A 115,326-nucleotide genomic window follows, 5' to 3' on the forward strand; every position below is an offset into this window, starting at 1 on the left:
AGTTGATAGGAATACAAAGTGTCCATCGATTAGAAGGGCACATTTGCTAAATACTGTAGCAGTGATAGTCTAATCTGTATCTAAAATCTCTTTATCCAGTTCTGTTCATTCAGAGCTCTACAAACAGTATCCACAATTATTCTCTGTTAAATGTGGTGCTATTTATTAGTGATTAAACTGTCTAGGACAAATATCAATACCTGTGAGGTATAAATAATGGATTGTTGCTTTGACAGATTTGCACCCCTAGTGTGTCTATTGATCTGTCCCAGGTGGTGAGATGCTGAGAAACGGAGATCAGCTTTGTAGAACTGACCTCCACGTCTCTGTGTCTCCCAGGACTGTGCTCCTATAATATCGGATTAAAACAGGCTTTTGGAGTAAGAATGTTTAACACTCTCACATCCTAGATCTGCCCCTAAATGATGGCTAAATTTTCCTTTTTTCATCATTTCCTGCTTTATTCACATTTCTGAAAATTACCTATCATATCCTTAACCCATTTGTGGCAAGCTTTTAACTGGGAAAATATTTCAAGTGTTGGTAGAATTTGCTGTGTAGGAATCACTATGCTGCCTGTAAACGTTCACTATCCTATCATCAATTTTTCAAAAGTTATTATTAGAAATTAGAGGGTAAAGCATTTTATTTCATATGCTTTAAAACCTGATCAATTACTTCAAATTACCTACATTATTCAACTCACGTTTCTAAGGAAAGCATGACCACCTGCCTCCTCATCTGCTCTGTCACTGCGTTTAAACTGTGCCATTTACTTCCATTAGGAGGATTAAAAGGTGGAAATCTCCAGGTAACACTAGTTAGAAACCTGATCCTGGGGAGTCAATAGCCTCATTTTTCTTCTCCACTTTTCATTTAAAAAAATACTTATCTAGGGAAAGAGAAACACTTCTCGCTGCTGGTGAATGTATTTCCCCAGGACTTCATTAAACCAAGTAATAGGATTGGTGTTTAAATGATTAAGTAGATATCCAAGCTTTTGCAAAAAGAAAATCTAATTAAGATGGTGCTCATAGAAATCAAGACACTAATAATTAACCAGAATGATTTTGATAGGTCCATGAGAGGTTTATGCAAATGTGAGGCACTATTTTCATCACACGCCTAATGATGCGACGCTTTGGGGAGCACTGGGGTTGTGAGTGTGCCGGATGCTCTGCCTATGTGACGTGTACCAGAGTAACACTATTACTCTGGTTAGTGTTAGAAAACAAGCCATAATTCCTAGAATTTGCTTTGCTGGTGACAGGTTATTTCATCCCAGCAAAAAATTAAAAAGTCATGGTCAAGTGCAGAGCATCTGGGTTGCTCAGTTAATGGGCACTTTGGAGCCTGGCTACAGCATTCTAAACTGTTCCCCATTCACAGCAAGTCTGAAAAATTACACATGGAGCACCAAGTCTGATGAAAATACATTTAAAACAAGCAAGAAAAAAATAGTTTGGGCCCTAAGGATAACTTTCATCATTCCTTTAACCCAGTTGAGTTAAATTATACATATAATGATTTCAAGTATCAACTTATAAAATGTGTGATAAATCAGAAAGCAAACCACCAGCACTTTTTTTTCAGAAAAATGTATTTGCAATTCAAATGTTCATATAAAAAGCATAAATTTTAAAAAGTTTATAGATGTGTTTTTTTAGAAGTGTTATGGGTTTGCCATTCATTGCAATTACATTCCCAAATGTGCAGGGTGGTCCACACTGCACCGGCACAGCCTTTTGTCACACTGACGTCACTCTCATCACGACTTCCCCTGAGCTGTTATCTTCTGACAGGTCTTCATGGGCCCTCATCCGACTGAACAGATGCAGGAGCACGTAGCCACACTGAAACCTGGGGGAGGTTAACTGTGTCGGGTGGACCAAGTTCCTGTTCCGCAGTGCCGTCAGCGGTAACCATAAAGTCCTGCTTGTGGAAGACTCCCCCCGGCTACTTTCTTCGATATCTGTGGCTTTGTCATAATTTAAGACATCCCAGTGTAAGTTAACAGCTCGCCAGCGCTTAAACACTCTGTAAACTGCAGCTCCTTCATGGACAATGAGACCTAAAATTCAAGAAAAAAATAAAGTTAAAAAGACTGATCATAATCAAAAGTCAGGAATGTTATTTTGTATGCAGTTAAGGAATTAAGGATTTAGTCAAATCTGTTACTCATCATTTTTAAAAATATGGTATTCTGACTACTCAAATATTTTGGTTAACAGCAAACATGAACCATATTACATGGGAATAATCAATATTCAACAATTAAGAACCCGCTACCACGCAGAAAGCATAGTTACCATGGATATAATTTACTTGCTCCATTATGGCTCAGGACATATCTTGGGCATTTCATTGTGTTAGGAGAAACATTAGGTTCATTCATTTATTCAACATTTATTTAACATACATTTCTTGAGCCCAACAATGTGCTAAGGGGTTGGTCCCAGCTGGTAACTTAATTTGGGAAGGAGATAAGTACTAAGATTGATACCATCTCCCCAGTTCCTAAAATGATGCTTGACACAAAAGGAAGTAGAATTTAATTTTTTGTTATTTTTACTTTCCTCAACAATTCAACACAAATTTATTAAGTGCCTTTTTAAGAGCTTTACGTATATTATCTAATTTGGTTCTTATCACAGCCTTATGAAGTAATTATAGGCACGTCCCCCATTTCACAAGCAAACACCCCAAGTCCCTGGCACATTTAGAAACTTGCCCAAGAGCAGACAACTAGTTGCAGTAGAGCAGGAATTCAGACCCAGGCAGACCAGGTCCGGGGGCCTTGCTCATTGCTGCTCCACAGTGAATTGGATGATTACACATTTCTGAGATAGCATCTTGGGAAAATAAACTGGGTGATACAAGAACCTCAGAGACCACAAACCAGCAGTCAACGAATCAGATATGGTGCCCTGATACATGGCTTCATGTCCTCTGTCCACCCAAGGTCCTGCCACACCCTGCATTTTTCATACATATCTGTTTTAGCAGGGAGTCCCAAACCTTTTGAATTTGTGAACCCCTCCCAAAAAGGAGTCCTGGGCAGGGGCAGTCCTTCATATAGAAAAGTGAGGAGGGGCTCTCCTCTTTCAGGAGGTTGCAATTCCACTGATCATTGTTGGAGAAGCCAGTGAAGGCTTTTTTTAGTAGAATGCATCAGACGACCACCATTTTTTAACAATAAATTTGAACATGAGTATATCCTCTCCCTCCTGCATTTAGAACCTTGGGTATATGCCCTGGAGATACTCTCATAAATGTGAACAAGGAAGCGTGTTCAAAATGATTGTTTATATATTTGTTTGTGTTTTGGAAAAAATTATCAGCATGATCTCAATGTCAACCCTTAGAAGAACAGAATATACCATATGATCTCACCTTTAACTGGAACATAATCAATAAAAGAAAAAAACAAACAAAATATAACCAGAGACATTGAAATTAAGAACATTGTAACAATAGCCAGAGGGGAGTGGAGAGGGGCTTATGGGGAGAGGGGTCTATAGGAGCTACTGTAAAGGACACAAGGACAAAATCAAGGGGGAGGGTAGAGGCGGGGGAGGGAGGGAGGACTGGCTGGGGTGGGGTGGAGGGATGGGGAGAAAATGCAGACAATTGTAACTGAATAAAAATAAATAAATTAAAAAAAAAAAAAAGAAGCTTGTGGTGTGTGGATCCAAAGGACTTCGGCAATGAAACAGAAGGGAATACAGTCACAGGCACTAACGTGGGTAAACCTGAAAACAACAGTGGAAACCTCAAAGCCACAATGAAAAAAATGAAAGTTTCAGAAATAATTAAAGAAACAACATATTTTTATGAATACAGATTATGATAAATAAACATATAAAACATGCATGAATATAAGAACCATTCAACTCAAAATAGCAGGGAGAGAAAAAATGAAGTGAGATCAGGGAGAGCTTCAATGGCAACTTCCAACTGTATCTCTAATGTCATGTGTTTTTAAGCGGGCGCTGGGGAAATGGATGTTCGACATGTTATTCTGTGTCCTTTTTTGTGTGCCTCAATAATTCATAATTTCAAAAATCACAGACAATGAGGAAAATTGATCGAAGTTGGATTGAGGAATCGACAGGTGAAGCAGGAGAGACAGTAAGGAGGTTACCCACATGAATGTGAGGACTAGAGGGGTGGGAGTAAGGAGAAAACAGAGGAACGAAGTAATGAACTTGTCAGAGGAGAACTGAACAGCAGTTGTAATACAGAGAAGGGGTAAACTGGTGCCCCAAACTTTAAAAGCTGGAGAAATGGTTGGCTGAGAGGATGAGTACAATGAGTAAGAGTTTTGAATGTGTTTTTGCTGGGAGACTACTTCATGGTTTCCTCAGCTAGAGCAACGCCACAGGAGAGAGAGACACCCAGCCCTTGGAACACCGCACCTACGTACTGGCAGAACTGCAGTTTTCCACCGCTCCCTTACCCGGAGATCAACTGTGGGCACATGTGACTTGTCAGCATTCCAAAGACACTGTCACAGGCCACTAAAAACGCATATGGTCTCATAAATAAAAATGTCTTCAATTCAACTATTGTACATCACCAACACAACAAGGAGAAATGGAAATGTCTGTTAATTATAACAATTTCAAATAATTGTTATGATCAATTTCTTTTTCCTAAGGAATATTCGGAGTTGACCCAACCGATGAAAGGATTTGGGGAACAGCCAGAATTAGAAGTCAAAATTACCAGATTTTAATGGATGAGTCTATTATCAGCTTTCTGAAAGCTCAGTCGCCAATCATTTAATTTTTCTGTTTCTATTTTTCCTCCTTAAAATGAAATTGGAATACCTAATCTATACGTTCAGCAGAACTGTATGAAGATAAATTATAATTCATCAACTATAAAGCACTCAGATTTCCTCAGAGATGGTAACTATATAAATACAAGATATTATTATTAATTAAACAATCGATAGTAAATCTATGTGGCGAGGAACATTCATTCGCACTAATCACAAAACCATTACAGCTTGCGACAGGTTCATTGCAGGTAAGTGCCATGGTAGGGGACAGCTTCACCAGGGAAAAGCACTCATTTTGCAGAATCCTATTCTTTTTGTATTGATTTCCTTTGAAAGGCCAGAAATCAGATAATTTGCTAGAGCTTAAAGTCACTTTCCAGGCATACACTCCTGGCAGCCCTCTTCTAAATATATAAATCCACCCAGTGTGCAGAAATAAATCCCACAAGTCTTCATAGAGCACTTTGAACTGAATTTAAAGAGAGATACTTGAAGTTTTCATGAAGACACAGCCTCTTAAATTTCTAGCTCCAAGTGCTGTTTATTAATTGCATTTCAAATTATGAATAATGCTTGGATTGTGTTTTACTCCCCACAAGCTTTCAGAATTACTCCTTGCCCTCTAGAAACTTAAATGTTACTGAAAATCGAGGAACCCCATCCCATCCCCAATGCTGTGCTCTGCAGTGTGCATGTTCCCCTTCCTTCCTCAAACATTCTGGAGTTGTAGCACATGCCTTCTGTATGAGTGGTTAGGGGAAGATAAAACTCCTGTGATTGTTGAAATCCAGAGGTCAGAATTCTCTCAACTCTAGTTCCTGTGTTGAAAAATCCAGCCATTAAAATCTTACTGCTGACCTTTCTTACTGATGATCGGTCTCCTCTAGCTTCCTAACGGAGACGCTCACTCTCTAGCAGCTGCCACTCTCTGAGCAATACAAGTTAAGCCTTAAAAACAACTCATCACCTTGACATTTTAGGTCATAGGACAACAGGCTTAGCTTTACTTTTTCATCTGAGTCACTAAACCTAAAGGGAAAATCAATAATTTCGATACAATGTGAACATTAAATATTTTAGGATACTTGCTACATTATTAATGGCATGGATCTCAACAAGGGAGGGTTCATGGGAATTTGGGATTTTAGGAGTTGAGCTCTGTGTGTGCAGCAGCTTTTTAGCATTTTCTTGCTGTAACATTTAATTGGGGCACCCCTTTACTGAGGTGCACAAGAGCATTTTTGTTAGAGAATAATCTTTAAAAACAAAGCCGGGTTAAATAGTTTCTGGTTTTGTTGAAATAAGAGCAATTTGTTTATGTAGGTAAAATATAACTGAAATTTGGAAGTGGTGTGTTAGTTGAAATTCTTATACAGTAGTAGAAAATGAGCTAATTACCAAAAGAACTCACAGGGCAGGCTATCGGGTACACGTGTTCACACACATGCACGCACATGCTCACACACACCATATGTCCATTACGTCGACACAGACAAGTGGGTGTCAGAACTGGAAGAGACTTCCAAAATTCATAATCAAGTACAAATTCTGATATTAATAACCAAAGCGCTGGTCAAACCATTCCATGTCTCATGTTACCACTCAGCTTTTGTGCCCAAATAAGTTTGGTTATTTTCATAATTTAAAAAACCAGATTTTTATCCAGGATATATTTTCATAGCCAGGCACTGTGCTATGTGCTTTATATGCACAATTTTCACTTCATCTCGACGGCAAATTTACAAGTATGACACTGTTACCAAACAATTTCACGGTTGGGGAAATCGAGACTTACAGAGAACCTGTCCAACATCATGAAGATAAAAGAATCAGAGCTGAGACTAAAACTCAAATTTGTCTACAAACAAACCTTGAGTACTACAGTCCCACTCACGGGAAATGTCGAATGCAAGGCAGCCTCTCCCAGCCACAGAATGATGCCCAACCAGAAGGCCTTCTATCAACTGAATGTCACTCCCTAAAACTCTTGTTGAAGTCCCTAGTCCCCAATGGGATAATATTTGGAGGTGGAACTTCTGGGAGGTAATGAAGGTTACAGGAACTCATCAGGGTGGGGACCTCGTGATGGGATTAATGCCCTTATAAAAACTGCCACGTGAGGACATAACGAGAAAATAGTCATCTGCAAATCAAGATGAGAGCCCTAACCAGTCACTGAGTGGGCCAGCACCTTCTCCCTGGACTCCCCAGCCTCCAGAACTATAAGAAATAAACGTTTGTTGTTTAAGCCACCCAGTCTATGGTATTTTATTTCAGGAGCTTGAAAAAGCTAAGACAGACCTTGCAGATAAACTACTACATCACCTTCATTTAAAATACAAGTAAATTAAGTCCTGGAGACTGTGGTTGGAGCAAAGTTATACAATTAGTTGCCATTTTTAACATCCTTGTGTGTCACTGCCAGAGAAACAGCCAGCCCCTTTCTTCCCTCCCTCATCCCCCACACAAGAGAAAAGGGGTGGGAGCCTCATTTGAAGGCAAAACTATGTGGTCAGAGCTTCATCTGGTACGCTGCACGCACCCTGAACCTTCCAAAGCAGTGCAAGGCCCTGAGGAAACCACAAAGAGACACAGCTAAAGCCCTGCGTGCGGGTCAGTCAAAACCGACCCTTGGGAAAGCTGAAGAGCTTGCGACTCACAACAGATACTTGGCCAGAAAGGGCTCTTGATTGTGAAAATGTTCAAGGTTTCTAGATTCAACTGTACTACTCTCCCTTGCCAAGATTATTTCCTTTCTTTCTTTCTCTCTCTGAAAACTGCACACAACCAAACCTCACAAATGTAGCCCTGTGTCATTCTGAGAAGTCAGTGAGCTGCAGAAGAACAGTGACTCTGGGTTCCATTTGATCCCATTTAAGAATATTTTAGAGTCTGGCTTTTGATGGCTTAATTTTCATCCTTACTTGGAAGACCAGGGTATGCTTAGACCAAAAAGAGTTAACTAAATGAGACTTCAGTTCAAGATACCCTTTGCTGCGATAATCTTTGCTAGAATGTAATAAAATGCACTAATTCTCCTGGCACATTTTCCCAACCTGCCCCAAATTTAAATGCCCAACAGTCATGGAAACTTAGATGTAAGTATAGAGGTGATGACTTTAAAAGTCATTTCTCCATTGTTGAATCTTGTTAATGTAATCTTGAGATAACTGTAAGTCATCACTGCTATGTATACTGAATGTTTTTGGCTGGACTAAACAATGGATGGAGCTTAAAGAAAAAAACAGCAATGCAAAAATATGAAACTTAGATAAAGACGGAAAGCCATACACGTGTCATCACGGAAGTCACTAAGCTCACAAAACAAAGCCATAGTAAATCAATAACTTACAAGGCAAGTGTCTGGTAACTACGATGTCCTGATTATATGTGGGAATTTTTGTGAATGCATATTTCCAAAGTCGCCCATATCAGAACAAAGTAAAGGAAATCCCACATAAAATGCACTTATATCCATAAAAGATGGGTTGATTTTTCTACCGTTGAATACAAACTGTAGATACACATTCACACAACCAGGTTGTTAATGGCAGGCTGCTCGTGAGAGCTTAAAGATTAAACGCTCAACCCTCAAACCAGTGATAACAAAATATCTGCAAAAACCATGACAAGGACAACTTATTCAGAAACACCCCATGACCTGAAAGCCTTTGACACTAGAGGCTGGCTAATTTCCAAATCCTGGTGATCTAATCCACCCGACCCCCCAAGCCCATCACAGTTCACACGAAGAAATGACTGTTGAATAGTAAGGACCCTAAGTGACTGTTTCTCTGAGCACCCACAAAGGAAAACTCATGGTCGCTGTTCTGTGACACTCTGTCCTCCTCTCTGCTCAATGAAACCTGCAGTCATCAGCCTGGATGCAAACAGCACATTAGTGCTGCATCTGCAATGCTGATGACATCACTGACTGGGAATAGAACAAGACGACGCGGCCAAATGCCAGTACGGAGTGCAATCTCTTACTGGCTGGCAGTGAGAGGAGCACGCCCCTTCCCAAAGGTCCTGACACAGGTTGAAGTGCTTCTTGACCACCATCCTTATTTCAGTTAATGACCATCTCCCAAATCAAGCCAGCTGAAACCTGAAAATCACCTAGCCTCCTCTATCCCTCTGCACTAAATTCCGCTAATTCTGTCTTCTTAGCAAATCTGAGATAAAAACATACATTAGAGAATTCCCTGAAAGGAACGTTCCCCTACGTTTGCATGATGAAGTATGAAACATGCTTCAAGATCCAGACGCTCTCATAATTTTTTTCGTCGACTCACTCAAAATTAATCACTCCATCCTACCTTCTACTACTCCACACAAGAAATGCCTGCACTGTTTTACTTATTACCTGTACTGGAACAATTTGTTTATATGCCCGTGACCCTAATCATCTGTGTGCTCTCTGAGGATGGGAACCTTATTCCTATTTCAATGCCTGATACACGGTAGGAATTCAATATATCTTTACTACATGAGAGGAAATGAGAAAGTAGCCAACAGTGGAATTTAAAGGATGATGAGAACTCACAATCTAGTTGTAACTGTTATTCAAACAGAGAGAGATCTCGAGTTTTGTTCTTTGAAGCATCAGGGCAATATCTCGGTACAGAGACAAAGAGATGTACGCTCTAAGTCTGAAGATGAAAAGAGCCCATATTTTATGAGAGTGGATTTGGGGCCACTTGGGTGGGCGACCATGATGGTGCACACACAGACACACACACAGGGTCCAACAGGAGTAGAACAGTCATAAAACTCTCCATGAGGATTTTCGGCCCCAATAAATTATAGCAGCCTCCCCCCACTGTTTTGTTGGCCTGGTCATCAAATGTTTGCCTGCATCTATCAATCATGAGGCCAGTTCGAAAATGATCGTGCCCGGGCCCAAAGCCTAAGAGACAGGTATGGATTCCAGGCAAACAAGGAGAATAAAAAAGATGTTATCCATTCACCTGACCACCTGCTTGCCTAAGAAGCCAATCTCTCAATTAATTATTTCATGAGATAGGAGACTCCTTTCCTTTGATTACTAGCCCTGGAGCATTAACATACCATTGCTATACTCACAGAACAGTCCTCAAAAGCTGCCAACTTTGTTATACATTATAAAATACATGATGTTAATTTTTTCTTTGTAAAAGGATTCAAAGAATTCACTGGAGAGAAGAACTGTTATATCATCTAAGTTTCTACCAAAAAGTGCCTGAGGTAAGAAAACAGAAAAAAACCTATAGATATGATTATTTCAATAAGAGAAATAAAGGAATGTGCCCAATACTTTTATAGATAAAAGAAGACACCCTAGAGTTCTCACAGAACTGGGAGCATGGATTAGAATCTGTTTAGTTTCAGCTGAATGCAATGTCAACCCCACCCTCAATTCATGAACAGGTGAAACACCTTGCTTGTAGCAAAGGGTTAACGTGGTGTGCCACAGGGCTAAGAGGACCAATGCGGTTACTGAATTGCAAAATTAGAAAATGTGGGGTACAACTTAATCCAAACCCTTCATTTAGGGGTACGAGGGCCCTAAGGACCTGAGAAACAACATGGCTTGACAAAGCGTCCGGGGCTGGTTAGTGTCAAGCCCAGAACCAGAGTCAGACGCTCGACGCCAGTTCCAGGGCACTCACTCTGCAAGAACTCAGACTCAGCAGCCATCCTTGGGCAGAGCCAGGCCTCCCTGTGCCTCTTTGACCCAAGGGGTATTATACCGACTATGAAGCAGATAGAATCAAAATCTCTTTTCAGTTAAACCAGAGGCTGGGGTGTAAGTTCTCTGGCCTTTAGCCTCAAGGGTACATCGCAGCATTTGGACAGGAGACGGGAGAAGTACAGTGACCCTCACAATTTATTACAATAAATCCCTCTGCAAGTCTGATGTAACAAAGTACATGGTTTAAAAACTGGTCAAAATCCATCTTCTGTGTTAATTAAACCTTTTGGGATCAGTAATCTACTTGGATATATGTCCATTTGTTTCCCACACTCTAGTATGTGGACCAAAGCCAGTTCTTAGAAGGAAACTATTAGTAGACTTCCTCATGGGAAGTAGAAACAAACACAAGTAATTTCCCCCTTTTTTTCTGCAATGGACAAACTGTCTACTGCAAACTCACAGAACACAATGTTATTAATCTTCAGGGTAAACCATTTGTGCATTGGTTGTTTCATCTTTCAGGGTGAGAATAATATTTTTTTAATCTAAATTTAAATATCTAATAAAAACCTGTTTATCTTTGTGACCTATAATAGGCTATTTCACTTTTCTTGGCCTTGTTTTTCATTTCTCTTAAATCACACAGGCAGTGGGTAACAATTCTGAACAGAAGCTACCATCCAAGCATAAATAACATTTGTAACTCTTCCCATTCATATCTGTCAAGTTTGTTTAACGGCAAACATTAAGGGAATTTTTAAGCTGACTATAAAAAGTGCTCAAACCTCTGTTTCCTTAATATTTTATTGCGTGATCTAGCAACAGAATTCAAGGTTGAAATGTGGTTCCTTATACAAACAATTCTCACTAGGAAATCATTTCACTCGGACCAATGGAAAGAGAGAGATGGCTTTGGTATAGTGCACTAAATATTTTCCATTCTTTTTATTAATGTTTCTGTATGTTTGAGGGTCTATCAATTTAGAATGAGTAAAGACTTCACAAAATAGCTACATTACTTTGGGATTATAGAAAATTTTTTTTCTCCATTTCTAATCTAGAATCAGCTCTTCCATAGCTGAAGTATTTCTTCTTGATGTCCTGCCTCAGGTGTTGAAGGCAGCAACTAAAGAAGTAGTTTCACTTTATTGACTAGGCATTTTGTAAATTAGCCATTCAAGCTCAGCACATAAGAAGCAGTTTTTACCAAACGACAAATAGAATTAACTGACACATACATACACAGGCTCTGGAGCACCAGGGTCTAGATTCCAATCTTGGGCACCTCTTCCAATCTGTGTGACCTCGGGGAAACCTGTTAATGGTGCCTTAGTTTTCCCATCTGAGATGAAAATAATAAAAGTACCTACACTTCATAGGGTTGTGGTGAGGATTAAGTGTGAAAACTGAATTAAAGTGCTTGGAATGTGGCCCAGATCACAAAACATGACCTCGGCTCTCACTGGAGATCCAGCTTTGGGAGCACTTGAAAACATACATGGACCTCATATCTACGATCATCTGTGCTTCCTCATGATGTAAGAGTTTGTCCCCCACTCCCTGTCAGCACACTCAGTCCTCATCCTCTGTATTACACACAAAAGCATCACTTAGAAGAATAATCATGGAACGTTCTCTTCAATAAAAAAAAATGTTGCTGCAAAATAGAACGAAATCAGGAGATCCCCAAAGAGGGGGGTGCCAGTTCTGAAGAATGATCTCGGGTCTGTAGGTCAACAAAGTTGCCTCTTCTTGTCCCGGTTCCCATGGTCTCCTCCTGCCTGCGCACCTCAGAGGCACCAGGTCCCTCCTATGCAAGGCAAATCCCCACCCCCATGTGCTAGGTTCTATCTCTGTGTTCTCAGGGCCATCAAACTGTCCCTTCCCACCCTGGATCTTCAATCTTCTGATTTCTTCTGGGGCTTTCTTCTCCACATTTGCCCATGCCTAAGTCTACCATTAAAACATGGAACCTTTCTCAATTCCATAGCCCCCTCTAGATTCTGTCCTCATTCAGCTGAGGTCTGTGACATATTCTGAGCCCCCTTCTGCCTATCCCTGCCATCCTCAGCCTACTGTAATCTTGTGTCTGTTCATCCAACCCCCATATTGCCAAATCCAGTGAACGCACTGTGGCTTTATTTCACCTACTCTTGACGCGGCATCTGGAACTGTTGGTCACTTGTCCCTCCTCCCTGAAGTTCTTCCTCTCCTCATCTGACCCTACTCTTTTTTGCACTGGTCATGCTTCTCTCTGCCTTCTCTTCGAGTCTCTCTGTTTTCCTCAAACTGCCAATCATCTCACCTAAATCACTTTCCTTTGCCGACACGGGTTTCAACCACCAGATACACCATAAATCTCCAGCTCAAATTTCTATCCTGAGTTCCAGACTCCTAAATCTAGTTGCTTACCAGCCATATCCACCTAGCTTCCCCAGAAAAGAAAATGTTCAAAGGAACTTATCTTTCCTACCAATTAGCCTCTATGAATCACATCACATGGCCCCTCTCTATTACTCCCCCAACTCTGCCCTACTGCCATCAAATCGATCACCTTATCTTCTAACTGACTTCTTTTAATATTCTGATAGTGTAGTAGCTGCCCACCACCAGCCTTAATGCAGGTTTAATCACGACATTATAATATCTTTAACTTCTCTGGCATAGCCCTCTCACCCCCTCCTCTTCAATGTCCCCTGGTATCAAGGCCCTTTCTTCAACATTGAGCTGATCAGTCTTATACAGCAAACCACCCCAGGGGCCCCTGAACTCTCACACTCCCAAGCTCCATCACAAAAGCCCTCTAGCTAATCAAGACTTATTCCCTCATTGCTACTTGTCAAAAACCGTCTTTTTGTCTTACCACACAAAATTACATGAATCCTTAAAAATATTACATGTTTTCATGGGTTGACAAGCCCAAGCAGATGCCTGTCTCTGGACCCCTCTGTTGATCTCCTTTAAAAGTTAGCTGAAGACTTCTTCCTTTCCATAGACTTTGCTGACCCTGTGTGGTTAGCCTTCTCCCATCTGCTCCCACATGTATTTCCCTCCTCGAAATTTGCAAGTTGTAATTGAATTGCTTACTTCCCTCTCCCTCTCCAGCAGCTGCAGAGCAGGGGGCATGTTATGTTCCAGGGCTAGACAACCATTTCTGCAAAGGGCCAGATACTAAGGATTTTAGGTGATGTGACATTATGGTCTCTCAAAGGTTCCAACTACTCACTGACAATACATGAATGGATATGTCTGTATTCCAATAAAACTTTATTTATGGGCACTAAAATTTAAATTTGATATAATTTTCATATATCATAAAATATTATTCTTTTGAAGTTTTTCAACTATTTCAATATATAAAAACATTCTTAGATCATGGCCTGTACAAGAACATCCCTGTGCTATTTATACCTCTACTCCGCACTCCAGGCTTTGGACACAGTAAATAGTCAGTCAATGACTGACAATCTCTTTGGCTAAACTGTCCCAACTGAGAGAGATGGCTCAAAGAGAAACACTATGTCTTATGGAGGAGATGGAAGTCCACAGTAACAATATATTTGGTCAGCTGCTCTGCTAATTATGCCAATATTTCTCCAAAAGAACTTGAACTTTACAAGGTCAAATGAAAGAAAGGTGGATTAGGTTTTATCTCCAGAGGAGGCCAGAGGAGTTAATTAGTTTTGAGAGACCATGAAGGGCAAGTAGCAAAACGAATTCCTTTCTATTTTATTTCCTGGGTTTTTTTTTTTTAAGGCAGCAGTATCACTAATAACTAACTATGATAATAATCTTTAGAGAAATTGGTAAACATTAGCATGACTAAGGCATACAAAAGCCTGTAATTTGTACCTCCAGAGTAAAGAGATAAGAACAGCCTACTTTTTAAAAAGGATAAAAATTTGTTTCATCTCTAAGAATTTTGAATTACACAGGGCCACTCTGCCTCTCCCTCCACAGGGCCTAATCAGGATGAGCTCAGAAACTAGAAACGCAAAGGACGGGAGGTGGGGGCTGGTGTTGGAGAACACCCTCCCGCTTGCCCTGCGTCAGGATCTTTTCATAAATGCAGTGGTGGCGTTTCCTGGGGCAAGAAGCACACTAAAATATTCTGAAATCAGGAAATATGATCTCTGCTTGTAAAGGAATTCTACTCCGAGAAATCCTTCCAAACAAGCTAGCAGAGCGTTCAACTCTGGTAACGGTCCTGGCTGCAGGGGGTACAGATCCTGCCAGGGTGGCCAACCTCACAACCCAGTCCTTGGTCCGGGCGGAACTTGGAAGGGAAACCTAGAGGGTCTCAGGCCAGAGTGGAAGAAGGTTTCTGTCCACCCTGCACTAACTAGCAGCTGTGCAAAGGTCTCCTAGGCAGCCAAATGGCTGCACTGAGTGGTTTAGGTCCCTGATCAACTTAGAGATCAGGAAGCGGGGCAGGGGTGGCTGGCAGTCTATGCCAGGAGGAAAATTGTGATACGAAGATGCAACAAGGAAATACTGGGAGAATCAACTTTTCTGGTTACTTTACCAGTGTTGGAGTTAGCTTGTTTGTTTCACATGCCTAAAATCCAGGCAGACTTATCCAGGTTAGTAGCTTCCCATGAACTTCAGAATGAAACAAGGGCAAGACCTTTGGCAATGTACCCTCCTCCTAAACTGCAATGCAAAATGCCAACCTCCCACTTAGGCAGCTCTCTGCATCCCCCCCTGGGGCTGAATGCTGACCTACTGACATTCAAAGCTGTTTTCGTGAGCGATCTCAGGCTCAGATCCCAGACTTGGTGGTAGTGGTGGTGGTTACTGTGGTGGGTGGAAGTGGTGTGATAGAAATTTGGATCTGGGCTTCCAATGTTTTGTGATAAAAAAAAATCTACACAGATTTGAAGTCTTAAAATCAAACTTGCTGACAATTTGGAATGGGGTGAGGCAGGTGTGGGGACATAGGCCGCTGACAGCTATTGTCTCCGCTCCCCACACGGAAAGTACTTTCAATGTGGAGATGGCCTATGTCCAATCACACTGGATGCTGGGGTCCTGCTAGGGAAGGCTAGGGAAGAGCTTACTCCATCGGACATCCGCAAACCCTCTGTGCAGGACAGTGCCTGGGCGGGCCCTGAACAGTGTGGTCCGCATGGTGTTCTCTGGTACATTTACATATTCACTTGCATCTACTTGATAATTTTATATTTTATACACACAACTTTATATTTATCTATAAATATTTTGCAGCTTAAAAAATGCTCTCTCTAAGAATGACCCAAGGGCTGTACTTTCTGGCAACTTTGCCCACCATTGCTCTCTCAAGCACCTTCTTCTACGTGGTTGATGACCCTGTGTGGTTACATAGGAGCGGAGGCTCTTCTGCGCTCTCCAGCCAACTCACTTTTTTCTGTTCTGCATTATAGCATTTCAACTCCAATGCTAATTGCTTTCAAACCCTTTCAGTAAATATGTTTTTAATTTAAAGTATTGTCAATTTCTGAGTCATGCTGATTGAGGAGTGCCAGAGAGCATGGAAAATCTTAAAGAGGAGAGAGTCTAAAATCATTTATATTTTGCTTGGAATGCATTAGAATCTTTTTTCTTTCATTGATTTACTCCTTTAATTATGCTTTGCTTAAGCTAATTGCTGTGTACTTGCTGAGAGGGAGCCACAGGAAGGAAGATGACCTAAAAGCTCCACTTTAGAAGGAAACAACGCGGACATTAACTAGACGGAGGACTGGTCATTCTCAATGGCAAGCCCTCATCTGTGGTAAGACTTTGCTACCCTAAAATCCTTTGTCAAACTTCCTCACCTTTCCTCATTACTATCAAAGAATTATCAAATGTGCATTTTGAACTTGACCTCAGTAAGATGCTAAGGAATGTAGTACTTTTAGTCGCATTGCCTGGAGGGGAAAAAATAGCAAAGTGAAGCAATAACAAAAGCAAGAGAGAAATATTACCTTGGCTCTTACAGATGTAAACATACGTCTGATATCATCAGTCTAAAACTATACGAATATGTTGTGTTTATTTACTGTTCTGAAGTTCTGTAATTAAATGTGAATACAAGTTACCAACTGGGAACTCCAAATAGTTTTCCTATGTGTACAAGTTTTTTAGTTGCTTTACATAGATATATTACCAACTATGAAAAAACAGAGTTTCAAAAGAGCTATAATAATATTGATAAAAGTTGCAGGAATTTTAAAAAATTTTATTTTAGATTCAAAATATAGGAAAATATTTTGGAGGGTATGGCATTTCTGCAGAGAAGCACTTTTTTTTGAGGTATGGACTATAATTGACACAGTAAAGAGAAGACACTTTGATCTGATCCTCATTCTAATACATCTCAGGTTATTTTTAAAATTCCTTAATCTCTGCAGCTTTCAAAAGCAAGAAAGCATAAACAATCCTATCATACTTTATTTCATTATTTCAAGAGAGCACCGCAATAATGCTCTGGGTTTTGGTGCCTGATGGGAAGACTGTATGTGTGTGTGTCTCCCCCGTTCTGCATGCTTGTGCTTTAATTTGAGAACTAGAAAAATGCTGAAAACAAGCAATAACAGAATCAGTGCTTTGGCCACTGAGCCTAGTGACCAACAGAAGCAATTTTTCTTAAAGCAATTTCAGGGAGCACTTTCTACACGAAAAAAAAAAAGGGACAGACTGAGGAATGAAGTCCCCTCACTGTCAACAGTATAATAGAAAAAACTGGCCCCTGAGCTCCTAAACGTGTGGGGAAGGCAGGGTCTTTGAGGGGCGGTGATCTTTGATTTCGATCACCCCTGCTGCATTTCATTTTTCAGAAAGAGGGAGTGGAGTGCTCACAACACAGATCATCAGTCTCTGTCCCTGCACATCAGGTCCCTTGCATCCTAAAAGACACCAGAGAGCACAAGCTGCAGGTTTGCATGGCCCAGTGTGGCCACCCTTACATTCTTAGATAAAATTGCCTCACAGGCTTAAAAAGTTATAGAATGGATTTCTAAAAAACCACTGCAATGGTGTTAAATACAGTTCCAATTACCAGCTACAATATCAAAAAATGATATCCATGCTTGTCAAGGTGTGGGAAAACTGAAACTCTTGTAGTAGTGGGAGGTAGAAGAAGATACAAATTGTTAAAACCTTTTTAGGGTACAAAATGTTACCATGTGCTTATTACTCAAACCAGACTTTCCACTTCTTGGAACCTGGCCTAGAGAAATACATAAAAGGATGTCCTCTGCAGCCTCGTTCCTAATGGCAAAAATATCCATCAACACAAGAAAGTTTAAGTAAATCGTATACATCTGTTCCAACGCGCAAAGAGCTCGAGATCATATTGTCGAATGAAGACAACTATTTGCATGAAAAATAAAACACGGAGATGTCTCGGTACCCGTGCACATGTTACCCTAACGAGAACGATCTGGAGGAGATGCATCCGAATGTCGAGAGCGGGTGTTTCTTCCAATGGAGTGACGTAACAGAGCAAAGTGAGTAAAACAGTCCTTTTAAAACTTTATGTATTTCATAATTATAAATACAAAGGTGTTTTTTACATTTGAATATGTATATACTTATGAGGCAATTAAGAAATTTTTTAAAAGAACACAAATAATCCAAGCTTTTATATTTTGTAACCTTAATTAGTTCCTTCCCTTAGTATCTCAGGGAAGATCAAACCATTTTCCGGACATGGATTTGATACCACTTTATAGTGTTAATGAGATTAGGTATAAGCACTGCGAACTCCATTTTGGGAATTCCACTAAAAAATAGGGTTTTAGTTTTAGTTTGTTGCTTCTGCAAGAAACTAAAATCACCTCTATTCTGCTAGACACTAAATGACTTGGTAACTGCCCTCCCTTTTTAGATGAGAGTGAATCAAATGACTCCCTGTCTTTATGGCCATCTTAGTCCCGGAATCTTTTAGTCATTAATAAACGTGTTCTTCTTATGGCCCAAACTTGCCTTGAATCACATCACCAATGGAACTAAGAGCCTTCTATTTTCTCGATGAGCAAAGTACAGAGTTAGGAACCAGATGCTGTGCCCAGTGCCATCGGACATGCACTTGTTCTTCATTTCTGAGTTTGCTAACCTTCCTTTGTCCACTATGCAAATCTTCCTAGGAGGGAGCCTACCTGGGTCTACTTTGGTTATTACTTCTCCCTAAATTACTGCCCCTGGGCTACAACGTCTGGGTGGTTTAAATCCTTTACATTAGTTTTCCTGGTGCAAAAAAATAGTCTGAATGCCATCTATTTACATATTTAAAAGATCTTCCCTAATATAAGTGTTTTATCTCTTTATATATACCTCCATTTCCTTAAAACATGTCTTCCTCTTATGGCTCTCTGTCTACCTCTTGACCACCACCCTCTCACCGGTAGTACCCTTCCTTCTCTTCATCCTCTTCAACTCATTTTCACTTTATTCATCTCTCGTAGAACAGTTCCTTTACTACTGAGGAAACCCAACCTATTTATATAGACATGGCGAAACTTGTTAATCAAACCCTTACGCATTTGCCATTCGATCATCTAGAAATCTGTCCAATATGGTAGCCACTAGCCACATGTGGCTATTTAAGATAAATTTAAATTAATTTAAATAAAATTAGCTTAATACTCAGTTTCTGTTTCTCACTAACCACATGTCAAGTGCTCAACAGCCAAGTGTAGCCAGTGTCTATGGTGCTGGACAGCCCAGATACACAATGTTTACATCACTGCAGAAGGTGCTATTGGACGGTCCTGATTTTGGTCCTGTTTCAACTCTAATAATACCCAGACCCTTGAGAAAATTCAAAAGTTTAACAGCAGGAAAAAAAATGAGGGCATAGGTAAACACAACCTGCCTTCTCAGGCAGCCACATCAAAATTACAACTAAAATACAGAACCATCACTCAGAGCCATCAGAAATCAAGTTGAATGGAAGTCTGACAACTATGGGATTAAAGGAACTGCATCCATCCAGACTGGTGGAAGGGGTGGAGACATGGAACAGGCTGGTCTCACATCCACATGTGGTGGATAAAAATTTGGGAGGGATATCTCAGGAGCAAGGAATCTCAGCTCCACACCAGGATCCCACCTAAGGATTCTAGTGCCAGGATGATAAGTCCCCATAACTTCTGGCTGCAAAAACCAATGGGGATTGAGTCAGTAAAAGAAACTTCTGGAGTCCCAGGCAGCTCCTCTTAAAGAACCCACACACAGACTTACTCAGATTCACTCCACATGAACTCCAGCACTGGGGTAGCGCCTCAAAAGGCACCAGTGGCATACAGGGAGGAACTGAAGTGTCTGACATTAAGGAGGGAGGGACAGTTTTCTCCCACACAGAAAGTCAGGCAGAGGCCATTATCCCTGTTCTGAGCCCTTCCCCCAGAGAGCCACAGAGCCACAGCACTGTCAGGCTGTTGTCAGATCTGAGGCTCCATCAACCTAGCTAACAAGGTTTACCCCATCTTAGAGATCCCCTGAAACTCTGTCCCTCCCAACTTACAGGCCCAAACTGTTAACTGTGACTTTTCCATATGAATGACTTGTCTTGGCTCATGCTTTGTCACTTCCTAAATCTTATCAAACAGGCAACAGCCACCTCAGTAAACCTCCAGTCCCTGCACCTCTTGCTAGGTGGCCCCAGGCCCAGCACTAGCAGCAGCTAGCCTAGATTCACAGCTTGGCTTCACCTGGGAATCTCCAAGCCCAGCACAAGTAGCAGCCATCTCAGACTGCTTTATAGCTCAGGCAGGTGGCCTTAGGCAGAACACAGGTAGGGGCTGACCGTGGGCTGCACTCCCAAGGAAACCCCAGGGCCTGTGCACCCAGTGGACAGCTGAAGACCATGCTGGAGTACCAATACCCTGCCCATGCACAGCTGATCCTCCATGGAGTGGGGAGGTTGGTGGTCAGTGGTCACAGTCAGTCCCTGCAGCTGACTGGCATGGGCAAATCCTTCCCATTGACCTGCCAACAGCAATCAAGGCTCAACTACAAGAAGAAGGTGTACCCACACAAAGGGTGCACCTTGTGTACCCAACTTAGGTGGTAAGGGAGGCTGTGCCACTGGACCCTACAGGACACCTACTATGCTAGGTCACACTATCAAAACAGGGAGTCATAGCAGCTCTACCTAATACATAGAAGCAAACACAGGGAGGCTGCCAAAATAAGGAGAAAAGGAAACATGGTCCAAATGAAAGAACAGATGAAAACTCCAGAAAAAGAGCTAAATGAAATGGAGAGAAGCAATCTATCAGATGCAAAGTTGAAAACACTGGCTATAAGGATGCTCAAGGAACTTAATGAGGACCTCAACAGCATAAAAAAGATCCAGTCAGAAACAAAGGTACAGTAATTGAAATAAAGAACAATTTATAGGGAAACAATAGTAAAATGGATGAAGCCAAGAATCAAATCAATGATTTGGAACATAAGGAACAAAAAAACAACCAATCAGAAAGAATCCCCCAAAATGAGGATAGTGTAAACAGCCTCTGGGACAACTTCAAGAGTTCCCAAGTTCAACAAGTATAAACATTCACATCATAGGACTACCAGATGGAGAAGAGAAAGAACAGTAAATTGGAAATCTGTTTAAAAATGAAAGAACACTTCCCTAATCTGGTGAAGTAAATAGACATGGACCTCCAGGAATCACAGACAGTCCCAAACAAGATGGATGCATAGAGGCCCACTCCAAGATACATCATAATTAAAATGCCAAGTTTAAAGATAAAGAGAGAATCTTAAATGCAGCAGGAGAAAAGGAGTTAGTTACCTACAGGGGAGATCCCATAAGGCTGTCAGCTGATTTCTCAAAAGAAACTTTGCAGGCTAGAAGGGATTGGCAAGAAATATTCAAAGTCATGAAAAGCAGGGACCTACAGCCAAGATTGTTCTACCCAGCAAAGCTATCACTTAGAATCGAAGGACAGATAAAAAGCTTCCCAGACAAGAAAAAACTAAAGGAGTTCATCATCACCAAACCATTATTATATGACACGTTAAAGGGACTTATTTAAGAAAAAGAAGATCAAAACTATGAACAATAAAATGGCAATAAATATATACCTATCAACAATTGAATCTAAAAAACAAACTGAACAAACAAGAAGACAGAGACAGAATCGTGGATATGGAGAGTGTTTTGATGGTTGCCAGTGGGAGGGGGGAGAGGGAGAATGGGTGAAGAGGCAAGGGGCTTAAAAAATACAAATTGACAGTCACCAAATAACCGTGGGGATGTAAAATACAGTGTAGGAAATGGAGCAGCCAAAGAACATACACACATGACCCACGGACATCAATCATGGTGTGGGGATTGCCTGAGGAAGGCGGGGGGGGGGGGGGCGGGGGGGTTCCTGGGTGGAGGGTGCCAAAGGATGAAAAACTGGGACAACTGTAGTAGCATGATCAATAAAACATAATTCTAAAAAAACAGGAAAAAAGAAAAAACAGGACCATGGAAAAAGTAGAAAACATATTAATAATAAATGAAAGTACCAACAAATTAACCATGTCTGGGAATAAATAAATAAATTTCCCAAGTAAACAAATTTTCTATAAATTTTTACATTTCTATTTAACAATCCAGTAAAGAATCTCTTCCTAAATACTACATACACTGGCTGGATTATAACATTTTTTGATTCTGGAGTAATCTATAGATTTTTAAAATCATTCTTTAAAAAGAACACTTATGAAGCTGCCAACTTACTCCTCATTTAATTATAAACAAGTTGAAAAGCTTGGATGAATAGAGATGTAGGAATGGTTTCAACTGCTTTAAAGCCCTCTGAATGATCAGCCAATCTTACATCCGCCAGCGTTGACAAGGGGGCCATCTTCCCATGCACCAAGCACCTACTCATCCCACAGCCTGCTTGGCTCTCACTTCCCCATGAAATCTGCCTGAATCAACCACTCCCTGCATACAACAGCCCAGTGTTAGTATCTCCCAGCTTTGTCCAACTACCATCTCCTCTGCACACTTTCACGCTATGCCCATCTCTACATTCTAGTCACCTCCTACACATCTGTCCTGCCTGTGGAGCTGGAAGCTCCTTGGGGGCAGCAAAGAGATGGACTCTTATTTTTATTCACAGCACCTAGCACTGTGTCTGACACATAGAAAGCCTTCAATAAATATGTATTAAACTGAGCTGAGCAAATAGGGCTCAAACCTGCTTTTCACTCTACTCTGACTCAAAGTCTTGCTGTTGGGGATATTTGAGGTGTAATCAATGTAATCTACTTTTGTCACTGTCTACACTTAATTATAAGACATTTAAATTAATTTGAAATGTTAGCAAGAGCTATTACAGGCTATGATCTATTTGGCTACTGGAAGCTTATCTCTATTTGCTTTCTTGACTAGTCGCTTCTTGATGTCTTGGGGGGGATAAAAAGATTTTCTTTGGCCCCAAACAGACTAATTAATGAGTTTTCCAAGTGAAATCAAGAATGCTGTTCAATCTGAATTCTTTAATATTTTTCAAAGTATACAAATAAATCACTGAATAATGAGATTTAGATTTAATGAGCCAAAAGACAAAAATATTGTCAATATTTAAAACTTGGATAAAAATTCACTCTCTAAAGTTTCTCCAGGAAAATGTCAATTGGTTTTTGTTCCTAAGAAGCTTAACTTTATAAAATGGGCAAACACCTAGATTTCAAAAGGGAATCCCAAATATGTCATATATTGTCGAAATATTAGTTCACATGTATGTGCTTTTTAAAGCAAAATTCTAATAATCTTGATTAAAAGCCTGACATTAGCAATCAAAACCTGAGATATAATTACTCAACACTAAATGCACACTGTGAACAATGGTTTCCTGACCAGGAAATATACGGCTCCTTTCGGTTAGTATCAGGAAAGTCACCTGGATTTTTTCCCCTCTAGGTTGGATTGAGAACCTAATGGTTTTTTTGCGTTTCACCTCCCCTTTGAATATTCATGGAATATCACATGTCACAACATTTATGTTGGAAGACAGAAGAAACGGCATCTCTGAATTTGTTGAGGGACTTGTAGAACAATTTTGTAATTCTCCTTCATTTAGAACACTACCCTCGAGTTTACATTTGTATAGAGATTTTGAATTTCTAAAAGCATGCGTAGGCATTTCCACATTTACTGCCAATTGTTCATATACATGATTAGCTCAATTATTCAGGCAACATCTGCTCAGTTTACATATTACCAAGACATTTCCCTGCCTTCTTTTTTCCTTTCTGGCTTGAAATTTGATTACTTTTTTTCTCACTAGCTTTGTACTAGTGACAAAAGAGAAAAGAAGATAAGGAGGGGAAACTCAGGCTAATCATATTTTAAAATTTATAGAGGTCTTTTAGGAAAAAATAACAGAATATTAAAACTGCTAGCTCAATCAAAGCTTTCATAAGTAGAGACATTTAAGTGATTTAAATTATTTCAATGCTTGTGATTTACTCAAATACCCTTAATTTACAACTTGCAATTGATAACATTATTTTATAATCATTATTTCCTTCATTTAGGCCTGTGAATTAGGGGTATTATTCCCATTTTTGTAGGTGAGAAAACAGGAATATGGACAAAGTTGATCTGTCCAAGCAGAGGCCAGGATTAGAGGCCAAGTCATTTGATCCAAGTTGAGCACCCATTCCCTGAAGTCTGCGAGTATCAGAACCTTAGGAGGCTTGTCAAACACAGATGGGGCTAACGTTTCTGATTTGGCAGGTCTGGGATGGGGCCTGACAATGTATTCCTTAAAAAAGGTGTGGCAGATGCTGCTCCTGCTGCCGGTGGCCTGGAGACCAGAGTTTGAGAACCACAGCTGCCCGCCTCGGCTCTTTCCACATCCAACAGAGATACAAAGCACGTCAGAGCAGAGAAAGTCTCCTTGACACGGCGTTGCCCTCCTCATCCCTGTCTCTCACGGCCAACCGGTCCCCATCAAGGAGCCTGCAGCACATCCCACGAGTCAGCTTCCGTTTTTCTCATGGTACAATAGTAAGGAAACAACAGATCACTGAAGTGAAACGCGCAAATAAGAAACCTTTTTGTGTAGGGTTGGTTTAAGCTAAAATGTTTGATTCTTTTTCTCTTCTAAGCCACTGAATTTAGTAAGTGAAACACAGAGGCACAGGACAGTAAGTAAAACTGTCCCAAGTCCCTCTCCTCTCCCCAAATGCAAAATATCACCATTGGTGTCCATCAGTGCTATCCCAGCTTTGTGAAGGGTGACTGATTTGCTCTTATTCCTTAGAAATAAATGACTGTCCTTCCATCGCCCACCCCAAATAATTTGAGTCCTCCCTTCCTTTGCATTGCAAAATATATCACTTAAAATGGGCATTATTTTGTTCATTTTCTCAGACTACTTAAGAATATAGATGTTATGCTTTTTGAGAAAAACGGCCAGATTGTGATGCCCCAGAGAGTGAATTAGCTGGAGAACCAAGATCATGAATCACAACATTCTATGTCACATCCAACTGATGAAAATATAGGAGCTGCAAGAAATGGATTACTGACAGTTCGTGAAGGTGTAACGTCATGGTCTTACCTATGCACACTAGATCCATAAAACCATACATTCCATAGCAGATTTGAAAAAGGATGTCCTTCCTCTGCCACACTGCATAGGGGCTGAAGGCTGACCAGAGGAGCCAGGTCACACTCGCTATTAAGAACAGGGATCCTAGGATTACAGCAATCATCTGAACTTTCTCAACCAGTGTTATAGAAATGCTCTGCCACTAAAAGAAAAACAGAGGCATGTAAGAAAAAAGGTGCTATGTTTAACTTTAAAAAGAAAAAAAAAACATTCTTATCTCCATGTTGCTCTTTGTAGTTTTAGACCCTTTTCAATCTGATTGGCCCCCAAGTGAGTTTTTCCATGTCATCCAGGCTATACAACACAGACAAGGAGATAAATATTAATGAATTGCCTTAGCTTTATGATTTTCAGTAATCACCATTCTACAAATGTAGTCCAGTTTTATTTCAGAACACACCACTGAGCGTGAATGGCTGAGGAGTGTTGAGTACCTGGGAATCACATTATCATCTTTCTGCATGCACAGAATTAAAAACATTCTGAAGAAACATCGTGAGAACTCCTCTATTTGGATTTTTTTTTGCTCTTAACACATATGGCTACTGCAAAAGAGGGAATTTCTTGTTTTTGTGGGAAAATGTAAAAAATAATTAGGTTAAATAAGAACAAAAATGAAAAAGCTATTTAAGGTGAAATACTAGAATAACTATAAGGGAACTATAAAATTATATATCATCCGTTACTGGTACATCTCATGTATTCAGATGTTACTGACTTTTAATTACCCATAAGGTAATCCATGAAGCCATTTTTGTCAAGATTTAGAATTTGTACACAAATGGAGCACCTCTGAAACTCACACACTGTATAAAGCACACTCTATTCAATGCGGAAAGCAATCTGAGACAATGTACAGTACAAATGATCAAAAACCTTTCAAGGGTGCTATCAACTTGAGAGAATTAATTAGTCACGTTCACACTTTAGCCGTTGGAACAAAACTAAAACCACTATATGGTTCGCCAGTAAATAAGGAGACTCAAACCACCTGCAGAATCTCGTTCTGTGTGAGAGAGTTCCAACTGTTGCAACAAATGGCTTGTCAGAGGAACTCCTAAACAGCTTAAATAACCTTTAAAAACCAATGAGCTGAAACGGACCAGCGCCTACTGGGTGAATCTGGAATTCCCTTAAACTCTTTACTTACCTTACGTGTGCACATGCGCATCCACAAGTGGCAAATCTGTCACTACGCACGCTGCCCTCTCTCCCTCCCATTGTCTCCGTCTCTTCCATCATAAAAACTTACATGCAACATTTAAGTATGCATTTGACCATGCATATTCATGGAGACTCTTAGATTCTACACTTATGAAAGATTAAATATCCAAATGCATTTGAAATATTTCATTCTCTGGAGTCATTTATTTTTCTTTTAAAAACAGAACCAAATGACAAAGTTTGGTGGGAATTTTATAAGAAAGATATTTCTAATCATTTTATTTTTATTTTATTTTATTTTTTTTATTTCTAATCATTTTAATACAAAGATTCATTTATTGAAAAATGATTCTTGCTTTCACAATTCTGGATGAATAATAATTAAACTAGTCAGCATTATTTTATCATCACCAATCAATCAATGTTGTGTTTCAAGTTGGCTTTTCACTAACTTCCTGACAATTTTAAACACACTAGTTTCAAACTGCTAGGCATTTGAACTTCAAACCATTTTAAATTGGTGTCACCAAACAAGTGTGAAGGATCACTGTCTGTTGTTCTTGTTTAGTGTTGATGCTCACTAAAATCTGCGCTAAGTACAGCTACATGGTAGGCAACATAGAAAATGACTTTCAACTAGCACCATCCTAGATGGGTGCTACTGTGTCTGCATGCGGGAGGACACTCTCTGTCAGTTTATTAATCGCATCAGATAGATGAAAACAAAGCATACTTTTAAATCCACGAGGCAACAGTGTTTGCCATTAATCCTTTATGTTCCAGATTCATCACTTAATTTTAGTGGAGTTAAATTTGGACTGCTCAATATTGTATGGTTAATTATATTTACCTTCAATCAGTCTTACTAATTAATTGACCCAAGGCTGCCTGCATGCCAGTTCAGTAACAAATGGTGGCCAGAGGCCCTACCAGACACTTGGATTGGGTGAACTGGTGGGGATCATCCGATGTGGCTGTGATGTCTCCTGAGACACAGGAAATGGTGGCAGAGGTAGCGTGACTCAGAGTTAGCATGATGACAAAGGGGTGGGAGGGGCGCTCCGGTAGCAGCCTTTCGACACAGGAGGCTTCGCTGTCCCTTCGCAGAGAAAGTGAGCGACTAACGGGACAGACTCCCAGCCGTAAGCAGCACTGATGCTTCGCGCTCGTTAGTGTGGTAGCAAATTTAAAATGGCTTCAAATTCAAATGCTTGGCAGTTTGGAATAAATGTGGTCAGATGATGTCAGAAAGCAAAGAAATTAAACACACAATTACAGTACACTGGGAAGCTTAATTATGTACTATTATCATAAACATAATTTTTCTTTGCAGATATAAGAATTTGCGATTGTTGAAGCTTATTTTTAAAGAAGGATAATCTGTTCGAGTCTATAATGAGCTTACTGAAATTTTTCATTTTGTATCTCTTCACTACAATGTAGATCTGCCTAAAAGTGCATTGATGTTCTTCAAAAACCAACGAACCTTAAAATTAACACCATTTCACTGAATACCTAATAAGAACCAACCATTATTGAAACCAAAATGATTAAACCAATTATGAACATAGGCATTTCCCTTTGAACACTGATGGTACCTTGGTAATTTCTTTGCCCACTAGATACTGATCTTTCTTCCTTTTGCCATTATGTGCAATAAGTGGGATGTGTTCACATTCTTCCCCCAGGAAAACAATGTGGCTTTCCACCACTAGGAAACATCCACCTAGCATCCTTGCCCCGGAAGACACACATTATCTACAGGCTCAGGCTCAAGGAGCTGTGCTAATGGACCATTAGCTTGGGCAATAAAAATAGAAGAAGAGTCCCTCGGGACTTCTGTCTTTACCCAATGGTATCCAGGGCCTGGATTTCACTTTGTAAGACATTTCTGAATCTTAAACAAAACTTGTCAATGGCTGAACACACTTTCTCTTCTAAAACTTGATATATATGAATGCATGTATACAATACTTTTTTTCACTTAAATTTCTTCCCCAGATTGGAAAGGAATAGAAAAATAACCAGATTGGCTCTAAATAATTGCTATTATTTTATTTCTTTCCATAACATTTAGGTATGTGTTTACACTTTTATACTCCCCAACAGTCCAATTTTATACAACCTATGGGATCTAGCAAAGTTAGACCTGTCACCTCCTCTTTTGGAAGTCTGTCCTTATTTAGTGGACTGGAACTTAATAACCCTCGCCTATATTTATATAGTATGTACCAGGTACTTTTCTAAGAGGTTATATGTATTAACTAACTTAAGTCCCACGATAACTCTATTAGGAAGGTACTATTATAATCCCCATTTCGTAAATAAGTAAACTGCAGTAGTGAGGTCAAACAATTTTCCCAAGGTGAAACACCTATTAAGAACTAGAAACTGAGATACAAACCCAGGTAGTCTGGCTCCTAGGTCCATGCTCTTTATCTTTATACTATACTGTGTAATAACACCACCGAGCTCTAATTAATTGCATACTCCCTGTCATTTCAGTGCCACAGCAATTTTCCTGATAAAAGCTTTGAGTCTTTCCTCCCTGAATCTACTGAAACAGCTTTCCAGCTGGACTAGAGAATCATTCCCTGATCCTCTATGTAACTCCCAAGGCCACATTCCTAATGGAAGGAGACCCACCCCTGCTGGGCTGGACTCGAAACACTGTCAAGGAAGGTTAAATGTTTGGTTCAGCACATATACCCAGTGCCTGGCACATAACTGTTGCAGGAAAGATGAAAGAAAGGATGGAGGAGTATTACCAGGGAGAGAGGAAAGATGGGGGAAGGAAATTGAAAGAAAAGAAGGAAGGAAAAAGGGTAGGAGGAGAGAGAAGGAGAGGTACACTCCTCAATGTTGTTTCATCTAACTTCTTTGTATTCTCCCAAGTGCTGGGTACTTTTAACTTTGGTCCCTCTCTGATTCAAAGCATGTTCCCTCCTCAGCGTGCAATACCCTTCTCCCCATTTTTCACCAGATGAAATCTCCCATCTATCCCTAAAAGGCCCTAAAGCCATCTGAAGCCATCTGCCTCGTGCTGCTCCTCTTCTAAGCAGAAGCCGTCTTTCTGGTCCCCGTAATCCAATGTTGATACTTCTGTTTAGTTTAGATGTCTTTCTCACTTGGACCCCAGGTAAGCATTTATCTCCCTGCTGTTCATGGACTACAGGTCTCATAACAGCAGAAATGGAGTCTCACCTCCCTTTATGTTCACCAAAGAGCTGAACGCACTGCTGGTGCTCAGGGAAGACTACCCAAGGGCCCAAGATGGCATAATGATCGCCTTGAATTAACGTTTCTTGCCTTGAATGCAAGATATAAATCTCCACCGTGAAAGGTGTGCTCCATGCTCCAGCGGGATTGGGGGAGGATCCTAAGGGAGACACCCTTATCACTAGAGTTAAGGAATCCACAATCTTATATAATAAACCGTGTTACTCCTTTACTGCCCAAGCCCAAACTTCATTTAGATTCCTCACAAATGAGCAACCCAAACTTAAGTGTCTTTGTTCTGTCACTTCTTCACAAATTTATTGTTTCTTGGCCTACAAAGTATAAAAAGCTGCTCGTTCATCATTCTGAGAATATCATTTTTGATTTCCTGTGTGCACATATTAAATTGGTTTTCCTCCTGTTAATTGGGTCTTTTTCGATTTTATTAGTCCTCCCATAAGAACTCAAGAGAGATAGAAGGGGAGAATTCCCCCCTCCCTGACAACACCAAGTAGATGCTTTAAATACACAGAATCCTGACTTTTGTTCCATCAGCTGTCTGACTGCCAGATAACACTCTCTCCACATCCATTCTATTACTACCTACAGGATAAAGTTACACCTGTGTCCAAACCACCTGCAAGTAGAGAAGTGAGATTTTAAACTTAGCTCTGCTTCCAAAGCATAAGTTCTTTCTAAAATGCCTTTCTCTCTGTCTACACATCATTATACCTATCTAAAAGGTAGTTGTAGGGGTAGAAAATAGTCAAATATGAAAAAAGCAGCTCAGCAGAAGTACCAACTAAATCTGACCTATACAGCTTTCTGAATGGCATCCTCAAATATTTCTTGAATCTGAAAGTCACAGTTTGTTATATGAATATTAACATAAAGAAGAGAATCTCAAAGAATTATTTCTTTTAAATTTTAATGAAGTTTGGAAAGAATTAAATAAACTCACATTGGAAATTATTTAATATTCTCTTTATACTGTTCATAGATGCACCAAGTAAGGGCCACCAGTCATAAAAAGATACAAACAATGCACATGGCCTGGAGCTGAGTATCGTTTTGTGTTAGGGTGTGGCGCTCTTCATGGGAAGTTAGACGAGTGCTCCAGCACTTATCCAGGCTGCTCTGAAACCATGGCAAAACTTATTGCCCTTACCAATGAAATCCCCCTAATCAACACAGGTTTATTACTGCCTTCAGAGTAAAAGGAATAGAAGAAAAAGCTAAGAATTTTCTTCAAAGAAATGATGGGAGCCTAAGCCAAGGTAAGACCGAGAGTCAACCCTTGTAAAAATCTATTTCAACCAGCAAGTTAAGAACTGAAGAAAGGCCTAATTCAATGAGGCCCCCAGCAAGCTATTTAGAAGCTGTACCTGTCATCCCATTGTCTGAAAGAGTTAATACACCTTCTCAGTTTAGAATTCAGTTTCCTCCCGAACATAACAAATGCTCAGAGAGAACAAGACTGAACTCAGAGAAAGTAGATTCATTCAGTGTGCACTAAATCATTCAGTCTAAAGTACTGTTTCATCTTTGTTTGTACGAGAAAGGCCAGATATGTATCATAAACTAATAGATTTGTAGTAGGATGATTTGTAGTATGCAGGTGACAGGTGGGATTACTCACCAGTGTCACCGGAGAGAACACCTGCTCTGAACAAGTGGCCTCTTCAGTAAAATGAATTTAACTAAAACCTATTTTCAATCATCTTTAGATGGGTTTTAAATTGAACCACTAAAGTTGAGATTTGAAATGCTGGCTGGAAAGATCTCAATGTATAATCAATTTGACATGTGGATACAACATTCAATTAATTATAATCCTATTCTTTGTAGAATTATATTTATAGGCTGCATGTTAAAAGTGATTTCATGGTTTGGTATAGGTCTTCTCTGAGAGAAAAACATCTTCAGCCTGGCTGGTGTGGCTCAGTGGATTGAGAACCAGACTGAGAACCAAAGGGTCGCCAGTTCGATTCCCAGTAAGGGCACATACCTGTGTTATGGGCCAGGTCCCCAGTGGGGGGTGTTTGAGAGGCAACCATGCATTGACGTTTCTCTCTTTCTCCCTCCCTCCCCCTCTCTAAAAATAAATAAATAAAATCTTTAAAAAAAAGAAAAGAAAAATATCTTCCTAAACTTATCACAGCTGAGATAAATGTCAGATGTTAGAAATTTACTTTGCCTCTGAGAAAGGTGAAATCTAACTAAACAGCCTAAAGAAAATAATTAGGAAAACATAAAACTGCTTATTTAAAATATCACTAAAATTGATAAAATTCTAGCAAGAATAACCAAGAAATGAAAGAGGAGATACAATCACTGATCCTACAGATAAAAATTGTAAGGAAATTTCGTGCACAACTTAATCACAATTAATTCAATAATATCAATAAAATAGACATTTTTGAAAAACATAACTTATCAAAAATGACTCAAGAAGAAATGGAATGTATGAATAACGCTATATAAAATAAATTGAATTTTTAATCAAAAGCCTTTCACAAACAAATGAACAAACACCTCTAGGACAAGATGGTTTCACTGGAGAATTTTATGAAACATTTAGAATATACAATATTAATCATATGTAAACTCTTTCAGAAAATAAAGGGCAGAAAATTTCCCAATTCATTTTATGAAGCCAGCATAAACCTGATACCAAAACCTAACAAAAACATTATGAGAAAATAAAAATTCTGGACCAATATCCTTTATGAGCACAGATTTTTAAAAAATCTCTATAGAACATTAGCAAAATCAAATCCAGCAATATATAAAGGAGTGGAGTTTATACTAGGAATGCAAGGTGATGATAACATTCAAGTATCAATCAAATTGACCTTATCAACCAACTAAAAAAAGAGTCTCTCAATAGATTTGATAAAATTATTACAAACATCCATTCATCCATTCATGATAAAAACTACAAACAGAAAAAAAACCTTCTAAACCTCAAAAAAAAGTGTCTACAAAATACTTAAAACTAAAATAATATGTAATTACGGTGAAAAAAAAATACCCCTGCACCCTACCCAAGATCAGGAACTAGACAAAGATATCTACCCTTATTCCTTCTATTCAATACTGGACTAGATGTCCTATTCAATGGAATGAGGCAAAAATAAGATAATAACAAGTATAAAGTTTGTAAAGGAAGAAGTATAAAATTGTCTCTATTTGTAGATGACATAATAATCTATGTAGAAAATCTTATGAAATTCACAAGAAAACCTGATAAATTAGGGAATTTAGCAAAACCTCAAAATATAAGGTCAATAAACAAATGTCCATTGTATTTAAATGCCAGCAGCAAAAAGATAGAAGATAAAATTACAAAACAATGCTATCAATATATAAAAACGCAATAAATCTGAAATTACATAGGACTAAATTTTTTTAAATCATCTACAAATCATTGCTAAAAAAACTAAAGACCCAAATTGATTCTTAAGGATTTGAAGACTCACTATTGTCCAGATAACCATTCTCCCCAAATTTAACTTCTACACTTAAAATAGAAGACAGTATCAGAAAAACAAAGGCTTCTTATCATTGTTTACATTACTGAAAAAGAAACTACTCCTTTAGAGTAATCATCAATTAGTTGACCTTATCAATTGAAGTTTAACTCACAGTGGTTGCAATTTCCACAAGAATCAGGCAAAAGAAAGCCCTCTGTACCACTTCCTTGAGGGGAAAAATCTTTACTAGAGCACCCTTCACAATTGGTAGTGCATATCCTTTGAAGGACAGTGTCTTGGCCACCGGGTCATTGCTTTATTTAATTAAAATACCTGGACCTAGATCATGTGATCGACAGAAATGCAGAGAGGTGGGTGGGCAGCTCCCCCTGTGTGCTAAGGACAGCTATGAGGGATTCACATTATTGTACAGAACTCAAAACATCAATAAATGTTTTCCCATAGAAACCTGGAAATTCCAAGAGGTTTAACAAGCCATGTTTCATAACTTTGGAAATGTGCTCAATTGTAAGATTAGTGTCTGGGGACAGTTGACCTGGGCCCTAGGATTAAAAGAGAGACTGTCTTCTTCCAAAAAGGAAGTCCCTGGGAGGAGCGGAGCTCTTAGGAAGACTTCATTCCAGCACTGAGATTCTTCCCAGCTTTCCCCATGACAATGGGTTCAACTGGGGTGGACACATGAATGAACTTTGACTTTAGAGCCTGAAAAATGAAGTCCTGGACTTTATTTTGTTTGAAAAATGAATTCAAACAAAGGTGAAACTGGCCTGAGGCCACTTGGGCAGCAAAGGGACCAAGAATCCAGGGGTAAGCCAGAGTGACCAGACAAGCCTGTAAAGTTTGAAAATGCAATTCCAGGAGGGGAGGAAATTGATCCAAAGTGAAGGTTTGATTACTAAGTGAGAAGCAAGACTAGCAGAGCCCAGAGACATGGAGCAGGAGGGATGTTAAATGGGAGAGGCATCTGTGGATGGCCAGGAACCAGGACACTAATCGCAAGAGTGACATGGGCCTTGTAAAGAAACATCTGTCCAGAAAACCCCTTCCATCAAAAACTGTCCTTTATTACCCAGATGCCATATCTGTGACGTAGGAGACTGAGTCCTGAAGACTAGCCTATCCGGCTGTTTCCAGATTCACAGGAAGTGGTGGATCAAAGGCAGACAGGCACGATTATTTCTTATAAAAGATGAATACCCTTAGTTAGAAGGTTCCATCTGAGAAAAACCTCTCAAATGACTGAGTACTAACAACAAAAACAACTTTTCAAACTGATCAGCAAGCAAGATTAATTCAGCAACTATGGCGCAGGGAGTCTACATAAGGCACACCAAAGGGCCTGGATCTCAGTTAAGAAAATGCATATTTATTCCTCCATTTATTTCCCCAGAACTATCATGTCTTGTCTCTCAATGTAATTTCTTGTTTAACTGTTTTGATTGTTATAGATTTTCCTACTTGTCAAAGACCTTCTGGTCCACATTTAGCAGTCCAAAGCTGAACTGTAAAGACATTTTAGCTCTTCAGTGTTCAAGAGCTTATGTGGCCTCTTCCCTCTGCATGTTAATTATGTCTTGTAACAAAAGCAGGTGCTGTCCATTATTCCAAATCAAGGACATTTGGCCCAAGTACCACCTGTCTAATAGAGTTAGTCTTAGTAACTAGACTTTGCCCCACATGAATTAAATGTGTGTCTGCATGTAATGCATTTTTGTTTCATTACTCTCCTCAATATTCGGTATTAATTATGTTAAACACAGGCATCCCAGGGGATCTCTATCCAGTAATTAGTAGGTGATCATAATCCTATTTGCTTGTTCTCTCCACGAGGAGTTAAAAGCTTTCTTTGCTGAAGGAGTTTATTATAACTCTCAATGGACAGTTGCTGTTTTCAATCTTGCTTTTGAGGCAGAATTTTCTTGGAAAGCAACTACCTTCTCATTTGCAATACTTCAGTTCATACAGACCAAACACTGTTATTCTCCTGTTGGTCAGAACAGCACCCTTGGTAACTAGAGACCACAGCATGAGACATATCACCACTTCCATGGGATTTAGGCAGAGTCTTTACAAAGCAGCTTTCTCTTAATGATGGGGAGGCAGCATAATGTGTTGAGGCAGAGAGCTGTGAACTGGCTCTACTACCAAACAAGTTATTCTCATAAGGACCTCGGTACCCAATTATTCTGAGATATCAAATGTCACTTTATAGAGAAAAGCATTGAGGTCCTGTTCCAGATTTAGCCACTTGATAGTGTTACAGCCACTGGTCAGTCCCCAGAACCCTATTAAGGAAGGAGAACAAGGCATGAAGACAATTATTCTGAGATAACTATGTCAAATGTCAATTTACAGAAAGGAGCATGATCAGAGAAGTTAGTGTGTTTGGGAAGCTGTGAAATTTTTGTCACTAGAGAGTAGAATCCACGTTGGTTTTTACCTTCAAATAACCTATAATCTACTGAAGGATTAGACCAACGCATGGGAAACAGAGGGGGACCAAACAGTAAGCCATAGCTGTGCAAAAGAGATAGGAGTTTCATAATGGGAGTCAGGTGGGTAGACACCAAAGCAAGCTAACGCAATCCAGGGTGGCTTTCTGGAGGAGACAGGCATCCTGTCAATGGCAGGGAGAATTTGCAGACCTTAAAGTCTGAGATAAGACCTTCTAGGCAGGAACAACCTTAGCAAGGTCCAAGGAGGGGAAGTGACGAAGGGATGCTCTTTCTGTGGCACCAAATTTAAAACAAAGCTGTGTCTGCAGGACCCCAGAGGAACCATTTGAGAAGTGAAACATGTGGTAAGTATCTGACAGATTTGGCTATATACCATCTAACAATATGACTAACTTCCTCCCCGTAAGTCCTGTGTATGTATGATTATCTGTTTACACATCTGCTTCCCCGATCTCGCTGTGAGCTCTCTGTAGGCAGGAACTGAACCTTTTTGATGTCTGAGTCTTTGTTACTTGGCACAGCGCCATGGCACGTTAGCAGAACTTAAGAAACATTAGGTCAATGAATTAGTTTGGCTTTGCTTTATCTCTTCACGTGACTTGTTTTGACAGCATGAAGGGATCCCAGAAGTCACTTTAACTTTCTAATTCTAGGCCTGTGGTTTTCAACCACGGCTAACTTTGCCCCATCCACTCCTCAGAGGACACTTGACAATCTCTGGAGACCTCTTTAGTTGTCATTACTGGAGATGGTCCTGCTAGCATCTAAGGGGGAGAAGCCAGGGATGCTGTTAAACATCCTACAATGCACACGTCAGCTGCCACAACAAAAGACTGGCCCCAAATGTCAATAGTGTAGCAGGGGTATCTGACCTTTTGGAGTCTCTGGGCCACACTGGAAGAAGAAGAGTTGTCTTGGGCCACACACTAAATACATTGCAACAAATAATCACAACAAATATCTCATAATGTGTTAAGTAAATGTATGATTTTGTGTTGGGCTACATTCACAGTCATCCTGAGCCGCATATGGCCTGTGGGCCGCAGGTTCGACACCTCTGGGAGAATGAGAAACCTTATTCTAATCCGTTACACTTAAGACTAAAATAGATGGCTTGTTAGGATTTTGGGGGTGTTTTAGTTGTGTTGTCTTATGAACGTAAAGCAAGCTTATCTTCTAAAAGAAATGAAGGGAAAGAGCCTGATTCTTTCAAAGATAATTACTCTTAGTTTCCTGGTAAACTTAACAGCAATGATGTCCAAAGTGTGTCATCGGTCATCTCATCCGCCAGAAAACTGCATTACACAGTGGTGACTGTGGCCAGAAAAATGCATGAACAATGGATGGTGCAGAGAGAACAACGTCAAATGGTGACTAATATGCTGAGGTATTCAAGGTGCCTAGTTAAAAACAAGTTCAAGTTCTTTGTGATTCTGCCTGCAATAACCTACATGTATATATTATTATAGCATGCTAATTTGTTAAATGAATGACAGATGTTTCAATGCACTTAGATGAGTAAGGAAAAAGTATGTTCCTTAAGGAAAAATTTCTTTATAACATGGGAAGATAGATAGAGATGGACAGAAGAATAAATTGATAAAAGGAGGAGAGGAAGGAGGGAGGAAAGGAGGGAAGAAGTATAGATGGATAGATAGATGGATGGATGAAGGAACAGATTATTGATAGATTTACACACACATAAATGGATGGATGGATAGATAATAGATGGAGAGATGATGGATGGGTGGATGATAGACAGACAGATAGATAGACAGATAGATACATGTGCAGACAGATGAATAGACAAACGAATGGATGGATGAATGAATGGAAAGGTGGATGGACAAACAGACTAACCTGTCCTCACCCAAGGCCACAGTTAAGGTCACTGTAACATTTATAATGCTGTATGGCCATCCTGCATTGTGTCTTCATACACTATAATCACCCAAATTAAAAGAAACAGTTGGCCTTCTCTGGTTTTGGTTGGGGATCGGAAGAAAGCTATCTGAAAAGGTTAGGATGATGCTAACATTCTGGTGCCAAGCAACTGCTGGATCGGGCCACCTTTAGGTCTTGGGCAGGAGAAACTACCCTACAGACTAAATGACTGGTGGTTCTGGAGAAGAGAGGGCTCATCAGACAGGAGAGAAGAGCAAAAGCACCCTGGTAGTGAGACACAGAGGGCATGGACGAAAAACGTGTGCACTGACCAAATCCAGTCTAGTCCATATCTGAACATACACTGTTTAGAAGTGCCCTCATATAAACACATTTGGAAGGAGACAGAAAACTCCTCAGAGGCCCTTCATTTTTAGGAAGAGTGGTTAAGGCCACCGAGCTGGCTGGTAGGACATAACATGGCCCCTGGATTTGGTCCAGTGTCCTGTTACTCTGCCACGATGCCTCTGAATTTACCCTGACACCTTGTTCTTTCTTCACTTGGGTCACCTTCTCAGTCCTATGGGCTTGTGTGCTATTCACCCTCAAGTCTGTCTTGCGGATCCAAGGGAGTCAGCCCATCTTTAATGACAGTGACAGAGCCCCCTGCCCCATGACCCCTAACGTCAGAGGTGACTGGGGGAGAGCATGGGACCTTGATCACAGCCGGAGCCCTGGCTGCCGGTGAGCTGTTTTACAATTATGAAATTTCTGTCTATCCTGAAAAATAGTCCAAAACTGACCATTTCAGAAGGGATGAATATGAACTTTTCCACATGACAGCTGAACTAGTTTTTAAACTACCTACAAACAAGACTTAATCTAATAAAAGATGTGAAAGAAAATTTTCTAGAGTTTTCTTTTCCCCAAGAGATGTTTAGAATGAAAAAATAAACTAAGTGGCTTGGAGAAAAGAGGAGGGCCTGAGGGAAGCACTATTGATTTTTTTTGTAATCAGATCCTGTATTATTGCTTTTTAGGAGGTTATGTCCCTATTAAAAGGTAATTGATTCTTCAACAAATTTTGTTGACAAAACTAGAGCTAAGCATGCTTTGCAACAGGAAACTTGTACCCCCAAATAATCAATAAATTGTTAAATAGCTATAGTATAAAATGTACCCTCTACCAAAATAAATAAAGCTTATATCTGGGCATTTTAGGGCTAAGAGAGGGAAGAGGAAGGGCAGACATGGGGTTGCAGTGGGGGTTCAGAACTTGGAAGGTCCTGGGAGGAGGAAGGGGACCTGCTGGAGTCCAACTGTTCCCAAAGCAGGACAAACTCCAGGTGGTAAAAAGAAGCCAAGTGGCACATCTGCTCACTTGTGGAAGACTCAGCCAGCTTGGGGCCGGGGAGGTGGGCAGAGAGGGGACTGCAAGGCAAGCGGTTCAGAGAGAGCACAAATGGGAGGTGAGGCCTATGGAGGCGGCCCATGGTGGGGGATCTTTGGAAGCTGCTCTCACTGACATTGCATGGCTGGGGGTGGGAGAGTGAGCAACACAGGACGAGGCTGGTGCACCTGCAGGTAGTGGAGGCACTTAAGAGAGTGTGCTCTGGGCTGTGCTTCTTCTTTATGGAGATGGCATCTGTGTGAGTGCATATGTACTTATGTACATGTATGTGCATACACATTTCTGATTATGCGCCTGTGTCTTCTGCCTGGTGTTGATGACGGTTAACTTCACAAGCCTCAGTGTGGTCAGACCTCAGTGAGAGTCCTGAATCTGCTGTTTCCTGTAAACCTAGGAAATTTGCTTGACCTTCCAAAATCTCAGTTGCCTCGTTTGCAACACAGGATAACAATACCTACCCCAGAGGACTGCTAGGAGCATCCCAGGAGAAAATTTTTAGGAAAGGCTTAGTAACATCCCTAAAGCATAAACATTCTAAGAACAGCATCTAGCTATTAAATGTTAAGACAATGGAGTTCCCAAAATTCACCACTGGAGCCGTGCACAAAAGCAAGCCCGGGGATGTTGTCGAATGAGCAACTTTTTTTCCAGGACTATGGGTGGAACACATCAGTGAAGTCCCACTTAGGGAACACATTGTCTTCCCAGTTCTCTAGAAAGACTTGGCAAATTGTATGTATGTATCTTTCAATGATTTAGAAAAAAATATAACGTGCAATTCAAAAGGTCTCCCTTAAAAGACAAAAATGATAATGCAAAGAATTCTTGCTTAGGATACTGAGACCAAAATCACATAATTCAGTTTCTGTATTTGTAAGATTATTTTGTACAAAGGAGCCATTACATTACGTCACTGGACTTAGGAGCCTGGATGAAATGAGGAAGACTATCCATCTGCTTTTGCATGTTTCCTCTATTGCACGGTTTGTTATACGGACTACCAGTTGTGTGTGAAGGGCAGCATCTTCATATATGAAGCGACAATCATAATACAATATAATATAACATATAATGTAAAATGGGTATTTATTTGAACTATAGAATATTAGAGGTTAAAAAATGCTTAGAAACATTTTAGTCCAGACTCCCATTTTCTGGAAGCTGAGGATAAAGGTAAGCAGACTTACCCAAGGTCACACAGCCACTGATCAACATCATAAAAGCTACAGATCTTTACATTACCATTAGTAACTGCAAACTCGAGAATGACGTGAATTTCTATTTCTAGTCTCCAGCCTGTGAATCAATAACTACTGTATTCCTTGAGGTCTGCCAAGAAGATAATTCATTTAATAGCAAAATCTAACAAATTAAAGAATGACACACGGCCAGAAAGCATGATTTTTTTATGGTATCCATGACAGGATATTGCCAATGCACGTCCAACACTACTGGCAAACTTAAGTCTAGGCAATATATGTCGTATTTAAAGTAAAATTGTCTCTGGTAGATATATTATTTTTCCTCAAAATTATTAGTAGCCCAACATGATTTATAGAAAGCTCTTTATGCAATGGATTGGCAATTTTCAAGATATAACTTCTTTTCCTGGTGGTGGAGCATGGAAATTTCCATTCCAAAGGAATCTAACATATAGTTTATCATTTTAATACAACAACCACAATTAATGTTGACTAGTGATCAAATGAAAAGCATGACTACAATTTGGAAGAATACTCCTACACATACTGAAAACTCAATATGTTATTAGGCCTTGACTTTAAAACAGACAAAATTTTAGAGAGTCCTTTAGATCAGAGGCTATTTCTCCAGTTAAAGTATACACAGGGCTGGGCAAAAACAGGTTTACAGTTGTTCACATGGCAAAGAGTACAATAATTAATAAGTAAGAATACAAGAATAAACTTTGTGTTTCACATATTCACAACTCTGCACCTACTTTTGCTCTGGCCTGTGTGTACTTGAATGAGGAGGACAAAGAGGGCATAACTGAGATGACATCCGTCCCAACACCATGCCATACTGAGAAATTGTTAACAATACAATCCACCCTCCTAATTTCAATATTTGATACCAAGGGGATATTTTTATTTTCAAAGGAAAGCTATTACCTTACTTTCACAGCGGTGGTTTATAATGCCAGAATTAAAGGTAACAGAAACCTTGGCTTTAAGATGTAAACTGAGATTGTACAACTAAAGAATACAGAAAGAGTCTAAAATCTGAAAAAAAATTGTGCTTCATTTTTGCAGTGATTATATGTGAGGAACAATCGTTTCCATGCCCTTGCGTTCTTGCTTCCTGTTTATTAATCTCCCAGAAAGCATCACCGCTCTGGGCAGAGCGTCCATCTCCCCTCTCTGCAGAACTGCCACACTGCCCACCCAGTAGATTTGGAGGACCTCGTGGCATGTGTACATTCTCGGAAGGGCTGACATTCTTGGAAGTCTTTCTTTTATAATCAAGAAAAATGACTGCCTAAATTATTAATATGAAAATGAAATACAGCATGGTTTCTCACACTTCCCCTTGATTAAATTTCCTTTGTTTGGATTGCTGTTTTAAGAATAAAAACCTATGTTGTGGAATCAAAAACATTTATCGGAGCTTTTCTAGTCATTGACATTTATCCATAGCATTTAAATGCACACCATGGCTCACACTGCCCAGATTATTTCATCCTTTGGCAGTGACTGAGTTCCCGTGATCAGGGAGGCTCATGACTAAGATTACGAATCTTGATTCTGCAGTAACATTTTTAATGGAGGCTGAGATGCATCTTTGGAAAGGGAATTTTTCAAAAAGCATAACTTAAAATGAAATATTTAGTCCATCCACTTTGCTAAGATAAAATGTGTGAGTCTAATTTAAACCACCATTTTGTAAGGAGTGCCCTCTTGTTCCTTGATTCGACTGCCGTCCTGACACTGACCTTCAGCAGGCACTCCTACCCTCTTCCCTTGCTTCTCTGACTGCGTGTTTGGTGCTGCTGGCTTTCTCCTCGGCTGAGGAGACTGCCAAGTGCAGCTGGATGTCACAGCCTCGTCAGTTTAGGAGAAAAGAATGAACTCACCAGTAAATCTGAATCAAGAAGGCCTGAATCAGGAAGCAAGGATAGAAGCAAGGAATGAAAGTAAAGTATCTTTTTCTTCAAAAAGCACTTTCAGAAAGCATGTATGTTAGTAGTCACCTAGTATGTTCACATGTTGGGTAAAAGGGAAGGAATAAAAAGATTTACGTTAAAGTTTTGTACCAGTTAAACTGAAACCGAAGCTTTGACATAGTTTGCACGTTCCTCTGAGTTGCTAAACAAGTCTCCTGAGCACAGGATAGTGTGCATTTCATGAGGTAGGAGACTCCTGGGACTGAGATGCCCGTTTAATGCTATGATTCCAGCCTTTGAAATACGCAGGCACTTATGAATGACCATCAGAAGGCACAGCACGCAACAAAGAAAATCATTCCTTTACGTTTATTTATCAAGTCCATGAAGAGTGTTCTTGAAGTTAGCATCCTCAAAGGAAGCTGTACAATCATGTGAAGCTTACTGCCTGTCTGTCTGTAACAACCAGATTGAATCTACCTGTATAAAATGAAACTGATGGACTTCGGTGCCCGGGCCTGGGACTCTCTCCCACCAGGGGACACCTGGCAGTCACCCACTGCCTCCACACACATGCCCCGACTAACAGGAAGCTGGGATGCCCACGTTTCCATGCTTATGATTTCACCCAACAACTCTGAGCATCTCAAAGGGCTTACTTCAGTGTGACCCCTGCCCCAAAATTACAGAGGACTGTTATTACATGTGATTTAGAGAACAGTTCCTGCTACCGTTTGGACTTCTGAAAGAAAGAAGTATGGAGCTATTGATTGCAACTAGTCTAAAAGGACCATATAGCAACTTGAGAAAAATTATTCTTAGGCTACTGCAATCATAAGTAAAAGCTGCTATTTGGAATAATAAGTAAAAGCTGCTACTTGGGCTACTGGAATAATTAGTGAAAGTTGCTAACCTCCCATACAATGACCTCACATTTTGGAATATGTGGAAAAAATTTCCATTTATATTTCCATTGTATGGAGGTATAACCTCACACAATGAACAGTTGCACAAAAATACCTAAACCTAGGGACAAATGTTTAAGAAACTGGATTTGAGTACAATTCCCACAGAAAGTGCTTTCTCAGACACAGCGCTACCACCTCCTGCAGGGGCAGCCAGTGGGAGGGGTTATGACTTCCTTCCTTCGGGTACAGGGATAAAAGCTGAAGCCGAAGAGCTGACACTGCCCAGTCAGGACATTTGAGGACAGAGATAATGGGAAAGAACTAAACTCTAACATAATGTCATTCTGGAAATTAGAACCTCAAAGGGATTATTTAAATTCCAAGGAAGAAACACACTGAGAAGGGCAGATGCATAAACACTGCAGTAGTAACAGCAGTGAAGAATTTACCAGAGGAGAAATAAGAGCAAGAGAAAGAAGGAGCTTTGCAACTGTGCCATCTGAAAAGAACCACCTAACTTAACACACAGAGGAGGGGGTAGCTGAGCCCCAGAATTGCTCTGGAAATTTTCTCAAATTGATTTTCTTCCATACGGAGATGAATAAAATATGACTGAATCAGCTGTGCTATAATATGGTTCACTTGGGAGGCCGTGAATTATTTATTCCTGAGTACATACCCATTCGGTATATTTATTCACTAACCTTTTAAAGCCATCTGATAAAATGGTGCAAATTTTTCTTAAATTGGTTCATTTGGGTAAAGCCGCTTCATGACTAGCTTCTTCCTTCTGCACTCCTGAGCTAACGTTTATCTCTACATCTGGAAAACACAGCATCCACGTGGAAAGTGCTCTCCACACAGCAGCAGAGGATAGCCACACCCACGTTTGGACATGGTTTCTCAAGAAAGCCATAGGCCCACAGAAATGGGTTGACTGCTCTCTTTAAAATCAGTCACTTTCCAAAATAAAGAAATAGACTTCACTTGTCCGTCCTGTAACTTAGTGCTCACTCTTCGCCTGGCGCTGGACATGTGTTGGTGAAAAGCTGGCAAGTTCCTCCTCACATAGAACTTACGGACCAGCAGAAGACATGAACGTCAGACCACAACGGCACAGAGGAGGATGGCGTGCAATTATACATTGTGACGAGCACTATGAGAAAGCACCGGCTGCTTGGAGAAGGAGGACAGAGAGAGCTCACTGAGGCCTGGGGGCTCAGGGAAGCCTCTCCGATGAAAAGGCACTTGATCCTGAGACCTGAGGGAGGGGTGAGCATGAGCAGCAAGCAGGGCGAGGGGTGTGCTGCCCAACAAAGGGAAGAGCATTGTGCTGATTCTGAGGAACATGTCGAACTGTAGGTGGAATGTGGCAGGAGAAAGAGGGAGTGACAGGAAATGAGTTCAAAGACACAGGCATGGCCTGGGTTAAGCAGAGCCTGTACCTCCATTTAAGGATTGAAGTTTTCTCCCAAGCTCACTTGGGGAGCCAGCCACTAAAGGCAGGAGGTGATGTTTCCTTCTCTGCTGTATAGAGAACAGATCTGATCAGGGGAGAAGTAGAAAATCCACTTAGGAGGTCATTCAACTGGCTCAAATAAAAGTTGGCCATGACTCTGGCCAGATGGTGCTAGAGCAGGTAAGTGAATGGAGAGGAGGTCCATTGAGATGGGGAAATAAGAGGAGGGTGAGGTGTGAGGGGAAAAACCAAGAGTTCTGTTACAGGCATTTAGGTTTTTTTGTTTTGTTTGATCCTCACCCAAGGATACATTTTTATTGATTTTAGAGAGAGAGGAGGGGAAAGAGAGAGAAAGAGAAACATCAATGTTAGAGACAAACATTGATTGGTTGCCTCCCTTATGTGCCCTGACTGGGAATCAAACCCACAACCTTTTGGTGTAAGGAAAGATGCTCCAACCAACTGAGCCACCTGGGCAGGGCTAGACAGTTAGTTTGAAATCCCCAATAAACATTTAGGTGGAGATAATCAGGTAGGTTGTTGGATTTATGAACAGGAAAGAAGTACCATATTCCACAGAGAAGGAAGAAACAGGATACAAATCAAAACAAAACAGAGCAGTCAGAGTTCAGGGGAAGCTGGTGACAGGAATCAAGAGGACAGCACTGCCTGCTGGGTCCTGTCAGAGATGCCGGAAGACCCCTCTTCCAGGCCTTGGCTAGCTTTAGCAAGAACAGTTGCAGCAGAGTAACAGGCAGAAAGAAGCTAGCGTAGAGTGGATTGGAAAGGACAGGGATTAAGAAGGTGGAAACAGGCAAGCACGAGCAATACAGTTTCCTCTTGAAAAAGAGGCGTAGGGGTGCTAACACCCCACTCAGTTGAAAATCTGCATATAACGTTTGACTCCCCCAGAACTTAACTACTGATAGCCCACTGTTGATGGGAAGCCTTACTGATGACATAAACAGGTTGATTAACACATCTTTTATGTTACATGTATTAATGTGCTCTACTCTTACAACAAAATAAATTAGAAAAAATGTCACTAAGAACATCATAAGAAAGAGAAAATACATTTACAAAATTTATTTTTTAAATCTGTGTATAGAAGGACCTGTAAGTTCAAACCCACGTTGTGCATGGGTCATAGGAGAAGGGCTCAGAAAAAAGCAATGGCTGGGCAGGTCAAGGAACTTCGGTCTGTCAGCTTTTGCTTTTTCTCTTCTGTTTCTTAGACTGGGGGCAGGGACTATTGAACTCTATACAACTACTCTTGGGAATAATCCAACAGAGAGGAGACGCCGAAGAGTCAGGAAAGCTAAGAAACAACTGAGGAGCAAAAACCTTGAGCTGCCGAGCACTAGACTAGGAAGAGAGGTCACCAGGGCATTCCACACAGGACTTGAAAAAAACCTGATTTTAACTTTTCCAAATTCCCAGGCCTGGGATGATTGGAAGCCTTGAGAATTTAAAAATGTTAAAGGATGCTTATTCAGGAACACTACACATTTGGGATACTGAAGTCCTATCAGCCAACAAAAACGATTGTACTTACTGACTTGCTGACAATGCCATTTAAGAACCCTCAGATTCTGAGTTTATTCCACCAATCACTCTTCTAAGGCAGAAGTACCCAAGGCTCTGTGTTTTATTACTTCTCTTTATAGTAATAAAAATTCAACCCATAGATTAAAATAAACGTGCAGAATGCAATGAAGTAAAATGAACTAGCTTAAAATGCATTACTAAGTAACCCCTTACAAATGGAGTCCCCTAGGCTTTATGTCCGTACATATGCTGCTAAGTGCTTAACTCAAGGACTCTCCCATCCCAGCAGCTGGTCCAAGGACAACGAGCTCCATTCACAGATCCTGTAAGCAGAGGCTTGCATCTGCACAGCATGCCACAAGCCAGCGGGACCCCTAGGGAGTTCTGAGAATAGGGCTCTAAGTTGTTTCTGAATGTTCGCCTTGTAAATCTAAAGCACAACAGATTCATTTACTCATTCATTCATTCAACACATATGTATTGAACATCTACCAAGTGCCAGCCATGTCCAGTGCTGAGGACACTGCAAAATAAAACAATTCTTGTCCACAGGAGCTTTCACTTACATTATGAATGCAATCTAAGCTTACATTTACAACTTACAAGGCTGCACTATTCTCTGGCTTCCATATCATGCTGCTTTATTTAGGTAGGTAACCTTTTTATTATATCCTCAAGTGGCAGAAAGAGAGCTAGCTGTGTCTGGCCTCCCTCTTCTTATAAGGGCACTAACTGCCATTATTCAGATGCTAACCTTATGACCTAATCACCTCCCAAAGGCCCTATCCCCGAATACCACCACATCAGAGATTACATTTGAGCATACGAATTGGGGTGGGGAGCATAAACATCCAGTCCATAATATCAGGCAACTGAAATAATATAAAGTCATTAAGGTGAGTCCTAATCCAACATGACAGGTATTCTTATAAGAGGGAATTTGAACACAAAGACATACAGAAAAAAGACCATGTGAAAAAGCAGGAGAAAGCAGTTGTCTACAAACCAAGAAGAGACGTGTTGAACAGGCCCTTGCCTCTTGGCTCTCTCGGAGGGAAATAACCCTACCAACACCTTGATCTTGGATTTCCAGCCTCCAGAACTGTGAGACAATAAATTTCTGTTGCGTAAGCAAAATAGTCACATAACAGACATGCAGAGAATACAAAGACATGTTTTCTAGAAGTGAAGGTCAAAACTAGAGGCGTGGTCTATTTCTATGCTCTATTAATACAGCTTTCTGCTTCCCATAGGGAAAAGTGAAAGATGCTATCCCACGACTTCACATCCACTCACTTTAGTGATAGCTAAAGGGAGTTTGGTGGTGGGGGTGTGTCCTCAGCCTATTTCATCTCAGTTGCCCAATCAAATTAAAATCCAAGGTAGCCATTAATCTTGGAAATTCAATCACAAACTCAGGGGAATTAATGTCTCAAGATAAGAACTGAGGTTAGCCTAATGCAAATTTGTAGACCTGGTAAGAACTATTAGATAAGGTCTTTTTTTAATTGAATTTATTGGAGTGACATTGGTAAATAAAATTATACAAGTTTCAGGTGTACAATTCTATAACACATCATCTGTATTTTGTGTTCTCCACCCCAAGTCAAGTCTTCCATCACTGTTTATTCCCCATTTCCCCTCTCCTACCTCCCACCACCCCCCTTTCCCTCTAGTAATCACCATATTGTTGTCTGTCTGAGTCTGTTTGTTTGCTTTGCTTCATCTCTTCACCTTTTTTACCCAGCCCCTCAAACCCCTCCCCTCTGACAGCTGTCAGTCTCTTCTCTGTATCTAAGAGTGCTTCTATCTTGTTTGTTAGTTTATTTTGTTCATTAGATGCCATATATAAGTGAAATCACATGCTATTTGTCTTTCTCAGACTAGCTGATTTTACTGAACATAATACTCTCCGGGTCCATCCATGCTGTCACAAAAGGCAAGACGAATAGATGAAGTCTTTCATAAGACCTTCAAAAAAATTCAAGGTGCATCAATAAAAATGGTGTGCTCTATTCAAATGTGTTTTGAAACTATCTTTCAGAAACAATGTAGGAGATTTGTCTCCATAATTTGTATAATGTTTTGAAAAGGTCTTGGTATTTATGGGTTTACAGCTGGGGTTCCAGATTTTCTTGGTTCATGGAGGCCTTAATGTCAAAGTAAATTTTCTCATATCACTCCTAGGCCAAACAAACAAACAAACAAAAAACAACTAGCAGTTCTGTTTATTAAGTCGTTGGATTCAGACAACTTCATGAGTACTTATTTCCTAACAAATTAGTAGCTATTTAAAAACCATATGGATGAATGTTGTTATTAAATGACCACAATTACTTGTAATGGGACACATGACCCTATGGGCACTGAACAGCTTCTCAACTTTGGGACTCAAATAAGACGCTACCACCTCCATTCCCTGTTCCAGCTTGATCTTTGGGGGGCACTTTGTTTTATCACAACAATCACCGAAATCCTAGCTTCATAAAAGCGTAATATCAAAAGGCACATTTGAGATCTAATGCTGAAACCTGAAATGCTGAGTCACCTCGAGCCAGCAATTCACCCTCTGCCCTACTGATGGCGCTCTATTTTCCTTGAAAATTTACAATGTTCAGTGGTGCCCCCAGGAAACCTTAGGCCATAAATTTCTGAGCAGGGATTTATACAATCATTAGTGTATTTCTAGGATACAACAATACACTTTGGTGCAAGATTTGTAATTAACAACAGAAGATGAAAACCCACATTTCTAATAATCTCTCAATCATTTCTAAGGTTTTGGCTGACTTTTTAGCAGAGCTGGTATTTGTCAGTGTTTTTCTGGAAACATGACTACACTAGTATGAAAAATGCCAGGTCAGCCATGTTCCTACTGTTTGATTATGTTCACATTACTATGATTGCCTTCGATCTGAGTTTCTTTGCAGGAATATTTTTCAGCCTCTTGTCAATTATGTGATGGTAAAATGGAATTTAAACCAAGTATTATAATCCATACTCTCAACCCCAGAGGCCTGGTAACTGTGACACGTCACATTAAGCTGAAATGCAACATGAGAGAGAACGGTGCTGCCAATTGCTCATTCTTTGGAACACCGCTGATAGCGTATTCACGACCATCTGACGTTCAAACAGCACTGGACACAAAAGTCAACCTGGATATTAAACACGGGTAAAGCTTCCAGTGCGTAGACTGAGGGTGATACATGTAACTATCCTAGAACTGGGATGGCACGTGGTTCGAGTTCCATAAATCCCGTTCTTATCATTGTCTCAAGGCAAGAAAAGCTAAACGATATATTCTTCCCCTGGACCTCTGTCTTTGGTCTTAAATGTTTGGTGTCTAATATCTCAAAATATCTCACATAATGGGACATACAGTTATGATTCTAATCTCAGAGTTAAGATTTTAGCAAATATTGATGTTAAATCAATTCACTATTTTAACTGTTCACTATAATACAATTCATTTTTCTAACCTTAAGATATGGCATCTTTAAAAGTCCTGCTTTGGTTAGCATCTACTTTTAATAGGCATAAACATTTCTTAAAGAATCAAGTTAATAAATTGATTAATCACTGAAGTTGAAGGAATATTTTTGAAGGGCCGTAAATCTTTAGTGACAACATAAATCTACCTACTTACATCATCTCAACTCAGTTGATAAATAAATAAATAAATAGCATCTCCCATGGTTCTGCCAAATAATAAATGATGGAGATAATTAAAGTCTCACATAATTAAATAATCAGATCATTAAAGGAGCATAGCTAGAGTGGGTAAGCATTCGAGTTTCACAGAGCAGGACAGAAATCCATCGCACAACAGGAATAAACAGACACGTACACACCTGGGGCTGAGCGTTCAATCGACACATGCTAAGGAGTCCGGCTGGCTCTCAGTCCTGTTCACTGATGGCGTCCAGCCGCCAAACAGTGACTGTTCCAGCTCTTCAAACGTCCTGCCTTTCTTTGCGTTTAAGTTGAAGCCATGTGACCAAGTGATCAGTAGGATGTGAGCGACCAGATGTCAGCCACACCAGGCCAGGCCATAAGGTCATTTTGGGTGATCCTGTCTCTTTGTCCAGTTTCTGAAGGCCCTGTGTTGCAGACAGTGTATCCCTGATGGAGGGAGGCGCTTGACCCATGTTGGACCAGCATGTGAGCAAGTGGTATCCTCCGCAGGGTTAAGCCACTAAGATTTGGGGGTTTGCCCCCCGGAGCACAGCCCAACCTCCTCTGACTCCCCTGAGTCCTCCCCTGTCCTCCCCTGACAAGGTATGTCTGAGCAGTCTGGTGGTCAACATAGCAGGAGTTTATTTGCATAATTACACAGCCTCTGGACAGGGACTCGAGTGCCACAATTACAATTTGTCATCGTTCCACAGAGAAGAGGAACTGTTCCGAAGGTGGCAATGCATCTGTTTTGCAGATTTCTACACTGCCCCAGCTGCAAGGATTCCTGCCTAGTGTGGCATGGGGGAGGGGAGAGAGTGAAAGGCTGTGTGTCCAATACTTTTCCTTTGGCCCTGCAGGCCTATTTCTGTCTTTCTTGTCATGTTTTTTATAAAACCATCACATTAGCTCCACTGTCCTCTGGCTTCTGGTTGGATGGGGCCAATGGGAGGGGCTTGCAGAAGGCAAGAGGGAGAAAGGAGAGTGGGGGAATCTGCTCCCTCCCTTCCTATGAACTTGGCAGTGGCTACATTCTTCTACAGCCTAGTTTATTGCCTTTGCCACAGTTACAGCTCTGAATAGACAGTGTTCAGGAACTCGCCAGCTGCCCCCTCACACCAAGGTGTCTAACACCTGTTAGTTCTCTCCATTCTGCCCATACGACCTACATCTGTTCCATACAAGACCTGATAGAGGCTACATGGAAATCATAAAGCTAAAACTATCTTTGCTGGAATGTCTGTAAGACACCAAGACCCACAGCAGCCCTATCAAGTGAGGTGTTGCCCCTACTGTGTGTGACCCAAGGCACAGTGTAGCCTGGCTGTGTGGAGGGCTCCAGCGACTGCCTAAGCAGCACTCACACCTCTGGGGTTGAAAGGGCTCCCAGGGACAGCACCTGTCCCGGGCATTCAAATATGGGCACAAGAGGCAGTGGCTGGGAACTTCTGCACAGCTTTGCAGATTGCTCAACAGCTTATTAACTGCCAAGGCAAGCTCAAGCCCACTGAGATAACCCCTGAGGATACCCAGCAATGGATAGAAAAGGGTTTGAAGACATTGGGGGCCACTGTAGGAAGCAGAAATAGAATTTGATGCACTTGATATAACCACCTAAGGAATTCCCAGCTGGCACGGTCTGGGGACACCATCTTTCTTAGCGAAGGTAGTGTGGGAAAATGTGCCCTAACCAAAGAAATAAACAATGTCCTTGGGATGGATTTTAAGTTTTAGAGTCATATGCTAGAGTCATATGCCATGTGGCGTGTGTGTGTGTGTGTGTGTGTGTGTGAGAGAGAGAGAGAGACAGACAGACAGAGACAGAGAGGGAAAGATAGAGAGACCACCACTTCAAATGCGTATTTCAAAGTCCATAAGAAAACTAATTAGATATTCAAAAATTTGGATTAAAAAATGTGAGCAAGCTTGGTCATTTGTTCACACAAGTAATTCATAAAGCATTGATTCCTGATGGATATTTAAACCTGAGATACTCACGTGTTCTGCCCTTTTAGCCCAGTTCTGTCCATTTTCAAAACTGGCCCTTTCGTTTTGTATGTAAGATCTCCCTTTCAACACTTGTAAGTCCCATTAACCCTTGATTGGCAAGGGTTGATGAGAAAATGAGCATACTGCTGAATGTCTCTAATTCTAACGCCATTGTTCGGTCCTTTACGTGGCAGCCCAGAACTCAGACACTGTTCACCACAGTTCAGGCAAGACACAGGTAAGTGAACTGAGCTGTTACTCTGCTGCTTGCCCTGGCACAGCGCTTGTTTTCATTTCTGAAGGGTCAGATGTCTTACATCTGAAACAGTAAACATTGGGCTACCCAGAGACATTTGTGGATTATCTAAAGTTGTGGGATAGCTGGGAATGTTTTCTACCATCTCCATGCTATTATCAATGTTTCTTTGGTTACATTTTCTGGGCATTGCTAAGGAAAGGTTTTTCTAGCATATAGTTTGTTCCCATCCATTTTTTTCTATAAAGTAACATGTTATAATAAATTTTTAAAGTCACAGTATACAATGGGAAATAAATTCCTCATTTTAAGTGTTTTATACTGAAGTAGCTATGCCAAATTTAATTTTACTTAATATAAAGATGTCCAAATAAGGATATTTAAAATATTTATTTTAGAGTTATTTTATAGTCCCATTAAACCTTAGTAAATTATTTTTCATACAACTTGCCAGCTCAGCAATACTTAGTTTCTGTAGTGTTTCAGCAATTCCAGAAAAAAAACTTTATAAAAGTAAACTGCAGAACTGAATAAGATATTTATATCCTTCTCGAGTGTGTTGTCAGGTGTTTTGACAGAAAAACAGTACCTGACTAATATCCATTTCAATGAGTTACATGATTCTTTTGCTTGAGGTCATTTTACGACACCTGTCCAAACTTTTGTCTTTATAGGACTGGGGGCATGTTGTCACCACAGTGAGGAACTAGATTGGTGAGGTGAGGACCAAAAGAAAGATAAATCAAAATGGGAAGAAAAGTATGCAGTCAAATGTCTTCTATGAAATGAGAAGCTATTTCTCCAGTTCCAGAAATAAAATGAGAGATAATTATTGTCATAAGATTTTGTCTAACTGGATTATGTAAATGCAAATAAAATCACATGTTAATAAATTCAGTCATTACATCCAGATTCAACTTTAGCAATGTGGTCCACTTCTCAGCTAACAATTCATGTTAACAACTGTGTGGGTGGAAGTGTCATAAATTCTGGGTGACAAACACACATACACATTATATGTGTGTTCACGTTTTTATTAACCACCTATTAACCACTGAGCCATGTTTCTAACCAATGGAGATCATAAGAATTTCAGTAAGATGAAGTGTGCACAGCTCTTGAACTTGATACTTCTGTTATGCTCAATACATTCACATATCACAGTTAGGACACTGTGATACAAAATATTATGCTGGTGACACTTGGGCATTACAAATATAGTTTTGTTGTTTTGCAGACTTCTGTACAGCTGTGGGCTGCTATAGAATATGATCAGTGCAGGGTGCAATAAACAGGACAAATCACTCTTTGGAAAATAAAACATCATTGGTTCTGGTTAAAAAAAATCTGATGATGATATATATGAAAGCAGTAGAATAAAAGGGCAACAGACAGTAACAATTTCGTAGATGAAAACAAGGAAGAACACATTATGAAAGGAAGTCAGGAATGCTTAAGATATACTTCTAACTTACATTGCAATTTTCAGGGACAGAAGACATCATTGTCACAACACATCAGCCTAGTATCACTACCAGAGATCAAACCACAAGCTGACAGCCTACCTCTGGAGAGATATGTTTATATTGTAGGCACACTGTCCAATCTCAATGAAGTTCACTTCCTAAAACTTTTCCTACCTGCCAAAATTTAGTTTAATCCATATGCCTGAAGGGTCATGTTGATTAACCAGGCAACTATGACCTACTGGATCCTGCAATTTACTTTTATTTCTTTGCCTTTTTATGAATTTATTTATTTATTTATTTACTTATTTATTTATTGTTCAAATATAGTTGTCTCCATCTTCCCCCCACCATTCTCCCCCACCCCACGCACACCCACCTCCCACCCTCAATCCTACCCTCCTTTGGCTTTGTCCATGGGTCCTTTATACATGTTCCTTGACAAACATTCCCCTTCTTTCCCCTGTTACTCCCCTCCCCAGCCCCTCTGGTTACTGTCAGTTTGTTCTGTATTTCAATATCTCTGGTTCGATTTCGCTTGCTTGTTTGTTTTGTTGATTAGGTTCCACTTACAGGTGAGATCATATGGTATTTGTCTTTCACTGCCTGGCTTATTTCACTTAGCATAACGCTCTCCAGTTCCATCCATGATTCCACAGTTTAAATAAATGAAACAATGTTGAATATTTACACACACCTTTAACATATATTTTAAAGCCAGCAGTACCTTGACTATTCCATTTAATACAGGATAGCCTGAAGTAGATAGAAGGGAGGAATAAACTTACTTGAATTTACACATAATATTATAGCAAGTGCTACAAGTTGAAAGTCTTTCTTTTTCAGAAGCTCAGAAATCTAATCTTAATGCCAATAACTCCTAATTCATTTGTAAGGAAGAAAGCAAACAATCATTATAAAAGAAAAGGCATTCAGTGATGTAGTTGGTTCAGTAAGCAGCAACATAATCCCATTAGAATTACCTTCTATGGAGAAATGGAGGCAGAAAATAGTAAAATTCAGTTTATTTGTTATTTTCAATTTTAATAAATATATAGACGTTATTTTCAATTTTAGTAAATATATAGATGTGTAATAATATTAACACAAGGGTGAAAAAAACTGGACCCTGGTAGTAGAAAGGAAGGAAAAAAACACAGCCTAAATTAAAATGTAATGTCAGCAAAGCAGTGTGAAGAACTAGGGAAAGATAAAGAATAAAAAGGCAGCAGACTGAGGGGATGTAGGCATGAATTCTTTCTTTCAGTTACCATTCTGGAATCATGAATGAGACGCTCCAAACTCTCCGGGATCAGTTTCCACTGGTTGAACTACACGATCTCTCAGATCCTTTTCAGCTCAAATACTCTGGGAACACTGCCATTTCACAAAGGACAGCTCAAAAAGAAAGATTAATTCACTTTCTGCTTAGGAACTGAAATATGTGTCCTTTTTTCCTCTAAATATCTACTCAGTTCTAACTACTGCCAACTTCTGATATGAGATATTAAATAGTGGTGATGTGGCATCATTTAAAAGAAAGAACAATAATTAAGTCACAGATGCTCTGAGGTGGGGTAAAGTTCACCAGAAAGAACGGAAAACAGAAGCCAAGACAAGCCACTCTCAACAGTCCTCGCTTGCAGCCCAGAGCCAGCCAGAGGATTCCTTTCATCCCTGATCCAGAGCCCCAGGCAAGAGCTCCATGTCCTGGGCTGAGGTTAGGGAGGCTGCCCAGCTGATTCGAGAGGATGCCGCAGGGGCAGCTCTTCCTCTTGCCTACAGAGCAGGTTTGTTGCTGTGTTCAGAACCAAACATAAAATGAGTTATTCCCTAGATGTTTAAATGGCCAAAGAGCAGAAATAAATAGGTGAGAAGAGACAAAATGTGATGTGTAGCTGTCTAAATACATTCCTATTGCCCTAATTTTATCAAACGTCAGGCCAGCCATGTGTTAGCTTCACCAGTCCAACTGAGTACCTACTTCAGGGCTCCATTCCTTACTGGTCTAGGGGCTTCCACTTCACACCCATCTTTGGCTTCTTCCTCCTTAAAGTGGTCCTTACAACCCTCTTCCAGTGCCTGGACTGCCAGAACCAATGATAGTCAATGAGGGAAAATTTGTGTATGGAAATCTACTTGTATAGGAGAGGGTTTGTTTTTTTTTTGTAAGCAAAGTACTAGGATAAGGAAAAGTTTAAATGACAGGCAAATAAAGAGTTTTATTTGGATATGGATGATTTATATGCGGTGTAAGAGAACAAGACAGCATGGAGTGTTAGCCTGGAGACCAAAAGTAAGACAGCTGATGTTTTATTAACAGAATCCAAAGAAAATTTTAAAAGACTTCTTCAAAGCCTCAGAAATATGAAAAAAAGTATGCCCTGTAAGAACTAGAAGCAGAAAGTTAACAAGGAGAGAAAATCCTCAGATGAAAAGTCAGCAGGAACACACAGAAATACAAGCGGCTGCAATAGAGATAGTGATAAATAATTGCAAGGAAATAATAAAATATAAAAAGAGAACCAAACTTCATATTGGACTGAGCAATGATACTAACATGGACAAAAGGAACACATGCAATAATCAAAGACATGCTGAATAAAACTTTCCTGTGCTTAAAAAGAATAAATTAGTTTTTGAAATGTCTCTTAGGTACACCCTAAGAAAAAAATTATTGAAATAAAAACATGAAGAAATATCCTAAAGGAATCCAGGTAAAAAAAATAAAATAGAACCAGTAACTGACTGTAGAGAAATCTAAAGAATGGCCATGATTATTCGGTCTTCCTATATCCATGTCTTTTGTGTTTTGCAGTTCCTTCCATTGAGAGGTAGAGTTTGTTTTGCCATCCCTTGAATCTGGTCTGATTCTGTGACTTGCTTTTGCCAATAAAGATGTCAGAAATGGCTGTGTACCAGTTCCAAGCCTTTCTTAGATCCCTGCCATTGGAATAAGCCAAACTAGTCTGGAGAGAGAGAGCCCAGTGTCTTAGTCCAGGTCAGAGCTCAGCAAGCCTGCCAATGCTCACAACATGAGAGATCTTGCCTAAGGTCCACAGAAGCATCTCTCTCCCCTAGAGCTGACCCCAGAAGCATGAGAGGATCCAGCCAGCACCAGAAGACCACAGAGACCACCCAAAGACTAACAACAATAACAAAGGATCATCGTTGCGAGCCACTGCGTTAGAGGGCTTTGTTACCCAGCACTCGCTAACTAATGTACCTAAATAGGAGCAAAACATGTAACATGCATAGACACACACACACATATTTGCAAGAGATATGAAAAATGTCAAAATATTTAAAATATCCTCAATGGAAATAAGCAAAAATTTGAATACTCCAACAGCCAATCAAGGAAAATAATCTCTTTAGACGATTCACAGAAAGAACACAAATGGCTAACTAATAGACATCACAATCTACACAACTTGGTTGATAAAATAAATAAATAAACAGCAAAATTTAATAAACGCTGAGGCTGGCAAGAGAAGGCAACCTCAAGCCACTCCTGGTGAGAGTGTAAAATGGCGTAGCCATTCTCATAACTAAGCTCATATTGTACCCTGAGCCTGAAAAATGCTCACGCTCACGTTTTATACGTAGAGCATTGCATAATAAAACACTTCAAAAACAAACCATAAAACTGGTACCAAAAAATCCTCATGTTCTTTCACCTATTCACTCTACTCAGACCTTATCTTAATGAAATAGTTATAAATAGGGACAAAAATTTGATGACACAAGAATTTCAAAAATAATGGAGTGACTACATATGTGTATATATACACACACACATATACACACACACACACACATATATATTCTGGTATATCCTTTTAATTAAGAATTATGTAACCATTACAAAAACCATATGTAATAATATTTACAAAAATAAAATAAGAACAATACAAAAAGATGAACTTGGTATTAAATTTCAGGTATATTAAGCATGACTACAATTTAATAAAATTCCATGTGTGTATATACTTAAGGAAAATCAAGGTCATGCTAAGTAATCTTTGTATTCTGCAGATACAAATATCTCTAACATACAAACACACACATAATTTTCAAATTCCCTGCTCTAAGTACCCATTAATTTTATAACTACAACCAATAAATTCATTTTTTAAACTATTTGTCATAGCTTTGGGTGAAGTTAGAGATCATTTCCTGGTTCAGTACATTTTACAACCTTTACATCAGTGACTACTCATTGGCACAGTACATAAACTTAACAGCTTTGGGCCCTCACCCAGACCGGAGACGGCATGAATTTGGATGACATTGTCAAATGCTGAGGCGACCAGAGATAAACAGGATGAGATTCAAAACGGACCTCTGCTGGGGCTTTTACAGAGGATAAACTAATTACAGGGCGTAACAAAGAGAATGAGGGCAGGTGTGTCTGAAACTGATCTCAGAGTTAGTGGACCAGAAAATGAACATGAATTAGAAAGCTGTATACAACAAAATCAAGTACATTATTGAAACCTAAATTGACAAAACAGGAGATTGATTCCTCCCCATCCTACTGGCCATGTATACAGTGTTTTATAAACATCAGCTACAGTTTGTGGATCCGCAATTTAAGAAGAAGTGTTCAAAGGAAAACATTATGAATAATAGTATCTCTTTAGAAACGAGATCAAAGAGAAAACACTGCTGAAAAGATTTACATCTTGGAATAGATGAAAAGTAATTATTACATAGTTGGCAATGGTCTGGTGGTCTCCATGTCTACTAAAAAATGCCAAAAAAATATGAGTGAATCATATGATAACATGTCATCTCCCTCCCTGTCCCCCAAATCACCGCCTCCTGCCCCCAACTAACCACATTTCTATATGGCACATGTTCCTCAGTGCAAAGATGTGGGAAAACATATCAAAGACAATATTAAAGAAGGAAGGAAAGAAAGAGAGAGAAACCATGCCCTGGCTGGTGTGGTTCAGTGGATTAAGTGCTGGCCTGTCGACCAAAGGGTCGCCAGTTCAATTCCCAGTCAGGACACATGCCTGGGTTGTAGACCAGGTCTCCAGTAGGGGGCATATGAGAGGCCACAAATTGGTGTTTCTCTCCCTCTTTTTTTCCCTCCCTTCCCCTCTCTCTAAAAATAATAAATAAAATCTTTTAAAAAAATCAAAGAGGGAGGGAGGGGGAAAGAGAAAGAGGGAATGAGGAAAGTTGGAAGAGAGGGAGGGAGGTCAATCTGGGAAAGATATTCTGTAGGAAAAAAGGGGACACTCCTGAAAAAACAGAAGGAAGCAGGCCTGGTTCTAAATTCTAGCCAGCCCTGTCTCTTACTATGCTTCAGTTCCTTCTCTATAAATTAAGGAAGATGATAAATGAAATGTGCTCTTTAAAAACTCAGGGAGAAAGTGATAGCAGTTGACAAGGAGGTACTATTATGTGCATAAATGGTGACCCAGAACAAGAAAACAGCCAACAGGCACCAGAGAGAGAGAGAGAGAATGGGAAATAGAGCAATACAAGAAAATGTTTGAGAAATACATCAAACAGATTGAAAGTGCTTATCAGATACCAGAAATAAGTTTGACATAACAATCAACATGAAGTTAATGGACTTCAACGACAAAGACAAATCCTCTGGGCATCCAGCTAAGACAAAGGGATAAATTCATGTTGAAGGGCTTAAAGACATCAGCTGACCCTGGGCTTCTCCCCAGCAGCATTTAATATTAAGACCTTTGGAGGTCTTTGGAGAAGACCAAAGACCTCAGGCAAAGAGAGTTGAGACAAATAACAAACCTTAGCAAATGACTAGTAGTGCCTGCTCAGTGCATTTAGCCAAAGACTGAGAATTAAAGGCACTGTGGACGCTACGGCTGTGGAACAGAATGAAAACAGCACATACTATGACAACGTAGAGACGGCTAACTAACTAAACTTCGCACCCAGGAAGAGAAGCAGGGAGGTGGTGAAGTGCAATGATAGTTAGGGTACACACACAAAATTCAAATCTGACAGAGGAAAAGGAAAAGCAATGTAAGTATACCAAAATATAAAAGTAAATAGAGGATAGCTAAAAATATATAGTGTAATCAACTTAAATTAGGCAGCAAAATGAAGTAATGAAAGGTAGAAATAAGTGGAATTATGTTCATTTCTTGATAGGTTTTGGGGCATAAACATACTGCCTAAATAAATATAATTAACTAAAAAGAACTATGAAGTTACAGTTATAAAGGTTATCACTAAAAGAGTTACAACATGAAAGACAGGAACTTTCCAAATAACAGGAAAAAAAATTAAACCAAGACCATATAATAAAAAGTTGAGAAATAAAGAAAAACATAAAATATGATTACAGATTTAAGACTAAATACATCTATTATATAAATAATGTATTTGCATTATATTAAATATCAAAACCAAAAGACCTACAGACTGGTTCCCAAATGGAAGAAATGGTACGCTTTATGTAAGAAACACTTAAAGTGACTCAAAAAGTTGGAAAAAGGTTGGGCAAAGGCATGCCAGGTAAGTACCAACACACACTCAGGGGCTTTTATGTTAATTTCAGATACAAGGAATTCAAAGCAATCAGCATCCAATAAGAAAAAGCTACTTGAAAACTATAGCCAGTGCAATCCACAACGAGCATCTAACAGTTATAAATATGGCATCATCATTCATATAGCAAAACCTACACGAAATACAAAAGTATAAGAATCATTAAGTACTGAAATGTACAGTATCTCTTTCTGACAAAGAACCACTTAAACAATAAAAACGGTCATAAAGCTGTTGTTATATAAATAGAATTCTATATCTTAAGATGGAGAGTGTGACTTCTTTTCAAATCTCCATGGAATGTGTTGACCGCTAAATAGGTAAAATAAATAAACAAAGCCTCAATCAATTACAAAAACAAAAATGAAATGATTTCTGTTCATAATGCAATAAAAATGAAAACTTATGACAAAACCAGAAAATCAAGGGATCCTACCATCTAAAATTTTTAATTCTCTAAAATAAACTTAATGTCAAAAATAAAATCACAACCAAGAATACAGAATATGCAGAAAATAGTGAAAATGGAATATTCTATCACAATCTCTAGGACAGAGCTGCAATGTGCTCAGAGAAAAATTCACAGCCTGAACTTATTCTTACATTAACAAATCAGAGACAAAGAGTTTCTCCAGTCAAAAAATCTGAGGACAACAAACGAGATAAATCCTTAAATAGCCAAAACCAAGAAGGAAAAAAATAGAAGTGACCACAATTTATTCATGGAATATGTAAATCAGAAAAAAAACTTCTCAGCTCAAAAAAATTATAATAAATGTAAAAACTGAAATGAATGGGTGATTTTGCACATTACCAATGACCACAAATAAAATTGATGTACATTATCAAAGAATAACCCTTCCCAAACTACACCAGACTTGTGAATCCCACAAGTTGTTAAAGGAACAGTTAATTTCAGTGCTATTTATAACACACACGGAAAAGTAAGGGAAGCTCTGGGTTCTTTCTAGGAAACCAGCATAACATCCCCAACAACATGTGACAAAGACAGCACACCCACGTAGACAGAAACCGCAGAAAAATGCCACTACGATCCCAGTGCAGAAATCTCAAAGTAAACATGTGCAAGCTCACGTGTACAACAGAATGGGGCTCACGCCAGGTGTGCAAGGACTGTTCAATGTTAGAAAATGAGTCAGTGTAATTAATTCTTCATGTTATATTGAAGTAAAAAGAGAGAAATCTTACATTCATCATTAATGCTGAGGAGGAACTGAACATAATTTAGTAAAATTTAAAATGTATCTATTTTTAATTTTTTAAAACTCAGTCAAAAAAATATTGAAACACCCCTAACATCATATTAATGCCTAACCTTTACATAGTGCTTATTATGTGCCTGGTGCAGCTTTAAGAGGACAGGTACCAGTCAAAATCGTTCTTTACTCTTTTCCTAAAGTAATGGTGAAGCAAGGCAATGGGAGTGGGGATTCAGGGGTGGGGGGAGGGGCGCACAGCCAACACTGCAGGACTCTTGGTTTATTCTGAAAGTTGGAAGAATCATCTAGTTGCCAAACCAACGGAAGAGAACCACCTAAACTCTTCCTCCCGGAGTTCTGCACAGGACATCTGACTGTGTGTGAAGCACTGTGCTTTACCTACTAGCTGATGTACAACACACCACATGCAGACACATTCTTCCGGCATGCCTGCTGGGCGCCAGACACCGCCCTCGGTCTTAGCGGTCTACCAGTAGAGATAAACCGTCCTCCTCCGAAATCTAAACGCAGAAGAGTTTAGCAGCCCAAGTCCTCTTTGTTGGCAGTGAACACTCCCCAAATCTCAGGTACCGAGTAAAATAAACACAAAGCGTGGCCCTTTCCTAAGCGGTCCACAGTGTCTACAAGGACATGAAGGCCATCTGGAAACAGAGGACCCGTAAACACCCTGATCACTTGCCATGGGCAAAATAAAGGCAGGGAAGGCCGTGGGAAGTCTTCAAAAGAAAATGTGGGGGAAACACATCCACCAGAAGCTAAACAGCCTGGGCCACCATCGACTACACAGCACGTTCACTTTAGTAGTTTGATGAAAATGGACATTTTTAAAAACCAATAAAACCTACTTTCTAATTACCTTGAAAATGTGAATTGAAACTCAAGAGCCAAGAAACATGATAACAATATATTCTGATCTTGAGCAAAAAAAAGTAGCAGTACCTCCAAAACATCAATACTGTGGAAAGTACTTTCTGTTCTCCAGGTACTTCAAGTTCATTACCTCACGGCACAGGGACCACCCCCCCCCCAACCCCCCCCCCCCCCCCCCCCCCCCCCCCCGCTCAAGACCTTCAGCAGTCAGAATGTTGCCTGATTTTTCAGATTTCTTTTCTTTTTTCTTGGCAAATCACTTTAATATAAAGATTTTAAAAGGCCAAACAGAGCCACCCCATGATTTCCAAATGATTGACTCACTGCCAAAAATTGAGAAAGCAGCCTTGTGAGCATTTTTAAAAGGAAAAACAGTAGATTCTATCTCCGTCACAAGCCAAAATGACTAAAAACTTCACTGGAAGAGTTGGCATAATGGTTTCTAAAACTAAAATAGCTAACAAGTAGTTAAAAGGGGTGAAAATTATTAAACTGTACTCCATTTAGCAAAGGCAAGCCATTTCTAAGGTGAGATTTTAAGAGACAAAAGCATCCAAGAACTTACAATCATAACATGACTTTTTTTTGAGCAACCTGGTACCTAAGTCATCATCCACCCAACTCAAGCTCACTTTCCTTGTTAAAATAACATTAAAAGTAATTCCACTCCAGGGCTGTTGGGACAGGTTCCAAAATGCCTCTTCTGAGCCCAACAGCGTCTGAAGCCAAGTAGAAGGCTCATAAAGCAACCAGATAAAATATATATATATATATATATATATTCTAGAGGACTACAATGCAGTCTGGCTTTGCCCTGAGGGTTCAAACCGCCTACAAGTTCTGGATGCCAGCATTTCCACGGAGCACAGTGTGTGCAATCTAGCGACCCAGGTCAAGTTCATCGTTACTGCTGCTACTGCCTTCCTCTATTCTGTTAGCTCCACTGAAAGAGAAAGTTTGTGCATTTTACCTTTTAATATGCATTTTACCCTTTAATGTATAAAAGCAAACTGCATTAGGCGTTAAAAAGGGCAAAATACCCTGTGCCCGTATCTCTTCCCTTCTCCTTTTTCTATTCCTTGGTTTCTTTACTTGTCCTTGGCTCATTCTACAGCAAGCTCTCCAGCTGATAACTTTGTTCTGTTTCTGACACTTAAGGTAGCACAGGGAGGTAGAAGGTAAGAGACCACCATGAACATGCTGGAGCCAGGGAGGTAAGGCGGGGTGAGAGAGGACAGCTGGCAGGGAGACTTGTCCTGCCCTCTGCTCCTAGTCCCCAGACATTCCCTCTCCCTCCAACAACACTCTGTCCGATGCCCCGAGCCAAGGCAATCTGGCTGCCCTGGTCCACCCTGGCTAGCCTGATCCTCCTCCCATCATCTCTCAGGAGGGGCTGGCTCCCCATGCCACTGAATATTCACATTCTCTCCCTCTAAAATGGACCAGCCTTGCTCTACATCTTTAGAGCTCCTGTGATCTCTCAAGCAGCTAATCTGATACACTCATCGACAAGAAAGTGCCTGGGGAGGAGAACTGTCCTAAGCAAAAGCAAGCCCTGTTAGTGTTCCAAGGCACACAGGCACTTTTCTCCAGCTCTAATTCAGTCTGTTTGCCTAAACCAGAGCGATTAGTTGCAAAACAGAACAAGGTCAAAGAGAGGGAGGCAGGTGTTTGAGAGAACTTCATGTAGGTCCATCTAGGAACATGGGCATGAAGTGGGGCTGCAGTCATAATCCTCAGGTCTGAGTTTGGTGAGTCCCCTAAAAGCAGACCTGGCTTAGGCATCCAAATGATGAAATCTCTTCAAAACACTGGCAGGACTTCAGAGGGACTTTGATTTAAATGGATGGCCGTGGGTCTGCGGGTAAGAGCTGCAGTCTGGAGACCCGTGTGCAGACTCCCTCTGGCTCAGCAGTCCCTAGCAGAGGAGGCTGCTCACTCCGTGTCAACTGAAACCAACTGACTTGAACTGAAACAGACAGAAATTCCCGGTTCTTTATTTCAGAGCAAGTGATCCAGAACAAACTGTTTAACCTCCCTTAGTCTCACTGTACCCACCTGCAAAATGAACTATTTATAAAATCATCACCACAGATTTTTCTTAAGGGATTTTTGAATTAATGCATATGAAATAACTTTACACATGGCAAAACAAGAAAATGCTAATTATTATTTCTCAGAGAAAATCAGAAGGAACGCTGTAAAGTTAATCCTCAGGTCTGAGTTTGGTCTTGAGCGCCCTCCAATTATTCATTAAGATGACTTAATGCCCTCTAAAATGGGATTCATCGAATTGCTCCATGATGTCCAGAACGCTTCCCAGTGCGGCGCTCGTCTTGATGCACAATAAGCAGCCGGTCCTCACTGCCCTCTCTGTAACAGAGCACTTTCCAACAGCATCCCCCTCACACTCTTACTCTCTACCACTAACTATCACACATGTGCTCCCGAACTTTCTCTGTACTTTATCCCATAATCCTATCTCTCGCTTTTCCATCAGCTAGTTTGACTGATTTGGGGGCTTTCACTTTCTGTTAAAATGTGCATTCTGATTCTTAATCAAAGCAACATATTGCACTCTGTTGATGAAGCACACAGAGGAATGCTCAGATATGAGTCACATGGTCCCACTGCCAGTGAAATTATATTGTAATTTAATAACAAAGTGAGAAATGCATGGTACCAGAGCAAGTATATCATTTAGCAGTGCCAAACACTGTGATTTAAAAATAATTTTCAGTTCATTATCTGAATTTTTAGGCTATTAGGCAAACATTTAAATTAAATGGAGACATGGGGATAGCTGATTAGTTTTTTCAATCTTAATCTTGGTTTTAAATGCCATGTGCCCACAACAGAAAAAAGCAAAATTAAGAGTGACAGCTGATAGCAGAAATGAGAAAAAGACAGTACATGGAGCTCACAGCACAATCTCTAGGCAAAAATCTTCCCATCAGAGCTAAAATAAGGGTTACAAATGGGATACATTTAAATGTTGGAGGTTAGTAGAAAAGAGCTGGATACGTTCATTTACTAAAGTCAAAGATCTTCCACCCTTTGACTTGTTTTCAAAGAGAAGATTGCGGAGGAAGGAGGAAGTGGCCTTACAGCGGAGTAGCCTGACAAACACTACCTCAAATCAGGTGATCAAGGTCAACAGCAGCAGTAATAACTCATGTGGATAGGATGTACCCTTAATACAACGTGATGAGAATGGCACCTCAACTCTATAGGTCTTGCTCCCAAAAACCCATTCCAGTCTACCTAAGATAAAACCATCAGCAAACCCAGACTGAGGAGCATTCTAAAAGACACCTGCCCAATACTCCGCAAATCTGTCAAGGTCAAAAACAAGGAAAGTCCAGAAACTGTCACAGCCAAGAGGAGCCTAAGGAGACATGACAACTAAAGGTAGCATGATATCCTGGAGAGGATCCTCAAACAGAAAAAGCGTATCTGGAGAAAATTAATAAAAGTTTAGTGGAGTGTGAGGCTTGGTCAATAATAATGTGTCAGTGTTTCTCCACTGTGGCAAGAGCACCACAGTAACACAAGAAAACCTGGGTGTGAGATAAACAAAATCTCTGCACATCACCTCCGCAGCTCTCCTGTAAATGTAAAATTAAAAGTTTATCAACATGTCGAAGACCACTCATTAACTGGAAAAAGTACATAAATTAATGACTTCCATTGCAAGCACTGAGTAGGGCTAGAATAATAAGAGGCAGGTATTTTGTTGTTGTTTCTATACCTTCAATTTCCAGACCGGGCTTCTCTTTCATCTTTGTCTGTCTTCCTTTGTGTCCTGGTGCTAGGTATCTGCCCCCAGACTTCTAAGGGCAGGCCTTCATCTCTAGCTAGCTCCGCCTCCCAGGGCCTTAAACTCACTGCCTTTCCTGACCCTACCATGACCTCTACCCAATGTTCTCTAGGAGAAACTGATCCATTCACTGATGTTAATGCTATCAACAGCTCTTAGATAATAATTGACAGGCCCCCTGGAGTAATGTTTAAAGGAAAAGCAGCAAATTTAATTGGAAAGGCCCACAAATTTAGGGGCAATATGAGCTTTTCTGGATTTTTCCATTACGCTAAGGCAATGTGGAAGGGCCCATTCTTCACCAAGACAGCTGGACATAATTTATAAACTAAATCTCAGGGTCCATCCCAGACTGTAAATAAAATCGACACCTAAATTGCTTTTGTTTTGTAGATATGTACTGAAGTCCAGAAGTAATGTTTTGCTATGAACTGAGTATGTCTCCTACGAAAGTCCTATGTTCAAACCCTGATCTCCCATGTCACTGTATCTGGAAATAGGAATTTCAGAAGGTAGTTGTGTTAAATGAGATCATCAGTCGGGGGCTCATCTGCTAGAACAACGGTCTGAGAAGAAGAGAGGCCTCAGTGTGAGGACACAGGAAGAAGGCAGCACTGCACAAGCCAGGAAGAGAGCCACAGCAGGAATCAAACCAGCCCCGCCTTTGTCCTGCACTTCCCAGACTCCAGAGCTGTGAAGAAATAAATTGTTGTTGCTTAAGCCACCCAGTCTGTGTTATTTTGCTATAGCAGCCCAAGAAGACTAATACAGTTCTTTATGAAAGAAAAAGTGGTGTTAGAAGACAGGACCAAATATACTTATTCTACATAAAATGATGTATGTGATGAAAAGATCAGTTTGCTGATGCTGATAGAATTGTATTTTGTCCCAGAGAAGAGAAAGCTAAAGGAGTTCATCACCACCAAACCAATACTACAAAAAATGTTAAAGGGACTTCTTTAAAAAAGAAAAAAACAGGCTAAAAAATGTGAATAAAATGGGAAAAACTACATATCTATCAATAATTACATTAAATACAAGTGGAATAAATTCTGTAACAAAAACACAGTGTGTGGCTGAATGGATACGAAAACAAGACCCATGCATACGGTGCGTACAGGAGACCCGTTTCAGATGAAATGCACACACAGACTGAAAGTAAAGGGACAAGAAAAAGTATTTCATGCAAATGAAAACGAAACAAATCTGGGGTTGCAATACTTCTGTTAGAGAAAATAAACTTTAAAAGAAACGCTGTAACAAGAGACAAAGAAGGACTCCCCACCCAATTCCACTTTGGAGAAAAACCCAAAACACTAATTCAAAATGACATATGCATCCCTCTATCAATCGCAGCATTATTTACAATAACCAACATATGGAAGCAACCTGAGTGTCCATCAATAGAGGAACGGATAAAAATGGTATGGAACATCTCTACCATGGAATATTTTTCAGCCGTAAGAAAGAATATAAATCCTGCTATTTGTGACAACATCGATGGACCCAGAGGGCATTCTGCTAAGTGAAATAAGTCAGACAGAGAAAGACAAATGTGACTTCATATATATGTGGAACCAGAAACCAAAACAAAACAGGAAAAAAGAAGCATATTTTGGGAAAAATATAAACTATGTCCTTTGTTTCTCATTCTAGCACAAGCTTTCATCCAATCAAATGCATGAAGATGCTCTTCTTCCTGATGAACGCCACTGCTACCACTTTCCACGGAATCACTGTCTCTGTGTTTCAGTGTCCATGCGAGACACGACCCTCAGGTGCGGGCCCGCAGAGCGAAGCTCCTCCCATTTCTGGGTAAGCTTTGTCCGTGTTTGTCCAGGGAAATAAGGAGATCAACTTTGACCCTTTTTATGTACTGGATCTTTAAGATCGTTTTGTGTGGAAGGATTTCAAATCTCTTATCTAATTCAATAATACTCCCTCCAAATTTCATAAATGGGGTGTATCATCCAGTTGCATTTAGTTACTGGATATATGAATGTAAAGTTCATAATAATTTTTAAAAATAGCATAAAACTGATTGCTTTTGTAAATAAAAGAATTGGGACATAAGGTTAGCCTTCTCAGTCACAGGTGGGTGATCTTGACAATACTCCTGTTTAAAGGCCAAGACCCAACTTGTTTCTATTTTATTAAATTAAAGGGGCAGGCAGGGTCCCTATAGCCTCCCCCAGAGGTCTTCTTTGTATTACACCCAATATTCTAACTCCCGGAAGTTGATGTCTGCTACTCATCAGTTAATACCACAAGTAAGCAAAACAAGGTACAGTTAAGCAAAGCCTTTAATTTTGCTAACAGCATTCTTTTTTTTCCTTTTTACCTTAGATGGTTGGAAGAGTTTTTAAAAGAGTATTCACGCTGAGAGAGGAAGACCTCCAGCCAAAAATGCAGAATTCTTTGCAGCTCATGACCCCTTGGAGAAGAGTGAAAAGACCCCTGAACTCTGGGACCACTGAGTCTGGGCCCACTCCACCAGCATTATGATCTCAGGAGCATGAAGTATACATATGTGATATCTAAGGTAACTGTGGCCCTAACAATAAAAACCTGAAACAAATTCAAAGTTCTGGTTTGAAAGGCTGAAAGATGCAGGAAACTGGAGTGGATTGTTTGCAAGTTTTTAAGTTTGGGCATAATAACTAAACTGGGGGATAATCAATAATCTCATTTTAGCTTTCTGCTGTAGCACAATTTGAAAGCAGTCCAGCTAGTGTGGAAGCAGAAATACAGGCTGTTGCAGATACATTTCTTAGGCAGTACAACTCTTACCTTCCCCTGTAGTACTTTGTAGTACTTTGTATGTACCAAGGGTAAAACTGGAACTTCTAGTGTAGCTGCTCTGTGCTAAAAATCTTAAAAAGACAGAAACAGAGACACGAAGATACTGAGCTAAGAGCTTTCAAGTTTACCAGAGTGAAAATACTGAAAGTATCTCAACATATCTTAAATTCATTTTTTCAAAGGAAGGAACTTTCCCAAGAGCTCTCTTTCACTCGCTGTCATGGCAGATGGCATGCTTGAGGGGGCTGTGTTTAGAGTAGGGCACAGCCAGCCACAACAGGACCGGTGCTGATCGGTTATTCTATAGGGAGCATAAGTGAGCCTGCTGGGGACTGGTTTGAGTAGTGGTTATACAAGTGTAGATACTTGTAAAAATTCATCAACTTCAGATGTATACACTTTATTCTCTAGGAGTCATTCCTCGATGAAAGAGCGCATTGTTAGAAATAAATTATATAACTCTTAGACTTCTGAAGGGTCCTGTGTCTGCCTCAGGGATAGCAGGAAGCTGTGGGAACCAATTCTGGCTGCAGTCTACCAAAAGAAGGTGGCTTCATTGCTCAGAACTGGTACAGAGTGGAGAAGGTTTGATTTCCTGGGCCCTGAAAGCCAGTCGTGAACTTGGAGGCACTGAAGTTAAGAAGAAATTGTTTCGCGCCTCCCCAAATCCAGAAATCCATTTACCTACAATAAAGAGCACACAGGCTAAACGGCCGCCATGGGAAAGCCTGAGAAGCCCACATTGTCTCTGTGAGTGAGAAAGTGTTGCAATTTCCAAAAGGGTTTAACACATTATCTGTTAGTGAGTTAGAAATGGCCTTTTGTATCAGTGTAATGGTCAAGTCTGAGATAAACAATCATTGATGTTTGTTTCTCCACAGAGCTAATGCATCCTCTGTGTTTCAACAGATACTCACCTCTTCTAAAAACCTCCCCAATGCACCCTTCGTCCTCTACCCCTGTCCACACATTCAAGGCTGAGTAGGTATTTTCAGTGCTCTCACAGTGCCCTGGGCACTTTCCATACTGGATTGTAACGTATGCACTTTTATTCTCCACTGGCCCCTAAGCTCCGTGTGTCTAAAGGCCATCACTTACATGGGATTCTCAGCACCTGCCTCACTGCTTAACACAAACATCGAGGACGAGTGCTTTATACCTACCTGGAATGCCGTTCCTGCCTCTCCACCCATTCAATCCCGACAACTAGAAAATGAATCAACTCAAGTGCTTCCCACTGCACGAAACCCTCTCTGACCTCTCTTGCTGTACTGGCCTGCCTTTCTCTGAAACCCTGTGGCCCGAAGAGCTCACTGTTAGTATCTTCTGTGTCTCCCCAACAGCTTCATGTTTGCATGTTCCTCCCCTGTCATATTTTAATTATCAATGTCAATACTTTAACAATTTGTTTCTATTTTTCTATATTCATAGATATGTTGATGTATAGCTATGGATCTATATATCACTAAGTGAAATGAGAGCATACACATGTTCTACAAACTGATTTTTTGTCCTCAATGGTAGGTTAAAAAACTTCCCAAGTCAATAAATGCCACTGGCTTCAGAATGCTCCCTGGTACTGAGGGGACATAATTTACATAACCACTCACCAGCCCTTACGGATAAGCATTCAGGTCTTTCCCAACATTCCTCTATCACAAACAAGACAGAAACAATATTTATGTACATACATCGTTTCAGATAGAATTATATCCTTAGAATAAACCCCTTGAGGTGTGGCTGCCGGTCAAGGAGTGGAAGATTTTATATTCAGATAAACGGTCCTAGATCCACTCTCCAAAACACTATATCCATTTATTCAGACACTCCAAGTCCCTTTTCCAGATTTTGAGCCTGACTCCTTATTTTGTTTCCCAGAAGGACAAAGATATTAGGCTCACATCTTTGCCTTAAGACTGCGTGTGGGAGCTGTGGAAAGGCGATGTCCATCAGAATTCCTCCAGTTACCGATGCAAGTGAACACTTCATCTCACTCTTAACATTGCCGATAAACATAGAAAAAGAGGGCTGATCTCCCTACGCACTAGAAGAATGTGAATAAAAGAAAAATGACCGTTTGGTTTTGCTTTCTTCTTGTTGTCCTTTTGGGGTGAAAGCAAAGAGTAACATTTTACGCTGATGCCAGTGTGAGGGAATGGCACGTAGGCCACTTTCTGTCCCCTTTCCCAGTTGCGTTAGCTAGCACTCCCAGAACAATCTCGAATGCCGGTGGCAGCAGCAGGCACTCATGCTTTCATCCTGATCAATGGCTGTACTTCCAGTAGCTCAGTCATTAATCATGAAAAGGTTTTTGTTGAGCTTTGTATTTTTATTTACATTTTACTCACAATTATACTATGATAAAATGACTTCTACCAAATGCATTTTTTGTCCATCCATTGGTATGAATACACAGTGATTGGCATATTACAATGTGTGTGACATAAACCAGACAATTGCTACCTACCTACCTATTTGTCTAACAAAGAACTTTTTACTTTCTCTCCAAACATGAGATTTGTTCAAAGTTTCTGGACCGGCGTGCAAAAATATAGTTAAAACACGTGATCTGATTATGTGCATGGCATAAGAGAAATAACAGTGTTACCAAAGTCCATGTCACAAGGCATTTTCAGGCTATTCATTAATTCACCTCAGAGAAACTAAGCCAGATCTTGGCAGGATTCAGTCTTGTGGAAAGAAACCCTTATTGAAACAAGATACGTGTAAGACCACAGAGTAAGATCACCTACAAAGGACTTTCCCAGTGAAAGCAGACATCCATTTCTTACCCTCAATCAGAGACACAAGTGGAGCCCGAAGTACTTCATCACTCCTCCCCAATGTCTACGACATGAAAAGCCCCCTGAGAGATCCAACTGCAGGACCCGCCATTGTTTTTAAATCCTGCTTCCTTTACTTGGCTAAGAATAAATCTGTTAAAATATTAAGATATGCCCGTAAGTGGTATCATGCTTTTTCTCACCACCTGAAGCTAGTTATGCTATCTGAACTAAATGCATCTCTCTGCCTATTACTAAAACCAAGAACCAACAATGTCATTTGGACCACAGAGAACTGCAGTAAGGTAATATGAAAATTTAGATGTGGAAAAACAAATACGGTGGCACTGAACGCACACATTTTATACACAACCATTCACTTTAATAAACTTCCTTTACTGAGGTACCGTCCAATGTGACACATGTGGCCAGGTGCCGATCCTGCCCTTACGTTCCCACAGTGTAGCGGAGAGACAAAAGTGTATGCACAACTGCAGAAGCACAAAAAAGATCAAATCGCATGGGAGTTCCCAGAGGAAGCAGAGTGCACACAGGCTGGACTGATCAGAGACGTCTTAGTGGGTAAGTGGCTCTTGGGTTGGACTTGGAAAGGAAGAGGACATGCCTTCAAGCAGAAAATAGAAAAAGGGCATTTCTAGATGAGCAAGGAGGGTCAGTGGCACAGGAACTAAGGCTGCATTCATGCCTTACACTGGAAAAACACAGTAACTCTTCAGCAGGTTCACAGGTTATAAGATGCACAGGAAGTGGGCATACGTTTGGTAACTTCCAATGCAGCTAGTGTTCTTCCAAAAGTCCAAACGGCTACACAGACCAGTCATTTGATAGTGACTACCTAGACTGGGGTGATAAATTGGGGTGGGCTCTGGGAGGTAAGTGAAAGGAGGGATTATTCATTTTACACCCCTGGTTTTTATATTATCTCAACTATTTAAATTTTTACATACATATTAACGGTATTGTTTAGTAAAATATTAGATTTACCCCAAGTCCCTCAGTGATGTGTGGTGACTCATAAACTAACATTCAGGCTCCCTAACTTGTCTGAAATCCAGAGATTTTGATTGATCTTGTTAAATGTTGGCACAACTTAACACTGAAACACCTCAAAGCGGGTTACATTTTTCTAGACCACTCACTTACCAGCATTTCTGAGCATTAACTGTAGCAATGCCTCTTAGGCACTTTGGAAGGTACCCGGCACAGAAGAGTCAATAAACAGCAGCTACTGTTAGTATCAGTAACAGTCTCTACAAGCTGCCGTCGCAGGGCGGTGCAGACTTCCACCAAGTGTGCTGACTTCGGGAGCTCATCACAGGTTCGGCCACAGTGAGCCTGGGAGGCACCCACCACGCCCTTAAATTCCTAATCCAGATGACTCTCAGCCAGACTTCTCAATCCTGGAAATGACATGTTGGGATTTGCTTGAAGTAAGCATTTATCTAATTTACATCACTTTCGACTTTTGTTTGCTATGCCATCAAGTTATCTTTAATCCATAAATATCTATAAATACATAACAAACAATATATCCATTTATTGAGTTCTGAATGGATTTAACAGATGCTTGAAAGATAATAATTGTATAGTTTAATCTCTGTAAAGTCACTTTGCTGGCACCGTTTGGTTTGGGTTTTTTGTTTTGGGGTTTTTTTTGGTCAGACATCTAGAAGAAATCCATTTTCAGACTGATTCCATACGAGAAATGAGTGCTCTAACCTCTGAAGTGCTGGCCAAATTGTGACTCACGTTGATAAGGAGCTCTGTGTCACTTTTCATATCACACATCTGTCAGCCACGCATACCTAACACCTTATTTAAAGAGCCTTGTCTTCAGACTATAAACTAAAAGTACCTTCAACGATGGCCAATATTCTTTTAGTTCTTTATGGGAATAGTAATCTTATGTCATTGTGGAGCTGCTAGGAAAAGGTGAAATGAGTATCTTTTAATGTAGAACATGCAATGTAGATATGTTATTAATGTTAGCATTTCTCTCCTTACTCTCAATGAAACTTTAATGCTATTTCATTGAAAAATGTCCCAGTTTTATATCAACCCTTTGCTGCAATACTGCCATAAAAAATTAATATGCTCTATTTTGCTAAAGGTTTTAACTGCTGAAAGCATGTTATTGTCCATGCAAAAATAATTTTAATTTACTATGTGTTTATATCATTTAGTACCCTAGGGTTTGCTGCTGAGAGAAAAAGTCACTTACTAAGTAACATAGGTCGCTTTTCTTACTGTATTAATATCTAATAAAGAATATCTTTCCAGCTCTCCAAACTAAAGCATATGCTACCAAAATATTCAATTTATAAATTAACCATAATAATGTATTTAATTCTTATCATATTTAGCTTTTACATATTCTCTGAAATCCATGTTGGACTAGAAATACATTTCAATGTTTGAGAAGGCCAAAGTATTGGGTTGGTCAAAAAGTTTGTATGGTTTTTTTCCATAAGATAGCTTCAATATGCTTAGCTGTCTTTAACTTTACTCAAAACAATTTCGTTACATTGTATTGTGTGAGCTGTCATATCAGTGTGTATTTTTAAAAAACATCAAATTTGGTGAATTTTTGTGTAGCCATTTAAATATTGAAGATGGAAGAAAATATGTAACATTTTTGGCATACTATGCTTTATTATTTCAAGAAAGTTAAAAATGCAACTGAAATGCAAAAAAAAGATCTGTGCAGTGTATAGGGAAGGTGCTGTGACTGATCAAACATGTCAAAAGTGGTTTGTGAAGTTTCATGCTGGAAATTTCTCCCTGAAAGATGCTCCATGGTCCAGTTGGTCAGTTAAAGGTGACAGTGATCAAATCAAGACACTGAGAACAATCAATGTTATACCACATGGGAGAGAGCTGACATACTCAAAATATCCAAATCAATAAAGTTATTGGTAAAAATGAAAAATGTGTCTTTTACTTTATGGAAAAACTAAATGGACTTTTTAGCCAATCCAATACTATGTGTACATCTTTATATAAAAGATGGCATATTTATTTCATATATTTATTCACTTAAAATTCAGTACCACACTTTGTTCCTATTTAAAATATGTTTAATGAATGTTATGACCAAGTCATCAACTAACAGAAGCTCCATATTCCTAGAGGCCCCAGCTCCACCTGTGACTCCTGAAGACCACAGAGCTGACATGGTTTTCCCTGCTGGAGCACAACAGTCCTTGTACCTTTTGCTGTGCTGTCTTGTACTTCTCGATACCTGAGTTACTCAGCCAAGATGATAGGGACAGTGTGCGAAACCAAGTTTTTAAAGTTACACACATACTGTTTATTTTCAACAACTAATATGTCATACTTCCTGTGCATCAAACCAAGATAATTGTGGCCTCGTTGATCTGGAATGGGTATGCATGGGTCTCCAAGCAAATAATCTACCAGATACCCACTACGAGTGTTCTTGAAATGCCTTGTACCTCTGAAGTAAAACTGTATTTCCCATTTAGAAAAAGATTACATTTATCTCTCCTTGTTCCTTCCTTCCTTTGTCATTCCCAGTTATTTCCAAGTATAGAGCTTTTCCTTGGGATTCACAACCAGGGGAGAGAATGTTCTCCACCCCTCCTCCCACCAACCACGAACCTCAGGAGATGATGGTGTGCCTCAATAGTTAGCACTTAATTAAGGTTCCTCTAGTTGTTAACTAAGAATTTAAGCTGCTTGGAAAATTGTTCTCCCTCAAGCAAGATGGCTTGCCATTAGTAAAACAATCAGCAGTAATTAAAACCCTCATTTTCAAATACAGTTCATAAGTTTTACATCATAAAAATCGCTTCCCATCTAATTCTCTTTAAAATGTTGTCCTATGCAAACTAAAAGTCCCTCTTTCAGAAAACTGAAGCCAAACAAAAGCCAAAATGCAACCACCATTGCTGTTTCAAATAACAAAACTGCCCCAATATTTGTTCAATGGTTGCTTTTAGTTACATGAATTCAGATAAGGAATGTTCTTGTATTATTTGACAAAAATGTCTAAAATGTGATAAATGTTTTGGCAGAAAACACTAGATGTTACAATTGTCTTCTCTTTAAACTTGTTGCTCCCAGATATTCAACGGGCATTCAAAATGTGAATGCACTCCCCTAAAATAACTTTAAGTGGATTTCACATTCTCCTTGAGTTCACATGCTTTATATCCTTATACTATTTAAGAAGTACCTCTTCCTGCTCTCTGAACAGATTAAAACTAAACGCTCCAAAAACTGCGAAGTGCAATAGAGAAAACAGAAAATGTTTGATTTAATCAAAAGCTATGCAGACAGAAAAACAGGCACTTTTTTTGAAACAAATTGAGTAAACAGTAACAGATGTCAAAACCTTTTAAGTGGAACCTGGGCCAGGTTTACTTTCAAACAAGATTAAAAAGTATGTGGAAATCTCTCTAACCTAGTGGAGCTCTGTGCACCACAAGCCACATTTCAAGAACACTCTGGTTAACAGGAAGCACTAGAGGGCAGAGTCACATAGCACAGCTCTCCTGACATCTAACGGGGAAAGGGACACCATTATTGGGATGCTTGCTCCCATAAACCCTCCAGATCTGTCGCTGCTGACTTATTGTGAAAGGTTTTAAGCTTCTAACAGTAGATCTAATCGAGTCCACTCAAGACACTCAAGCAAACAGGAAACCCAGAGCAAGGTTCCATGGAGATTACTTACCCTAGGAATGATCACTCTTCCTTCCTGCATGTATCCATCAACATAACATCTCACTCACTTTTCTCCTGAATAAAAGATTCTGAATAACTTACTTGTGCTTATGGGCTTTAAAAGTTAAAGGTTTTAAGTTACAAATGACATTTCCCATCAAATTTGGGAAACTGGTGATTCCATTTTGGTTGACTAAGCACCATAAGCTCAAGCAAAATGTCTCCATATTATTAAAAATTTTCTTAGCAGAAAGAAGGAGTCTTCATCCTTCAAAACTCCTCTACACTCATATTCTCTGCCAGTGATGGAAATGCACAAAGGACAAGCTGTCCAGAATCTTGGTGCATGGATTATGGGAGCCATTTGTTTCGAACAGATTTTGGAAGCCCACAAGTCCATGTCTGTAGCCCCAGGAACAACATAAGAAGCCATTTCCCCCCACGGCGCACGGCTTTCAAGGTGGCCGTGTCGTGTACACGACCGCTGTATCGCCCAGTTGAGGCTTGAAAACTACAGCCTCAAACATTCATTCTCCAAGTAGCCAAGTTCTCTGACAACATTCAGTAAGATGTTAGAGCTTCTCTTCCAAACAATCCATCTTATAAAATGTGTTTCTAACAGAAAAAAATGTACCTGTCCAAGAAATAGTAAGCCCAATATTAGTATTTTACTTGCTTCATTATCAGTATAACAAAAATCAATATAAAAATAATTATAATCCAAAACATTAATAACCAAGATGGCTATTAATAATGGGTGGGTAATGCATACAGTGTGGGTATGATGGACAAAGGAATGATTCAGGTCCTGGTAGGATGGAGAGGGATAGCTGGAGATTTCATTGTGTTACTTAGAATTTAAAAGTTAAGAGATGCATATCTCTGGAGCTTTCCATGCTGTATTTTCGGAGAGCAGTTGACCATAGGTAACTGAAGCTGCAGGAGGTAAAACTGCCCATAAGGAGGTGTACTGTACTTGAAGTTTTTACTTACACATTGTCAATCTCCTCTCTAGAACAGATGTTCCCAAAGGGCGGGGATTCTGTGCTTTATTTACTTATTTTAGAGAGAGGGGGAAGGAGGGAGAAAGGGAGAGAGAGAAACATCAGTGTGACAGAGAAACATCGATCAGTTGCCTCTTGTATGTGCCCCTACTGGGACCGAACCTGCAACCCAGGCATCAACTGGTGACCTTTTGCTTTGCGGGATGACACCCGACCAACAGAGCCACCCCAGGCAAGGACAGGGGGTTCATGTCTTTTGCTTACTCTTTTGTTCATCACCAATCCCTAGAATGGTGTCTGGCACCTAGTAAGTAATTAGTAAGTATCTGTCGTAATTATTAAGTGGATAAGTAAATAAATAACAAATGCACAATCTGGCAGAACTGCATTTGTTAAAACTTGTTCTAACAAGATTAGGAGTCAGGAATTAATAAAACACCATCACCTGCCAAGAACTTCGAAACTGTTATTTGATTTAACCTTCCAACATTAAGGAACTAATACATATGGTATCACCATTGGTCACACAGCTTAGTATATGTCTGAGCTCACATTTGGACCCTGATCTACATGTTGCTAAAGTCCACGCTACACCCTCATCCTTGTGTTTTTTGAGCACTTCTTTACTTTCTGGTAGAAGGTACTCCACTTTCATATTGTATAAGAATACCATCTGGTATGGGACTGGTCCCTTTTATTGGAGAATGGTGTTGGAAACTGAGCTAGGTGAGCTTTTTATTACTGGAGTGTCACTCTCAGGTCCTCTCAACAGACAGAGCTGGGAAATGGGTGTTTGTATACCAACCCACACATAAGCACATATTTATAAATATCTCCATCTGTAACTATTTATATCTATAATAAGCAAAATATGAATTTACACTAATGTTTCAAGCTCTAATCCAATACCACGTGGCTCATTCTAGCATATACTTCGTTAATCATCCAGTTATTAACACAATCTCCTTTTGTCTATCCCTCACTATCAAGAGCTTACATTTAGAAATAGAGGTCTTACCTATTTTAACAAACTCTATAGCTATAGGGCCCAGAACAGTGTCTGCTATGTAGTAGTGATTAATTTGTTGAATGAGTGAAAAAATAATCAATAAGAAAAAAACAAAGATAAAATATTTTGCAGCTACGTCTTGACATGAGTAAAATCATTTTGTACATCAAAAATAAACACATATTAATCCATCGCTACGCCCTGTTACATTATTCATCTCCATGCATTCATCACCACTTACACTGAAACTTTTCCCACAGGCAACTCAAAGAATGGTTGGCATTTTCCCCCTGCAGTTTACTGCAGGAGAGCTTAATCATGTCCAAAATGAAGTAACATATTTCTATCTCAAATTTCCTTTTCTGCAACAGATACTACCTTTCATCTTGGCAGGGTTCAAGACAGAGAGGACAGACAGACAGACAGGAGGCAGTGAGATTTACCCCCCATCCGCACATGTTTCACTGAACTACTCAGAAAGGTTTGGAAACCTCCCCCCATTGCCTCAGAGCCATGAGTCACCCAGAGCTACCCAACAAATTTTGGTAAAATAGGTTCTAACCTAGTTGGCTTCGCTTTTTTTTTTTTATTTACTACTTCTCCTCAAATTTCCAAAAAGTCTTGTCTTGATGTGAAGGTGACTTTAATAGAAGCAATGGCAATGTGACCACGAATCTACCATAAAAGGTAAAGAAAGACAGTTTGAGGGGGACTGAAAGGTGGCTTTTACGTTCAAGACGTTCTTTCAGCTTCCAGATTTGAGTCAGGGCATGCTGAGTCCTAGAAAAGCCAATGTGGGTAGAGACTGTCACCTTTATTTATTGTTTCTTTCTCTCCGGAAGACTAGAAGTTTCCCTCCCACCTCCTTGCCTCCGGCCCCCGCCAAAAAATACAGGAGTGCGATGATGCCAAGAAAAGAAAGAGATGGAAGGGCGAGGATAAAACAGGTATTTACTGAAAGCCGGATATATACCTGGCAAATCCTGTGCTCTTCTCTACTCTACCAGCTTTTTACTTTCTGTATTTTTCCTTTAAATTAATACAGAGTCCACTTACATACATATTTATGTTAAAAATCTGCAGATGGAACAAAGGAAAGATACTAATATTGGGAATGGAGGTGGGGAGAGAACAGAGAAAAACTATTTTCTGCTACTTCTGGAATGTTCTTCCACAAAAGTTAAGTAAAATCCACTGATATTTGTGAGAGATGTAATCCTTTTTAACATTGTTTTTTCAACAGGCTGAACAAACCGGGGCCCTTAAATTTCTTTAAATAGCCCCTGGTTTGTCTGAACTACTTGGTGCTCAGAGTGATGACACCAATCAGTGCCGTGGCACAGCTGCCAGTCCATGTGTGACAAAGGGGCGCCGGGGGAGGGGGGCTCCTGCAGAAGAATTAGATGCATACTGGGAGGCCCCTGTGCCAGGATCAAGCCTTGGCCACCTGCACATAATTAGCCTCCCAAAATGAGAAGCAAAACTAAATGGCACGTTAAGGCAATGGACCTTTGTTACTATGATAAGGAGATACTGCCTAGGTATGATCAGTCAAAATGAATTATTGTGAAGAGATAAAAACTGGAGAAAGAGCAAGATTTTAGACAGTAATTTTCAGAGCATACCACACCTAAAGGATGGAATAAGAAATGTCTCCGAGTAAGTTTTCTTACGGACTTTGTCCAAATAATAATGCTTCCAGGTTTCTTCATGTCTTCCCACGTGACTACTTCCAGTCCACGTTTCCTTATGCAAGATTTCACTTAGCTAAATCACGTAGAACACCTGTTGGTGAGTTATGTTCACAGGGAAGATGCTGTCAAAATCCAAGGATACATTTGAACACAAGGACATGTATCCAAGGATACATGAGAACACAAGTCATATGACATTTTTCTTGGCCAAGTCCTCAGTGTCTGACATCCATTTACTTGTAATTGCAGGTGATTATTTCCTCATCAGTCCACTCCCTGATGCTCAGAAGGATCGGAAGCACCCTTCTTTGCTCTCAAGTCATCCTATTCCGCTCTTAGAAGGTCCGAAAATAGATCTCTTCAGCAAACATCAGTCACATCACGGCAAAGCCGCACATCAAGGCAGATCAGGAAATGAGCAGGGAGGAAATAGTCTATTTCTCTGGCTACATCTCCCTGTGTTGAAGCATTGCATTCACCAGTGGAAAATCATTCTTGAAAGTATGTTATAACTGTACAAACCACTCGTCAAAAAAATGCATCACCTTGTTTTCAGCCAGGTGGCAGATTTCACACACACACACCCCAAAATTATACTCAATAGACAATTCTTAGCAGCTCATCTACACCCATGATAATACAGTAAAATTTTCAACAAAGTATTTGAATTCTCTGAACAAATGCTAAACGAAATCCTTCACCCAGTGGCAACCTCAAGAAAGCAAGTGTGTCGCACTTGGGTAATTTCACATTTCCTGCATCTTTTTCCATGACATGTCACTTTTTTGAAAAGTCTCACTGGAAACTTTTTTTTTAATTCTAAGTTTTTAAAAACAGGTACCAACCACTCTTAAGGCTTTTTCCTGTGGTCTAAGAACAGAATATATTTGCCCAGGGAGAATCATAACAGGATTATTAGAAGAACCACTTAGAAGCAAGTTGAAAATTGACATCCAGTAGATGGCCAATGTGTAGGCAATGAGTGCAACTTGATTTCCTCAAGTCTTTTTCTCACTGCAGAAATGTGAACATGATGCTTTCTGCCTTACTAAAATGCTAATTCATTCATTCATAGCCCAAGTACTCATTGAATGCCCACCAAGTGACCCAAAAAGTGCTTCTCAAGCTTTACTGACCTATGCTACATAATTTGTTCTAAAATCTGTCCCACTCACGACTATGCTTGCCCTCCTGGAAGGCAAACCTGGAAACCCCAAGATAACTAAAACAGTATCATTTTAATACATTCATAGAAGGATATTCTACGCACATCTGCTGGGCTGTAGAGAACCTGGGAGGACCTGTTTTAGGGATGACATAAATGCCTCCCAAAACTCACTGGGAGGAGGGACTGGCCTGTTTCAGGGACACTGAGGGCTTATTCTGAGATGGCCCTGCCTTCCTCTTGTGACTCAACTAAATCTACTAGAAGCTTAAGATGTCAGTCTGACACAATCAAGAAACTGTTTAGAAAACACAATGCCTTTAACATTTTATATTAAGGAGTTAATAGCATTTTGTTATGAAGCTACATTACCACCATTTTCTAAATGATATAAGCTTATAAAGACTTCATTCAAAATTATAAAGAAACATGTAAAACTTTTAAAACACTTCATCCATTGAACTAAGAGTCTGAAAAACACCTACCTCCATATCAACACACCATTCGTTTAAATCAGAGGTTGGCACAATGCCATCAAATCCAGGCGGGCCAGTCCAGCTCACCCTCAGTTTTTGTGCTGCCTACGAGTTTTAAAATTTTAAATGGTTGGGGAAGAGGCGAATCAGAAGAAAGACACTATTTCCTGATGCACTGAGGTTATAGGAATTCAGATCAGGTATACAGATAAGGTGTTACTGGAACAGAGCCACGTCATTCATTTACAGTGTCTGTGACTGATTTCCTACTGGGACAGCAGTTAGGGTAGCCCTGAAAACCTAAAATACTTACTATCTGGCCAGAGAAAAGATTTGCTGACCTCTGGTTTAAATAACAAGATAAATGTCATCAAGTGAAGACATTTTGGAGCCACAGCAAGGTTCCTCTACTCAACCACTAACAAACCTCCTCCCGGAACCTGCTCTGACCAGTAAGTCTGCCCAGCTCCACCCAGGAAAGGGTTCTTTCTTCTATGGGCAGCTGAAGGCGGCGCCAACAGAGCCGAACAGAAAGGCATTAAAAGGGAAGGACACTTCAAAGGAGCTACAGAAATGCAGGAAGGCAGACCCATGTGGAGGAGAAAGTTCTGGAGAGTATCGCCCACTGGGACATCGTTCCCAGTCCTCTTACTCTGAAGGGTAGAAAGCACACAGAGACCTGCACAGGCTCCGCCTCGTTCTGCTACCAGCTCAGAGCCAGCTGACTCTGAGACAAGCTGCAAAACCAGGCACCCGCACAGTACATAAGACGGCTGTAAGTAGTAGACAGAGTACAACGTACATGTTTTATCCAGGAGAGAATCATTAATCTGTTCTAGTGAGTAAAACGAAAATTTATGTTTTGAAAATTAGTAAGCAAATCAAACAAAAACAATTTCAAAGGTGAGCAAAGGGCCTTGTGCTATGTTCTTTATTTTGACATGTTTAATTATCTATGAAATCTGCCACTATATGCATTTAAATGTTACATTTAACGTTGTTTCTCCGCTGTTCGGATATGGCAATGAAAAGCTTCCCCTCAGCTTGCCATTTTCTATTAAACCTACAGAGAATGTTAGTAACAGAAAAAATGAAAGAAAGGTAGTAGCTTGCTAGGTCAACCAGGTTGTATGTATGCAGACATTTTAATCCGTAAAATGCAAATGTCTTGAAGTGTTTCAAATGACAGCATGCATGCTGATAAGGTTCATGCTCTGATGTTTCCTTAACACACTTTCAAATCATAGTCAATTTTCAATGATAATTTGTCAGCCTCTCTTGTGCATCAGCTCCATCATGAGAATGACTTAATCATTTCTGCATGTGAAAATACCTCTTCCATGACAGAGTTCCATTTGGGAAAATAATGACCCCAGGGTCCTCAAGAAGTTAATTAAAGTCCTATAAAGACTTCACAAATACATTCAGAAGCTGTACCTTCGAACGTTTGCCAAGATGAACCAACCTGGTGCCAACTTCCTCTCTAATTCAAAAGTATAATGATGAGTCCCAGAGTTTTAAGAATATGGATAAAAATGAAAAATACTCAACTCATTCTCCTTCCTAGGAGACTCTCCATCATTCTTACCACTGTGGAAGACCTGTTGCTGATAGCACATTATAAGTGTTGAAAGGCAAAGCAGTAAGAAGGCTAATAAAAATGTTAGAGGATAGTAAAAATGGCCAGGAGCCTAATATCTGCACGGTATAGGGCCCACATGCAAGTCTCCAACCCTTCCCAGGCAAACCTCTTCCTAGTCCTTCCCTCTGGTGCTGAGTGCCGGGGGGGGGGGAGGAAATCTGACAGACACCAGAATCAGCACTGATGCTTGGTCACCTGCCTGTGCCCCTTGGAGATTACTGCCCCCTGCCCCCCAACATCCCACCCTCCCAATCTTGGGAGCTTCCCCACCTCCTGCCAAATATAAACAAACAATGGGTGTTTGAGTGCCCTAAATAACACTGTCCTATGCTTGGCCACATATAAAAGCATCTCATAACCACAGCAAAGTCCCCCGGAGAGGGACAACTGGACGGTAAAGACATTCCTGGGTGCTGAGATCACTGTATCTTATTACACCTGATTTTTAAAATGCTGATTCATTCATTCTTTACTGTAACAAATTTAGCCAAAAACTGAGATGAGCTCTCCCAGAAAAAGGAAGTAAAATCTAGGGATAAAGAAATGAAAAGAGTCATTAACTTCACATAGGTGACAAGATTTAAGAAGAGCCACAGGGACCTGTGCGCACCACTGTGGTGAGCGGCTGAAGGTCCCCATCTACATGAACATGGAATAATTATCAAAGCCAACACTGAGATATGCTAGGCACTATTCTCAGCACTTTACATAGATTTATATATTTAATCCTCAAAATGATGTATAAAATGGCTGCCATTATTATCTTTTGAAGATTAATTAACAGAGACACAAAAAGTTAAAGAAACTTGTCCAAGGTAATATAGCTGTTACCATCCACTTGTGTTGTATTTTTCTATGTAAAGGAAGTACAGTCCATTTCTTACAACGAGTTTGAAGTTTCTCATACAACACTTCATCTAGTAAATGCTACTTCTTCAAGCATTTATATTGCTTGACAAAGCACTGAAAGCATTCACAAATTTAAACATGGCTTAATTAGTTTAAAATGTCACTAACATCTAAAAATATAGGTGATCGTAATGTTGTTACATTTCACAAGTTTTACACCATACTATGAGATTCAAAACAAAATTGGCTTTTATTCTTAATCATTAATGTATCATCTTGACTATGTTAATCAATAAAATACATTCTAGAAGTAGGTAGAAGGATAAATGCATATTAATTATTTCAAATGTCTTAATTAACTCCTACTGCTAACAGTACAGCAATTAAGGTTTAAACATATTACAGAAGATACATCCGTTTTCTATTGGGTCATGTTGTGGAACATCATTGAAATCCAATGAAATGGGGAAGTTTAGACCCACGTGCTCAAAAATTTCTGATCTCAATGAGAAAAACGAGTAAAACTAAGGTTTTAGACTCGTTGCAGCATATTTACCTCACACACACACCTGCTTCCTGGCTAACTGCTCCTCTCCCTTCGGGATGAAGCACCACTAATGGAGTCAACCTCCCATTCATTTCTTTCACCTTTTTTGTTCCTGAGCCTTGGGAGGAAAATTACGGTGAATGCCTGCTGAACAATCTGGACCTAAGGAGGACCAAATGCAGAGACCAGAGGAGGTAAACAGAGCCATTTTAGAATTAGCTCCTATGGTAAATTAAAGACGGCGATTATTAAAAAAAAGGGCCGACCCCAGAGGTGGAGTCCGATTGTCCATCTGCCCCTCTCTTGTGTCTGAGGTGTTCTTGTGGTTTGCTTTAATCAGAATGCAGCAGATGTGAAACTGTCACTCGCAAGGCTAAGCCTTAAAGAGGTCTGTGACTTCCGCTTTCTTGGAGCCCAACTCAATATTCTGAAATGTCCAAGCCACATGGAAAGAGAACTCAGGAACCAGCTGACAGCCCCACCTGAGCTTCCGGCCAACAGCCAGAACCACCGTGGATGTTTCAATCCAGTCAAAGCTCTGGATGATTACAGCTCCACCCTGGTGCCACACGTGGAGAACCTCCCAGCTGGCCTCAATCAACCCAGAGTCTTAAGAGATAATAAATGATAGTTGTTTAAACCACTAAGTATTTGAGATGTTTCATTATGCAGCAATAAATAGTAAAAGCCTTTCTAGACCATCTTACAGACCAGGCTGAAACCAGCTGCTGTTCGACCCAAAGCGTCAGGTTGGCTACAGTGGGGTTGAGAAGAACACTTTCTGACGGTGGCTGAGACCATGAACCTGGGAGCCAGACTACGTTTGAATCCTGATTTTGCCTTTTACTAGATAGGTACCTAGTAGAAGGTACTTCACTTTTCTGTGCCTCAGTTTCCCTTTGTGTAAAATAAAGACAGTAATATCCCCTACTTCATAGGTTTATAATGAAGATTAAATATCTGTATCAGTATATACAAAGCACCTAGACCAATGCCTGACACAGAGTAAGTATTCAGAAAATGCTCTCCCAATATTACTATATATTCTTCTCTATTCTTTTTTATGTCCAAGGAACCACCAGCTCAAAATTATGTGACGGCTCCATACTTAGGACAGAGGGATATGGAAGGTGACGGTGAGGGCCCCAACCTGCTTCTCATTTGGTTCTGCACCATAAGAAAGTGGATCTCTGCCACGCCACGATGCATGCAATAAATGCTCAATCTAACTGGCCCACACGAGCACAGGACAAAACCAAATATCAGAGTAAATGCTCAGCTCATGGGACATCCATAACAGAAACGTCAGACAATTAGTCAAACTTCATCTGAGAATAAACTACTCCTAGGTATGAGGATCTACACTTTGGGAACCTTTTAACTGATCTCTGTTCATTAAGGGTGGAGTTTTCCATACATACCATGTAGTCCTGGAAAGTGATTTCCTCTGGCATGACCTAAGCGATCGTTATTACACTCCTATCAACTTTGTTTTTAAAGACTATTTCCTGGTTCACTGCAACAAGTAGATCAGGTTACACATCAGGTTACAGATCATGGCAGCATTTGCATAGGTCATGAAATTAATCCAAATGTTTAGTAATACTGGGTTAATTTATTGTTTTGGTTGTTTATTTTTTTGTTTTGACTTTTTGGCTATATACATACTTTGGGAAATTGCTTTTGCTAAAATAATTATTACATGTTTTTTAATGAAGCAAAACATAGTGGTACTTAATTCATTTTGCTATAGGATTAGAAGTACAAGTGGATTGTATTTTTGCCCCAGCATTTTGTCTCTTTTATATTTTAAAACTATATCAAGGACCAATACATACTTCAAAAGCAATCACCTCAAATGAATTAATATATAGAAGTGTAAGTTTAAGATTTTTTTACACACTTGGCATTCCGTTTCAGCTCTTGCACATCCAACCACAGCAGTTCTCATGAGACTTTTCACTAGAGCCCCAAAGCTCTCCATTTGTGATCTCCACGTGTTTTTATTCACAAAATTACTGTAGACTCAATTATACTACTCATATCCTGATCTTTGGATATGGTTTTACCTGTTTTTCAAGACAACTATGATGGATCCATAAATGTATATCCAAGGAGCTCACTTAATCAGAGGTCTGGGAAACCGTGTCAGGTTAATGCCCGTCTTCAGCATGTTAGCCTCACTCAGCCACATTAGTTACTCTTCTTCTTTTCAAATTATTTATAAGCCTTAGGTCAGTTTGAGAAAATTGATATTTTCATTTCATGCCTGATAATCATGCCTTTGATGATGACTATCAAAGATGCAAACTATGTGAAGGGTGCACAAATTAAAAACTATGAAGTACAAATTAATGCAGTAGTAATTCAGCTTCCAGAGATCTACTGCAAACACTAACAATTTCAACTATTTTATACTGCTCAATGCAAACTAAACTTGGTTTTGTTTTGGGTTGGGGTTTTTCTTTTGGTATTTTAAATAGAAACAGGGGATACTAGATTTCATAACTTTCTTTCCCTCCTAACTTTTTAATTCCCTCCTCCTTTCCTTTCCATTACCTCCTTTGTCTCTGTGCTATTACCCTTACTGTTTTACATCTGCTTAATATCAGCCCTAGGTCACTGCTAAATCTTGTCAATACACATTACTCTGCTTTAGTTTAAAATGTCATTCTTACTACTTTGTATTTTACATTACATCAGTCTTTTCAGAGGACTGAATCAGTTCCATCATGACAAAAACAAAAAAGCTTTATTTTTCTAGGGGCATTTGTAGGCTTATGGGTATTATGTTGTTACATGATTATGCACAAAAAAAGCCTAGTGAATTGAAAAAAATATTCAGATTAGAAGTAGGTTCTAATAATTATTCTTTGAATAAGGGGTCAACCAAAGTTTCCAGATGAGTAAAGTTTTGCTTTACTTGTATTTGTTTTCCATAAATTGAGCTCATCCAGGGTTTCAATGCTTAAATTAACAAAGTATTACTAAAAGAAATTATAAATATTTCTAACTAATAAAATTAATCTAAGTGGAGCACAAGACATTTTACCAACTTACCATTTTAGAAACAAAGATAACATAATTTCATCAATAAATAACAAGTTAATAAAGGAAACCATCTGAATAAAATGTATTTTGAGTTTCTCAAATAAGAATGTCACAGATTTCTCAAAACACATCTCTACAAATTCTAAATCTTGATTTTACCACGATTTGCATAAAATGTTGTTAAGTAGCATATGTAAGTATCCCTAGTAATAACTCAACTCAAGTGTACTTCCCTTTAGCAAAATTATTTCAGGGGGAAAAATGTCACAAATGTTTACCTGGCAAGGTTGTTTCATTTTAATGGCTATGACATGGTATCTGTAACAGCAGAGTTCACAGGTCCAGGAGCCCCTCTCACTGATCCACTTCAGCAGGCACAGTTGATGTGTGTACCGAACTGACCCATCACATCGGCAGGGGTTCAGCAGCTCCCCCTGAAAAGAAAACAACTCAGTGTGAATATGTATGCTTGTGTCTCTATCTTTAAAATCTAACACTTGCTTTTTTTTCCTTCAATGCCATTTACCCAGAAGGATATCAGCATCAAACTCTATCCTAGGAAATGAAATTAAATTTTTATACCTCTGATGGGAATGAAACTAAAGTCTTAAAACTATTTCAAAGATATTGCTTAGAGTTATGACATAAATGTTCTACCAACATACAAAAATGTTTGGAAGATGCAGCTCTCAATACTCTTGGGGGGAAGCTGTACTATTAAATCCCTTTAATAACTTGTAAGTGGATGGTCAGATGCATTTCCTCTGCAGTTATTCTTAATCATTGCTAAAGAAATGCATGGCATCCCAGAAAGTAGCTTGCAATAGCATCATGCTTTTATTTTTTTTTCTAAATGTAGCATCATAAATATTGACTTAGGGCACTATATTCCTGAAAGCCTCCATATTCTTATGCAATACCCTTACTTTTAAAAATATTAAACCTAATGTTTTCTCAAACCACACATTTTGCGAGAGTGATATATTATCTTGTTGTCTCCATGAGTACTCTCACGTAAGTCTGCATGCACCTCTAATGGAGTTTACATTTTAGAATTGTTTCTAACAAAATATAAACTGCCTGGGTGTCTAAATAGCCTTTCTATCGCAGGGCCAAAGTACATTTCTATTTCTCCTGAAAAAGTGTAACACGCTTGTCAAATCACTGAGAATAAGTCAGCACAATTTACAATAAAGAAGGATGCTGCCCTTTTGTTTTCGACATGACTCACCCCAGTTTGTATTTTGAGACGATCTGCCTCAGGACACAATTGTAGAAAAAGGATATAGGTTTGTTTCTAAGTATACGCCAAAATCCACTTAGTAAACAAGAGATACTTATGGCATTATTATTAAAGCACCTGAAGAACGTGTAACTGCAATACCAGATATGAGGGGGGGGGGGTTAGATCAGATGGAACGCTGTATTCGCCACCGGGACATTTTCTGGTGCCTTCACAGAACTGAAAAGGCAAACGCAGAGTAGCCGCCTCTCAGGCGGCGGGACCAGACTAGCCTGTCTGCAGAGCCTCCCGGAGGCGAGCGCTGTCCGTGGTGCTGAAAGGTCGGCAGTGGCAGGTGGGGACCCGCCAGTCCGGCCCAAGCCCACGCCAACTGCTCCGGGGTCCCGCGGGCCTCACCTGCTCAGAGCCCTGGAAGCAGATCTTGCAGATGGGCTGGTGGTGCTGGTGCTGGTGCCCGGCACGCTGGTCCCCGCCGCCTCCTCCGCTGCTGCTGCTGCGGCTGCTACACACCGAGCGTGTCTCAGGCTGGTCGCCGGCGCCCTCCCGGCTGGCGCCAGCCTCGGACTCCCTGGGGCTGCCCTTCCCTGCCGCGGCTTCGGCGACTGCCGCCTCCGGCAGGCGCCTCGGACCATCCCTGGAGTCGCCAGCCGCAGACACCTCCTGGCCGGCCGGTGGCAGCGGCGGCAGCTCGTCTGCGCCCCTGCGCCGTGGGACCACCCGTGCTGGCGGCTCCTCGGACCCCGCGAGGCGCTCAGGGGACGCGGGCGGCGCGGGCAGCGGCGGCAGGTAGCGCGGGGGTGCGGGGATCGAGGGCGGCTCCCCCAGCGGCGGTGGGGGTGGCTCGGCGTCCCCGCTCTCCGCCCCACGGCGCCGACTGCTGCCGTAACCATCCTCAGAGCTCATGGTCGGGCCGCTGCCGCCCTCCCGGCAGCCGGGCTGGAGGGCCGGGCTCGGGCTGCAGCCGCAGGGAGGACGGAGGGGGAGGGAGGAGGAGGGAGGGGGAGGGAGGGGCTGAGGGGGCTGAAGGGTGGGGGCACGGACCGGGGCTCCGTGGGCTGGGGGGCGGGACGGGGAGGGACTCGGTGGCCCGGCGGCCGAGGCTGCTGCTCCGTGGAACCGCCGGCTCAGCTCTGACGGCGGCAGCTTGGAATTCGGCGGTGCGCGGGAGCCGTGGGGGGCGGGGGCCGGGGTCGGAGTGGGGAGGAGCCACGGGGGGCGGGGAGGGAGCTGTGTGCGGGGGAGGGGAGGCAGTGCGGGGCTGGCGGCTGGTGCGGAGGGGGCGTTCCGGGCAGGGTGCGAGGTGCGGCCTGAATTCGGAGCTGGGGATCCCTCCAGCTGCTGCCACCGACCCCGCCCCGGGAGGCTCACGTCGGTTCCGGGGCGGATTACCCCTCTCCAGGCAGAGCGGCTTGGTGCTGTGGCTCTGGGGGGGTGGGGGGGGGAAGGGCGGGGCAGGGGTCGTAGGCCACCGGGCAGGAACCGTTACTGGTCGGGTCAGTGGGATGCGGCTGCACGGGCGGAAGAGGAGCCCAGACGGTCGAACCCGAGACCTGCGTGGGCTTGGAGGCGCGTGAGTCAGGTGCCCTGGTCGCGTCCGAACCCACTGAGAAGGGGTGCGGGAAAGGGCGCCGGGACCCTGGGGTCCGTGAACCCCCTCTTCCCTGCGACTGCTCCCGGCCCTCATAGCCCTTCCCCTGGAGAGCACGCTCCCGGGGCCACCAGGGTCCTAAAAACAGAAGTCTCTGGAGCCTGTGTCCTCTTCCTGTCCACCTCTCCTCCCTCCTCCTGCAGTGCGCGTCTGGACTCATTTGTGTACATCTTGATGACATTGTAAGTAGCTTGAGTCATTTCCTGGCGAGGTGCCTCCTGGTGCCACGCTCCGTGGCGGTCACTTTTACCCTTGTTGTATAAAGGACTCTCCTCTGGTCAAGTGGCTCCAACCTCGGATCCTAGTGTTACGCGCCACGAAGCCGGTTTTGTCTACAACTTCACTCCGCAGAACCTGTCTGGGACTCATCTTCTGGTAGGGCCACAGTCCCCTTCAGTTCTTTTCTGAAAAGACTTTACCTGAAGGGAACTATAGGAGACCCATGCACTTGCACGCGCTTGCACATTTGTGTACTGCAATGTGTCTACACAAATCAATGGTGATTTTCACCAGTGTAACAACAAACTCACATTAGACACTCAGTTTTGGCTACATTTCACAGCTGAAGACTCAGTATCAGACAGGCAAAGAAACTTGTTCAAGGCCATAGGACTATTTAACAAAGAACTTTTGAGTTCCCTGACTGCAGATTTTCTGGCTCGAATACAATGATTTTTTTTTTTTTCCAAACCTCTCTCCTGCCTCCTAAAACAGTATTGTAGTACATGTGTCTGATAGTGCTGACTCCCCCCATAGTTAGATGTTGTGAAATGCTCAAGATAAACTACCAGCTTAAATTAGTTTTTCCATTATTTATTTTGGCAGTAAGAAGTACATTTGCTAAAAACAAAACAACGAAAAAGCCCCAGCTCTTTTGACAGAAATTGGTTTGGTTGGAAAACAGAAAGTAAGTAGTGAAAAAAGAAGTCAAGAATGCTGTCACAAATGGTCCCAGATGAAATAGTTCCCAGGAATGTCCTCTAACACTTAGCTCCCTCAGACTAGCTTATTTTTGGTAGCAGAGTGTCAGGCAGCAAGCACATTTTTAAAATAATCCCGGAATGCCCTAGGAACTTATCACATTGAAGAAATGTGGTTGTAGACACGCTTTCATTTTCAGTCTTCACCTGTCAAAATGACATTGCACAAGCCTGTGTATTGCCAGTCTGAAGATAATCATAAGCCTTAGGATAATCATAAGCCTTGATCCTAAGTTTGTGAATTAAAGGTGTCTAAATTGGTTTTGTAAAAATCCCCTAAGTCAATCTGTGACTGCTTTCTACCAGGCGTAATAAAGTACGTCATTATTTGAAGGACAGCATGAAAGCTGTGGGTTCTAGATGAACAATGCAGAATGACTCAGACAGCAAAGGCACATGGGTAAAGGAGGCAACGGCCACAATGCTAGATGTGTCCCTCAGTTGCTTGTTTCTGAAACTTAATTATGGTAAGAAAAAATGAACTTTCCTTGGTGAGTAGCCACATAAAAACATTTCCCAGCTTCTAGGATCTCCAGAGGTGATCGCTCCCTGAAAAAGAGAATCATGTTCATTACCTTCGGTTAACTCAGTGGATCTTCAGTAGATTCGAGAAAAAACACCTCTATAACTGACTTCATGCTCTGCTGTAAAAATAGGCAACAATGGGGAACACAGAAAGGATGAATCATACTCAGCCTGCTGTCGCCTAAGTGGAAGAAATGATAAAGCACAGGGGGTGAAGAACAGGGTGCCCACCGATGCTGACAGCCATCCCATAGCCAATGTGCATCCACCAATGAAAAAATCAAGGAGGGGAAAGGCAATTCCATCAATTTGAGCAAATACTGAAAGGCACATCCAACCCACTTGAACCTATATAAATGAGGAGAAAAACATAAAAAAAAACCCAAATGCTTGAAAATTCCCCATTCCCATGTCTCCCCACCGCCACTGCCACCGCACACACACAGAAAAATGTGCCCTTCACCAAAACCTGGATATTTTTTTTTTTTGAGTCGAGTCCAAGCATAGGTGAGTGAAGGGAGGGGCCCAGTCAGACAAGTATGTCCAAAAAGTTATTTAATGATGTTAATAGATATTCTCTTTGAACTTTCCTAGTGACCACATCCCATAGCTGTCCCCTGGAGCCACTTCAGAGTTTTAGATAGAAAACAATCTGTGCTACACTAGGTCAGAATGGTTTCCGAATGACCTTGAAGTTAAATTAGGTATGATGACCTTGATAAATCTTCCAAAAAAAAGGACAGTTAGCCTAGGGAGCCCTTTAGGATGGCTCTTCAATTCTATTAACTTTAGCCCTTACAGATGCTCCATAATTGTTCAGTTGGTACCTTTGCAGTGTATGAATTTGTCCTTGCGGCCACTGAGTACAATACACAGAATTCTCAGTTGTTTTCAAATAACAGAAAGAAATTAAGAATTCTTACGTATGTTACAGAGCAACAGGTCATATTGCATGGGTGAGGGTGATTTTTAAAGAGGGTAGCACAGCACAGTCTGTGTGTTGTGAGGACTCCATCCAGAGTGAACTCTGCCGTACACAAGAACTGAAGTTGTGTCAACACCGCACCACACAATTCCCTATGCAGACAAGGCCATAGTGTGTGCTTCTGGCAGCACATTATCTGCTCGACTGCTCTGCTTAGATGCCCAGCAGTCATTTCAAACTAACCCAGTCCGAAAGCAAACGACACCCCCAAACTTGCTAGTTTCCCAATATATGTCATAACAATAAACCAGGGGTTTGTTCACTCAGTTGCTTATGCCAAAATCCCTGAAATCGTCCTAGACTTTAGTTTTTTGCATCATATAGTCAGTATATCAAAGAGTTCTTTCACCTGCACTTTGAAACTATACTCCGAATTTCACTATTACTATTCACCTTCGCCCCCACCATCCTAGTTCAAACCACTGTCACGGTGCACCAGCACTATCAAAATAGCCTCCTGTCACCCTGCTTCTTACTCTTGAGTCCATCTCCGACAGCAGCCAGGATGATGCTACTCAAATGTAAGTCCAGTTATTTCAACCTTCCCGCTGCCCACGCCCATCAATGGCTGCCCGTCACACTTCATGCCACATCAAAAATCTCAGCATGCCCTACAAGTCTTCACTAGCTCCTGGGCACGTCTCTGAAGACATCTCCACACCCTCCTCACCTCCTTGTCTCCTGTCCCTGTTCCTCCTACCTCAGGCTGACCTGGACTATTCCCCAAGTACACTCCTTCTTCACTCTTCTTCTGTGCATGATGGCTCACTCCCTCACTTCATCTAGGTCTCTGCTCAGAGACATCTCACCAAAAAGACTTTTCTTAACCCTGCTGTCTGAACAGATCCTCTGTTTTGATTTTAACTATAACCACTTCCCAATTTTACTTTTCCATATCGCTTTACTATCCACATTGTATATTCACACATTGTATGTATTTTGTTTGCTTCTTTTCTAATCTAACATCTTGACTGGAATACTATCTTCATCAAAGATTATGTTTTTTCACTCCTCTGTCACCAGGGCCTAGAACAGTGCCCAATCATAGTAGTGCTCAGCCAGAACTTACTGAACAAATATTTGAGTAACCCAGGTGATCCAGCTGGTAATTATTCATCAGTCTCTGTGTTTAAGTCCCTGTGCAGCTGGTTAAACCGTAGTTTCCAGGTGGGAATGCAGTCAGTAAGACGGTTAAGAACGCAGTCATGGCATTTTGGTGTGCTCCATGTGCTATATAGTAATTATTTTTATTGCCTAACCAAGTGAACTAAAGTTCTGTTCTCTTAGCAATTCGTATTTGCTGCCTAATTAGTCATTTGCTGCCATGTACAAGTGAAGTCAAAGTTCTGGTTGACCTTAATCTCACATTCAACAAAGACATCAGAAATCTGAAAATGCAGCAAAGACGCCAGACATTTGAAAGTGCCTGTACTGGGATTAAGGGAAAGTGAAGGTGTATGAACGGCTGGTCTCCATGTGACCATTCTGTTTGATCGTCTGGCAGGTCCTCATTTGATTTCGCCCTCCACTGCATCCTTCGTTGGTCCTTTCTACCCACGAGTTGGGTACAGTTCTTTTCTTCACTCTCTTTCTTTGCCTCTTGGATTTCTTCATTGTTCCCTGTCCTTGTTGGCTCTTTTGCTCATGAGAGCTTTCAAATCTAACCCAGCTGGCCAGTCCCCTCTCCACCCTTACTAGGTGGCATGATCCTCACCGACTGCCTTTGAACTGACTTTTCGCCAAGAACCTGGTATCTTCTCTGAAAGCTCACGGACATCTAAACTGCATACAAATACGATTGACGCTATGAGATAATTAGTGTCCTAATTTCTACCAAAAAATGCTTCCTTCAATCTCACCCAAAATGCTTTCAGACCTTCAAAACAATAAGATATCTTAAGAGCATGTTTGATTTAGAAAGGATCATACTGTATGTTTTAAAAATTACAAAAAAAAAATAACCAAGCATTATTTCCTCCCTTGGTCTCTCTGCCTTGAACCTTGAAAATGCCGAGAGACTTTTCACCTGACAGGTTGAAGGCATAGAAATATGTTGAACTACCATGTACACTTCATATCTTTAACCTGACTGACATCTGGAATGCAGTCGAGTCAGTGTGACGTGATAGGGCCACCCCAGCTTTAGAAGGATCTCACAGAAAGCTGGCCCGATGCCCCTCAGCTGAAGACCATCTATTTCTAATACCAAGCTCAAACACGGAATGTGATTTCTGTGACCTTTGTCATAGTGTACCCTGCACTGGGGCTTGGTGTGCGCTCATTTGGGTTGCCCCCACCCTGCCCCTGTGCTAGATTATAAACTACTTGCAGTTAGAGTCTATCTGTTTAATGGACCCTTTCTCTGAAGCATATACTATGATGGCTGACATTAGTACTAGCTCAATAAATGTGGATTAAAAGAATAAATATTAACTGAAATCTTCATTTTCAAAAGAACCACTTCCCAAGAACACAGTCATGGCATTTTGGTGTGCTCTGTGTGCTATCCAATAATTTTTTTTTATTGCCTAACAAAGTGAACTAAAGTTATTCTGTTCTCTTAGCAATTTGTATTTGCTGCCTAATTAGTACAGCATTAGGGGCATTATGTACTTTTTTAAAGTCACTGATAAAAAGAAAAAGAAACCTGGGCTAAATGTGGCTAAGATCATCAATGTAGCTCCTCCAGTTTAAAAACAAAACAAAAAAAAACTTAGTTTTTTAACCACCCTTCTATCTTCTGCTTCTGTGAGTTCAACTTGTTTAGATTCCACATATAAGGGCAATCATACAGTATTTGTCCTCCTCTGTCTGACTTTATTCACTTAATAAAATGTGCTCAAGTTTCATCCATCCTATTACAAATGGCAGAGCTTCCTTTTTAGGGCTGAGTAATATTCCATTGCATATATAGACCGCATCTTCTTTACCCCTTCATCCATTGACGGACACTTGGGTGATTCCATATATTGGCTTTTGTGAATCATGCTGCCGTGAGCAGGAGAGAGCACTGTTAAAAGATAAATGGATGCATATTAACATTTTTAAGAATTTGAGTAAAAATTGATTTGAATAGGGCAGCATTCAATCTAGCAAAAACAAAGGAGCTCGGAAGAGCTAGATGAAATGAAAGACTTTTACAGGCAGAAGGACTGGGAACAAGAAAGTTACAGTAGGCAAAAAACAAGGTTGGTTGTTACGAGGTTACTTTCCTTCAGGGCAGCGATTTCCAACCCATGTGCTGCAGGAACACTTAGAGTGCGGTACCTGATCATTCGGTCAGGGGCACTGAGCTCTTTTCCCTCACTGTCCAGTTAAAAATGACAATGCAACAGTAGCTGTCCGGTGCGGATTAATCAAAATTATACCCCACTTTCTGTTCTTGTTAAATCAGCAAAAAGTAAATTTTTTGATGTGCTGCAGAATTTTAGTAATTTGTGTGTGCCATTACATGAAAAAGGTTAAAAATCACTGCTGCAGGGGAAGGCAGGGACCAGTCCATCAGATTACCTAATGAGAGCTTGTCAGGTGATTCCTGATTGGCCGGTTTAAGAATCCATTTCTGGGAGAGAAACTGTAATTAAATCTCAATTGGGTGATGTGGGGCTTAGCATAAGTGACTCCACTTAGGACCTGTTGTCTTGTTTTTAACAGAGGTAAACTCGAATTTCATCTTATTCTTACATTTCTGCTCCTGAGTAGCAGTGCATGTTAGGATGGGGGAGTAAGAATGGGGGTGCACATGTCTGACCTTTTGAGACTGATAGCATGGACTATCATAGCCACAGTCCTTCAAAGTTGTTCCTGACACCACTGGCGGAGAGAAAATAGCAGGAGTGAAGGGGCATTGAGTTGAGGAAGTGTGATATTTCCTGGGTTCTTATCTGTGTACTGTCTCAAAACAATATCCTGCTTTAATGTTTCAGAGGATAATTCATTTATAAATTATGACTAAAAATGGTAGCACAAGCCTAAAACTCATTCTAGCTCTGTAGTTCTCAAAAGGAAGCAATTTTGCTCACTCCCAGGCCCCAGTCCCCATTCCTTGGGGACACCTGTCCATATCTGGAAACATTTTTTGGTTGTCACAAGTAGTGGGTGGTGTTTCTGGAATGGAGTTGGGTGTAGGCCAGGGATGCTGCTGAAGATCTTACAATACACAGAACAGCCACCCACAATAAAGAGTTGGCCCAAAACTTCAATAGTGCCAAGATAGAGAGCACCCACCCTAGGTAATTGTAAAAGTCTTTCCAAGATCTGAGTATAAGAGAAATAGTCACAATTTTAAAAACAACACTGAAAAGGAAATGATTAATTGCACAGAAAAAAAAGTCTCAGGAGTAAAAAATAAAAAGAAATTAAATAGTAGACTGGGTTTTTTTTAAAATCTTAAGAGAAAAGAAATAATTAGGGGGGGAAAGGACACTGTCCAAAGAATAATTGTGAGGCAGGATGATAAGAAGCTAGGAAAGTTCGTTGGTAAGTGGAATGGGGAAACTGGGACAAATGGCTGACTCAAACTGGCCCCACTCAGCACCTGACCCACCTGTCTCCCTTCCCCTTGCAAGACCATTCTCTCAAGCATTAAGACAATGAGGTTCTGATCAGCATCAAATTAGCCCCAGGCCCAGAATATCAGAAAAACCAGATGAAGTGATGCTGTGGCTGACATTGGCACCAGATGCAATGACCAATGACCCTGTACCATAGCACCAACTAATCAGTAGAGACAAGGACCTTGAAAGGACATAACTAGAAAGCTGATGAATATTCTATTAAGATCCTTCCCTGAGATCTCCCCTAAAATTCCTGCCTTTGGAAAACAGACAAAAACTCTTAAGGCAAAAGACCCAGTGTGTGAGCTCCCAAGCTCTTTCCTTCCCTCTCCCCTCTCCTCTCCTCCCCTCCCCTACCTGCCTATCCCCTCCCCTTCTCTCTCTCTCCCTCTCTCTCTCTCTCTCTCTCTCTCTCACTCACCCACTCACTCTGGTGTGCACACCTATGCCTTTCCTGTCCTTCTTTCCTAAGTCATGTGTCTTTGCTTCCTCTCTCCAAAGGCCCTACTTTTTCCTAGGTAACTTGTTTCCTGAGTCCACACAGCCCAGCTGGCTCACTTCTGCGTCTGCGACTTCCTAAAGGGCCAAGGCAGCACCACCTAGGCTCATTCCTGTTGCTGTGATCTTGACTCTTTTATCTTAAGCCCTTCCTTTGTTTCACTGTCCCCAGCTTTAATAAACATACTCTCAAAATCACCCGGACTTGTGTTGTGAAATTTTTCCTGCACAAAGTCAAGAACCAAGAGCCCACATTGACACCAACAATTGGACAGCCATGCATAATGCAAGAACATATGCTCAGAATAAAAAGCTAATTTAAAATAGATTAAAAGTAATGGCATGTGCAAGAGGTAAAGCATAACAGTAGAGTCACTTCCTTTGAGCTTGTTTTTAATCTTTTCCAATGCTCAGTGAACAGACTTTCCCCTGATTTTAAAGGATATTTTGGTTTTAAGATTACCTTTATGGAAGCTAAAAATTATACTTGAAAAATTATAAACTCCCAGTAACTTAGATTTTACAACTTCTAAAATAAAGGGATATGCCTACATAATTTATGCTCAAATCCATGTGCTAAACAAGAAATGTTTTGATGACAGTAATGAGAATAATACCCAGAGATGGTGGTGATAAGAAAAAAATGTTACCCTAATAAAGTGTGTTTTAAAACCAAGAACACATAGAAGAAATCCCCAATTGTCAAAGAGATCATGTTAGTAACTCTTAAATAGACAAAAAGAAAATCTTTAATATGGCATTGATTTAATTTTTTCAAGTATTATCATTTGTATGTGAAGAAAAGCAGAATATGGCACCCCAAATTGCCTCTCTGGCATAAGGATGATATTGAACTGATTATCTTTCAGAAACAGCAGATACAAGAAAAGCTCTGAAAATCAAGCTACTCTTTGTAAAAGGACATTTACACTTATAAGGAAATCTCCATTTGTAAGGGTGTCTCCATCTCTGTACCAGGAACAGGAAGAAGGATAACTCTAAATCTCAAGAAATTCTCCATGCAGAAGGTGATGCCCTAAATCTGCATAATAACCTTACCCTTGTTTACTGGGATTTTCCTGGCCACCTCCCATATCTGCCCCCTCCCCCAACATCTTTCCTTTTTTTTTTTTTAGCTGATGATGGCATTTAAGGTGCTGGCTGGGGCCATATTGAGTAGCTACCCAGTTTTCCTGAGTAAAACTCCCACATAAGCAGGAGATACACATATTATTAAACTTCTGCTTGCTTTTCTTCTATTAACCTATTTTTATTACAGGGGGATGTCAGCCAAGAAATTAGAAGTGTCAAGGGGAAGTTCTTTTTTCCTCCCCTATGTATATGCTATTTCTTGAAATTTCGAAAAGCATAGAAAATGAAACCGGTGACTCCTAATTCTGCCACCTAGGAGTAACAAATGTGCGTTTGCAGCCAGGAATCTTCTCTCTTCCCTGCAGAACCCCCTTGCTAGGAGGGGTCTCAGGTCAGAGGAGGGCAAGAGCCACAGTCTCTGTTGGAACAATCACACAGCAAAGGCTGAGTCAAAGAGTTGTCCCTGCTAGGAGGGAACCATATGTTGTGCAAGTGCTTCCTTTTTTATTTTGCTTTTGTCAGCCTCACTCTGCTGGACCAGGAGAATCTGCCTTCCCCAGCCCTTTGCTCTCCACCTGCAGGGCAAACCGGAAGGTACCTATTGACTAGCTGTAGACTCCAGTGAAAACAACGAGGAGGAAACCTTAAGATGGGTTCAGTGGGGAGGGAGGTACAGGGGTGAGAGCCAGAGAAGAGGGGCTTAAGGACCAAGAACACCGTTAACATAATAAGAAGCCTTCTCCACCCGCTAGTCTTTAGGAATGCATACTGAGAAAGATTTTTTTCTTTTTAGTTTATTAGCTAAGCCCTCTAGTCTTCCCAAACATTATGGCTCCACTAAGGGAATTCTCCACAGATAAGAGTATTTTGATCATTTTCTCATATCCTTCTGAAATATTCTTTTTAACAGTGAGATGGCATACATTACACAGATGTATCATTTATTTATTCTCTCCTAGGTTTAGGTTATTGCCCCTTTTCTTTCTGTTTGGTTTGGGGAGGGGGTGTTTTGTTTGCTTTTTTTCTTTTATGGTAAAAGGGGAGGGCCAAGGCTATTATTAATAATGTTTGTATAAGCATGAAAACATAAATTTTTCTTTGCATTTTTCTTATTATTTCCCTTAAAGTAGTATTGGTGGGCCAAGAAGTATGAACCAGAAACTGTAACATTATTAATGATAAAAACCACAAATTTAAAACCAAGCTGCAGTCACTCTTCTAAAACACAAACACAAACAAGAGTTCTCATTTTCAGACGGCTACCTTGTTAATTCCCTGACAGCATGTACAGCGTCATCACTATTGTTCTGACTGCCTTTGCTCTTGACACATTTGCTTGTGACATGACCAATTCCATGTCCTTAATTCCACACTTGGCTCGTTAATGTCCCCTCTTCACTCTCCTCTTAAGCAGTAAGAGTCTGTATTTTTATTGAATGGTTCAAATGGCTTCACCTTGAACTTTGAATTTCTCAGCAGCTGCTAGCTGTGCTTGCTGAGATGGGTCCTTGATCTTGGCATTGCCCAAAACTGTGTAGTTATCTAAAGATGGACGGAGCATGCTGACTTTCCACGTTGTGGGTATGAGGTCTCCATGTCCCTCATGACGGCCCTGGGAACCTGGATCCTAAGGAAGCTTTCTTCTCCAGCCGAGGGCCCATTCTGGAACATTCACTTTACACCATCAGTCTGGGAATCAATTCCAGAGGCAGCTTCTCCCTGGCGGTGGGGATGTTGCCTCTGCAGTATCTGGCAGCCTTCATAGGCAGTACTTTTTCCCAGTCCTGCTAGCTTTTGGAGCTCAAGTTACAAGGTAGTAAGGTTGTAGTTTCTCAGCTCTGTTAGCATTTATTATCCATTGATTACCAGCTACTTTATATGTTTCAGAATTTTGTTTTATTATGCCATTGGCACTCCCACTGGTTTTTCAATATTTTATGGATTTATTTAAGAGATTTCTTGTTTTATTTGAATAGGGTTTGAGAAGAGAAACTGATTACTATGCCTCTGTATGTAAAGCCGACCATAGTTCAGAAGATCTTTATGTAGCAAGATTGTCTGCATTCTTCATGTTCCAACTGTATGACCTGGACATAATACTGTGCCTCAGTTTCCTCATTTGTAAACTGTAGACAATAGTACATGGTATTGTCATACAGAGACCATGTATAGGATACTCTGTAAATACTAGCTGTTGTTAAGCTGTTATTATTTTTTCTGTCACATATAATGTAAAAGTTGTCTTTCTCTTGTAATGCTGTATATTTATATGGGCATAGATATAGGAGTATGTATGTATCTCTATACTTTTCAATAACAACAACTAGCACTTACATGGTGCTTACCATGTACCTTTTAAGCACTTCACATATATAACCTATATTTCCGAAGGAGAAATCCCAATGGAAATTAGAAAATATTTTGAACTGATAATGAAAATACAACATAATAAAACTTATGGGGTGTTTTTTCCATTATGTTTCTTAATTAGCTATCACCAGTATCTTAAAAATGTTTTCATTTCTGTTTATTTATTTTGAATCTAGTTTCAATATTGAGCATAGCTTCAGGCAGTGGGCTTATGAGCTATTCCTTTACTAGGAATCACCATTTTTCAGAGTAGGAATGAGGTCGAGGGGAGTGAAGATGGGAAGGTGGGGGAGCCACGTGAGACGATTGCCTGCGAGTGGGCTTGATCGTCCTGGGGACCCACCCTGAGGGCTATTGTAAACTGCCCCACCTCTGCATGGTCTTCAGGGGAAGGGGAGGCCTAGGAAGGGAAAATACTTTCTCTACCAGCTTCCATCTTCTTCTTTCTTCCTGAGATTTTAGTCCCTCAATTCCTAGCCTTGGCAGAAATCTAACCCAATAAGCTCACTTCTCTCAAGGAGTTTGGCCCCTCAAGTCCAAGATGTTTTAGTGAGGCCTGAAGCCTTCAAACACAATCTTTTTTACAATGTATTCAGCTCTTCTTGTTGTTCTCACTGAGGTATTAGCCTGCTAAAAAACTACCCTGGAGGTCGAAAGTGAAAACTCACCCACGTGTTTGATATATGTTTTTTTTCTCTTTTTTCCTGAATAATCAATAGTTTTAGTTTTAGTTAACTCTTGACCTAAGAATCAGTAAGAGGTGCCCTGGCTGGGTAGCACAGTTGGTTGGAGCATCATCTGGATACACCAAGGTTGCTGGTCCAATCCCCAGTCAGGGCACATACAGGAATCAACCAATGAGCTTCATGGTCTGGTTCCTGCTTGCCTTTCCAGCTCACTTCTTGCTACATTGGCCCCTGTACATTGGCACTCTAAATATATTTACAGATCTTTGAATACATCATTCTCTCTCCTGTCTGTGATTTGCAATATGATAGTTTGTTCTGTTATTTTTTTCTTCTTTCTGTCATATCCTGACACCACATTACCCCTTTCTCAGGTGGCTAATTATGCTCAATCTTGAAAAACTCAGCCAAATTGTCAACTTTTGGCGCAGACTTTCCCAAGCCCCCTCAAAGGAGAATAGAGTAGGATCATCCTGCTGTGTGACTCAGCATACCCTAAATTTTCCTCCATTGCAACACGTAGAACAGTGTATTGCGACTCTCTGTAGTCTTGTCTCCACTCACTGCCCCTGCAACCTCATCATCACCTCCTTGAAAGCACGGACTTTTCTCTCATGTCTGTGTTTGCAGCTCTATGCATAATGCCAGGCATAAAATAAGTGTTCAATAAAGTCTTAAATAAATAATCCCATCACACCTTCTGTGAGAACCCTCTGCATGCATTCCTTTGTCTCCTTTGCTGGCCAGTCAATACTGAGATAGGAACTCTTATTCCCAATCTTTCTTCCACTGTCTTCTATCGAGCCGTTTACCATTTAGGCATATGTAAGTGTTGAGTTAAATTGTCATTAGTGTTTCACACGTTCAGATTAACCTCGATGGTGCTCATCAGAAACAAAATGTTCATTTTTATGGTGCTGATCACCAACATGATGCCATGATGTTGAAACCGATGGTTCGTTCTGACTCGTATAGTTCCATGAAACACATCCTTCAAACAAAGTGCTGTGGAACCTTTGGCATTTACTCAATACTTAATAGTTGAAATTGATTCTATTAGGATTTTGTACTAACGTACCCGCTATCTTCAATCAGGACCTCCTGGAAAGATAATTCTCTGTAGCCAGACTGTCCAATCGACCACAACCTGGATGAAATAACCTACAGAACGATTTGGCTCTCTTTGGTGGCACTGCCTGCTCTCCAGGCCTCAGCATAGTTATCTGTTGGATAATGGAAAATAGAAAATTCCCTGCTCTGCCTGCTGGACAGTGTTTACCTAGCCCCGAAAAATTCTGATTCTGAATCTCTATTTGTGAAATTTCACATAATTTTAGAACATTACCTCTGAGGGGCAATAATTAGATGCATCAACATTTATTTTATGGTGGCTGTAACTTAATGTCCTCAATATTTGATAAACACTCTTGCACCTTGATTGAGATTTGGAAAGAAAAGTGGGTTTTCATATAATTTTGAGAGTAGATTGCTTCAGCTGTTGGTTAATTTCATTCAAATTATGTTTAATCTTTTATAGCTCCTAATGTATATAAAAACATGTTCACTTTTACTAGCCCAAGTGTTAACATATTGATTATTGTGTGAAGCATGTAAATTTTAACCATAGTAGAATTGCATTGTACCAGGTTAGATTCTAAAGACAGCCTACTTGGAAAAAACCATGTGTCAAAAAGTTACCCTTGATAATCACCCAAATGAAGGCAGACATCCCTTCTCTCCCAAGTTCACTACAGCCAAATCTCTCCTCTCATTACCACAGATTGCTGTTTCATCGGCTCCACACCAAGTGAAGTGACTGGCTTGCATGTAAGGGCCATTTTGTGTGAATAACATGTATCTCCTAAACAGGAGTTATTTTTTAGTGGTGTGAGATGACCAGGCAAGCAGAGGCCCCAGGAGTCGACATGCAATTTCATTCTCACTTAAGAGTATTTGCTCTCTGGTGCAGTGAGTAGTGGGCAGAATCACTGCACATTCTCTTCTCTCTCTGCTAAGTCATAGAAGTTAAATGTGCATGTTCTGTGTCCACACTGGAAGCTTTAAAAACTGTTCTCAGTAGCTTATTACAACTCCAACCCAAACCAAGAACTTGCCTGTCTAGTCAGCCTACTCCGACATTTTCCCATTTCTAATCATTACACGTCTGATTGCTGGAGCTCTGAACTTCCCTGGATATGTCTATTTCTAACGTGTTTCAGTGAACATAGAAGGGAGTCCTGATGGCATTGTCTTCGCTTCCTTTGTTAGAAAATGTTTTAACTAGCCTGTCGTGTCCGCTCTGGTTCACGTCTGAGGACATGCGTTGGGTCCTTGAGATGTGGCAAGTGGTCTGTTTACTTACAACTGGGGCTTCTCTTAAGAGCCTGAGCTTTGTAGTTGAGCTCAGAGTTGGGATTCCTAACAATAAAATGTGTAAATAAAATTTTATTACTGAAAAACTCAATTCTAAGTTCTATCTCTGAGGATATGCTTTAACTTGCTCCCTGAGTGTTTACTTATAAATTTAATTAAAATTTAATCTAGATGTGTCCCACACTCATTGAGAGTCCCAATGCAAAGACAAAAGGACAAATTTTTTTAAAAGAAAAGGAGCATAAGCAAGAGGATTTGGGGAGCCCTGAAAACTGAAGTAGAGAAGAAGGGGCAACAGCTAACATATGCTATCTCTTTAATCCTCTCAGTCACCGTATTATTTTTGCCCCATTTTACAAAGGAGGAAACTTAGCTTTAAAAACATTTTTAGTAATTTATCCAAAGCCATGCAGATAGTCAGTGCTATATCAGAGATTCTAACAAAAGTCTGTCTGGCTCCCACACTCTGGTTTTTTCATTGTAACAAGCTATTCATGTTATTCCCAAATCCTGTGATTTCTCTTTGCCTTTATCGTAAAGGTACTTATTTTTATAACATTTTTCCCTAATCAAGCTAGGAAATTTATAACTACTGATTCCTTTAAAAGATTTCCATAGAGTAAGTTAGATTGCCAGCCTCTGGAAATGACTAGAAATCTTGGATAACTATAAAAAAATAAGAAATGAATTCTGAGCCAGACACTGAGGTCAGGAGAGCACCAGATCCAGCTTTGCACTGAGGTCTGTCTGCCAGAACAGAGGCACTTGCGTTTTAATTTTCACAGCCTCGGCTGTGATACAGGGAACAGAACATAACGTCCAGGACTAGTCCCTGGTGGGAATGTAATAGGTGATGGTCTAGATGAAGATGCGATTCCAAAAGGCTACAGCCTAACATGAGGGAAAACATAAGGGAACATAAGGGAAAACAAAGAAGAGATCAGAGTTGAGGTGCTGCAGGGACCATCCTCTGTCTCAACCCTTAGCTCTGAGCAGATTACAGAAGGAGGCTCCTGAAGATCTGGACCTATCAGTTGGTCCCTGGGAGGATGTGAAACCCTAATTCAAACTACCTGTGAGATCCAATAAGCTTGAAGACAAAATTTTTTTTGAAAACAAACTTTTTATTTAGAATAAGGCTTTTCATTCAGTGAGGACACTACCTGAAAGAACTACTAGGAATTGTTTAGGGATATTTTTTTAAGTTCTCACAATTACCGGTTGTACCCAAAGCATTTTGCAGGTAGAAACAGGGGCACAAAACCTCCATAATAAAGAAATATTCCACCCAAGATATTAATAGTACATTCCTTAAGAAATACTGACTTAAAGTAGGTGGGCAGCAATCTCTAACGATCTGAAAAAGCACAACAAAATTGGCCTGGAGAAACCCTCCTTTATCTCAGATTCCAATATTCTTTTACAATTAATTCCCAAAGAAAAATAAAATTATAGTCAGTAATAAGAAAGTAAGGCACGACCTACAGCAGACCTTCCAAACACACACACACACACACACACACACACACACAACTGATTGCACTTCTGTGCTGGTACCTACATAGGGAGGAGGTAAGAGATTCTGCAGTCACAGGCAGACATGCCTGGGCACCGCCAGCGAGACTCTTGTGGCTGGCCCCAGCCCTCCCCACACCTGTGCCAGGCCCTGCTAGGTTGGAGGGCAGCCTCTCCCCACTGAGACCATAGGATTCAGACCTGGGGGGACTGCAGCTCCAGCTGTGAGGGAGGGGTCAGGAGGATTCAGGAGAACCTGTTCTGGGGAGGCAGGAACCTGCATTTCCTCCCTTTCAGATTCTCCGTAGAATAACTCTCTAGTCTTCCACCAGGGAGGAGAGCTAGAATCGGGACTGAAATGGAAGTAGGAAGGGGACCAGGGGTAACTGCTTCTCACAAATACTTGTAAACATTCTCTCTCCTCAGCCCCAGGCAGACCCTGATTATCAGATATACAGTACTTTCCACTTCCAAAAGCTTCCATTTCTGGACTTCAGTGATATGTCTTGACTTTCCCTTTCCTGCCCACATTTCAATTTCCTCTGCATTGTTAATTCAGTTACCACTCACTTGCCCATTTCCTTTCCAGCTTCCAAAATTACGTTCTTATTCTTTCTAGTCTTATTCTTTTTATCCTAATGAGCCTTTGACTTTTCAAAATGTCTGCAATTGTCAACTTTGTAAGATTTGGGGAAGGAGCAAAATTGTTGGTGCATATGTAACCAATTCTACATGTTTAACTGAAAGCATCTCTTTTTTATTTTCTTCCCCCATTTAGAACAGAAGTTCTCTGTCTCTTTTCTCCTCTTCCCCAATTGCCGTAGAGTGTGGGTACTGGCGGTGCTTGTATTCACAGTTTAGGTTAAGAACACAAGACCCTGAGAAGTCTTGACTCATGAAGGGAGGACATGTTAACACCGTGTTGTCTAGAAAAGTGTGCATGGGTGGTGGACAACCCAGTGCAAGTGCAAATTAGATGCCTAATTCCTAACTGAAGGGTGTGTGTTTCCTGCTTCTCCAGAAACTGCCTCTGTCCATGAGGGTGAGGCCCCAATAGCTGCATCTATGCTAAGAACACCCCTGCCCTGGATAACGTACCCAAAACGGGCCAATCAGATGATCTCCCCTTGGAATTTGGACATTGAGCTGATAGGGCAGAATTAGGAGTTATTAGTAACTGAAGCGAGTAAATGATAGCAATGCTCAAATTTCATCGCTGAAGCCCTGTTGCAAGCTGTGTTCATATGTAGTCTTTCCTATAAGCCAGCCCTCAATTCCTGCTTGGGTTGTCTCATCCAAGCCTTAAGAACCGAAAGCGCAGAGCCGCCTGTACAACCACCAGTTCTACAGGTGACACCGACACCGAGAAATAACAGGAAGCCAATACCGGTGACCATGCTATTCACTCAGGTTTTATTAATGCAGATTGAATCCAAATCTATACTAACCTAATAACCATAGTAATCACTCAGAAACAACCAGTAGTAACATCACACAAGAGAATTGGGGAATAATGAACCCAAGTCCCACAGTCTTAGTCTGCACGTCTGGGACACAGCATGGTGACCAAGGGAGCCATCAGCGCCTTACAAGGAAGGATCTCCGGAGCTGGGTGGGCAGCAGGGCAGACGAAGTCCTCAGTCCAGCAGGGCAGAGCCTCTGGCAGCAGATGACAAGGGAGATCGGTGTGGCATGGAGCAGCACCCTGGTGCGTGGAGTTCAGCTGTCTCAGCAGTGGGATGGAGCCTGCCTCATTTACACCTTGAAAGTGGTGGACTCCACCTTCTGAGTCTTTTTTGATAAATGTGTTGGCACCCCTGATATCAAGTGAGGAATTTCCCCAAGAGCCTCTCTTTATGGGTGGCCCCACACTACAGACGTGACTATTCTGGTCATGTGTATGGATATCTTAGGTGTGTCTCCTTGCCAGATGTGTCTGCTCTGACTTAGGTAGTTTCCCTCTTGAACCTAAGTGTCATGGCTGGCTGACCGCCATTTTTGTTGACATGAGCGACTCCACTTTGTTTCATACACTTTCTGCTATCTTGACTGGACCAATGCTATTTTATCGGTCCTGCTCTCCACAAGCCCCCAGACATATAACATTGTCCCCACATATCATGAGGCCCAGTGGGTCAGTTCCTCTTTATGTTCCATGAGAAACCACCATACACCACATCCATACTGTGAGTTCTTTTTTTTTTTTTTCCTTAGACTGGCTCTTGGTTACTGTAACTTCATTCAAAATAACCTAGAAGAGTGAAATGCATTCTTAAAGGTGCTACACTCCGGTGCCATGAAACAACAGGGTGCTGAGCTGCTGTTGCAAGAACCAGTTATGTGCATCTCTTCCCAACTTCATGTTCAATGACTTCACATTGATATCTTGAGGTCAACCATGGTTGAAGGTTTTTCACCATAAGAATTGGCAAATGCTACAAACCAGGGTTTGGGACTTTCTCCCCTCTCCCCAGGAGAGCTGGTTCTTCAACATCTAACCACTGATTGTAATTCTAGTTGTAAATTTCCCTGGCCCTCAGTTTGCCTGTGCCTAAAGTGAGCATAACAGTTCTGGTTTTCTTTCTTCTAAGAGATGTTGGGGTTTAATCGAGATAAAGAAAACAAAGATTTTAAACTATTGAAATATTCAGTAACTTTGGACAATATATATCAGATACTTTCAATTAATTCAATTAACAACGTGAATGATTAATGACACATTGTTTAAGGAGTAAATACTTTCCTGAGAACAGAACATAGACTGGGTGTATATAATCTTGACTGGCTTATTCATAACTTGAGGAAATAAAGATAACAAAATAATATTCAGAACATATTCTGAAAATAAGTGAGTAGATTCTCCACCCATTTTCTTGAGCAACTTGTAACCATCCTCAACCACAGTCAGAGAGCAGAGAAAGCAAAGTTACCTTTTACTGCCCTTCCCTTCCTTGCTCTGCTACTCAGTACGAAGTTCCAACAATTTTTCTCTGAAAGATTAAAACAATCATCTAGTCTAAAGGTAAAAAAAAGCCAACTATCAGTATAATACTGATACATTATTACTTTTTATTTGTGTACATATATGTTTTACAAAGTGAATCTAGGTGCCTCATGTATTTTTATGTTAGAGGCTCAGTACAACTCTCATCTGGCCTTTTCCTTTCCATACACATAAAATAGAGGCTCTCTGGTAAAATATGGTCTGAACTTCAATTTGGAGTAAAGTGTAAGGATGCTACTACATTTAGATCCACGTCTTCAGCTTTTTGCTCTGTACTTTGAACACTTGAAGTAACATGAACTCTGTGTCCTTCGCTGAAAATAGATGTTGTATCAAGACAGTGTGGATATTTTATCATTGTAAAAAAAAATAAGCTACAGTTAAGTAGTTCAGACACTATTTAGAAAACTACTGCATAGCAGGTGTTTTTGTTATTTATAGGTTCTTTTGAGAACATCAAGGAAGGGACAGGAAACAGACCAAATAAGTGAGTCAGAAAGGTGAGTTGGAAGGGAGGTGGATTCCACGAGTGATACATTAGTGACTTTCAGTCTCATTTCTCTTCTTCCCTGAGCCCTCTCTCATGCCTTCTCTTCTAAGGGGAAAATTTTACTAGGGAACTGGATTTGAAAGATTTGGTGAAATATAATTCTGAAAATAAATTTGCAGGAGAGGGATTTTGCTGAGAAAAGCCTAAGAGAAATATGTTTTTCACACTTAAGGAACAGCCCAAGAAAATTTACAGGATGAAGGGAAATATTGAGACCTGGAGAAAGTGAAAAAAAGAAAAGAATATACATAGGCAAGAGAAGAGTGAAATTTGACCAAAACAAGGAAAGGGACTAGTAAGCAGTTTTAATGCATAATGGAGTATTATCAGTTTATTTGCCAACAGTTCAGAATATAAGCTTCCATTGTTACAGAGCAGGCGGGGGGTGGTTTACGATAAATTATTACAGAAAGGATCCCCCCCTTTCTGTCTCTGGAGGTTCCCCCTGACACATTCCTGCTAGGTTCAAAATGCCCACCGCCAGAGGAGAGACGTCTCTCAATGCCAGAGACTGGTGAAAAGGAAAGGAATTGTTTATTTAAAAGTTACACAGACTTAGAGTAATGGCTTAATGTCTTCAATAAGATACTAAAGTCCTTTAGAATACCCACAGATGCACAGTCCTTCCCTCTCCCTGTGCCCAGTCCGGGGTACCTTATCTCAGGAAAAGAAGTAGAAGTCCGTGATTCAGGCTCCCGGCACCATCAGCTGTGTGGCTGCTGCAATCTCAAGTAATCCAAAGCCATGTGGCACCTTCTCACGGCCCACCAGCAAGAGTCCTTTCTCCCCTTTTCTTCCTGGCAAAGTCTCTCCTGCTGCCTATGCCGCGTGGCAAAAAGAAGCACCCCAAAACCACATGGTCCTCTCCTATTCACTCCATCAGTACCACGTGGTCCTCTCTATTCACTCCAGAACCACATGGCCCCCTATTTACTTCAGCACCTCGTGGTCCTCTTCCTTTCCTCTCAGAACCGTGTGGTCCTCTCCTTTTATTCTCTTTGGCTGCCGCACCTAGGTTTAAATCCCAGTGCCCATCTTCCTTTGCAGACCCATTTCTGACTCCTCATACAGTCAGTTACATCTTCCAGCATCCCCGTATTCTTCCAGCTTTACTGGGCTGCCATAGTAAGTCTGCCTGTAACAAGGGGGAGTTGCTTCCCAGTCCCATCTTGGGTGGAATTCGCTCCCATCCCCCTGGCTCAAAACAAGGCCACAGCTTTTTAACATATCTATGAAACTAGTTAAAGGTTATAGATATGTTAAATGACCATACCAGGGGTTAGCTGCAAAGCTGTTGCTATCCAAAACAGCTCTGAATGGCCCTGTTCCATGTGTCCCATCCCCCCTGGCTCAGGCTTGTAGGGGTGAGGACATCCTATATATATTTTCTAATATTTCCTGGACACTTTGAGTTCTGGACCCCATTACAAATCCCTTCTTGGGGCCCTCCTCTTGGCTGCACCCTGCTTCACCATGACCCACATTTTCATTTCCACACTGGCATAAAAATTGCAAAAGGCAGGAACCAACAGGCAGGAACTGATTGATCTTCAGTTCTTTCCCTTACAGGTGGTTTTCCCCACCCCCCTTTCCCAGCACTAAATGGCAACTTGCTATGCAGCCTCCTTCCAGGTCTCTTATCTTTAAACTTTATCTCTGACTTAGAATGAAAAGCTTTACCTACGAAAAGGAATGTCAGGCATCATTGAGCAGTCAAGCTAAGTTTTTTGCCCAATTGCATGGAATCTATCACATACTATCACTTGTATATTTACATATTTGTAATTATTTTGTAGCCCTTGAGGCAGCAAAAGTATATAACTTGACAGTACTGGTAACTTACCCACATCAGAATTGAATACTGAAACATTCAGGGTGATAAAAGAATACGCATATTCCCAAACTGGATGATGTGATAATGGCCACTGGCAATGCTGAGGGCTCCAGAGAACTCAGCAAAAGGAAAGGAGGAGACTTCCCTGCTGCTATTTGGTGATCCCTGGAAATCTCTCTCATGACAGTAATTTCTTCAGCTGCACATTTTTTTCATTCATTCAACAAATATTTACCGAGAAGACACTCTGTATCAAGCTGCATCATTTGATTTTTGCAGAGAACAGGACAAATGAATGGTACCTGCTCTCATGGGTCTTACATTCCAGTAAAGGGGGAAAACAAGTATTCCTCTACTTACATTCCAGTAGAGGAATACACAAGAAAAGTGTCAGACGGTGACCAACTACTCTATTGAGACCTGGCGTGATAAATCAAGGCTATTTTAAATTGGGTGGTCAGAGGCTGTTTCACCAAGAAGGCAATATTTAAATGAAGCAAGTATGCAAGACGGTAGAAACAGATTAAGTAAAGATCTGGGAGAAAGACCCTCCAAGCAGAGGAAATAGTGTTCTACTCACAGAGGAAATAGATGTGGCTGGAATGTGGTGGATGAGCAGGGAGCGTGTAAGGTGAAATTGGAAATGTAGGCAGATGCCGGATTATAGAAAGCGGACAGTGGAAACAGGAAAGACAGATCACACTTTATCCTCTTTGCTATGGGAAGTCTTTGTAGGGTTTTAAGGAGAGTGATCAGATCATTTAAATTTTTAAAAATCACACTGGCCACTGTGCACAGGATAGATCACAAAGTGTCCAGAGTGAACGCAGAGAGACAAATAAGAAACTATCACAATAGCTTATGAGAGTTGACAATGACTTGGCTGTGGTCGACAGGCACAGAGACAGCAACAACTGGTCAGATTCAGGACACATCTTAGCAGCGCCCTCAACGGATGTTGCGTATAACATGGATAGAAACATGTGGAGGGAAAGGAAATGCTCATGAATTTTCTGATGGTAGCTGTCAGAATCTTTGGTATCCTTGGCTTGTTGCTGCATCTCTCTACTTTCTGCCTCTGTCTTCACAAGGTGGTCTTCCCTCTCCTTATAATATCACCTGTCATGGGAATCACTGCCAGCCCTCCCTAATCCACAATGACCTCACCTTAATTTATTTCCTCTGGGTGGACAAGAATATGGAGGGACACTGTACAACCCAGTACGGTAGCCACGGGGTCTGTACAGTTCTCCTCGAAGGACTACTCTCTCAGGTAACCAGTGTCATGGAGAAACAGGCTCAGACAGCCTCCCAAGGCTATGAACTGCCTCATTGTCTTCTAAAGCATGGCATTGCAGTGTGGTGGCAGAGTGTGAAATACACGGAGACTCTAACCCCTAGTCCTGGGGCAGTGGGCTTCTGACTGGAGCAATAGGGAGAGGTGGGTAAAGGAGAAATGTAACCCACCTATATCAGAATTTTATATCAGCTATGGAGGTGACGGGCAGCACCAGCAAGTATTATAGCCTGAATTGTAACCCCCCCCCTCCAAATTCATATATTAATGTCCTAACCTTCAATGTGAATGTATTTGAAGTTAAGGCTTTTAGGGGGAAACTAAGGTTAAATGAAGCCCTAAATGAAGTCACATTAAGGTGGGACCCTAATCTGATAGGACTGGTGTCCTTATAAGAAGAGGAAGAGACCCCAGCACTCTGCTCTCTCTCTCTCTGTGAGGACTCAGAGAGAAGGAGGCCATCTACAAACCAAGAAGGGAGCTCTCACCAGAAACCTACTCTGATAGCGCCTTGATTTTGGATGACCAGCCTCCATAACTGTGAGATAATAAATGTCTGCTGTTTAAGCCTCCCAGTCTGTAGAATTTGGCTGTGGAAGCCCAAGCAGACTAAGACAGTGAGTTCTCACTTTAGGTATAATAAATATCAAATGCACAGACACAAAGGGGAGGTAAGGAAAGGAGATCGTTGTGTGGTGTACCTATAGAAACGCATCTCAGATTTTCATGAGAGTTTCTGATTTCATCTCTTTAAATATTTATTAAACAAATATTTATTGTGTGTTTATTATGTTCCAGTCACTAGCTGCATCACTGAATTTCAGACTTCTCTTAGGTTTTAGTGGAGATCAGTGGAATTCTGACGCCGAATCAGTCTGATGCCGAAGAGGGAATGGCTTTGCCAAGTAACCACGTGCTTCTCCATTACTATGCCTTGAACAGAAATAACATTCACCTCTGGTGTCATGATTTTAAAGAGATAAAAATAAACCTGTGCCATGAAAGTAATAGGATATTAACTATTTCTTAATGTAGGGGAAATATAATTTGTTTTTAAACCTAGTAACAATATCCTAGGCACTCTAGACATTGTTCCTCATGTCATCTCTAGCAACGTGAACTAAAATTGTTTCATTCTCTTTACTATGTTTTCTTGTTCTTACTTACTTCACGCTTTTGTCCTACTATTCCAAGCCATTTTCTATTTGATCACCACATGAGGAACTGTTTTATAGATCCTTGATAACAAGTTTAGAACAATCTAGCAACATGATCTCACAGCTTGTATTCCCTCTAAGCTGTTCCTGGATGGGCTCCCTGAAAGAATGTACAAATAGGAACTCAGGGCTCACTTTGAAGTTCTGGTTTAACATCTTTAATGACAACCTGGAAGAATGTGAAAACGCCACAGTAATGAAATCTGATTCCAAATTGGAAGTTGCTGCAATGACAGGAATAAATTGCAGAGAAAACCACAGAGTAACTGAAATTTAACTTGGTAAGTTACAATCCAATATATCTGAAAACTGGAAATGAATTCAAAACATGAACTGCCAGTGGATGAGTGAAGTCAGACAAATATTAATGTCCTGAAAGGCCTGAGGGTAATGGCAAAGTTAATCATGCATGCTAGCAGAACTGAGATAGGCTAGAAAATGATCAATGCTGTTTTGTACGGCAAGTGAGGAGGTACTGTCGGGAAGGAAGAAGTGAAGGATGGGTAAGATGACATCTAGAACGCGATGTTATATTGGATGTGTTATTACTTAGAAACTCCCTCAATCACAGACAAAGGCATATATCAAGGGAAGAGTGGAAGGAGAGGACTGGCGCTGGGGAACACACGTTGAATGGAGGATTAAAGCAGATGAGTATGAACTGGCCGCATTAGCAATTTTTCAAGATGACAGAAAGCAGCGTAGTGTAGTCGGTTAAGAACTTCGACCTCAAACTGGTTTTGAGTCTTCCCATCAGCCACTTACAAGTTGTTTGACCTTGGGAAAGTTGTGGAACTCCCGGAGTCTCAGTCTCTTGGTCTGAAAAAATGAAGTAGTGGGAATATTTGATTCTTAGGGTTGTTTGAGGAGTGAATGAGATCGTGCATGTGAGAAATTGGTACAATCCCTGATATGTAAATTCTCAGTAAGTGCTAACTACAGCAAACGATAATAATAATCATCAAGATCCACACGTAATTAGGTTTTTCATATTAATGTACTTACACTTCTGTCAGGAATTTTTTACCTTGTGTTTGTGATGACTTTTGCACAGGATTTTTTTCTAGATCTGACATTCAACTTAGAGTTCCCACCCAACAATTCATCAGCCTCTGTGCTGGCATAGTATTAATTTTAAGTAGTTCATTATCCCCTATCACTTTCTCTCCTGCATAATTCTGCCATCTGTCCTCCCATCTCTTCTTAATCAGAATAGCCTAATAGGCAGTCCTGGATCTAGTGACTTTTTTTTATACCAAGAGAATACGAATGAAGAGCCAGATGGTAAATTTGAACATATCTAGGACAATCACCTTATTTAGCTACAAAAACAAACAAAATTAAATAGTGGCTTCTCCTTTTCATACATTGATTTCCCTGGCCAGATATCTCCTTGAACTTTTTTAGATGACAAAAAATTTCCATCCACTCATTATGTGGCATTATCGTATCATTTCAAACTCTGGAATATAAGAGAAGTGCATTTTAAAAAGTCACATTGTGACTTTTGCCTGAATCAGGTCTTTTGTGTGTGTGTGTGTGTGTGTGTGTGTGTGATTTTAGCTGATGGGTAAAGGGAGAAGTTCTTTTTAAAAAGGTAAATATTTGAGGGAAATTTCATGGGAACTAAG

General features: G+C 40.6%; 1 protein-coding gene across 1 annotated transcript; it reads right to left on the reverse strand.

Moving 5' to 3' along the window:
• Positions 1-1,425: 1,425 nt before the first annotated feature.
• Positions 1,426-89,468, reverse strand: MARCHF11 (membrane associated ring-CH-type finger 11). Its single transcript, XM_053926315.1, has 4 exons — positions 88,962-89,468; positions 87,601-87,756; positions 25,007-25,199; positions 1,426-2,071 (listed from the first exon to the last, which is right to left on the reverse strand). Exons 1-4 carry the CDS (start codon positions 89,466-89,468, stop codon positions 1,749-1,751), a joined length of 1,179 nt encoding a protein of 392 aa, XP_053782290.1. The 3' UTR covers positions 1,426-1,748.
• Between the last annotated feature and the right edge of the window lie 25,858 nt (positions 89,469-115,326).

This window comes from Desmodus rotundus, chromosome 1 (genome assembly GCF_022682495.2).
Source record: "Desmodus rotundus isolate HL8 chromosome 1, HLdesRot8A.1, whole genome shotgun sequence".
Lineage (NCBI taxonomy): Eukaryota > Metazoa > Chordata > Mammalia > Chiroptera > Phyllostomidae > Desmodus > Desmodus rotundus.

What these genes read in the sequence shown, in the direction of transcription:
- MARCHF11 (XM_053926315.1), bottom strand. Translation starts at nt 89,468, where the DNA reads ATGAGCTCTGAGGATGGTTACGGCAGCAGTCGGCGCCGTGGGGCGGAG. An exon ending in GCTTCCAGGGCTCTGAGCAG is followed by an intron (nt 87,757 to 88,961) that starts GTGAGGCCCGCG and finishes TTTTCTTTTCAG; the next exon opens with GGGGAGCTGCTGAACCCCTG. An exon ending in TATGGATCTAGTGTGCATAG is followed by an intron (nt 2,072 to 25,006) that starts GTAAGACCATGA and finishes CTTGAATTTTAG; the next exon opens with GTCTCATTGTCCATGAAGGA.